We start from the raw sequence: 144179 nt of genomic DNA, 5'->3' as shown, positions 1-144179 counted from the left end.
CATATATACTTTCTTTTTTTAATTTGTGCAAATGTATGGAGTACATAAGAAAATGTGTTGCGTATATATATAATACATACTGATCAAGTTGTATATATAATTTCAAATTCACATCTCTTCCATTTTCAGGCCAGGTACAAATCTGGGCTCAGATTCTAGCTGTCTTACTTCTTAGCTCTGTGCTCCCATGCTAGTAACTTAACCTCTCTGAGTGTGTACTAGTAAAGTATGGGCACTAATGTACCCCTTACAGGATTGTGGAATTAAAGGAGATAATGCTTAGCACTGGAATGGCATAATGTCAGTCCTTAACAAATCATACCCAGTACTATGGTTTGTCTTTTTAGAGTTTTATTTGCAAGTCTAGTTTTTCACTAGTAATCATGGTGAGAAGGAGGAAGCATTTCGTTCAGTGGAGAGAGGCACCTCTCTGTACTTTCAGCTCTCTGACTTCTGACGTTACACTTAATCTCTCCATGCCTCGGTTGCCAACATCTATAAATGAGAACCATGTTATTCATCTCACAGGATTTATGATTAGAAAAACTGATTAAAGTGCTTTGTAAACCGCAAAGTACAATAAAATTATGAAATATTATATTATTATGACCTTCTGTCCCCATCAGTAGCACCCATAGTATGTTTATAGAAGAACCAGAATAACTACCCATGCAGTACTGTGGAGACATTTCTCAACCCGAAGATTATAATGAAAAAATCTTTTCATGGCCATGGTGGTGGCGGCAAGTCATTTTCAAAATAAATTTTATTCCCCTGTTGTTTGAATACAAAGTGAGAAGAACTATGTTACTCCTTATCTGAAACACTCTCTGCCTGTCCTCATGAGCTATCAGGCTCAGCTAAATATGGCCCTGGCCAGTATGTTAATAATCCCCACTGGTTCTGAGACCTCCATCCACCACCGATGTGACATTCTTTGTGTTCAAATGTCTAGCTGACGTCTGATGCTTAAAACAGCCCATGCTTTCACCCCTCTCTGCATTGTCACAGCCCTGTATCACCACTCTTAAAAGGCTCCCGCAGCCACTCCTAGCACCAGTTGTTGACCAGTCTGCCACTTGCCCCCCTGCCTGCTTCTGGCTGCCTTGAATGCCTGGTCCTTCAAGCTCCTTCTGGGTCTGACAAAGCAGGGACCATGTCTACCTTTGGCTACCGAAGAGGACTCAGTAAATATGAATCCATCGACGAGGATGAACTCCTCGCCTCCCTGTCAGCTGAGGAGCTGAAGGAGCTAGAGAGAGAGTTGGAAGACATTGAACCTGACCGCAACCTTCCCGTGGGGCTAAGGCAGAAGAGCCTGACTGAGAAAACCCCCACAGGGACATTCAGCAGAGAGGCACTGATGGCCTATTGGGAAAAGGAGTCCCAAAAACTCTTGGAGAAGGAGAGACTGGGGGAATGTGGAAAGGTAGGCTCTTGGGACTTTTCATTGGCTAACCCCACCTCCCCATCACCCCATCCCAAACCTAGACACTTGTTTTCCCTAACTTCTCAATTCTAATCACTTGAATTTTTCTATAACCCATTTATACTTGCTATTAAATCATTTCTCAGGCTGAAATAATCATGTAAATGCTATGGTCACCCAATGGATCATAATATGTAAAAATCTTAATTGGGGCTCTTTGATTACAAACAGAAAGCTCAAGCGGAAAATAATTCTCAACCAGTGTATGGGATTCAATATTTTGCCAAACATAAGTCTTGTTGGAGCTATAAGTTGGTAATGTTCCTAAGATATATGTGTACATATAACATGTATACATTTTTTTTTTCAGTTAAGTACGTTTATTCTCTCCTATAAAGACAAAAGTGGGAACACTGGTTGCTTTGACTGTGATAGTAGCTATGGTGAAATAGTTCTGTTCCAACACCAAGAAGTGTGGGGTGGTGGGAAGTACATGACACTGAGAGTCACGGGGCCTTGTTAAGAGTCCCTGCTCTGTTCCCATGTTGTTAGACCTTGAACTGTCACTTCAGGGTTCGCTTTCCCTCTGGATATCGAGGGAGTTAGAGACAGTGTTTCTTTTGTGAATCAAGAACCCCTTTGAAATTTTGATAAGTTATGAACCGTCTTAAAATAGCCCTGGGTTTGTGCAAAATACACCAACTTTTGCATAGAATTTCAAAATGATAACACATCCTGAAACCCATCTGAGGACTCAGGGGCAGCACAGCTGTATAGATGATCTCTAAGATTTCTGTCTCCTTTACGATGGTGATCCTGAGATTAGTAAATGTGCTTATATCAGAGCTCAGGTCTATGAATCTCTTGTGTATTGCCCAGTAAATGGTTACTTTGAATTTGCCAAATGAGTCATTACCAGCAGGAAGTCCAAAAGACTACTATTCTCTGGGAAAATAGTAATGATAATAAAGTGTCCATATAACAAAAAAAAATTCTTCCGGAATTATGGAAGAACAGAGGTCAGGAGAAACAGTTTAAAACCCTTGCACTCTGTTAGAATCATCTAAAGTCAAAATGGCCTAAAGCCAATGGCAAGACTTCCACAGCACTAATCTAGGGCTGTTAGATGATCTTGATGATAGGGTTATGTGGGCCACAATTGCAGCAAGATATGTGTGAGTTTTGTCCATGTCAATCATTGCAGGAAGGGCCACTGGGATCCGGCCAGGGTCTGCCAAGGCCATGGTATTGAGCAGCTAGAAGGGGTGTGTTAGAAGGAAGGACACATACAAGTCAGTACTTGGGCAGGTCAATTCCTCCACAACCATTGTTTTAAGAGGGATTTTTTTTTCTTTGATGTGATAATGAGTGTCAAAATAATAATGACATTATTATCACAATTATTTAAAACTCTCTAATAAAACTGGCCGGGTATGGTGGCTCACACCTGTAATCCCAACACTTTTTTGGGAGGCTGAGGCAGGAGAATCACTTGAGCCTAAGAGTTCAAGACCAGCTCTGGCAAATAGTGAGATCTCATCTCTAAAACAAACAAACAAAAAAATTAGCGGGGTGTGGTGGAACATTAGCAAGTGGTAGTCCCAGCTGCTCAGGAGGCTGAGGTGGGAGGATGGCTTCAGCATGGGAGGTTGAGGCTGCAGTGAGCTACGGCTGTGCCACTGCACTCAGTCTGAGCCACAAACCGAAACCTTGTCTCATTTAAAAAAAAAAAAAAGAATAAAACTGTCTCAGAATATCCAGGCTATACAACCAGTGTATCAATAATCCAACAAAGACTTTTTAATGTCACAATGTGTGACAGTGGTGGAAGCAAAGGGCAAAACTTGTCGTCAGCTGGATGAACCCACCTGATCCTGCCAAAGGTTTTGCTGATCCCTGCTAATGGCTTATGAGCTCAATTAGAGAGGCTGCTGTGTTGATGGACTTCAGTTCCTTTCTAGGCTAGTTAACTTTTCTCCCAGTACTTTCCCTGCTGGCCAGCTCTCTGTAGTTGCAAAGCGTGATGAGCAGGAGCTTGCTGATGGAGGGTGCAAATCTGATTCCCACAACAGGAAAACTCTCCATGCAACTGTGGGGTGGCTGGGGGAACAAGGTAGATGTGTAAGTGAAAAGCCGTAAAGTAGGGACCCTGAGAAGGAGCGGAGGGTCTTGACTGATTATCAGGCAGCTGGCTCTGTAAAGGCTTACAAAAAGCAGACGCAACACCTGTTGAATTGCAGACTTTCTGCCCACCTGGGCTTACACAAACTTACGCCACACTGGAGCTCCCAGGGACCCTAGAATCCCAATGGTCTAGCTCCCCTATTGACAGTGGTTCAATCTCAGCACAGGTGCCAATGAGTTTCTCCATTATCTCACTTCATTCTTAACTTTCTGCACTGGAGAACTGAGACAAGGCGAGGTTAAGAAATTCATTAGAAGTTAACAGAACTGTTAATTACATAGACCTGAAAATTAAAGAACATTTCAAAATTGTGGGTGCCCAGTCAGCAGCATCAGCATTACCCGGGATCTTCTTAGAACTGCAAATTATAGAGCTCCCCTCAATCTGATGAACGAGACACTCTGGGGATGGGGCCCAACAATTGGTGCTCTCACAGGTGATTATGACACACAGTAAAACTTAAGAACCGCTCAACTACAGTTACCTCCTGAACAACATGGGGGTCAGGCCCACCAACTCCTGCCCCTGCAGCATCCAAAATTCATGTATAACTTTGGACTCCCCCAAACCTTAACTACTAATAGCCTACTGTATACCAGAAGCCTTACCAATAACATAAACAGTCAATTAACACATACTTTGAATGTGATATGTACGTACATAATAGGGAGGCAATCAGGAGAAATGGCCACTCTTCTTATTACCTGATTTGTTTTCTAAGTTTGCTAACATTCCCCTTCTCCTTGTCTAGTCCCTTGACATCTCATCTCCCACCTCCTCATTCTACACCCTCCTTCCCACCTCCATTCTTCAAATAATCAGGGTTAACGCCAAAGCAGTGGCATATAGGAAATCTGTCATAAAACAGGCCCCTAGGGACAGAATATTTTATAAAGTGAGCAAAGTTTTTGCATCCTTTCACCTCGCCTCTGTAGACACCTTTTCCCCTTCTGTTCTTCTTTCTGCAGACGTCCCCCACCTAGGGTGACTAATCATCTCAGATTGTCCGGGACTGTCTAGATTTCATGACTAAAATCCTGGGGAAGCCTTCGCACTCAGGCAAACTGGGAGGGCTTGTCACCTTTCTCCTGTGTCTAGTCCTAACTCTCAGCTGTGGTTAACCAATGTCAACTTAGAGCCATTCGGTAAAGAAATAATTATTGAGCTCCTACTACATGCTAAGCACTGTGCTAGGTGAGCAAAGCAGACATGGTCCGCTGCTCTCAACAGCTAACCGTCTGCTGGGGAAAACAAGTGACCAAAATAAAGAGTGACAGGTACTTTATTGGGGCTGAGTACAGTGCTACGGGAATGCATGGGAGGGATAATTGGAGGGGATGTCAAAGAAGGCTTTCTGGGAGAGCTATCATTTAGATGCTATATGACAACTCACAGTTTCAGGTATTACCTATCCAGGTACATTACGAGGGGAAAACAGATCTTGCAGATAGAGCCAGAGGGTCTTTAAAAAAACCAAAGGGAATGAAATGTAATGGTGTCATACAAGGCTGTATACCTTGGATTTTGAGACAGGCCCCTTTCCTCCAAATACTAAAACAGCTAAAAATACATACAAACACACGAACACACACAGCTTTACAGGGACTAGAATGATAAGGAATTTGGAGTGGAATGGGGATGAGGAGAAGTCAGCCCACAATTCTTTCCTTCTCGGGTTAATCAATTTGTTTCATTGCTGGGCAGGGAAGGCTTCCTCTCTCCCCTCGCATATGCCTGCAGACTTGGCTAGAGCCACACTCTTTTTCTTATGTTGTTGCATTGTGACTTGCAGCCAGCTGCCACCAAACCTTTCTCTCTCTTTCTTTCTCTCTCTCTCTCTCACACACACACACACACACACACGCAGACACACAGTATCCGTCTCTCTCCCTCCCTGCTCCTGAAGAAGGGAGTAAAAGGGAGGAAATTAAGACTGGACAAGTCATCCCAGGAGTGGCTGACCCCTTCCCCAGGCCATCGCTTGGTGCCTGCCACTCCAAAGAGTGGATAACTGGAGGCTATTTTGTGACAGCAACTGGGCAAACAAGCCTGGAGAGATAAGTGCGGTGTTTTCCAAAGCTAGATCCACATGCCTCAGGCAGCGGGCACCCTTGGGGTCAGAAAAAAGTTGCCAATATAGAGAGAAGAATCAGGGCTTGGAGGACAGGGCAGGGTCCCAGGGCTGCAGAAAAGATAAAGAGAAAGGACTAAAGAGACAGCAGGAGAAAAAAATCAGACTCTGTCAGCAATTTCTAGACCTTTATTTTTGTAAAAATCAGAAAAGATAGCAAGAAAAAGAGAAACAAGGGGTCACTTGGGCTTCTTGTAAACAGGAAAGACAAAGATAGAATGAAATCGTGTTTGCCTGAAAGCCTTTCATAATTGATACATGCTAAATAATTTAAGACCATCAGGCTGGGGCAATGGCTTACTTCAAGATTTTCTACTGTTCTCTGCTGTTCCATCCACTTTACTGGTTAGAATCTAGTGGGTGCCAAGGGTGATTATCTTTCCCACCTGGTCTTCTGCAGTCTGTCTCATTTAACCCTGGACTAGATGGAGGTTTCAAGGTGAGCTTCCCAAAAGGGTGACCTGAATGTTTCCTCTGCATCGAACTGGATTTTGACTTCCTGCTGTCCTGAGCAGCAGCCCTGCCTTTAGACTTCCCTTGCCCAGATAAGGGACAGCTACAGAGGCAGCTCTCAGGTGATTCAGGGAGTCTCTGAATCCCTGTGCCGGCTCTACCGCAGAGGCAGATAAATGCCGGAGGAGCAAATGACAGCTCTGCTTCTGTCTACACTGAGGCAAGGCCTGGCAGAGGGTGGTTGGCTTCTGTCGCATCTGCTATGGATGGCAAATTTGGGAATTTTTGAGCGTTAAAAAGGGGAACTCATTAACATATTGTATATTTTTGTTGTCATTTGATTGCTTGAGATGGAGAAATAAGACAGAGTGATTCCAGAAGGGAGGGTTGAATTTGCTACATTGTAAGTAAATGGAGAGTTAACCAGTAAGAGTCGGTCCTCAGGAGGTGGACAAATTTATCAAGGTTTTCCAAAGCTGAAGTTCTGATTTATTTGTTCAGATTGGCAAAATGATTATATAATTTTATTCAATAAGTTGAATTCTGGATATTCTGTAGAAAACAAGAGAAATGTTTGTAGAAAAAGCTATTGCTCTTTATTGCAATAAAATGTCAGCCTTGGTCATGAGAACTAGACAGATCAGAAGCAGAGGACTGTTAACTTTTTTCCTTATAAACTTATGTCACTTGCCATGTGCTACTTTTGCAAGTTAAAAAATGTACTTAAAAATGATATCATTTTTAAGAAGCTTAACGATGATATCATACTCTTTAGGTTGCAGAAGACAAAGAGGAAAGTGAGGAAGAGCTTATCTTTACTGAAAGTAACAGTGAGGTTTCTGAGGAAGTGTATACAGAGGAGGAGGAGGAGTCCCAGGAGGAAGAGGAGGAAGAAGACAGCGATGAAGAGGAAAGAACAATTGAAACTGCAAAAGGGATTAATGGAACTGTAAATTATGATAGTGTCAATTCTGATAACTCTAAGCCAAAGATATTTAAAAGTCAAATAGAGAACATAAATTTGACCAACGACAGCAATGAAAGAAACACAGAGTCCCCAGCTGCCATTCACCCTTGTGGAAATCCTACAGTGATTGAGGACGCTTTGGACAAGATTAAAAGCAATGACCCTGACACCACAGAAGTCAATCTGAACAACATTGAGAACATCACAACACAGACCCTCACCCGCTTTGCTGAAGCCCTCAAGGACAACACTGTGGTGAAGACGTTCAGTCTGGCCAACACGCATGCCGACGACAGTGCAGCCATGGCCATTGCGGAGATGCTCAAAGTCAATGAGCACATCACCAATATAAACGTTGATTCCAACTTCATAACGGGAAAGGGGATCCTGGCCATCATGAGAGCTCTGCAGCACAACACGGTGCTCACGGAGCTGCGTTTCCACAACCAGAGGCACATCATGGGCAGCCAGGTGGAAATGGAGATTGTCAAGCTGCTGAAGGAGAACACGACGCTGCTGAGGCTGGGATACCATTTTGAGCTCCCAGGACCAAGAATGAGCATGACGAGCATTTTGACAAGAAATATGGATAAACAGAGGCAAAAACGTTTGCAGGAGCAAAAACAGCAGGAGGGATATGATGGAGGACCCAATCTTAGGACCAAAGTCTGGCAAAGAGGAACACCTAGCTCTTCACCTTATGTGTCTCCCAGGCACTCACCCTGGTCATCCCCAAAACTCTCCAAAAAAGTCCGGACTGTGAGGAGCCGTCCTCTGTCTCCTGTGGCCACACCTCCTCCTCCTCCCCCTCCTCCTCCTCCCCCTACCCCTCCTTCTTCCCAAAGGCTGCCACCACCTCCTCCTCCTCCCCCTCCTCCACTCCCAGAGAAAAAGCTCATTACCAGAAACATTGCAGAAGTCATCAAACAACAGGAGAGTGCCCAACGGGCATTACAAAATGGACAGAAAAAGAAAAAAGGGAAAAAGGTCAAGAAACAGCCAAACAATGTCCTAAAGGAAATAAAAAATTCTCTGAGGTCAGTGCAAGAGAAGAAAATGGAAGACAGTTCCCGACCTTCTACCCCACAGAGATCAGCTCATGAGAATCTCATGGAAGCAATTCGGGGAAGCAGCATAAAACAGCTAAAGCGGGTAAGTAACCAGAGAACAGACACAGGGGCACAGATACACTAAATGAGTTGTCCTCCATTGCACGGTGGAACCAAAGTCACCTCTCACAATACTTATCAGTACTTTCAATATTTTAGTATGCGAGAGCAAACACGCCAAGTTTGAAACATTAGGAGCGGGCACAAAAGTGAGCACATTTCCATTTGAGAGGAACATCTGGGCCACTTTCCCAGCCTCTCAGTCATATAAGGGCCAGGACCATTTTAAGACACTCCCGGACATACATGTCCCAATTCCCTTAAGAAGAAAACCAGGGAATATAATCTAAATTCCAAAAGGATTCACCACTTGTCAAAAATTTTACCACAGAGTTGTGATTGATTTGATACCTAATTTATAACATAAAATGTATAACATGGTAACAACAATTATTACCATGCAGCAATAATCAACCTATGCTTGAGTTCTTCTCAGAGGATACTGCTAGAGACATATCCTACGGATATTTTTCCCTTATCATGTGTGTTGTTTCATTGAGAGAAAATCCGCTATTTTTGTAGGTGGAAGTTCCAGAAGCCCTGCGATAAAAACACGATCTCTAGAAGAGGATGCAGAACTGTTCAGTGGTATTACGCAAAATGCATCGTGAGATGTTTCTAAAATAACTTCTTCAATTCAAAATGATCCCTGACTTTAAAAATAATCTCGCCCATTAATTCCGAAGAGAATCTTAAGAAACAATCAGCATGTTTCTTCTGTAAATATGAACATAAATTTATTTTTTATGTTGTGAGATTTGTATTGGCAAGAAGCAATTAATTTAAAGATGCTCTTCCTATCTCTAGATGTGTTGGTAACTCCGACTTGTAATGAGTTCATGAAATGTGCTGTTATTTTTGTAATCTCAATAAATGTGGATTGAAGTTTTTTCCCTTTTTTTTTAAGCCAAACTAATATTTTTCTGTGACTTGATACATCTGTCAGATTTTTGTAATCTCGATACATGTGTATTGAAGTTTTTTTCCCTTTTTTAAAAAAGCCAAACTAATATTTTTCTGTGAGTTGATACATCTGTCAGGTGTGTATGTAACATTACTGGATATTAAAAAATATTACATTCTCGCCCAAAAAGGGTCTGGGTCCTAAGCATTTGCCTTTCTTTGTTTCCTCTTGTTCAAGAAAATCTGATCAGATCTCTTTCTAAAGGACTGCAAGCAAGAATTTTTTTTATTTTTTATTTTTTTGAGACAGAGTCTGGCTCTGTTACCCAGGCTGGAGTGCAGTGGTGCAATCATACCTCATTGCAGCCTCAAACTCCTAGGCTCCACTGATCCTTCTGCCTCAGCCTCTGGAGTCCCTAGGACTACAGGCATGCACCACCACACCTGGCTAACAATTTGATTTTTTTTGTAGAGACGGGGTCTCACTGTGTTGCCTAGACTAGTTTCCAACTCCTGGGCTCAAGAGATCCTCGCACCCGGGGCTCTCAAAGCATGGGGATTATAGGTGTGAGCCAGCGTGCCCAGTAAGAACTTTCTTCAAAGTGAGATAAAAAGTTGTGAAAAGATCCCCATTGTGGTCATTATCATCTTAGATTCATGGATGCTAGACCCAGGATGAAGCTGATGCTTCCATATTTCCAGAAGTCCCATAGATACCCAGATGTCGATTCAATCATTTGTTATAAAAATGAATGATCTCTTGAAGGAATAAAATTGAAAAGAAGTTTCATGGTAGGAAGGAAATAAGTGCTAGAGGAATACTGGAAGATAAGACCCCTAAATTCAAAGCTACATTTTGGCTGATGCTAAGGATGATTCAAGTGGCTCTTTGAACTCTCCTTGGATAAGCCTTAGTCTAGTGGGTCTCTACACAAATCACAACGATGCCAACATTCACAAAATAGACATGGGGACATGGGGCACATGCATTTTTTCCAGCTATCCTTCTACCCCTGTCACTCAAGAAGTGTCTTAATTCAAATAAGAGAAAGACATATTGAATTACCTTCACTTCACTCTAGCTCTCCACTCTAATTTATGAAAGTTATAAGTCCCTCTAAAGTCCTTTGTATTAACTATGATTAGTGATGTATCCTTTGTGTCCTACAGATTATAACAGTGGTCTTGGCAAACTCTCTGGGTCACCCAGTAAATAATTGTTTGCTTCAGATACAGAGCTTTGGATTATCTCCAGTCAAGAGGATTGTGTTTCACTAGAAAATCTCTCCCATAGTCCTTCAGCCTGGCTCTTTGAGTCTGTTTCTGCTGTTCAGCCATTCTCTTACAGAATAACAACTGACATCATCACTTAAAAAGGATCCCAGTGGCCCATGAGCTAGTCGGTGCCCTGATTCCATGTGAGGGAGGGAAGGTGACTGATATTTTCTGAACTAAGTTGTCTCATGTTTTCACAACAACATTTAAAGGTTCTATTGCAATTTTATAGATGAGTAAACTGAGGTACAGAGAGGGTAAGCCTGGTGTCTCTGACTGTGAAGCTCATGCTCCTTTTGTGTCACTGTACCTCTCTTCTTCTATCCAGACTCAACCTCCCAAGGTTTACCGTTCTTAGAACAGTGGAGATCTTCATTTCCCTTGGTAGAGACGTCACTATTTTCACCTTGTGTTCAAAATTACATTCATTCTTGTTGTTCAAGGAAATAAAAGGTAAAATGTAGGTTTTTAAAAGGCATGTATGTGTGCAGGTGTGTGAATTTAGAACAGAAAGCCAAGGCAGGCGTTCCCTTCCTCTGACCCTTGTGTGTGCGTGAAGACAGGCTCTTCTAAGTCAAAGGGTTGTGAGAGGTGAACAGCTTCCACCTCCAGTCTGATGAGGCAGAGGAGCAAAAGTTTGCTGATAAACTGGGTCATTGATTAAGCCATGTGGCGATCCCAGGAGCGGGGTGTGGCAGCCCTCCTGAATAAAGAGGAAAAGGCTAGTACGAGTATTACCAGGAGCTGGTTGGGCTGGGGAGACTGATCAAGCCTTCTCACCAGAAGCAAGTGATGAGGAGATACATTTTCTCCTTTGCATTTTAACAAGCTGCCTTACTGTGGCTTTCTGTGCCTTAAGAGAGACCAACGTGTACTTACTAGGGACTTCACAAAGTTTAAATGAAGATACAGGCTCTCACATCAATCTAAGAAACAAAGTGATAAAGCACATAATAAGACAAGTGTAATATGGTCAGATTCTCAGCGGGCACATTTATCATTATGAAAAAAGCATTTCTACAATGTGTTCAGAATCCAGTACTGTAAACATGCAAAGTATTATGATGATCATTATTCAGCACAGAACGGGGATCCTGGTCCATCCTCCCTGGAAACTCATAAAGCTGATATGAAAACTAATTAGTTCATCCTCTATAAAGAGCTTTCAACTCACTGGGAGAGAGACTGTCCAAGAGCAGATGAAGTGTTTAGGCTGTGATTAATGTGCGCATGTTAATCTCTGAAAGTACAGCTCAGTACAGCTCATCCTGATTTGAAACAGGGCCAGGATGCTGAGTCCCTCTACTTCATGAGCCCTGCTGCCACAGGTATTTAATAACTCGGTGTCAGCAGGATCTTGATTTAATACCTGCCTGAGACTGTTGCTACCACTGGGTGAAAGGAAGAGGTAATTACAGGCTGCAGTGTCCCTATGCAGACGCCCTAAAGACGGGGAAATCAATACGCTCTTGAAAAGATCTCATAACTGCTTCCTTTCTCGACACAGTTAAAGCTGCCTCTTCCTTGTTTTTCTGAAGCTCTTAAGGTGGACTTTTATTTCCATAAATTGCCAAATGTATGATATAAAAGACTACAGATTGATCTAAAACTTACAAAACTCAGAAATATGGCAACAATATCGGTGCACTTAACAATCACAAATATTTTCCGAGTGCCTGCTGTGTTCCAGATACTCTTCCAAACACTGGAGGTAAACAGTGAGCAAAGGCAATAGAACCCCTGTCCTCATGTAACTTACATTCTAGTGTGAGGAGGAAGCTTACACTGCTCCTTCATGCATTCTGCATTTATTTATCAAGTGGCTCCTATGGACAGGGCACTCTCCTCCAGATTGGGGAGACCAAGCTGAATTAGAAAGTGTCTTCTACCTCAGAGTAGTGGGAATTTTAAGGAAACCAACCTTTCCAGAAGAGTAAAAATTTTTTTAGTTCACAGGCTGTACAAAAATAACTGTTGGATGACTTCAGCCTGTGAACCACGTTTTATCATAGATCCCTGATCTACAGCAGACTCTGGATCAAGGAAAGCTTCACAGAGAATGTGACACTATCCAATTTTTTTTTTTTTTTTGAGACAGAGTCTTGCTCTGTTGCCTGGGCTGGAGTGCAGTGGCGTGATCTCGGCTTACTGCAAGCTCCACCTCCTGGATTCACGCCATTCTCCTGCCTCAGCCTCCCGAGTAGCTGGGACTACAGGCGCCCACCACCACGCCTGGTCAATTTTTTTTTTTCCGGTAGAGACGGGGTTTCACCGTGTTAGCCAGGATGGTCTTGATCTCCTGACCTTGTGATCTGCCCACCTTGGCCTCCCAAAGTGCTGGGAGTACAGGCATGAGCCACCACTCCCAGCCGACTCTATCAGAATGTTTAAACAATAAAGTGACCAGGCTAGGAAAAAAAAGTTTCATGGGTGTGGGGATTGGGAAAGACATTTCAATTTGAGGAAAAAGGCTAGTATAAAAAATGGTTGGAAACCATAGGATTTTATGTCATTCTGTAAAAAACAATTTGGTAAAAAGTTAACATTTTAGATTGTGTAGATTCTGTATGTTCTTTTCTTTTTAGAACTAAAATAACGTGTGATCATTAAGAAGAATCAGAACATACATATAAACAAAAGAACATAAAGAACCCCATTATCCTCTCCACACAGAAGAATTACTGATAACTCTTTAGTGAATATCTTTTATTTAGTTTTTTAATTTTTCTGAGACTTGCTCTGTCACCCAGGCTGGAGTGCAGTGGCACGATCTCGGCTCACTGCAACCTAGGCCTTCTAGGTTCAAGCGATTCTCATGCCTCAGGCTCTCAAGTAGCTGGGATTACAGGCATACACCACCATGACTGGCTAATTTTAAAAATATTTTTAGTAGAGACGGGGTTTCTTCGTGTTGGCCAGGCTGATCTGGAAGTCCTGGCCTTAAGTGATCTGCCTGCCTTGGCCTCCCAAAGTGCTGGGGTTACAGGCATGAGTCACTTGTACCTGGTCTAGTGCATCTTTAAAAATTCTTCTCAATACATATTTGAACACATACATAACATTTTTTTTCTTCAAAAAGAAGATAGTTTACATACCGTTAAAATCCTATTTTATTTAAGCAATTTCAAGAACTGTTGGATATTTAGATTATTTTGATTAGTCCTGTCTCTGGTGTTACACACTTTGTTTGTCCCAGCTCTTCCCTTACTATTTAGCTATTGTAACTTTTAACTTTTCCAAAAGCCCTTAGAAGAAATGATTGGCTGACAAACCACAGCTAAAAAGCCATCTCCCAGATAGACTAGAGTTGTGTGGCATCATTGTGGTACACCAAAACTGGAAATTAGGTTCCAAAGAAATTGTCATGTTTACCAAGTTTGTCGGACAAATTATATGACAATCTGAACCACAGAGCATGTATTTGTAAGATTCATTTTTAAAAGCCAGTACAATTGTATCTGAATAAGAAGGCTGATATGGGCTGAGTGTCACAGTAGTCTGTCCTGAGCAACTTAGTGTAAGTTAGGGAATGTGGACTTAATTATGAAAAGCCAAGAGGAGCATCAAAGGAGCTCAAGAGGAGAAGTGACATGATATTTATATAGGTTTTAAAAATATGACCTCTGTAACCAACAGAAGAATGGATTCAGTGAGGCCTAGGCTGGTGGTGGAAAGACCAGTTAGGAGACCGCTGTAATGATCTAAGAACGAAGTGATGCAGATTGAACGATGAACTCTGTGTAGGTGTAAAGAGGCTGGAACAGATAGAACAGAGACTAGGAAAGCATAAACTCCCCAGAATTGGTTACTAGTTAGCTGTAGGGGGCGGGTTGGGGGCACTGGGCAACAAAAGAGAGGAGACTAGCGTGACATTTGTATTCCTAGCTGGGCCATCTGGGTGGTCCAGAATGCCATAAAACGGGGTAGGAAATATAGCAGAAGCAGGTTTGGGAGGGGGAAAGATGAGTTTAATTTAAAACACATGGTGTCTGAGGTGCCTGTCCATTTGAATGTGTGGGTCTAGAATCTTGGGGGTGGGATTTGTGCTGGAAGTAAGGATGTGTGGGTCATGTGTTATGAATAGTATTTAAGGGTAGGGGTTTGGATAAGGTCACTCAGGAAGAGTGTGGAGAATGACAGAGGCTGAGTATGATCAGAGAGGGCAGAGAGAAGTCAGATATGTTGTAAAGCAGAGAGCTGCACTACGGAAAGCACGTTCAACAGCATAAAATGCCTCAGTGAGTCCTAGAGTTAGAAAGTGTTTACCAGAACATTGACCTTGGTGACAGCAAGTTCATGGGACAGTGGAGGTGGAAATCAGATTGTAGGAGTGGTGTGGCACAACTCACCAAGACGAAGAGTGTAGTGTAGTCCTTCAAAAAGTGAGCACACTTCTCTGGTGGAGACTCAGAGGTTCCCCAAAGTCTCAGGATAAAAAAGGCACATCTTCTAGTATGTCATTTTACTTGACATGAGAAAAAACATTTCTCATATAAAGGTATATAAACTTATATCTAAGATCCAAATAAAGTCAACTGAAAACTTAATTCCCTCCATGACAGCTCAAAGTCTTATGCAAGATTTCTGAGAATTCCTGGATGGAGGGGTGGGGGCTGAAGGCTTGTATGCTCATGGTCCTCTTTGGTTTCATACTCTAAGCATGTATCTTGCAAACTTACGATTAATGCCACTATTCCAAACTACATTGACCACATCAGTCCTCATGCTTAACGTCCACAGACTCAATACGGCATGAAATTTTGGGAAATGAAGATGAGGTTGAGATTACAGCAACACAAACAACTTCAAATTGAGTATTAGATGCTCTATGATGAAAAATCCTTTGGCTAACTCACCACGAGAAAGTTATTCCCATGGCTATTTTGTTTTCTTGTTGGTTTATCCCTTCTTTCCTCTTCTCATGATCCTGTTTCATTACCACTGTCCTAGATTACTCTTGAGAATCCCAAATTCTTTCACTCTTTTATGTACTGCAAGTTCAGCTCTCTCCACCCTCCTCCCAAAGGCAGCTCTAGCTCTACCGCTGCACACCCAAATGGGTCAATATGACCAGCAGATACACCTTTTATTTAATAGGAGCCACTCCAAAGTTGTAGTTGTGAATAAAATTTTCTTCCCTTTCAAAAATGGTATATCTCCTTGGTCACCACAAAAACCCTTGCTAAGTCACTCATAATTGGACTATTGCATTGCTGATACTACCTAACTGGTTTCTCTGTCTTCATCTTTTTTTTTTTTCCTGAGACAGGGTCTTGCTCTATTACCCAGGCTGGGGTGCAGTGGCATGATCACGGCTCATTACAACTTCAAAATCCTGGGCTCAAGTGATTCTCTTCGCTCAGTCTCTCGAGTAGCTAAGACTACAGGCACGCAACACCACGTCCAGATAATTTTTAAATTTTTTGTAGAGAATGGGATCTCACTGTATTGCCTGGGCTGGTCTCAAACTCCTAGACTCAAGAATCCCCCCACCTTGGACTCCCAAACTGCTAAGATTACAGGCGTGAGTCACTGCACTCAGCCTCTGTCTCCATTTTTTTCACCCCCAATTTGTCTTCAACAAGCCAGGGTGATATTTTTTCCAAAATTCAACTCTGATCACATCAGTCACCTGCTTAAACTTCTTTAGTAGTAACCCATATTCTACAGAATAAAGTTCATATCCTTTAGCATGGCATATATGATTCTGATCATTTTTCTGCCTCATCTTCCATCACTTGCCCTCAGGTACCCTGTGCTTAAGCCATATTGAGCTCTGGACACACATCTTTGCTTATATCATCTACCTGTTTGGAATTCCTTTCTCACTCACTATATCTGGTTAATACCTACTCATCTTCCAAAAGACACTTTGAAAGATGAGTATCTTATTGACCTAAGGAGATGGGGAAAAAGGCATGATTCAAAAGAGCCTTTTCTCTTCTCCACACTCTCCCTTAGGTGACCTTATCCAGGCCTCTATCTTGAAATACCATCATACCACATGACCCCCAAGTCTTTACTCCAGTACAGAATCTACCCCTACAATTCTAAACCCACACATCCAAATGCAAAAGCACCTCAGACACAACATACTTAAAATTGAACTCCTCTTCCTCTTCCAAAATCTTCGCTATATCCCACAGTCCTGCATGTAACTGACTGGACAGTCTTCTCTATCCCTATCCCTCCTGTCTTCCCACTGGACAGTTACCTGTCTTTGATTTCCACACACCTCAGCATTGATGAGGAGTTTTAACAGAGTGCTTGCCACATGAGTTGTTTAGGGACAGTAGCCATGTCTGATCTTGTTAGTGCTCCAGGGCTAAAGACATTTAATAAATGTTTGTTGAATAGATGAATGACTCCTAGAAAATGCAAACTGCTCACATGGTAGTTTTTATAATAGGATTTTGTTTCTGATATCGTACAATGGCTACAATTTGCCTGATAGAAAATGCCTCTGGTTCATTCAACACCTTTAGTCAGCATGAAACTCTGCTCTTGCTCCTTAAACACCATCTCCACTTCCCCACTTCCTTGCTTTTGTTCACAGTGTCTCTTCAGTTCAGAATTTTCTTTTTAACATCTCCTTGGGTCAATAAGCTATTCATCTTTCAAGGTTCACTCATATAAAATTTACTTGTTCCATTCTTCCCTCCAAGTCTTCTTTGTCCTTCCCTCAAACTTTTCTTTTGGTACCTACTATATTTTGCATTGCATTATATTATTTGTATACATGTCTTTTTTTTTTTTTTAGATGGAGTTTTGCTCTTGTTGCCCAGGCTGGAGTGCAATGGTGCAATCTCGGCTCACCACAACCTCCACCTCCCGGGTTCAAATGATTCTTCTGCCTCAGCCTCCTGAGTAGCTGGGATTACAGGCATTCACCACCACGCCCAGCTAATTTTGTATTTTTTTTAGAAAAGACAGGGTTTCTCCATGTTGGTCAGGCTGGTCTCGAACTCCTGACTTCAGGTGATCTGCCTGCCTCAGCCTCCCAAAGTGCTGGGATTACAGGCATGAGCCACCGCACCCAGCCACGTTTTATCTTCCTACTATACTACTGGATTGATATCCCGGGGATCAGGCACGATATCTTATGTTTGTGCCTTAAAAACTGCAAGGTCTCAATACATATATTCGATTAGATGGAGATAATTAGCTACTCGACAACAATGAAGAGACATCATGACAGTACCCTCTCACCACTCCTCGAGGGTGGTCAACAGTGGTATGGGATGCTTTTCCGTTGTGCAATTACTAGATATTACATGAACGGTGCTGCTCAGCTATAAAGAAAGTCCCAATCAGTCATCCCTTTTGGAACTTCATGACTGAAAATATTTTACTTTCGAAAACCACACAATTAGATGACATGTTGACATACTAAAACGTTTCCAAGCCAAAAAGGGAGGATAGGTGTTAAGTATTTTACCCTCAGACACTTTTAGTATATTACTGCACTCTGCAGTAACATGGTAAGTGCCCAAAGTGAACTACTAGAATTGCTGTATTCCATGGCTTCTACCTTTTGAAGAACGATACTGAGATCTGTAGATCAATCTATGGATCAGTGGTGGGCAAGCCAGATAGAAACGCCCGAGTCAGAAAACCAACAGCCCATGTGGATGGTCAGATGTGGGCGGACATCCAGTCAGCAAAGAACAATTCTCTGGGCAAGAGAGTCGTTACCACCTGGCCCTTGTCGTAGTGGTGGTGATGGAGGTGGGGGGATGTGTGGGACATGTACAAATGGGGTCCAACCAGAGCAAGAAGTGACCCAGACTCTGGCAATGGGGCATAAGGCACTTGACTACCACCCTTGACAGGGCAGGACTAGGGCAAGGGAAGCTATACTGTAGATCTGAACTAAAGTACAGTCAGGGAGCTAAAGGAGTGGCTCAGAGGGGATGGGTGGAGTCTAGGAACAAGAGTACATCACTGGTCTTGTTTGGACAGTTCAAAAGAAAATGGCCTAAAGCTCCTTATAGAAACAAGGCTCTCCCCAGTGGAGGTAGAGGAATTGGAAAATGATGCAATAGGAAAGGAATGTATTGAAGTCTTATCTTGTAACAAATCACTTGTCTTCAATTTTGCTTTTACTTACAAATATTTATTTTGAATGCAAAATTTTTACATTGATCAAAAAGGATTGCGGTTGAGAAATGAGGTTCTAGAGGCAAGATTGGCCCCAAAAGTCTAGGACAGGGCAGGACCTATGTATGGAGGCTAAAGGGCTCCAAGGAGCATGTCACCAAGGAGCCGCCAACGGAGGCATTTCACTCTACCATCTCACTCTAACACTAGCACATTTTAGGGCCAGAGTTCTAAGGATATCTACATTCACTTGTGCTGACACTCCTCCCTCAAAGGCTCCACCCCTTTTCTATGTGAGAGCTGGCGGCAGAGGTCAGGCTGTGTAGTCAGGAATTGCTGTGCAGGCTTCAGTTGGGAGGGTGTTTGGGAAAGCCAAGGGTTGACAACTGGAAAATGGAAGTTTGGTTCTCTAAATAAACTCTCCTGAGGTGAAATTATAGTCTTTAAAACCTTAACTCTTGGAGTTCATTAGACAAATTTGCAATCTAAAGCTGAGGGTTTCATTTTGACATATCTGTTTGTACACTGACAATGCTGCATGAATTTTCAGATGACTAATCACTTGTTCCGGATTGAAGCATTGTGTGATTAGCTTTATAGCCTTTAGAACAAGTTAAACAGTTTTTTAGCAACACAGTTTTTTGAGCCATATATTGAGAATATTTTAAAAATTAGGCATGTTATTGAAATGTATACCAATCTTCTCACATTAAAAACTGTAGTCACTAGCACTAACTGCTAAATGTCTTTCTCCCTAAATAGAATCTCAGAAGATCCATTAATCACTGTTACATAAACACCAAACAAATGATCTAAAGTCACTTTCAGGTTACAGTTTGCAAGTTGTCCTTCCTGAATCTATTGTGAAATAATTCCCTGTCAAGCTGGGGGTGGGTTGGTGGCAGCACCCAGATTAAAAGCCAATACATTCCTGTGAACAAATTATCCAACAAATAGCAGCTCAAAGGGATGCTTTACATTGAGGCAAAACTGGAAAAATACAGCTCTTTTTTTTCTTCTTAAATTACATTTAAGGGGAAGAGTCAGAGGGAAAATATATTGATACCTATTTGTGAATTTCTTTCTAGAAGTTATACCTCAATCTTCTGCAGTTCTTGCTTTTTCAACATGTTAGCAATTGGGAGTTGTGGTGACTATGCAGGAAACCAGCAGCAACTGAAAATATCACATTCAAGAGGAGCAAAATAACACCAACTTTTTCTCTAAATGCTGCCAAGAATTTCTGGTGACTGCAGAGACACTTATAGAAAATTTAACAGGAATCTTGACCTGTTAGAACTTGCTGGGATGGATTTCAATCCTTTTGCCTCAGAAGCTGTCACTAATAAAAGCTGTTTTTAAAGAAATACAAACTTTTTTTTTAAAGCAACAAATCCAAGTTGTTCCTGACCTCCTTAAATTAAAAATCACCATTGGGTTCATTCAAAAGTATAAAATAAATATGAAATACTTAAGAAGACACATTGGCAGAGATTACTCTAAATTCACAAAGAAAACTCTGAGGTAATGCCAAATAAATTGTTATGTAATCATTTATTAAGCATGTGGGATTACTCAAACATACCAGTTACCTAATCTAATATTTCAAGTGGAAAAAATATTTCATTGGTGAAGTAGGGAATGGGGATCAGGGATAAGCAAACCAGATAAAATATTTTAAAAATTATATTAATGTACTCCAAAAATCTGGGGCTGTTCTAATCTTAAAACTTGCCTTAGTGGCTGCTGGTTTAGTTGCATGATTATAATGTATTTTTCTTTCTGTTGCCTTTTTTTTTTTAAATCAGTGTGACAGCATTTTTCTTTGAGTCTTTGCATGTGCATAAGCAGAAAAATCCCAAGCCCTCCACATTTGAAGTAGGTAATTGGAATAATCATTTTATCATTGCATCCAGACCATCTCTGGTGTCTTAATGCTACCTGGTAGGCAGGGTACTATAGTGGTGAACGGTTTGTATTAAGACAGACTTTATTTTGAAGCTCAGCTCTGCCATTTATTATTAGCTACTTAAATTTGTGCAAATTATTTAATCTAAGTTTCATTTGCTTTGGCTAAAATATTGGGATATCTTGCTTATAGAAACCATTTCATGTAGCATGCAACACTTCATAAGTGTTCCCATAAATACTAGTATTACAAGAATTCTTTTCAACATGATTTTCCTCAAAGGAAAAACATTTTGGTGATGAAGGTCTGGGAGTGGGGTGAGCACAGCCATGGGACTTTTGGAAGCCCCTCTAAATGGCTTCTTCACCATCATGAAAATGTAGTCCAGTTTGAAACTAGATGAGAGCCCACATACCACCACCTCTGTAGAAAGGAGACAGGGCCAGAGGATGCCACCCTCAGGAAGTCAGAGAGCAGTCTACACTGGGAAACGCAAACTAAGTGGCTCAATTGTGCCCTCTGGAAACTGTGTATTAGAAAAATACCACTATGGGCCGGGCGCGGTGGCTCACGCCTGTAATCCCAGCACTTTGGGAGGCGGAGGCGGGCGGATCACAAGGTCAGGAGATCGAGACCACGGTGAAACCCCGTCTCTACTAAAAATACAAAAAATTAGCCGGGCGCGGTGGCGGGCGCCTGTAGTCCCAGCTACTCAGGAGGCTGAGGCAGGAGAATGGCGTAAACCCAGGAGGCGGAGCTTGCAGTGAGCCGAGATCGCGCCACTGCACTCCAGCCTGGGCGACAGAGCGAGACTCCGTCTCAAAAAAACAACAAAAAAAAAAAAAAAAAAAGAAAAATAAAAATACCACTATGGACGGATACACATATTGTCACTGAAAAGCAGGATGAATATTTTCAGGTATTCTTGTTACTACTAACAAGAAGTCCATGAAAGTTTCACTGTGCACCCATCCTCCAGTATCTATTCGCTTACAAGTTATAGAACCCACATACGAAAAAACAAATCCTCCTCTGTGCATTTTATATCCACCCCCCTCCACTGCCCTCTTAATACCTGCACCTGAAAATTCGTACTCACTGCTGTAATGGGGGACAGGAGGGAATGGCAGAAACTATAAAACAAAATTGCATTGGATAATTTCTCCAAGTTGTAAGCAGAATGAAGGTTATTACCATAATATTCAGAGAAAAAGTAAAGCAATGCTTTGAAGAGAAGCAGTAACTGAAGACTGAGAAGCAATACCATAATTCTCTGAAACCTGTTGTTTCTTCTAGTTGCCTGTTCAACATCATGCAGTTTCTATCTTTTGAGATGCTGCAGGGAACAAAAAAGCCATTGGAAATTTAGGTCTTGAAACCAAACAGTTGAGAAAAACAGTTTTCTACATTTTGAATTTTATATAGCATGATTTACGTTCCTCCATACGAGAACCGGAACAGCTCTAGCAAGCTGCCTGATCCCATTGCCAAGGTGCGTATTTAGTCAGGCTAGTTCTTCCAGAATAGATATTCATCTAAAAACGCCACCTCCACCCACATTTCTCTCAATAGCATGTTGGACACAGAGACTTCTGCATGTCCAAAATCCCATGGTTAATGGTCCCTTTTTCCAATTATAAGAGAACAAACAGATGATTTAGCTTTGACAAAATGATTCAAGGATATGTTTCCTACATCAGTGACTTAAACTTTCATATTTAGAAATAAATTATGCAGCAATTTGATATGAACCATCTTGCAGAAAACAGCCTGTAGCCACCAAATCTTCCAACTAGCCTGTTTTCACCACTGAACCATTATCAGTTTTGTGGGTAACAATTACAAATATAAATCTCCTCCTTACCCTTTTATTTTACCAACATTTTTCCATTAGATTAGATGCTGAGTGCAGTCATGTAAACCTCCCAAGAATCATGACCTATGGATAAAAAGCTATTTCTCGATCTAAATGGAGTCAGCCACAGAGTAATTTATGCATTAGTTCCTTCTCCTTGTACTTAGCAAGTTGTTTTAAATTTCCACAGGTCACGATGGTTCTATAAATATTTTATATACATCAATATACATAAATGTTCTTGCCCATGCATACTAAGACAATCTCTAAATAACATGAAGTAGTTCCAAGACTGGCCTCTCCAGTGACCTGCTAACGCAGGCTTTGTGCTTTTGCACGTTTGGAAGTGGCCTCAGCTGTTGGTACACACACACACACACACACACACACACACACACACACACACACACACAACCAATGTATCTCTTCAAGAGAGTGTCAAGCCTTTCCAGCTGTCCTTTACTTCTCCACCAATGCATGCCTTTTTGCCATTCTTTCCCAATTGGTCATGTGCACAATTTCTATCCCAAATCCCACTGTGTCAAGGCAACTTAACTACAAATACTTGCTAAGGAAGTGACAGAAGAAAAAAAAAAAAAAAAAGCCTGATTTCTCAATGGGACTTAGCATTATATGGTCACATGAATTTCCTGTATTACCATGATCTTAGAGATTAGTACATAGAGAGATTTGTTTTATTCTGGGGTCTATTTCCAACTTACAGTAATAATCATTTAAAATAGTTTGTTTCAGTATAGGACATTAGAGTAATACTTGCATTCAAGTGCATTTATCCATTGGCTTTGAAAATAAATCATACTTCTGGAAATTTCTGAAGACTCAGGAATATTAATTAAGAGAACATTTCCTTACATTTCTGTTCTTTCTTGTTTTAGTCACCATTTCCCATTAATATTTAAGAAACGTGTATATTTAAAAGCTTTCTGGGGAAAACCTTCAGAAAAAATTCCTTTACAGTTTTACAACGCCTATGTCTACCCTCAATTTTGTGGAAAATCTTACCAATGTGAAGACAGAGCGATAGTTTTTCACAAGTTGAAAGATACCCCAAAGTTTATTATGGCAAGCAGTTCACATGTAGGCTCATTACCACAACCCTAATATCACAAGGTAAGACCAAGATACAAAGATAAGGCTACACTGAAGTGTTAACCTGCCATGCAGTGGTAATGGCAACTACATTTCTTTTTTTCTGTACATACAAGTTACCCTATCTTTTCCAACAACCTATCAAATACCATTTAACAGTAGTACATAATTAGTGAAGTAGTCTTTGCAAAGTCTTTACAGAATCAAAACTGAACTCAATGCACAATCTACTTGTTTTTCCTAAGCTGGTCGAATGATCTTGGTTAGTATGATTTAGACAATTTGGAATCAAACAAACCAACCAAAAAAACCATGAAAAATATAGTGATTCCCCAAAACAAAGTGATGAAAGTGCTAAAGCAAACAGGGTGCTAAAGGGCTCATGTGGTGTGTGCAGACTACCTCTCTCTGCACAGTCTAATTGGCCTAAACCATGTCAAGTTAATGCAGTATGTTGGCTATAGAACTTAAGGGCACTGGTGCAGATCTAAATCTGGCTCAGAATCTACTTGAACTTCCTAAACATCTCTGGGCAGCAAGTCCATTATAAGCATGTTCTAGAGCATCCAGATATTCAACCATGGCCAAAGCAAGGCCTCTTAAATAGAATCCTAAGGTCCATTTAATGGTGGTTTGGAAAGAATGTGGTTGAAATACTAAGGCTATGCTTGTATCCACAACGAAGTTCAGAAAACTTAAAAAAAAGAAAAAAAAAGAAAAAGAAAAAGAAAAAACCCTTACACTTGAATGGTCAAGTGTAATTCTGAGCTTTAGCTACCAAAATTAAGAAAAGGTTTGGCCCTTATGCATTCACATCCTTGCTCAATAAACAAACAAAACACAAATATGAGTTTCCTTCTCTAGAACTAGTTTTCGTCCCTAAAAATGGAGACTCAACTACATTTCTTAATTCTACTTGCTGAGCATTCCCCAGATCACCAAAATACGCTTACAAACACAAACTCTCCTTTCTGTTCTCTGCCTCCTTAAGATTCCCACCCTGGCTTAAAAAAAAAACTTATGCCAGACACTGACTTAGTGAGCTCAATTATACTTGCCTTTAAGACAACTATAGAACTGAGACATGAACAGCTTTGCTTTTCCATAGTTACCCGGACATAATGCCTTTTCATTTGTTTCTTGTATTTGTGAAACAAATTTTATTTTCCTACCTCTTTTCCAGTAAGGTTGAAATACATGCAACCAAGTTAGGATCTCCCTCTCTCTCATCAATAATAAAGCCAGAAAGTTGGATTTGAAACATTGTCCTTGTGGTCCTTGGAAGAACTCCCGGTCTTTAAATTGACAGTGCAGCTGTTGATCAAGTATTATTCAGAAAATTAATATATTCTTAAACTAATTTTCTGTCAGACAAGTTGATCGTAAAGACTTATACTTATGTCTAAGTAAAAACAATGCCTATTTACATCTGTAAGAAACTGACAAAAATAATTTGGATGTAGAATGAAAAGCTCAACCTCATTTCAACTCTGTACTAGATGACAGAAATGCCCTGTGATGACCAAATGCTTGGGCAATGTAGGGTGACTGCCACCAATGAGCCAAAATACAATCACATGCATCAGAGTCAGAGGCTGGCTCCTCAAAGCAAGCCAGCTTTTCTGGTTAGAGATGGACACAGGATGTTGGCGGCGTCTACCAACACCCAGATGATATGAGAAAGGGTGACATTTGTAGCCATATATCTTTCAGAAACAAATGAAATCTGCAGTTGATCCTTAAGAAAAAGAGAAAGCCATACAATAGGATTATAGTGCATGAGAAAGAGCAGCTGAACTAGTCAGATCCGGCTTCTAGTAAAGATACTTCTAATTAACCTCGGGCAAGCCCCACAAGCACTGTATGAACACCCTCACCTGCAAAATTAGAGAATAGGTGTGGTGGTGTCCACATGCCTCTGTTCTCATATAACTCAATGGTCTCCAAACGTCTTTCATTTATGAAGAAAGTATTTTAGATTTAAATGATGTAAATGTGGGCGGGGACCTATCCTATCCACTGTTGCATCTTAATGTCCACTACACATTTAGTTCATAATTAAATGTGATGATTTTGATGCTTTAAAAATCCTTAAAATAAGGCCTTGATGAAAATCTTCACACATCTAGCAATAGCTAGACAAGACAAAATTTAGGTCAAGAAATGCTAACCAATTCAAGACAGAAAACAGTGTTTTGTTCAAGTTCCATAATGCAATCTGATACTGCTGAAATTGAACTTTGCTAAATACTTTTTTTTTTTATCTTAAGGTAGATTTTTTGTGGTTGTTAAACTTCAAGTTTTTAGAAATGCCCCAATACACAAATATCTGATTAGACTGAAACCACCTATAAACTACAATCCATTATGTTTTACTCAAAATAATTGTGTGCTATTCTTATCTTGACTTGTCCATCTTGATGGTGCGCATGGCCAATTTAGAGTTACACTGGACTTGGGTAATAGTAAACACTGTATCAACAGTTAACACAATCTGTGATGCTTTTCTTTTTTTGGAAAAACCTATGGCAGATGCACCTGGAGACAAATTTTTCAATAGGCTCCTCACGGCACTGGAGGATGCCACGTATTACATACAGAAGTAAAGGCGGTAGCTGCAAAGCATGTTCCCTAACATATTCATAACAGTGTACTATACCTTTCCCAGAGGCTTCCTTAGAAAGCAAAGTTTTGTTTTGTTTTTTAATCCATGAATAAATGACCAAGAGATTATAAAGAATGCTGTGTTTTGGAGGTGAGACGTGACAATGTCAACAAATGTGGAAAGTAAAATTTCCCAACATTTCCATAAAGGTTTCTCTAGTGTACTATAAGTAAGACTTATCTCTATACTTGTCCTTTAGGAACTCTGTTTCTAAAACAAGAGTTATCTTGGGAATCCCCTTTGTTCATTAGATAAAAATGATGTGACAGAAACAATTCTTAGGCATATTTCACTTCTCTTTAAAAAATTCTTTTAAAAGTCTAATATATTCTTAAGTGTTCACATTTGCACAACAGAAACAACTTTTATTTAACAGAATGTATTACTCTTGAAATGGTTGTTAAATTTGGCCAAAGCTCTTAAGTAATTTTGTAGCATCCTACACTCTGAATTCCGCAACTCAGTTTAATCTTCAGACACCCACTTGTTCCAGTCAGTGAAACAGAAAATTCTATTTATCAAAAACACAGTTTCCTGTTTAAAATGAGCACCCTCTTTGATATCATTTATTAAAAGCTACTTATGTCCCATTACAAGCTGCTATATTTGGCATTTATTGAAACTACCAGTAAACTCCAATATCATTATGATTTAGAAAACTTCAACATTTTTGGTATGTGGCAGAGTTCCAAACAGTTTGACCTTGCAATGTGAATGCTCTGTAAACCACAGCAGTGGCTTCTAGGGGAGCTGCTGAGCAGCTGTCATGTTTCCCAACAGAACAGGGTGTAACATTCTTCTGCTTACCATGTTTATTTAATGGCACACTCTAACTCTCAGGGCATGCAGTCTGCTGAAAACATCAACCATTATCATTGATTGCTGTGTACCCTTCGCTATACAGTTAAAAAACATTTAAACCTATTTGACTCTTTTGACAAAAAATAAAACACATTATTTTATACTATTTGGGTCAAATTAATTTTATTATGCTCCATGATGAATTGCCACCAGTGCAACATCCTATTCACTATACATTTCAAAAAAAGAATTCACATACTAAACAAAATTTCAGTTGTTTGAAAATGAAATGATTGAAAGTCTTTATGAATCTCATACATACAATATGTGGCTAGCTGAAATTGTCTATCACGTAGCATTTAGATATAAAAAGCCTCATGCTAGTTTGTTAAATGCAAAGGCTACCAGACGACCATTTAGCTGGAGAATATACAGGAGGCTTTCAGACAACGCACAGGTATAGTGCTGCTCACAGTGCAGGATGGTAGAGGACTGAAACATGCAACCTTACGCCTTACTTGGTAAAGCAGATTTAGTCTTCATGCCTGGACTGAACTCCACAGCTGCTGTGTTTCAACCGATAGTAATTTAGACTTTTTGCAACAACAACCAATGTCTTTTTTTCTTTAAGAAAAAAAGAGTAAACCAATTACCTTTGGCAAATTATATGTCCATTTTACATGTTTAAAATTGTGCTTCGAATTCAAAGAATGGATACTCTCTGCTGAGAGAAGCTCCTGATAAATATTTATTACCACCAAAGTTAGCTGGAAAATCTAGGATTTATTGGCCAAAAGTCTTTTAAGAGAGATCTTAAACTGGCCTTACCCTGAAGACATTTCTAGGAAATTTAAAATGTTTTTTATATTGTCAAAAAGAAAAAAAATATTTTAATTAACATTACTTGAAATAAGTATAATATCCCATTTAACTTTTGTACAAATTCCTGATTTTATTGGTTAGTAGTTGTCCAGCCTCATCTGCACCAGATTCACTGAGCTCAAGCCACAATAAAAATGATAGTAAGTAGAAAAAGGTTTCTAGCAGCAGAGGGCACTGTTGTTGCAAGAAACAAAAAGTCTAGAATCTTTCCCATGTGCTTAAATTACTCTTGCAAGAAAGATAACATTCTTTGAATAACTTAACTGTTTTACTGCACCACTTACTGCTTTCAGCAACAAAACCTTTTAAATTATTTCTTATGATAACTAGATGCATGATCACTAGAGATTATGTAATAAATGGTTAAAATTCAAGCCATATCTTGCAGGTCCAGCCTGTCAAGATCTGCCAATACTAGATTTTGGTCGGTACAATTCTAGATAGCGTAATTTTTAGTTGGATATTGTGACTATAGTAATGAAATACATTTGGAACTACATTATGCATATGACTCAATGTGAGAAAAATATGTGTCTGTATTTAAATCAGATAATTTTCTACCTAAAATTTAAAGTAGGTAGGTATGACAATTAGCATTATAAATATGAAACAACCACCTTTAGGCAGATTAGTGTACTGTAGAGAGGCAAAGAAACCCTACTTTTAACACACCATTTAGTATGCATAACAAATGTGCAGGTTGTAAAGTTTTATCTTTAAAAAAAAATCTATCATTCAGTTATGTGTTTCAAGAAATTTGACATTGGGACCACCAATCTTAAGAAAAATGTAACCCTTCACATGCTATTTGACAAAAACCCTCAAAAATTATCAAAATAAATGCATGTTAGGTTCTGTGCTTTGATGCATATCTTTGCCAACTAGATTAGATTTTTATGGTTGGTATTTCTGAATACCTCAATCCACACAAAGTGCAAAATAAAAATGCTAAAATTCCACAGTATTTTAGTACTATTCTGATTTGTACAGTATTTTTAACCAATTATTGGAGTAATCATATTATTTCAGTTCATGTAGAATGAAAACTACTCCCTAAATCCCCCAAACTCCAACTTAAATTTTGTTTCAGAGTAATACCAAAAAAATTTTCACAAATTTGGCCAAAAAGAGCCTGCCACATTTGCTACAGCATAAAAATAACCTCAGTCAATAACAAGTATGTAAGGGCTCCTTATGATCCCAGTCTGCAAATACCACTCCTATACCAATAACAGGCAGTATTGCTGTAAGAGGTGTGTTACTCATCTTCCCCACTAGTATCTCTGTAGTGATTTTACGTAGAGCATATTGCTAAAATTTGAGAAACTGCATCGGTGTAGTGATATCTACAGAACTGTGCAATGTATCAGCTTCAACATTCATATGTAGTGTTGTATTCAAAATAAAGGGGCTAAAGAAACTAAGGTTTGCATCACTTAAAAAAGAATGTAGTGCTATACTAGATTTTTTTTTTTAAGAAAATTTAGGTACAGAAAAAGTAGGGTATGAAAATAGTGTTTTCCTTCTGGCATTATAAGTAAATTACATTAAGGTTTTTGTCAGTCTCACATATAGTATTTAAACTCCCTTGTTGATGGAATGAAAAATATTCACAAATCAAGTGAGCATCCTGGTGTAAACTTGCACACAATAACAGGGAGTAGCTTTGTAGAGGATTACGACAAACCTTTACAGATTAAATGAGGTATTGCACAGATTAAAAAAAAGCAAAAAAGGCAACAAAAATATACAGCAAATTGGTAGAACATTTACATGATAATTTTACAGAATCCACAGACAGAAAGTAGAGTTTAGTATTTCACCTTAAAAATATATATATATATATATAATATATAGATCAGTCTTCCCACTCATCATCATCCTCAAAATCTTCTTCATCATCTTCATCTTCATCTTCATCTAGAATAATCGAGACAATTAAAACATATGCATAAATAAAATGACATTACATAATTCTTGGGTGGTTTCTCCAATTATTTAACTCCTGAAACACAGATAATGTAACTCCCAGAAGAATCCAGTTACTAAAACAGTTTAAAGTGAATCTAAAGAAAAATATTTATAGAGTATGATAGTAAACTAAAGATTAAAACAGGGCTCAGAAGACAACGGTTCTAGTTCCTTAACATCTATGTGACAAATTTCAACCTGTTAATGTATAAAATCACATCTGGGTTGACCTGTCACAAATCCAACTGCCTTCTTGTACTCTTCACGTGGATTCTCAAACTCAAAACTTCTAACTTTTATTTCCTTCCCCAATCTTCTTTTCCTGCTCCATCCTGGTCTGCTCCATTTCAATAAATGGCATCACCATCCTGTCACATCATCAGGCCAAAAACCTAGAAATTATTACTACTTCCTCCTTTTTCACGATCCAATTATCAACCCTGCTCTTTTTCACCTCTTTCACTGCTACTCTCCACACCACCATCACATCCTGCCTGGATTATTGTAACTCTAGAGTCTATCTGACTCAGAGCAAATGGAGTGATATTATTTAAATTCCAAGTTTAAAAAATATGTTGCTACCCTTCTTAAAGTCCTCCTGTGGCTACCACTGCTATTTGAATGACGTCTGACGTTATCTCCCTCCACAAGATCCTACATGATTTGCCCAGATATAGTCTCTCCCTCTCCCCAAACTTTTCTCATAATGCACTCTCCATTCAAGTCACTCTCTCTAGTAAGATGGTTTCCTTTCTGTCCCTTAAACTTACCAATCTTATTCTGGCTTTAGAACTTCTGCAGTAGCTATTTCTTTTGCTAAACTGAATCTTTTCATCATTTAGGAACCATTCAAAAACTACTTCCTCAGAGAGGCCTTTCCTGACCATCATATGTAAAGTACAGCCCTTCCCCACAATCAGTAACTGCCTATCCCATTTTATTTTCCTCATATCACTTACTAACATCTAAAATTATTATACTTTATCTATTAAGTTCCATGACAGCGGGTACCTTGCCTATCTTATTTTTCACTGTATCCTCAACACCAAAACAGCGCTACGCATCAGTTGTTCAATAAATATTTGTTGAAGGAATATTTAGATGTCATCAGATTTTATAAGCATACTTCTATATTATACTGACTTTCCATATTTAACCTCTTTATATACCTATATAAAAAATATGTATAAATATATATGCTATATATAAATATATATACATTTATATATCTATACATACAGGACCCATGAAGGCCAAGTATATAAAGTGAGACAGTAGCTGAGTAATTGTACTTGGTAATGATAAAGAGCCAGTAAGACTGTGTGACATATGTGTGGGTTACATGTACAGAACACAGAACCATCTTTTTCTTCTATTTTTCTCCATATAAAATTGATTGTGTGAAGGTAGTATTTGAAGTAGTACTGGAGTTGTAGTATTAGAACTTGAATAACAGAAGCCTGAGAGAGGCAACGTTATTTTCTCTTAGCCCTAAACTAAGTTGTTACTTTTACAACAATAATTATTATTTATTTATTTAAGTCTGATGGTCAGCTCTAAATTGTTACAGAATTTATTTGGAAAGGAGTTCAACTGACTTCATGTTAATTTTTGTGTTTACTTTCTAGCAAGGGAAATAATTTGCTACTAGCTTATGCTAGACATGCTTCACAAAATTTATCTGGATGAAAAGCATCAAAGACACCCAACTATGCTGGCATTACAGAGTGACAAAAGACAGAAACTTATCAGTATCTATGGTGAAGAGGAAGATGTAGCTAATAATTCCATCATAAGGTACTACCACAGAAATACTAATGGTTAAAAGAAATGGGTCTGAAAATAAGTAAAAACCATCCTATATTTTCATTATATTAGCATGACTATTATATATTATTTAAAAAAAAAAAAAAAAAAACGTATTGTAGGGAAATAATTAGCAGAACTCACAGATACCAGCATAGAATAAATGCATTTTCAGAATCATGTATCTCACAGAAGCCTTACATTTCTTATGAATGAATGAAGACCTTTCTTTATCTCTTCCTAGCAAACAACCTCTAAACAAAAGCTTGAGATTTTTAATCTCATTCCTGTGACATGACTATGACATAAAAAATTCAGGCAGTTTACCTCATCTGTGAGGATTAGGGCTAAGAATTTAGGCAATTTTCACTGTTTTTAGAGTTTGCTAAAGAAGACTATACCATAGATATAACCTTAACTTTAAATACCATGTGTCTACGTATATCCTACTGACGTGTAATTTAACAATTCAGACCTCTCCTGTGACTTCCAGACTCATAACCAAATGCCTACTCCAGATCTATAGTTGAATTAACAGGTATCTCAAATTTAATATGTAAAACCAAACTCCTAATCTTCCCTTTCAAACTTTTTCTTCCTAAGTCTTTCCCCTTTCCAGTTGTTCAAGTCAAAAACCTTGGAGTTATCTTGCACTCTTATTTTTCTTCAACTTTCATTTTCAAACCATCAGCAAACCCAGTGATCTCCACATTCAAAATATAACTAATATTTAACCACTTCTCATTGGTGCTATAAACCTGGTTCAAGTCTCCATGATCTCTTGCTTGGATCATTACTATACCTGTGCTAAAAACCCTCCAATGGCTTCCCATCACATTCAGAATAAAAGCTAGTGTACTTCAAGGGGTCTCCAATGACTTCTTGTATTTCATTCCTTACTATTCTTTCCCTCCCTCTCTTGCAAGCTCCCTGATCTCCTCATTGTTTCTCAACCTAACAGCCTTTTATTTTCTGTTCTTTCCATCGGATACACTTTCCCTAGTTTTCTACATGGTTCACTTCCTGAACTGCTGGTCTTTTCTTAAATGTCACCTCAGTTAGGCTTTATCGTCCCTTATCATTCTTTATCATTTCAAAATGAACCTCTCTCTCTCTCTCAACAGCCTGCTCCCTATTTCCCTTTTCTGTTAGACTTTTGTCCTTAGTTCATGTCACCATTTAACATACTATACATTTTTCTAGTTTGTTTACTGCTTGTCTCTCTCTCTCTCATTAGACCTAATGCATGTCGATGAAGGAAGGGACTTTTGTTGTTTTGTCAAAATTTTATTACTATTCCACAATAAATATTTATCTCTATCTCTGTAATGGAACAAATATGCCTATTTAAGGAAAATAAACATTGCTCAAGGATCTTAAGACATGCACATCCTTACAGAGAAACAAAAGGAAGATAACATTTATTGAGCACCTACCATGTGCTAGGCAATCTGCTGATTAGTGATATACTATTTAATTCTCACATCTATATGCTTTGTGAATTCTCTGAATGTAACAAACAAGAAACTGAGGCTCAGAGATTAAATAAATCTAAGAAGAAGAAAGGTGTGTTTCTAGCACATTATGTTAGAGAAGCTATTTAGCAAACCTTAACCACTCCAATCAGCAAAACTCATATTCTTGTCCTTTCTTTAAAGCAATATTCATTTATATGGTGGTATGTATATGTTTAACAATAACCTCAGAATAGGTACTGGTTTATTCAAATCAACCTTTTAGAAAATGATAAAGGTTTAAAAAAGGTCAGTATTCTTTAGCAAACTCTAGAAACAGTAAAAATTACTTAAAATTCTTAGTCCTAATCCTCACAGATGAGGTAAATAGCCCGATTTATTATTATTATTTTTATTAATATTTAATTAATTTTTTTTTTTTTGAGACGAAGTTTTGCTCTTGTTGCCCAGGCTGGAGTGCAATGGTGCGATCCTGGCTCATCGTGACCTCCACCTCCTGGGTTCAAGTGATTCTCCTGCCTCAGACTCCCGAGTAGCTGGAATTACAGGCATGTGCCACCACGCCGGCTAATTTTTTTGTATTTTTAGTAGAGACGGAATTTCTCCATGTTGGCTGGGCTGGTCTCGAACTCCCAACCTCAGGTGATCCACCCGTCTCGGCCTCCCAAACTGCTGGGATTACAGGCATGAGTCACTGCACCCGGCCCTGAATCTTTTATGTCACAGTAATAAGATCCAAAAATCTCAAGCTTTGTTTAGAGGTTGTTTGCTAGGAAGTCTATCAGCATTTCCTGATAATAGGAAACAAAACGGTCAATATTCCCAAAGCTGTTCTTTCAATTTATGGCTATGGCTGTGGTGGTGTTGCACTGGTAAGTCTCAGACTAGTCACAGAGGCAACAACTTTTTAAAATACACCCTAGAGCCCATATCAGTAGTTACTCAATTAGCAGAGAGAAAGCTAGCAAAGACAGTCATAAAATAAAAATAACAGAATGTCATTCAAATTTATTAAACACACACACACTCTGTCTCACTCTCTCTCTCTACCTGAAGAATGAATGGCTTTGCTCCTTTTCTGCATCACTTCCATTAATGCACCCACAATTCCTGAAGTGGGTGCAGGTGTTGGTGGTGTAGACTCTGGGCCATCAGACACCTTGGAAAAGAAAGTTAGCAATACTCAGTAATAAATCTTTAGCAAAGAATCTTTGTCTCCAGAAAGTCCTACTTTCTTAGAATGACTTATTATCGTAAAAGACAAAAAAGATATTAAACTGGCAAGTCCAGGACAAGATTAATTAAATTAACAAGAAACAAACTGCTGCCTTAAAGATATTATTCAAAAATATTTCCTTTCCATCTTAATGTATAAGCCAACAATACATTTCTAAATCTATGTTTATATTCAGATAACAAACCCTCTCCTGAATAGTACTTGCTGGGTTACTTCTGTTTATTCCAGCACACACAGACTTAGACGATCAACTTTAAAGCTATTATCAAGGGACTTCAAGTTATAAACAGAGGGTAATATTTAGACTCAAGTTGTTATGTGGGAAGCACACTGAAGATATTGAAAAACAACTGTAGAAACTTATGTTTGCCTACAAAAATTCAGCTTTACACCTTTATGTTATATTTATACCTTCAAAATGAACCTCTTTTCTCATAGTATATAATTTCTTTTTAAGGAGATGAGTTGAACAACTTTCAAAATGTACCTGCCTCACTAGGCAAGTAACAATCCCTAACTGAAGTACTTCCATCTGTGCCAAAGTGCATTCAGGAAAAAAAAAAAAATTATCACTAAAGATGAAACAGCACAGCTGTACTAAATATTACTTATGTTTTAATACATATATATATATAAAATACATATATTTTTGAAATTCTTAATCATTTCCCAAAGACAATTATTTTATTAAGACAAACTTCCCATTTTTGATCTGTATAATTCTTCCTCTAATGCTTTTTCTTCCTGGAGTAAACACCTTTTTTAAAAAAAATTCACAGCGGTTCCCCCTAAGATACAGATTCATTCCTTAGTATTTTGGCTTTAAACATTATGTATTAATTATTTCCAGTATAGAAGTACCACAAATGAAAAAAGATAACACAGAGTTTCAGAGCTTTGTATTTCTGTACAAGGCTCTCAGAGGTACAACAGCAGTAGGGACATTTAGACTAAACCTTTAAGCAATGTGATAATGTAAAGCAGAGAGCACAAAGCAGAAGTGAGCACACTGTCATCAAACACATTTTTTGAAGTGCTTACTTGAACAAGGTACTATTTGAGGTACTGAAACCATGCAATTCAAAATATATGTGAGTATTGAATACTTCCTACTAGCTCTGTAAAGTAAATCCATGGTTTTATGTTAATCATATTCATCACAGAATAAACTGATGATTTACTCAAAAAATTTAAAGAAACACAGCCATAGAAATTTCAACCACAAAATGGTCTTTTTTAAAAAAATAACAAACTCAGATTACATGTATAACATGCCAATAGTTCACTGACTATGCACTCTATGATTGCAATAAATGCAATCAAAAGGAAAGTGATTATTTAGGATAAAAATGGCCCCCATTCAACACTTAGAATAGAAAATATTTTTCTTTCTAAAAGGTACTTACACATCAATTAACGGGTTTTTCTTTTTGGAAAGAAAGGGAGCGTTGGGATGAGAGAAAGTTATGGAGAAAGTAAATAGAAAATTTAACTCTAACTTTTTAAAATAAATGAGGATACAACTTTATTCATTAAAAATTTAAAATCACCTTATTATAGCTAAATGAGAGAAAGAAACAAAAGTTGGTTTGTGAAAAGGAAATAGAAAAGGGAAAACAAAAAGGTAGGTTAGGAGTGGGAGTTACGGGAATGAGAGTGACACAGGAACTAGCAGAGATTCCAAGGCAAAAGCTGGGCTGTGGTCATTTTGACATTAATTCTCCCCACTAAACACTCTTTAAAGTTCTTCAACTGCTTCTGACAGATCTTTAATCTGATCTAAACGGGGAAAGAGAATAGAGATGATTGCTCACAGGTTTAAGTGTCATCCTGAATACATATAAAGAAAAGAGTTAGATATATTTTAAAGATCAGAGTCTTCTTAAATCTATGCTAATGTTTACACGTTTTCATTCAATTAGTTGTGCTTCCTATCTATTACTCTCCTTTTAGACAAAGTTTCTGAGATCTAGAAAGCTACTTTAATTCCTATACTGGGAAATAATTTTCAATTAAAACATCCTCTGTCGTCTCCGTTTACTTCACAGAAAAAAAACCTATCATCCATGACCTGCCTGAAGTCCTGGAGAACGTGTTATAAAAGGCTCCAAAAGACGTATGTAAATGTAGACAGGTCAGACTCAAGGATAGGAGTAAGCAAACTACAGCCCATGGGCCAAATCGAGTCTGTTCTTGTATTTTTTTTTTTAAACTATCTAAAAACTAAGCTTGATTTTTACATTTTTAAATGGCTGATAGAAAATAAGAGTATTTTTGATATGTGAAAGTTATATAAAATTCAAATTTCAGTGTCCAAATACAGTTTTATAGAACACGAGCATGACCATTCATTTATGTATTGTCTGTAGTGCTTCTGTGGTAAAACAGCAGAGCTGAGTGGTCACAAGAGGCCATATTGCCTATATAAGCCTAAAATTTTACTACCTGATCCTTTATGGAAAAATGTTTGCTTAACTCTAAGATTAAATGACCTGTAAGATTAAATGATTACCTCATCCAAATCAGATAATCCTAAATTTATTTGCCATCACTGTCAGAAATTCTATTACAACTCTTTCAATTTTTTTGAGTCTGATTCTCTACTAATCTAAATTTTAGAACATGAAAACTCTGGAACATGATTTAATTTTCATAAAGCTACTGGTTTAGATTTCCTAAGGAAATTGGTTTCAAGTAGGGCTATTTTTAATTCTCATAGCTTAATAAGGATTTTTCTTTAAAGTGTCTTTTATTTGAAAGTAAAGTCTAGAACAAGGAATTGCAAACATACTGTAAAATTCCATTCATATGAAGTTCTAGAACAGGTAAAACTAATCTACGGTGATTAGATCAGTGATTGTTTATGGAAAAATTAACTGGGAAGAGGTATGCAAAACCTTCGGGGTGACAGAAATGCCCTACATTTGCATATAGAGATAGGGGTTACATGGCTATAGAGATGTATCAAAGCTGAATTAAAACTTGTGCATGTCATTGCATGTAAAAGTATTTTTAAATTTATAGGGTTAAGAATGAATTAGCAAGAGAAAAAAAAGAACGAATACACTTTTCAAAAATGTCTTTCAATAAATTATTTTAAAATTTCATCATGATAGAGGATCTAAAATGAAAAAAAAAAAGCTTACTTACAGACTTTAGTTGGATACCCTGTCGTATCTGGTCTAACAGTGCATCTCGTCCAGAGCAGGACACTGGCCGACTGTTCTGCTCCACTTTTTTTAGCTGAGCACCCTCTCTAATTTGATCTAAAAGAGCTGCTTTGTTTCCTGCAGTAGTTGGAACCTGATGGTCCCCGTCAGAAGGCAGGCCAGTGGGGGGCGGTGGCCCAGGTGGAGGCGGAGGTGGAGGCGGTGGGGGTGGTGCCACTGGCCCTACCCCCAACACAGATGGAGGTGGTGGTGGAGGCCCTGAAGGTGCTGAGGAGGGAAGGGCTGGAGGTGGAGGAGGGTACATCCTATTTGGCGGTGGTGGAGGGACTGCTACACTTGGCCTGGAAGGAGGCGGTGGTGGAGGTGCAGCTGTGGGAGCTCTTGAAGGTGGTGGGGGAGGAGCGCCTCTTCCCCTGGCAGGAGGAGGAGGAGGACCTGAGTTGTGTGGAGGGGGAGGAGGAGGAGGTGGCCCTCCCCTTGATGGTGGTGGAGGTGGTGGTGCTGAAATGCAAACAAAAAAACAGAAGGCATGCTTTTTTCTTTTCATAAACATCATATTGAAAAGTAATTCATTTTAACATGTATAAAAATCAAATATCAAAAAAAGGCCTCATCTTTGCATTTTATTTTACAAAGATACCTGAGCACAGATGATATCTCACAAATTTTTTTGAGAATTGTCAGCCTAAAGATCACTTTCTTATTGGTTCTTAAAAAAATATGAGCTAAAACAGAATAGTTCACTTTTTAGGAATTAGTACAGTTCCGAAAGTAAGGGGAATAAATTTCTACTTTACAAAATAATAACAAAATATACCAATGAAATTAAACATTTTGTTAAATAGCATTATTTTACATTTTAATAAAAATAAATGAATACCTTCCCTCTTTAAAAAAGAATCAAGTACACTTATTTTTTAAAAATAAAATCAATTCACATTCAGAATTACAGTGTAGTATAGCTTAACAGAATTCATTCACATTAATCTGCGCTAAAGCCCAAATATAATGCTTTCCTTTGAAAATGTAAGCCTTTGTCATCTAATTTACATTTGTACTTTCATAGTATAATGTCTGTATCTCTAAAAATAGTCTACAATTCTAGTAATGGCATTATGGGAGGCTGGTTGCTTCGCTGAAATGCTCAATTACTTATTCCAGAGATATAAACTAACGGGTTATTAACAAATTAACTGAGAATTTCTATACACTGCAAAATTGAAGTTATTAACAAAAATTACTATTATTCTAGCAGTCAGGATATTAGCATTCTTATTCTACATCAGTAAAAATGAAAGATATAACATGGCTGAGCATGGTGGCTCATGCCTGTAATCCTAGCACTTTGGGAGAGCAAAGCGGGAGGATCACTTGAGGCCAAGAGTTTCAGACCAAACTGGCTGACATGGAAAAACCCCGTTTCTATTAAAACTATAAAAATTAGCAGGGTGTAGTGGTGCATGCCTGTAATCCCAGCTACCTGGGTGGCTGAGGCATGAGACTCCTTTACATCTAAATATACTGAGACCAGTACTGGCATAATGTTTATGAACTATATGAATCAATCAATCAATCAATCAATCAATCAAAGTTGAAATGAACACTGGCAGTGAAAAAGACACAAGTAAACCAAATGCCTAATCTAAAATGACTGTTAAGTTCTTCAGAAGAATGTTTTAACTGGAGCTTTTGCTTGATTACACTATTATGAGTATGCAAAAGCTAGGAAGAAGGAAAGAAAGCAGTCCTAAATGAACAAGGTAGCAAAGAGATGACTGTTACATTGGAAAATTTAGAGTATTTTATCTGCATTTTACTGTGCTAATTATTAAGACAAAACTAAAATACAAGGTCCTTTAAAAGAAATATCAAATCTTAAAAGGTTATAAATTGTGCTCTCAGGTACAAAAGAACATTTTATACTTTATCCAAGAAAAAGGATTTGTATTTCAAAATTAATAGAAAGTTTACATTATTTATATTCTGAAAATATATTACTAATTAGAAAGTGATTATATTTAAATTACTACTTCTGAATTACAATAAAATCTGGCGATTTATAGTACTTCTTAAGTAAAACATTTAGGCAACTATAAGTTTTTACTTTAAAATAGAATAGCTGGAAGATTTTGTATGGATTTTTATGAATAAAGACTTAATAAACAAAATCTTGTAAAGTTTTTAGTTATAATAAAATAATGTTAAGACGTAGTATGATGGGCCACATTTGTTGTCCAGAAACTTCAACACTCTGCTCAAGGAAGAGTTCACATGTATGAATGTACCTGTTTTCCATGAAACTGACCTCAAAAGATTAAAACAAAACAGAACGCTGAATAGAGATAAAAGTTACCTTGCCTTCGCAGTTCATTTTTAACAGCTTCAACACCTCCTGTTTTTTCAATAAAGTCATATATAACTTTTGATGTTTCTCTGTCTTTAAGCTGTGCCTCTGAGATTCCACACATATCAAAAAGATTCTTCAATTCTGGATCCAAATTATTCAGCTACAAAACAAAGTAACTGCTAACTATAAAAATACATCCCAATTAAAAAAAAAACACATTAAGGCTCATCTGTGTCCTTCTGAAATTATTTTGCCTTTTTAAACTTTTAACATGCTTATATTACTTACATGCTAACTAAACGATTTTACTTAAAAAAAACTGAACAGATAGATTTCCTATTTTCTTCTTCTTCTTTTTTGTTCCCTGCCTTCAAAAAGAGGGCATCTCATCTAGATTTCTATTAGCCTATTCATGATTCAGACATCTCCAATGCTCATGTGATCTACCTTGTCCTAAGTATGTATGTAAAACCAGGAATACACAGACAAAAAAAGTAAATTAATTTGAAAATCTGAGAGCAAGGATCTTCCTGTAATCCCAAGCATAATGCCCAGCACAAAGAGGTGCTCAGTATGTTTGTAGAGTTAACATTGCAGCTATGACAAAAATAACCAAAAAGATTCTTTACTCCAATCATAAATAATACCTCTTTAAAATAACGTATCCAAACGCTGATTAATTTTTGCCAGCAATTTCACAGTGCTACAAAACAATGGCAAAACTGCCAAAAAGAACAGGAGAATGAAAAGATCTAGAGAATTCAACAACTGAATATTCAGATACTACTTTTTAGTAATTTGGTATACATTCCCCTGAAATTATCACTTGGCAGAAATGATTTTCTTCTCTTGGCTTTCAAAGCACAAGGATTTTATTTATACAGCATATAAAGCCAAGGTACACAAACCTTGGTCTAAGTCTTTAGCAACTTAGTCATGAATGACGGAACAATAATATGGTTTTAAACCTTAGTCGCATACGTACATAAAACACAAGCACATTCAAACAGATACCAGACACCACAAAAATGAATTTAAAAAAATCTAAAATAGGCCAATACATTTCCACAGAGCTATAATGTACATGATTTGAAAACATACTTACATCAAAGCCTGTATTTGGATCCCAACCAACATGTCCAATGTGCCTAAAGTAGAAAATAGAAAAAAAAACAGAAAAAACAAAATGCATAAAGGGCATTATAAACACAATATATATGAAATCCAGTCAACATTTGGCTTTGAATTTTTGGCCTGAACTAATAGTTCTCACAGACATAACCATATTATGATAAAAACTATGTACAAAGAGTCAGAAGAACAGGATTCTAGCCCTGACTCTGCTACTAACTGAAACTTAAAATTTTTGTACAATCTCTCTCAGCATCTATTTACTTAACTGTCAAATTAGCCTAAGAGTCCAAGCATTATATATATGACCAGATAGGGTTTCATAATGAGCTAATAAAATAATGCATATGAAAATGTTTGAAATATGTTATATAAATACCAAATGTTTTTACTGGCCCTAGGCAGTATCCGTACACAATTCCTAAATGCTATTTTTAGAACAAAGTGAGAAATCGTTTTTATGTTCAATAATTAGTTGAAGAAGCAACTTTATCTTATTTTTCTTTTCTCATAGTTGAAAAAGTAAATAAACTGTAAGATTCCAAGAACATCTATTGAGCAGCTGCCTTAAAAAAAAAAAAACTCCAATAAAGTGCATAGTTAAAACAGTATCCAAGTGATGAATGTACACACCCTCCCAAAAAGAAAAGAAAATTTTCTAACAAGTTAAAAATCAAGAACAGCAATGAATAAATCAAAAGTGAAGATAAAAACAACAAAAGAACTGTCTTACTGGAAATTGCTTGGTGTTCCTATATCTGCCTTGGTTAATCTCTTCTTTTTAGCTTTTCCTTTTTTCTTTTCTTTGGTATGGGAGATGTTGTTGACTTGTGGACCATAAAATCTATTTGTTGTGATTTCTGGATTTTTTATGTCGACTGTAGCCATGGGTAGATTAGGACCTGCAAATAAAACCAAATTATGTAGAAAGGATATAATTTAACAATGATATAAAATCATAATTTACAATTTAAATTTTTTTTCTGAAATAGGATCACTTCATTATAAATTATTTATATTTTAAACTTCTATATTTTTCCATAAAGTGCTGCCTAAATTTCTAAAATCTGTAAGTTCTTAAAGACATTAGTGTAGATGCACTATTTCAAAGCAAACTTACATTTTTATACCATTAAATTTCATAAAGAATATGAACTTCCAGCTAGAATTTAAATATAATTAGTCTAATCTCTTAAATTTTTATTATGATAGCCTCATACCCAACACATTGCTCAATGGTAAAGTGAAACGTATCTTATAACAAGGATAAAGAAAGTAAAGTAAGTGTCTATTTTGTTTTAAATTTAACAAAGAAATATAGGCTTAACTCTTTGTTTCAACTCTGTTAGTCAAGAGGAAAAAGGATACTTAAAATTATTACTACCATTTGTTCCAAAACTGACATACTTAAGTCAAATGATCTTTTCCCCACCAGTACGCATACACCTTCACTATCAGAAGTATAGAATTCAAAAACTTAAAATGCAAAAATTCTTAAAGCACTCATCTTGTGCAAGAATCAACAGTAAAAATATCAAAGGCATCTTTCCATATTATTAACAGTATCTTCAGAAGTGGTACTAAATGTAGCACAAAACTTGTCTTACAATTCAAAATAAAATTCTTGATCTTAAAAGTATGAAAGTTTGAATGTGAAGCATTCAACTGAAAAATTTCTTAAAAATTCAACTAAAGGGCAACGCATGTTCCTTAGAGATCCTATTTTTATATGTTTCTCTGACAAATCCTCCTATGAGGCCAAGTTCCTCTGAGGTGACTACATTAACGACCACTTCCAAAACATATGAAATACTATCATCGTTGTGTAGAAAATAATTTAACACAGCACACTTGAGACTGCTCTTCTTAGAAAGGACCACTTGCAAGGTTGGCCCTCAGTTGACCATTTGGGAAGTTGGATTTCAAGAGGGTTTCCACTATTCCCTGATAAGGTGGGCTTTTTGTGTCTAAATTGTTTGTGCTAACATTGCAGTTTATGTTGAACATCTACTTTCCTTCTGGGAGTCTGGAATCTTGGTAAGTGCAAGGCAGGGGAGACCTATGTAACCAGCCCCCAACAAAAACCCTGAGCACCAAGTCTCAAGCTTTTCCTTTAGACAACATTTCACATGTTGTCACAATTCATTATTGGAGGAATTAGGTGCAACCTTTGTGACTCCACTGGGAGAACTCTTGGAAACTAGTGTGTGGTTTTTTTATGAACTTCATCCCACGTATCTTTTCCTTTGCGGATTTTGTTTTATATGTGTTTTCACTGTAATAAATGTTTGCCATGAGTACATTTATATATTGAGTCCTGTAAATCCTTCTGGTGAATCGCCACCTCTGAGGATAGTCTTGAGGATCCCCAACATAATCAATAAATGGCAAATAGAAATCTCAAGGATAATTTATATTAGGTGATTCTTAAAATCCAATTTGACTGTAATTCTTTAATTACGCCCCAAACCACCAATGTATCCTACTTACTAAAATTATCTGGGAAAAAAAAAAAAAAGAAGTTTATTTACATGGGTAAATTGTATATACCCTATTTTCTCCCAACTCTACTATTAAAGATAAAACAAAGCTAAAACAAATTTATGAAAGCCATGTCACCTTATCAAAAAAGTAAATAGTCTAGAAAGGTATATTTTTAATATCACCAAAATTCAACTATTTTCCCTTAATATTCAAATCCTATTTATATATAGTATGTTAATAATCCTAAAGTTTTAGTTACAATTTTATTCAAAAATTCCATAGGAAGTTGCTGATATTGATAAGGAATAATTTTTGGAAAAAATGAGAGCTAGTGAATAATATGCATAAAACCATTAAAAGCTTTTTCAGTGCCCAGGAATAATCTGAAAAATAACTAGATCAGTAAGTAAAGGTGAGTTAAGCAGTACAGAATGACCTGAAAGGCTTATTAGGAATATGGGATATGAATTTTCAAATTTGCTCAGGCATCAGATTTTGGCATTTACACAGCTGTACAAAATAAGGACTTACTGAGAATACCCAGAATGTGGGGGCTAGAGGGTTGAATTGGGATTACACTCAGACCTTCACAGACTTACCTGGTGGTCTGCTTTCACTTCTCATTCTTCCCTTTCTGCCCTCTCGCTTATCTTTACCAGTCAGTATCAGCAACACCATCCACAATAAGGATGCTACAAATTACTTTTAGCTTCTTATCTTTATATCTTAATAAAATTTAAGAATTAAGACAAAATTAGGAGTATCAGAATTAGGTACTCCCTGGCCAGGCACAGTGGCTCACGCCTATAATCAACACTTTGGGAGGCCAAGGCAGGCGGATCACGAGGTCAGGAGTTCCAGACCAGCCTGGCCAATATGGTGAAACCCCGTCTCTAATAAAATACAAAAATTAGCTGGGCGTGATGGTACGCGCCTATAATCCCATCTATTCAGGAGGCTGAGGCAGGAGAATCACTTGTACCTGGGAGGCTGAGATTGCGCCACTGACTCCAGCCTGGGTGACAGAGCAAGACTCTGTCTCAAAAAAGAAAAAAAAAAAAAAAGATTTAGGCACTCTCTTTATTCATATGACTTTTCCTGAACTAAGTATTCAAACAGCAACTACAATCAGACTCACCAGTAAAATATAAAAACAGAAAACAACAAAAATATTTTCTGCCACTTTAGCTTATGTAAAAGCCATCTATTATACTATAGATGATTAGCAATGGAAACAGAGTTGGATAAAGTTAAGTTTAATGATTTAAATTATCCAAGCTAGTACATTTTTGGAAAATCAGTTTCTTATAACCTTGATTTATAACTCACTAGAGAAAGTAATTCAGCTGTCTCTGAAGAAGATTCAAGAATGAAGATAGGAACAAAATATAAGTGATATGTGAAACGAATAACAATGTTTAACTTATACTGTAATCAGACTGTGTGTTTTTCCTCTTTCTCTACCCAAAAATCAGGTATGGATATATTATTATGCATCAACATTATCTCTTTAAGTCACTATAAATGAATTTCGTTAGTAGTAGTTAAAACATTATTTTAAGTAAGCCTATAAAGAAAAATCCATATAATGGAGATATATAGAAACTTAGTATTAGATGGGAAATTAAGAGTTTCTTTTCAAAATCACCTTTCATTTTATTAATGAAAATGAAGGACAGTAAGAGTCAGGGGATCTTTATAAAGTCACACGATTAGTGACAGAAGCAAACATGTACTCTGGTATCTTGGTTCCTAGTCCACTACCCTTCCAATTAACTATTTTACCTCTTCTATTTTTGAGATGGAGTCTCGCTCTCTCACCCAGGCTGGAGTGCAATGGCGCCATCTCGGCTCACTGCAACCTCCACCTCCTGGGTTCAAGCGATTCTCCTGCCTCAGCTTTCCGGATAGCTGGGACTACAGGTGCATGCCACCAAGCCTGGCTAATGTTTTGTATTTTTAGTAGAGATGGGGTTTCATCGTATTAGCTAGGATGGTCTTGATCTCCTGACCTTGTGATCCACCTGCCTCGGCCTCCCCAAGTGTTGGGATTACATGTGTGAGCCATCGTGCCTGGCCAACTACTCTACCTCTTACACAAAAGTCGAACTACAAGGTGGATGACATTGCTAATTTTACAAATGCCACAATACATTCTTTGTTTACCAATTTATCAGTTTTCTTGGTCTATAGTCCAACAATTCATTATTCAATAAATATGTACTAACAACTCACAGAATTTAGAAAAAAATGGAATTCTACACATTCAAGAGGTTAGGTACTTGGTTATTTCTGTTGACAATGGTTATTTACTACTTTAGGGTTTGAAGATGTTAGGAAATAAGTTTAAAATGGTATTCTAAAGCCAAATTAAATACCTGTTTCAAGTGACACACTAAAAAAAGTGAATACCTGTTTAAGGTATAGAGTCATTTTTAAAATAATGTAAAGTATATGAAAGATTTAGTAACAGAAATATGTACTCAAGTCATTTCTAGTAAAGTTTATTCCATTCATGAAATTACACTCATCCTAAGAACTACTATGTAAACATATAATGAAGGGGGGCTGTTTTCCTTCTTTTTTCAAAAAACAAATGACAAATTATCTCCTGATTAAGGACAACTGTTGCAGGAAAATGTTTTTAAATGTTCTTGTGAACAGACATGTCTAATTTTAAATCTAAAAGAACTCAAGTTTCCCATTAATTACATAAAAAGCAAAGAACCTCATCAAGGTATAAAACAGTCGAAAAACAGGTGGCCTAGAGGCCTCCGATGTCAAGCAGTCACGAAGCTGGGAACAAATCATTGGAAAGCATATATGCTAAAATGTGAAATTGACCAATAAAGAAATTAGGAGTGAGGAAGATACTGAATTGCATTTTAGGAATGTATGTAAATTCCACAGAAAGTATCTTTTTAATAATTAAAATTTGAAAAGGTGTGGTAAACTGATAATCTAATCTAAGTAAGGATCTGAGACAAAGCACCTGCATGGCTACTGGAGGACATGGTACAGGGGCCCACTGCCACCTAGTGGTGGTGCACCAAATACAGTCAAGTAATAATGCTGCCTCGTCTCCACTTAAGAGGTGAAAGCAAGGTAGTTGAAAGCAAAGCAGTTTTAAAATATTACAACTTGTATTGATAATTATTTATTTCATTTTTTATTGTGTATTAATATATTAATTCCATATTATATGTATATTTTATAAGTATACAAGTATGGGCAACACATGCTGTATAATTTTGCCCTTTAACAACACTATTAAAAAAAAAACCCTTCAATTATTTGATAAAAGAAGTCTGAAACCACTGAGCCAAATGATTAAAACTAAAGATTAAAAACCAACAGCCAACTCAGAGAAAGAAACTACATTTAATTCTAAGTGGGTCTCTTAGTAGGGATAATAAAATTATGAAACACCACTGTTACATAAAGAGTTTTCAAATTCTATCTATTCATGGAAACTAGGTGCCTCTTCAGAAATTCATTTTATAAATATTCACCCCTCCATATTCACAGTTCCATGTCCATGCATTCCACATCCATGGATTCGACCAACTGTGGATTAAAAATAAAAATGGATGGGTCCATCTGTTCCGAGCATGTACAGACTATTCTTGCTATTATTTCCTAGACAATACAGTATAACAACTTTTTACCCAGCACTGCTTCTCAGCCTTTTGGCTAAGATCAAATGTACCTAGCATTTACATTGTATTAGGTTTTATGAGTACTCTAAGGAGGATTTAAAGCATATAGGAGAATCTGTGGTTATATGCAAATACTATGTCATTTTGTATCACAGACTTGAGTATCAATGAAGTTTCCTATCCATGGGGGGATCCTGGAACTGATCCAACATGGATATATGTATTTACAACTTTAATTATATTGTTTCTACAGCATCTACACTTTAAAATCTGGGGTTACTTTACCCAAAGTGTTTCCATGGCACCACTAGAAAGTCTTCTCCATTGGTACTCAATACTGTATATACTCTCCAAACTCAAAATAATGTAACAAATTCAGAAAGGTTGAAATACTAGACTTATATCAAGGAAAATTTCCAATACTACATTGAAAGTTCACAGATGAGCAACTTGTAACTCAGCTGCTTCTGTTTCTTTTGCCTCTGCCAAGTACTAGCTTATATATTCTGAGACATGATATTTACCCTGTGTCTCAGTTTTGCCTTCAAAATCATTTGGACATAACATAGTGGTTAAGGGGCCAGGCTCTAGAGTCAAATCATCTGATGCTGAATCTTGCTTCACTACTTACTAGTTATGAGATCTTGAGCAAGTTACCTATCTGTGCCTCAGTTTCCTTATCTATAAAAGAGATAACAGGAGCTACTTCAGAAGGTTGCTGAACAGTGCCTGGCAGATAGTAAAAGATCATTAAATACTAGTTGCTATTATTATAGTTGTCATCATCTTCATCAGAATAACTAGTATTTATTAAGCACTATGCTAAGCTTTGATTACTTCAATCCCTGTAACAGCCCTAAAAAGTATTAATGTTTCTATTCAAAAGAGAAAGCGAAACTATACAATATTTGTTACCTGTTAAGCACTACTGAAGGTAGTCAGGCATTTAAAAAATTAATAAGGTAAATAACCCAGAATTTAGTACAGCAAAATTTGGTTCATGTTTCTGTATCAGGAAAAGAAATGTAAGGACAAAATCAAAAAGCAACATACCTGTTTAAAAGAAACAAACCCCAACAATCACCAATAGCTGTCAGATATTAAGAACTTTGTATTATGTAAGTTTTCCTTGAATAATCATTCTAGGTTCTGATAAAAGGATTTGAGATGTGATTTTAAAAAGAAGCAGCCATTTTCTCTATCATAATAAAGGGTCCTGGAGAATGGTTCTTTACCTTCACAGAGTCAGGGACCTCATTTAAACAGATGAAAGCCATGGATCCTCTCTCTCCAGAGAAAAGAACATATTTAGCACATATTTCAGGGACTTTATGAAGTCTAGGGTAAGAATTTCTACTCTTGGACTTTATCTTTTACTGCTTTTACTCTCTGGTATTTAATATTTTTTAAAAAATGAATTCATAATACTTCAAGTTGTCATTATCAAATTAAAGAGCATTATATGCAGCTAAATTAGTTCTAAATACACCATTAACAGTAGGTGTTCATTCTGAAAGGGGCTTCATGTAACACATAACCAGTGTGAAATAATACTTTGAAATAAGAATGAAAGATAAATCTTAAAGTAGGAAATTAACAAATATGCTAGACAAAATTTACTGCCTCTAGGAAAAATGTTAAGGCTAGATTGTATACTCAGTCAACTGTGAATCCAGAATTAAGATATAAGTATTAGTGATCTCCACACTATGTATTCTTTCTTCATGTCAGAAAAATATCGAAGAATATTGTTTCCTAAGTCTCATCTGTCAGTCATTAATTAAAAAGAACACAATAAACCGTATAATTTGATCATAGATACTAAATATTACTTATTAATGTATGGTACATGTTTTCACAAGGATTAAGATGCAATAGATACTAAATATTACTAATGTATGGTACACGTTTCCACAAGGATTAAACTGTCATCTAAAATCTTAAACGATTAATAATTGTCAAAAAGCTTACCATTTGGGGGATCTCGTCTTTTCTCTGTTAGAAAATAAATTAGAAGAATATTATTAAATATATGTAAGACAACATCAACATAAAAAAATTAATTCACTAAACTGTCTTATTCCTAAATTGATGTATGTGTGACTAAGGAAGATTTTTCAGAAGACCCGACATTTAAGCAGAGATCTAAATAAAATAAGGAAGGGAACAATATATTCAAAGGCTCCAAGGAGGGTGCAACATGAAAGAACATCATGAAGGCTGAACTGTAGTGAGCAAAAGGCACAGTGAAAGGAAACAAGTCAGAAGGAAAGAACAGGACTAGATCATGTAGGATTCCGTAGGCCATGGTTAAGGACTATAGATTATACGTGTATATGATAGGAAGCTCTTACAGAATTTTAAATAGAGAAAGTGATATAACCTAATCTACAAGTTTACTCTGGCTACTGTATAGAAAAGTGATAGTAAAAAGGATTGAGTAGCAGCAGGGAGACTAGTCAGAGAGCTAGTGTAGCAGTCCAACTGACAGATCATGGCGGCCTGGATTAGAATGGTAGCAGCAGAAATGGTAAGAAATAGTCAGACAGGACAAGTTTTTGAAGGCAGAGCCAATCTGATAGGACTCTGATAGGATTTATGAGGGACCATGGTGAGCCTGAGGGATAAGATGGAACAAATGCCTTTTGCTGAAACAAGGAAGATTAGTAGAAGAACAGGAACAGGTCTGAGTGGGGCTAGGGTTCGGGATACAGGACATGGATCAAATATTCTGCTCAGACGTGTTAAGTCTAAAGGCTATTGTGTCACTTAACTTGAGTAGACAGAGTCTGAAGCTCAGGGAAGATGTGTCAGTACTGAAGACAAAACTTTTGAGAGTCATCAGCATACAGTTTTTAGAACCATAGGACTGGATGAAAGCACATGTTCATTCTCCTGAAACTGATCTGCTTAAGATGATTTTGGAAAGGTTCCCCTTTCCTAGTCACCCTTCTCCACTTTACAAGAGAAAGGCCTGGTACACTGTTGTCGAACAATAGTTCTATACCAATTAATTTAAAGCTTTATACTATCCTGCATTGTTCTGTAATTGTTTTATATGGGTTACACAATAAACGGGTTCCTTATGGGTTTTATAGTATATAGTATTAGGAACAAAATAGAGAGACAAGGCAATGTTTATAGATCTTGTTAGCAACTCTGCTTATTTGCTTCTAAGTTTACCTAAAGTCTTTGTTTACAAAGTATAAAATACTTTTAAAACTTAACAAACAATGCTAACACAAATGCAAAATTAAAAGACAATACATATGACATTTTATCAACAAAAAATGTTATTGGAATGGGTCCTTCAGTAAATCTAAAAAAAACAGTTCTCAAGAAAAATATTATTTTAAGGTAAAGACCACCAATTTTTTTTGTAAATAGTAAATATTTTAGGTAATAGTTTAGGCTTTGAGGACCACATAATCACTGTCATCACTATTGAACTGTGTTGTGGCAAAAAAGTAGCCAAACACAACATGTAAACCAATGAATATAGCTAAGTTTCAGTAAACTTTTATTTACAAAAACAGGAAGTGGCCCACACTTGTCCCATGAGCATTAGTTTGCTGGTCCAATTTAAGTAATTAAAAAAAGGGTTACCAGATTTCCTTTGTCGGCGGCCCAACAGGTCTGTAACTGCTTTTCGGAATTTTTTTGCTTCTTCTTCATTGGCAAAATTAAGAGCAACTTGACAAGTCTGAAATATTTTCATCATAAAGCAGAAACAACAGAATCATGCTTTATATAACAGCTTTATATCATAAAAACAATAAGCAAAAGAAGTATATTTCTAAAGAATGAAAGGTTAATTTTACTAGCAGATAAGACATTATTTCACCTTCAGCAAAAAAAAACAAACAGTAAATTGAATTTGATCTTTCAATAAGGCTCTATAAATAATTTGGATTAGAAAAGGCAAGCAATGAAAAAAGATGGTAATAAAGAAAAATATGACTTACATCTCCAGCAAAGGTATGAAAATATCCTCTAGGACTATTATATACAAAGTTATTGTATAGCTCTTGTTCCCACAATAGTTTCCCATCCTAGAAAAAAGTCAAAAATTAAAATAAGAACTACCAAAACATAATCTCTAGGAATAAAACAAAGCAGATGACTCATATTAAGATAACTGTTTATATTAAAAATAACTTTTACATGCACACATGCAACATATTTATAATATATAAATAGTGTCACATAATCTAATCAGTAATTTCTTAAAACTGTAAACACTGGATAACGTGTCTTTCATAAAACCTACATATCAAGTCAGTTTAATTCAGCTAAGATATAATCTCCCTAGCCAACCATTTCCAAATTCAGTTACTTGGTCAAATACATAACCAGAATAATTACTAGGTCATCAATGTTACATAGAAGGAATAGGACACTTTTGTACATGAACTGATTATCAAAGCACAGTTCTACCAGCAATATTTAGACAATGTACTATCAAACACTGCAGGAATACTTTATGTTCTTTTCCTCTATTTTATAGATGTGGGCGGGTCAAATATACCTTCCTTGTACTGCTCATTAACCATCTTCAAATTCTTAACTTTTGCAGAGTACCTTTCTAATTACATACTGGTATATGTAGTATTAATCATGATGCAGAAAGAGACTGATAATTAAAATGTATCAAGGTTAAACTATGGATAAGAGTACCATGATGACTGCCATATCTATTGTCATAGTATAAAAAATAGGTTTAACCTTAATACCAAAGGTGAAGAATCATGAACGTTCAGCAATTGGAAATAAGTGGTTAGAGAAACATAGTCATTGCCCTATTCAGAAATGCAAGGTTCTACCCAGACCACAATTTAAAAATATGTACAATACACTGTTCACCCATGATAACCACTGCAATGGAATTCCTTTCTTCTTAGTGGAGTAGTATGTATAAGCCATTTCTAAACAGTGCTTCTCAACAGTTATGAGAAATATGTCAAAGCACTTGGGGGTTTCTTTCAAATTATGTATGTGTTCCCCACCCTCCAGAATCACTGCCATAGTAAGCCACTGCTAGTGACAGAAGCATGTCATATCTCTCAGCTGTCTTGGAAGCAGACTTTAAGAAGCACTAATTTAGCCTGGGACTGGTGGCTCAGGCCTGTAATCCCAGCACTTTGGGAGCCTGAGGCAGGAGGATCACTTGAGTCCAGGAGTTTGAAACCAGCCTGGGCAAAACAGCAGAACCCATCTCTACAAAAAAATACAAAAATTAGCCAGGTGTGGTGGCATGTGCCTGTAGTCACAGCTACTCAGGAGGCTGAGGTGGGAAGACTGCTTGAGCCAAGGAGATCAAGGTTGCAGTAAGCTGTGCACTCCAGGCTGGTGACAGAGCAAGAGCAAGACCCTGTCTCAAAACAACAACAACAAAAGATGCACCAATTTACCAAATACCATAACTAAGATCTCATTTAAACTCAGTGAAATACTTCAAAACAGACCAAGATGGTTATCTGATTTTACAAACAAAGCTGAGACCAGGGGTGTAAAAATCTCTTGACTGTTATCTATCAGGTCATACTAGTGCCCAATAGTTTAGAGGTAGTTTTAGTATTTTGTAATTAAAATCTCATTGCACTTATTGTCACATATAAATATTAACCATAGAGGTTTACTTACAGAAAGGTTTTTAAAAAATAATGGAGACTTCATCTTAGCAAAATGATATTTTTATGACAACTGTAAGAAATGAATATCTAACAAAGGGTATCCAATCTATAGCAATGTGATTTATGATTGGGAGTGAGGGACATAAAGCTATGAAAATCTGAATATATTCTATCATGAGAAACAACATAAGGAAAAATGAGTAGCAAACAGATTTTTATAGATATTGAAATGTTTTAAACCTGGGCTAAATAATAGTACATACTGAGCTAAAATATTATTTTGTTGTTCCCTGAATAGACTATGTATGCTATTCTATAATGAACAAGATAGAATAAAAGAGTATCATTAAAAAAATACAGAGTGTAGAGAAAGCCCAAGAACCAATAGGCATAATTAAAAAAAAAAAAAAAAAAAAAAAAAAAAGGCTTAATGCATGGTAGCAGTAGAAAGATAAAATAGGAAACTATTCACATTCTGGCTTCAGACATGTTCCCATTTGGTCATGATTTCCATATGTCAATATCTAAAAACCAAGCTTCGCTCTTCTAATATCAGTTTATGTACAAATTTAAATATCACATGTAGGATAATCAAATCTAAACTGAATTGTAATTGATATAGAAAACCTAGCCGGGCGCGGTGCCTCACGCCTGTAATCTCAGCACTTTGGGAGGCCGAGACGGGCGGATCACAAGGTCAGGAGATCGAGACCATCCTGGCTAACATGGTGAAACCCCGTCTCTACTAAAAATACAAAAAATTAGCCAGGTGTGGTGGTGTGTGCCTGTAGTCCCAGCTACTCGGAGGCTGAGGCAGGAGAATGGTGTGAACCCAGGAGGCGGAGCTTGCAGTGAGCCGAGATGGTGCCACTGCACTCCAGCCTGAGCGACAAAGCGAGACTCCATCTCAAAAAAAAAAAAAAAAAAAAAAAAAAAGAAAACCTAATCACCTAGTTTAAAGTGAAAGCAAATCAAAGCTCACCTTAATGTCAAATATTCTTAAAAAATAAGATCTCTGTGGATTGTCCTTAACAAGACAAGCAACACCACTGCACTTCTTTGACCACATACAGTTCCGATCTGCTGCATATAACTGCACCACTGCTGAAGACATAGTCTGCAAAATATAAAATTTATAACCATTAGGTTCAAAATAGTATGTAGATGATCACAGCCCCTGCTGACAGCTTGACTGCAGCCACCCAGCTAAGCAGCTCCTAAATTCCTGATTCACAGAAACAAGGAGATAATAAACATGTATTGTTATTTTAAGCCACTAGTTTTTGAAGTGATTTCTTATGTAGTAATAAAGAACTAATATAACACTCACATAACAATTACTGAAAACATTTACTGATGCTTAAAATGTGTTAGAAAATGTGTTAATCACTTTTAAATATAGCCTCATTTAATTTTTATTACTATGATAACCTCATTTTATACTTCAGAAACCCGACACTAAAGAGGGTAATTTGCCCAATACCACACAGCTAAATGGCAGAGCTGAAATTCCAAATCCAGGCAATTTGCGACTTCAAACCTAGCATTCTTATTCCCCCTATTATACAGTTTCCCAATAAAGTGAACATTTAGGCAATGAAGTAGTAGTAACGGCTAACTTCTATAAAGCAGTTAAGCACTTATCTAGATAAGGACTGAGTCAAACGTGAAAGCAGTATTACCACCCTGGAAGGCAGATTATAATATCTTCTTTCTAAAGTGAGTTTAAGATTTTAAGTGATTTGCAGAAGGGGCCACATAGTTTTAATGCTATACTGAGGATACGAAAAAGATCTGAAAGACTACTGTCTCAATTTTACCAAGGATAGTCCCTAAATAGAACCCTTTCAGATGTATAAAAGGGAAGCCAACTGGTTACATGCAATGGACACTTTAGGGCATTAGGATTTTCCAGTACACCATGTTGCCACCTTCCGTCTCAAGACTGTATCATGAAAAGGTATAAACTAATTTTATCCTAAGTTAAGTTTTATAACTAGAATGTAACTATTCAACCTTCAGTTACTATGAAAGTGATACATATATATACTGATAAAGCACTTACAAATCCTCTGAAAGCTGTAACTATGTTTTCTGATCCAGTAATTTCACTTCTAAACTAAAAATTAAGAAAATCATTTAGAATATACTTTGCATTTTAATGTAAATTTAAAAATAAAGTATTTCACATAAATATGTATTCTTTTTAAAGAGGAAGAACTGAAATAACCTAAAATAGGAGCTGATTAAGTAATTATGGTATCTTAGTTCAATGGAATTGGGCTCTGTAATAAAAAATAGACTACATTAAGATTTGGAGATACGCTGTTTAAGGTTTACTTAACTATGCCTGAGGGGTGCCGCCCTCTTTTGGTAAGAGGAATTCTAAAGAACAATTGTATGCACAAACCTTTTATAACTGGATACTAAAGTCAGAAATGTAAGATCAGTATACTGTGAGGATCAAAAGTCCATAAAGACTTGCTCATATAGCAATGTTCAATGTTATGTTTATTATTATTATTATTATACTTTAAGTTCTAGGGTACATGTGCATAACGTGCAGGTTTGTTACATATGCATATTTGTGCCATGATGGTGTGCTGCACCCATCAACTCGTCAGCACCCATCAACTCGTCATTTACATCAGGTATAACTCCCAATGCAATCCCTCCCCCTTCCCCTCAATGTTATGTTTTTAACATTACAGACCAAACTCAACCTTGAACTTCACACACAGTACTGAGCAGGACACAAAGGAACAGAAAAATTTCTACAAGAGTCATTAAAAATTACGGTAACTTAAAAACAAAAAATGTGTATACTGGGACACTGGGTTTCAAAGAGAAGACTGAAGAATGTGGGACATTTTTTGGCCTGCTCAAAACACACTTGTGTTTGCAAGTGTACAATCTCAGGATGACAGCATCATAGGCATCCTGCTGCCAGCACTGAAAACTTCAGAAAAATGGGTCTTGCATACACTATCTAAAGGTATCAAATACCAGGCTGAATAATTCAAAAATCAAACAAGCAAATTTGTTAGTTCTAAGGAGAATTCATATAAAGTCTTTTTTAGTATGGTACTATCAAAACACATTCATTTCTAAAAAGGAAAGCAATTAGGAAATTAGATGTACCAAAATGAAGATCTAAAAATCTCCCTACTTTTTACCAGAAATCAAGAAGTAACAGCTCACCAAAAAAAAAAAAGAAAAAAAAAACCAAGTTATTCAATAGGGTCTGAAATTCCATTACGAAAATCCCCTTGCTAGCCAAAGGACTAAATATTCATGATGTTATAAATATTCATGTTGTAAAACACCACGCGGCTATATATGTGAACTTTAAAGAACAAAACAAAAAAACCCAAACTAAAAAACATATAAACTTTTAGATAAATTTAATTCTTAAAACACCTGCTTAAAAAATAAAGACTAACAATGCTATAATTTTTCACAGACAGGATATTGCAATATAAACATTAAAACTAAAAAAAAAACAACTATTCGAAAGCAATTTTCAGTAACTGGATTTTCAAATATTTGCTACACTCTTATTATCAGTCTAAGTGTCTATTTCATTAATTCTTACCTTCAGTCTGAAAATGATACACCACAGTACCTTGTAAAGCCTTTTCTAATTCAGAATAATTACAGTGAATATGAGAATAACTAGCATACATTTAACACAGTATATTAATGCTAGACAATATAAAAATAATAATCCCCACACTCTAGATTGACAGTGACTTAATTAAGTTTTTAAAGACATTCCTTCCATTCCTTTAGGTAATTACAATGAATCAATTCCATTCCTTCTTGTCTTTTGTAATTAAGAAGATATTAATGAAAAACAACCTAAGAACAAGTGCTTAGGAAGGAAAATCTATTTCTTATTACCCTAATAATGTTAAGGTTAAAATCTGCTAATTAAAAGGAAAAAAAGTACTGTATCAACTTTGGTAGAAACAGAACCTGTCGTCTCTTGTGTATTCCTGATATTTCAGTACTGAATAACTGTAATAACATATTCATTCTTAGAACTTTGATGATCAAGGGCAGGAAGAATATGGGGGATGTATTCTAGGAAGTGAATTCCCTCCCACTGTCCTTCTGCCTGGCACTTCCACCTCTTTTGAGGTTGACTCTGCAACAGTCTACTTGAAGTATTTCTCTGATTCCTTAGGTTGAAATGACTTTTTTTGGGGGGGCACATTTCTGAAGTACTTGTTTGTGTACCTTGTGTTACTGTTATTCCACTGGTCTTATTCTAAATCAGAATAATTTTCTGTATTGATTTCTTAACCACTAAAAAGACTGCAATTCCCATAAGCACTTAAATTAGTTCTGCAAGCTTATACTTCTACTCCACCTATACTTTGTCCCCAAGTGAACAAGTATTTGTTAAAAACTACATGTTCTGATTTTGATAATAATACTACAGTAATAAGAGAATGACTCTGATTTTAGGATATGTAAGCCTGAAATATTATAAAGAGGCATTATGTCTGCAACTTATTCTCACATTATTCAGAAAAAAAATAACATGCATGTATACACACATAGAAAAAAAACATGGTAAATGTAATAAACATTTGGCAAATCTGGATGAAGGATATATAGAAGCTCTTTGTACTGTATCTGAAAGTATGAAATTATTTCTAACTTTAACAAGCACAAATGATTCATTAAAATGTATGACTCTTAGCTCTCTTTCACAACCACAGCAATCCTGAGAAGGTGATCCTCTCCCCAGAGCCATTACTACCTCTATATATGTTAGCCACTGCTGCAATGGCCCAAAACTAAGAAAACTCCCACTTTCTCCTATTCCCTCTATATGTATACCAACTTTCTTGAAAGTTCTATCCGAGTAAGACTTAAACCACAAACATTCAGCATTTCTACTGTTTAAATTCCTTTCACATTTTCAGAACAACCACATTATGTAACAGGTCAGAATAAGAATTTTAGATCAGGAAAATAGGTATTTCTTTGACTATAGAATCAGCTAGACAAGGAAAAGACTAGAAAATACTACGAGTCACAGGGATCCTTGAGTTTAGCCATCAACTGCCTACAACAAACACTAAGATGACTTAACACTGAATAACTGTCTACAATTATTTTAATAATCTAATAAATATACAATGTTGTTAAAGAAAATATTTAAAAATATTTTCTTTTTCTTTTTGAGACAAGGTCTTGCTGTGTTACCCATGCAGGAGTGCACTGGTGAGTGAAATTGCTCACCACAGCATCAAGCCCCTAGGTTCAAGTGATCCTCCTACCTCACCCAGCCTTCTGAGTAGCTGGGACTACCAGCACACACCACCATGACTGGCCAATTTTCTAATTTTTTTGTAGAGATGCGGTCTAACTATGTTGTGCAGGCTAGTCTCGAACTCCTCATCTCAAGTGATCCTCCTACCTTGGCCTCCTAAAGTGTTGGGATTACAGATGTGAGCCACTGGGTCTGGCCAAAAATATTTTTTCAATAAATATTCAAAATACACTAAATGTGGGGGGAAAATCATATGACTTAACAAAATAAAGCATTTTCTATGATCATGTTGGCCCAGATTAGCAGTCAAATACTCCAACTTTTATATGTACGCATGTATCCTAATGTGTATTTGGCCTCAAATGTCTGAAAACTAACATTGGAAAATCCATTCTAAGTTTTCTCATTATATAAAAGCTAAGATTTAAACACATTCCTAGATGTTCTGATGATATATTTAAATGAAATGACCTATTATTACTCTGAATATACAATTGGCCCTTGAACAACACAGGTTTGAACTGTGTGGGTCCACTTACATGCAGGTCTTTTTCACTAAATAGTCAGGACTCCATATTACAGGGTTCTGCATCCACAACCAAATGTCGATTGAAAAATATGGTTATTAGCAGGATGAGACACACACAAAACAGGAGGGCAGACTTTTCACATGGGTGGGTTCTGAAGGACCTCAGTATGTGTGAACTTTGGTATCCGTAGGTGGTCCTAGAACCAATCCCCCACGGATACTAGGAGATGACTGTAAAATTTTAATCTATACATTATAAAAAGTAGTATAAAAGTAAAGAAATGCAAATAATTTAGTTGAATTCTTACAGTTTATTATGCAGTGATCTCACAAAGCAATGCTCTAAATAATTAAAGTAGCAACACCTGTTATATGCCCACCTCAAAAACCCAATACTGAAATAATAAATTTAAAAAAAAAAAAAATATATATCTGGCAGGGAACAACAACTGAGTGGTATCAGTAAGAACTATCCAGGAAAAGAAAACATAAAAATTCACTTTGGAGAGAAGGGATCTTATCACCTGGTAATTTCTACAATGAGAAGTAACCAGAAAAGAAAAGAGAAAACAAACAAAAACAGTACAGAATTTATAAAGAATATGGCAATGACAAAAGACTCCACAAGAAATAATTTTTTAAAAAAGCAAAGCTGGAAGAATGAAGGAGGAAAACCACAAAAGCAAAAAGTAACCAACAGAATCTCAACAGTGAAGAAAAATGGAGCCAGATAAAAAGAGCTGCTATCTCAGGGACCAAACACAAAGAGTCTTTTAGATCTTAGCAGCTTTTCAAAAAAATTTCTAAGCCAGACATATTTGTTCACCAAATGTTTATGAAGAACCTACTATGTTCAAAGGACTGGGATAACTGGGGGTAAGGACAGGAATGAAAATGAGAGCAAATACAAAAATGAATTAGACAGGGTCCTCATAAAACATCTAGTTAATGGGAAGACTGGCATTAGTAACTATTAAAATGCTACTAGGAAAAATTAATATGCAAGAAAAATTAAAATCTAACTAGTGTAGGAAGGCTTCCCTGAGGTGATATCTTACCTGAAGAATGAAAAAGGGTGAGTTAAGTGAACAAAGGGTTGGTGGGGGGCAAGTATGGAGGAAATGGCATTCTAATCAGACTCATCAAAAAACATCCTACCATAGGATAGTTTGGTGAACTGTGTGGAGTAGGGAATAAGAAAGAGAAGAGTGGCATGGAATGAAGACACAGATTTAATGTTAAAGTAACACAAAACACAGCTCAATTCTGTGATTTAAAGAGATAAACAGCCACATACGGTTTGGAAACTTTGACTGGAGATTTGGTATAGTAGCACATCATTCCTGTAATGGCCCTTGATTCAAGTTCTTATATATTCTCTTCCTCCACTTATGCTGGATTTATCTATGTGACTTGTTTTGACCAAAAAGACACTGGTAAATGGAAGGAGAAGCGGGAATACTTGTACCCTATAGCCTTGCCCTTTTGGAAGAGCTGCCCTAAAACCTGGAATCAGAAAGACCACATGGAGTGCAAGGCCCTAGCTCATTTCAACTGTCCTTTCTGAGCCCAGTCCCTACATTCTGGTGACATTAGTCACCAGCAGACCAATCACTCAATCTACAGAATGAGAAATATGTTGATACTGCTATTAAGTCACAAAGTCATTAGGTGGTTTGTTTGCAACAACAGATAACAGATGTAGGGGATTGTTTTAATATACTAAAAGACATATGACCTATAAGAAATGGCTCTACATCTTCCTCCATTCCATTTCTACCAGTATAGTTAGGACAAATTTTTGGTTACAAATCATAAAAGTTTTAGACCTCCCTTCATTATCAGTGCACATTCCTGTTTGGAACCATTTAAAAAATAACTTAATATACAAAAGCCATATGGAAAGGTGTGTGCTAGACAGCAGGCCTAGGTCATTCACAATCACACACCAATCTTATATACTGCCTATGATTTAAATTCATACATCCAGAAAATTGCAAATTATTATGTGGCACAGACCTCTAGCATTACCAGTAAACAATCAAAATTAGATATTAAAACTAAAAATGGCAAGTCTTACTGTATTCTCCTTAACTTTCTACTACTGGAAGGATAATCATATATAGATAAAGGTGAGAGGAATGCCGATCTCATTATAGACTGGGTTATATTTGCAAACGGGTGAGGACACTGTGTTAAAGGGTAGCTCATAGGTGTGGCTTATTCTCTTCTGCCCTACTCTGTAACTTAAGTGGATCTACTTAAAAGGAGTTTTTCCTCTCTCTTTTCTTCTGTCTCCTTTTCCTTCTGTTTCTTGCAAATTCAGTTGGATTATGGTAAAACTAGAAATTTGGTTCTGGATTTTCAGGGAATGAAGTTGGAAAGGAGGTACCCTAGGAGTCCCAGCTTACCAATTAAGTTTTTTTTAATTTTAATTTTAATTTTTTTTTAGACGGAGGCTCACGCTGTCACCCAGGGTGGAGGAGTGCAATAGCACGATTTTGGCTCACTATAACCTCCGCCTCCCAGGTTCAAGAGATTCTCCCACCTCAGCCGCCCAAGTAGCTGGGATTACAGGAACCCAGCATGATGTCCAGCTAATTTTTGTACTTTTGTAGAGATGGGGTTTCAGCATGCTGGCCAGGCTGGTCTTGAACTCCTGACCTCAGGCAATCTGCTTGCCTCACCCTCCCAAAGTGCTGGGATTACAGGCATGAGCCACTGTGCCCGGCCCAAAGTTTAGCATTACTAGTGGAGTCCCAAGTCCTGATAATAAGGGGAAAAAATACAGAAAGAATACAGGAAGGGAGGGAGAGTGCGACTGCAGGATGGAGAGAGAAAGAGGGAAAGAGAGAGAGGGAGAGAGACAGAGGGAGGCAGGAAGGAAGGGGGAGAGAAAGATTTTTGTTTTTTAACTTTGCTACTACTCTTCTGTGGGAACAGTTTGGGATGAGAGGGTGAAAAGTAGTTACTGCAGTTGCTGGTGTGATGTGGGTGTTCCTGAACGCTAGAGCCAAATAGCACTTAATACCATTTCACCATATATTTTATCAATCATATAATTTAATCCCCTCATTTTACAGATGAGCTCAATCTATTTGTCAGAGGTCACATATTATACAGCTTTGGATGCATTTCCCAATCAGCTGCTAATTCTATACTCAACATATACTACATAATCAGTGATTCATCCCAATTCCTAATTTGTCATATTTTTGCCCTATGCCAGCTAAATGGTCCTCCAAGAATGATATATCCTTAATATAGTTGTATTCCTCTAACGTTCCCTTTTGGTTTGTTTTTTCACCTTAATTTTGGGGCAGGGAAAACGGCAGGGAGGGAGAGCTTGTGTTAGTGGTTGTAGAAAGTAAAGGACTGCTGATGCATGAGAAAAAAAAGGTGTTTATGAAGGGAAAATCTCCAAACAGACATTAAGTTGTTTGTCCTGGGGAAAAGAGATGAACTTACGATAAAGCTAATTAAGTTTAAGTTTCAGGATATTTTACTTGGTAGAGTCCTTTACAAGGCTTGGATTACTCTCCTTTGGGACACAGGACCAGCATCAACTGTAGCCTCATGCCTAGGGGCTCCTCTTTAACTATTCCTGAAGATGATCGTGGTACTTAAATCAAGGATGCACTATCTCTGTATCTGCCCAGCTCCTAGCAGTGATGCCCCGTCCCTCTTGGACCACATAATGCATCCAGACTCAATCTTTAACCGAAAGATTTGCATGAGTGTTGCCCAGCTCCTGCTGGGTGTGACATACTATGATCCAACTACATGGACACTTCTGGGGTCAGGGGCAGTGGTCCAAATGAAGGAGATATAAAGTTCTCCCCAGGCAAGAAACACGTTTTACATAAAGGGAAGGAAATTACAGATGTGCTATTACATTACTAGTAACTGGTTTCAAAACTTTTTTTTTCAGCTTCACAACTATCAGTAGGAAATAAATTTTGAGCAAATATGTTAGAGCAGGGGTCTTTTTCTGTAAAAAGCCAGATATTTAATACTTTAGGCTTTGTGGACCATATGATCTCTTTCAACTCATCCATTGTTGCACACAAACGCAGCCATAGATAATATGGAGATGCCTGTGCTACAAAAAACTTTATTTATAAAAACAAGCAGGCTGAATTTGGTCCATGGTTGGTACTCTGTCAAGCCTTGTGCAAGAGGAAAAGATTCTTCCTATAGAAAATATAAAACTGTCATGTAAAGAAGAGTTGAATGAATATATGGCCACAATAGGTAGAAAAAAAAGTACCAAAGAGGTATAATATATTGGGCTATTAATAGTAAACACAGTAAGTTATAATAATAATAAGCTATTTGTCTACATTTTGTGAAGTTTATGGCATTTATTTGTTGTGATCTTTTCTCACACCAAATAAACATTCACTTTTATACTTAATTTTGGATTATTTTCTTAAGGAGAGCCCCTCCAAATTATAAGCTTCAGGCCTCAAAACCTGGATTAGCCTTGCTTGGGGTGAGAAAATGATGCATCAATCAGAACAACAGAATTTTGTATATGAAGAAAGCAAACAACTAAGCCAATATATTCATTTTGCCAAACTACACTTAATGAAACAACTTTTGAACATATAGTGATCTTATCCACTTAAGAAAACTAAAGCCAAGCAACTTCAAAAAAACACAAAAACACTAAGATCGGTGGGTAATGACAATGAGTGTATGTGGAAGGAGGAGAGTCTTCTATATTCAATGTTTTAAGAATCCTTCATATAACATTACTATTATTATTTTTTAAGAGATAGGGTCTCACTATGTGGTCCAAGCTGGTCTCCAGCTCCTAGCCTCAAGTGATCCTCCTGCAATGATCTCCCAAAGTGCTGGGATTACAGGCATACCACCATGCCCAGTCCCATTTTTAATAGATGATTACATAACATTTGCTTAAATGCTTGCTGTAATGGGGTACTCACAACTTGAGGGAAAAACTGTCTTATTGTTTTAGCAGTAAGAACATCTGACTGTTAGAAAATTTTAAACACTTAATCGAAACCTGTTTTCCTGGCAATTGCCACCCATAGGTTTTGAATTTTTTTTCTATCATTCAAGCATCTGTTCAGCATTTGTTATGTGGCAGGCATAATGCTAGGTACTGTAGCTACAATAATGCAAAAAACTTGAAGGTATATACCGTGTCCTCCAGTTACAGCATACTTATTTCTGTGTAGTGGCAGCAATATTTTCACTTCCACAGCAATGTTCCACTAAAACTCTACTTGTCACATCATCTCTTTTTAAGGTAAAATTTATTTTGATCACACCTCATCTGACCTGGTTTTTATGAATCCCTTTAGTAGTTTGGTCACCCTTGTTAAAATGAAGTCAATATTTTACATGTGGTCTGATCAGTGCAAAATATTGGTGAAATAATGCTTCTGATCATAAAAAGAAACGTGCAGCCTCATTGTCATCTACCACATCATATGCTGAAGTCACATGGGACTGTCTTAGAAGTCATTACCCTGTCTCATATCCTGATCCTTTATGTCGAAATCCAGGCTCCCAAAAGTGAAGTACCCTCTCTGACTCTCCTTTTACTTGGTCACTGTTCAAACTTCAGCTATGATGTTGCCCATGGGAACTGTGAAGTCCTAATTTGGGAGGGGAGTCAAGCTGGCAAGATGACCCAGGGAAAGCAAAAAGAGAAAGCAGATAAGCTGTAAGTCTGCCTTTCTTCATGGTCCAGGACACACAGTCCTTCTGCACAAATAACTCACGATCTTCCTGAGCTCAGCTATTAGCAGACCCTTGGCTGATAGAAATTAGCTCACTGCAACCTTGTTATCAGTACCGCACAAAGCCCTCTTCAGTACAGAGCACAAGCACCATTCTATAAAATCTCCAGCAAGCCTTTGTATCCTGGCAGTCAGCTCCTCTCTTGCCTGTCTGTTGCACCCTTGCAACATATTTTCTAAGAAATCTGCCTTTCTGTACCTACAACTGTCTTGGTAAATTCCTTTTACCCCCAGATAGTCTCTAGCCACTGCTCACCTGTGACAAGAACCTCCCAGTCCACCTTTCCCTCAGTACGGGTTCCCATAGTGCCTGGGAACCTTCACTATACCAGTTACTGTATTATAATCTGTTCACTTAGGTCTTCTCAGCAGACTGTCAACTCCTTGAAGATAGGGCCCTGAATTATTTCTATATTCACCTAGCACAAAATATATGGTTACCCCAAAACCCGTTTCCCAACAACCAGTTTATAAGAATTAAAATCAGTTCAGTTACGTGTTTGATCTATTTAACTAAACCAGGGTAAAAGGGTAACACACTTTACAATGACTTCTATCAAAATCATTATTTTAAATCATTAATTCAAATCTTCAGAATCTTAAAATTATCCGAAATTACTGGAATTTTTTTGGTCATCAAGAAAAATACCCAATTATTAAATAAAGCACAGTTTAGCTATACAAATAGGATACCAATACAGCTGCAAAAAACAAAAACAAACAAACCAAAACAACCAAGTTGTTCTTCAAGTAATGATAAGATGAACAAGATACACTGGTATCTGAATAAAAGGCAAGATGTAAAAGGAAGGGTAGCACATACTAACATCTGTACACAATACCACAAACAAGAATAAATAACTTACATTTGCCTATGTATGCACAGAACCTTCTGAAAAAGAGACAAAACTAGTAACAGTTGTTTAGACGTTCTGTGTGTGGGCATGTATTTTGTCAGAGAACAAATGACTAGGCAAATGAAGGACTGGATAAATGAGAAACATCACTTTCTTTTCACACTGTGGGATTTTTCTTTTTTTTTTTTTTTGAGATGGAGTCTTGCTCTGTCACCCAGGCTGGAGTGCAGTGGCACAATCTTGGCTCACTGCAAGCTCCGCCTCCCAGGTTCACACCATTCTCCTGCCTCAGCCTCCCGGTAGCTGGGACTACAGACGCTTGCACACTGTGGGATTTTTAAACCATGTGGATATTTTAGCTTTCCAAAAATTAAAAATTGATTTTAAAAAATACACGTAAAAAAAGACACTCAAATCACAATATGGTGCAAGTCTGAAACAACCACCACCACAACAAAATCACCTTTCTGACCTAGAAACAGTAACCTAGGAAGAATTTTGAGTAGCTCTTTAGCTTCCCCCTAAAAAATTAAACATAAACATTGCTGAATAACATACTACAGGGCCTACAGCGACTTAAAGTAATAAAAAGCAAACTTTGGCTACAATAGGGAGATAGCCGGTCTATAATGAAGGACAAAGTCTTTTATTTCTTTTACAAACTTGCAGACTTTCAAACTCTTAAACATGATTAATAAAAATAAGCAAATTAAAAATTTTTGTCTTCCATATTTGTTATTCTATATTCAGCAATTCAATGATCTAATAAGCATTTAAGGACAGTCACAGGGATGTACATATATTTTATAGAAATCAGCACTTTTAGTTTGTTTGACTTTGACATGTACAATCAAGGTAGGCAAAAAACATGCAAAAGGTAGGTTAATTTGCGAGACATTTTATTTAAATATGAGCTTTTGAAGGCATGAAGTAAAGGTAAGGAACTTTGTAACAAGTAACAGTTTAAATTCAACATACAACCTAAGAACTTAGACTACAACATTTGAGACACTCCTGTACATTATATACCAGAGCTAGATACCTTCCCCACCAAAAAACAGACAACAACAACAACAAAAAAAAACCCACTGAAGAACCCAAAAACCTTTCTCAAGTTTTGTTTTTAAGATATACATTGTATTCACAATTTAAGAGACTTAAGGCTGGGTATGGTGGCTCACATCTGTAATTTCAGCACTTTGGGAGGCCAAAGAGAGTGGATCACCTGAGGACCACCCTGTCCAACATGATGAAACCCCGTCTCTACTAAAAATACAAAATTTGGCCAGGTGAGGTGGTGGGCACCTGTAGTCCCAGTCCCAGCTACTCAGGAGGATGAGGCAGGAGAAATGCTTGAACCCAGGAGACAGAGGTTGCAGTCAGCTGAGATTGAGAATTAATAACTTAAATGTTCTCTATTTTTTAGAATGTATAAATTAATTGGGAATGATTTCACTTTGAGTCCACACAGATCTTTTACACTGTTACTGTCCTCTCTAGGTAAGTTCCAAAGCTGGGTGGCTTGCGGGGCAGGGGCAGGCGGGAGGGTACCGTTAGTTTCTGGACTCATCTTGCTTTTGCTCTCTGGAGCTGTACTGTTTAATAAGGTCACCACTAGCCACAAATGGCTATTCAAATAAAAGTTAAAAATGTAGTCTCTCAGTCACACCTGATACATTTCAAGTGTGCAATAATCAGATGTCTACCATATTGGACAGCATCATAAAAAGTTCTATTGGACAATAATGCTCTGGTAAGTCCTAGGGATAATCTTACGCAAATAACTTATTAGAACAAGATACGGAATTTATAAGGTCAAGAGAAGGTCAAAGCTGGAATAACTACACAAAGGAATGTTCCTAATAAAAATAATTTTAAAAATCATATTTACTCATAAAATGTCTGGCTAACCTAGAGACTAAATCTGAACAGCATTAATTCAATTAATAATTATTTATCATCTTAATCATCTTAGACGATTAAGAGAAGGTCTCTGTCTCCAAGATGTTAATAACCTAGAAAAGGAGATATGTTTAGAAAAATAATTGTAGGCTGGGCATGGTGGCTCACACCTGTAATCTTAGCACATTGGGAGGCTGAGGCAGGTGGATCACTCGAGGCCAGGAGTTCAACACCAGCATGGACAACATGGCGAAACCCCGCGCCTCTATTAAAAATACAAAAATTAGCCAGGCGTGGTGGTGGGCGGCTGTAATCCCAGAGGCATGAGAATCTCTTAAACCTGGGAAGCAGAGGTTGCAGTGAGCCAAGATCGCCACTGCACTCCAGCCTGGGTGACAGAGGGATACTGTGTCTCAAAAAATATAACGAAAATAATAATTATTATAACAAAGTATGATATAAGTATGAAAGCAAGAATAGATGTGTTCTGGGAAGGCTAAGAAGGGAGCCCTGAATTCTAACTGGACACAAGTGAGGGCAAAGCATCAGGAATGTTCCAGGGAAGAACAGTGTTACGACTTAAAGCACAGACTCCGGGATAGATCCCACCACTTATTAGCAATGTGGATTTAAGCAATTACTAAATTACCCTATTTCTGTTTTCCCATCTATAAAATGGAACTAACTTTAGTTAATACATGTAAAGTTCCTTATTACAGGGTTAATACACATAAAGTACTTAAAACATTGGCATTGTATGCATTATTAAATGCTAATTATGATATTCATATTATCAGATGCATCAGTTGTGACATTTCTAATCAGATCATTTTAAGGCTCTATTACTAACCAACAGAAGTTAGTAATGAAAAGACTAACACTTCTTTTATTTTCAGTATGTTGGTCAATTAAAGAGAATCTAAAAAAAGCCCAGGCTTCCAAAAATAAGAAAGATAATATTCATACCTTTACTATGTGCAAATCTCAGATTGTAGCTGTAACTAAAAAAGCACTTCAGTACAGTAGAGTAAACATTTTGAACAATGGCATCTAAAGCAAATTTAGGTCAGTGAGAAACCAAATTAATCATCATGCAGTGTATTTTAATGGGATTTTTGCTGGCTTGTATAAATATGACAAATCTACCTTGCCAGCACCACCCGTTACCCAAACCCAATACTTCCAAGTGTTAGAGACTCAATGCCTCTCTCCAGGGACAAGCACTTGTGCTAAGCTCAATCAATTAAATTAAGATCCTCTCTCAGGAATTTAGAATTCTCAACTGGGACCCAGGACTGATGGGTTTAGTAAGGAAGCAGAGAGGTTTGGAGTTCAGAGAAGTTCCAATAACTCCTGCTGTTTTTCTCAGAGCTTCCCAGCTTCCTGCTGTTCCTGAAACTTCCTTGTTCAATTCTGTTTTGAATTCCATGGGATCCTCTGGTAGCCAAAAAATTCCTTTTTGGTTGAGCCAGCCAGAATCAGTTCATTTTATTTGTACAAAAAGAAGCTTAGCTAACAATACACTTCTTAAAGATTGTGTGTATTCTCATATCTCTGAAATCTTAATGAAATTCAATGAGAAATGACACACTTTTTCATCATATGTATATGCTATTATATGCAAGTGTGTAAGTGAGATCTGAAATTTATACCTCGTTTTGGTCTGAAGTATTGTAATGGCTCCCCGCTCCCAAGAGGAGATACTGCCTCTATTTTATTCTTTCATTAAGTACTTGCCAATTATCTTTTCGTACCCAGATCAAAATTCAAAAACATAACAGGTTCCTATTTAATAAAAATAAAGTCCAAACTCTTCTTCAAGAATTCAAGCTATTTCTTAGTCTGGGGCAATCAACATTTTGACACTATCTTGTTATGAACCCAATATACATCAGAGATAGCACCCAAATAATCTGCAGACCCCCAAACATATCATACTTCTCGGCTTATAATGTTCACTCTGCTGAAATACAATGTTGAAAACTTTTCAGACTCCATATATGTAGTTCAAATATCACACTCGATCAAGTTTTTTTCAATTTCCTCAGGCAAATATTTCTCCCTTTCTATAGTCTCATAATATTTCATTTATACATCCAATAAAGCACTTATTGAATGACTATAAGTTCCTATGTGGGATCTGCTTCACCAAAACACTGTTCACCCTCTAAAGACAAGGGCTACATGCTCCTGAACTATTATTACCTTTAGCCTCCAACACAGTATTTTATATGTGTTTTGCATGTATTCATTTGCTAGATTGAACTGAAAGGGGTGCCTTTCTTAGAATCTTATTGATTACTGCTGTGCTATCAAAATTGTCCTAAATATTTTTTCAGAACATTACAAACTGTTAATCTGTGGTATTAAAATTAATTTTAGAAGAATGATGACACTTTTCTTCTTGGCACTTCATAACTAATCATAAGCATTTACATGACATGGTGAAAAACCTCAGTTAATGCATCCCCTTCATACTGTTTTAAATGCCGTAACAATTTGCTTCCACAACAGCTTCCCCGATAGAACGAAGCAGTGAGAGTCTGGGGGCAAAAAAAAGCATATCAAAGTCAACACACATTTTTTAAAAAGAATGTACTTTTCCTACCAATTCTCAAAGCTTCCCCAATAGAAGGCAGTGAGAGTTCTGAGGCAAAAAACAGCGTACCAAAGTCAACATACATTTTTAAAAAGAATGTACTTTTCCCACTAATTCTCAAAGTACAACAAGGCTGTGAGTCAGATGAGCACAGAAGCACGAAATAATTTTCAGTACATTTTGTTAGCTGAACAACTTTGTGGTTTTCAAGATGGTCTTAAAAACAGATGGTGTTCTATCTTTTACACATTGTTGTGGTACACAAACTGTATATAAATTTAATGTTCTATTAAATTACCCAATAAATATTACGTACACCCATCATTACTATGCTGTGAAAATACAGAACGGACTTTTAAACTCAAGATGTTAATAATCTGTTTTTTTAAAAAAGGAGGGATATAATTTGAAAACTGTAAAGCTATGCCAATATAAAAATTAAAACACATGTAATTTTACACAGAATTTATGCCTCTGAAACCTATTTCTATTTTAATTTACATTAGGTTATATTTTTTAAAAATTTCTTGAAATATGCCTTTTTCCTCATTAGAATCCCAAATAAAAATATTAATAACAACTGTCTAGAACTGATACTTGTATCAAGCAGATTGCTAAGAACTTATACTTGTATTTTCCTATTTAATATCAATCCTAGAAGGAACCAAGTTCATATATGAGGAAATTAAAATGGAGACAGACTTAGTAACTTGCCTATTGTCACAGAGGTAGAAACTCAAAGAACAGGGTTATAAATTTAGATCTGCTTTACTGCAGACCCCATGCTGTGAATCATGTGTCTCAGTGCAGAAAACATTTACACTAAATGTCCCACTGGCTTCTAGAGGGGGAGGTGGGATTTCAATTCCTTCCCTAAACAAAAAATTTTTATTCAACACTAAGTCTGTAAGAATCCCTAACAGTTAAATTTTGGTCACAAGAAAAGAAGATAAACAGATCAGTGTTTTAAAGCAAACATAAGTTCCCTGTTAAATATTACCTAGAGATCTGAAGAATATTTTTTAAAGGTATTGCAAAGCCAGCATTAACTCTGTTAATGTTACAGACCAATGTTTAGACCAATATTCTTCATGCATATGAATGTGAAAAATCAATCTAAATACAATCATATCAATAATATATTATATAAGGATGGAAAAACAAATTAATGCAACAGGTCAGACTCCAGAAACAGATCCAAACACATAAGGCCAATTATTATTAGAAAGGGTTCCAAGTCAATTCAATGACAAAAAAGATAAGGCTTTTTTACCAAATGGTGCTGTATCAAATTAACTACATAGGGAAAAAAATGAACCTATAAAGAAGAAATTCATATGACCACCTCATATGACCTTTTTTGCAAATTTGAGATGGATCATAAACCTCAAGTTAGAACCGCAAAGCTCCTAGAAGAAGCAAAAGACTCCGACTGTGACCCCTTGGCATAGGCCAAGATTTCTCAGACCACAAATGTATGTGCTAGAAAAAAAAAAAAAAAAGATAAATTAGCCTCATCAAAACTAAAAAACCCAGCCCATCAAAAAACATCATTAAAAATTAATTAGGGCCAGGCATGGTGGCTGCCTGTAGTCCTAGTACTTTGGGAGGCCAAGGCAGGTGGATTACTTGAGGTCAGGAGTTCAAGACCAGTCTGGCCAACATGGTGAAACTCTCATCCCTACTCAAAATAGATAAATCAGCCGAGTGTGGTGGCACGTACCTGTAATCCCAGCTACTCGGGAGGCTGAAGCAAGAGAATCGCTTGAACCTGGGAGGCAGAGGTTGCAGTGAGCTGAGACTGTGACACTGCACTCCAGCCTGGGCGACAGAGTGAGACTTCATCTCAAATAATAACAACAACAACAATAATAATAATAATACTTAGGCAAGCCACAGACTGGGAGAAAATATCTGAAGTACATATCTCTAACAATAATCTTGTGTCCAGAATATATAAAACATCCCTACAAATCATTAATAAAGAGCAAACAACCCACGAAATCTATGGGCAAAAGACCTGAAGTGCTACACAAAAAACAAAGATACACAAATAGCCAATAAGCACATGAAAGGGAGAAAGAATACCATTAGTCATCAAGGAAATATAATCAAAAGTCACACTGAGATGCCATTTTACATCCACTAAAATGACCAAAAACAAAAGGACTGCCCACATAAAATACTGGAGATGTGGAGCAATGGGAAGTCTCATACATAGTTGGTGGAAGTGCAAAGATTGCACAACCACTTAGGGAACTATCTGAAAATTTCTTATAAAAATAAACGCACATCTTTCCAATGACAATATAATTCCTGAGCTATTTGCCCAAAAGAAATGAAAATATGTGACACACACACGCGCACAAAAAAGTATACAAGAACATAGGAGACTTATTCCTAATAGTCGAAAACAGGAAACTCAAATATCCGTTAATAGAAGAACAAACAAATTGTGGTATATTCATAGTCAACACTGACCAGCTAATAAAAAAAGAATAAACGTGTGCAATAACAGAGATGAATCTCAGAAACATACTGAGGGAAGAGGCCAAAACAGACAAAACTAAGCCATCATGAGAGAAATCAGAAAGTGATTGCAAAAGGTGGATGAAGATGGGAGAGAGGCAGGAATTAGAAAGAACCTAACTGGTTAGAGTCCCAAGGGAACTTTTTGAGGTATTACAGATATTCTAAACTTACTTTGGGGCTATGGTCATACTCTCTATCATTTGTCAAAATTCATGAAAGTTAATATTTAAGATCCATGTATTTTATTATACATAAATTATACCGTAATTTCTTAAGCGAAAAAAAGAATCTTAAGATGAAGCATTAAGGCAAAACACCAAAAACACTAACGACTTATGTTTGACACACTTCATTTCATGGTAGCTAGATAAATTAGAAAGAAAGTTCTTATTAACAATAAATATTAATGTAACCTTACTTGCTTTATTTGAAAAGAAATGTATCTCACTTTACAAGGGAGACAAGAAAGCTTAATTGTAAAATTTACTGCTGTATTCATCATCTCAGGCATCTACTTTCATTTTCAAAGTGATATGTCTCTAAGACTCTTACAAAAAGCATGGACAGCACTCAGAAAGATCGCATTTTAAAATTCAGAGCACTTAACGGAATTAAATAATATAAAAAAAAAACTCAACACATTTGTTTAACATTACCTGGGGACTGGACACTTTCAAGAACTACAAAGAAAACACTAGACTGTCATTATAAAAGGTACAGATTATTGGAAAATGCAATTTGGCAAGGCAAAAATTAAACTTAAAACTGAGCAAACATATTTCTTAGAAATTGTCATAAAAGAATAAATCAAGTCTGGTGAAGACAGATGAAGAGCATGTGTGTGTGTGGCCTGCAACATTATGTTAGGGAGTAAAAAGGTAGAAAGGGAAAACAACAACCCAACAACTGTCCATCTCTAAGAAATTCCTAATTCCATAAATGTGTCCACTGATAATGGTATACTTACTGACAAGAAACAAAGTCTATGAAACATTAACGTCGGCCGGGCGCAGTGGCTCACACCTGTAATCCCAGCACTTCAGGAGGCCGAGGCAGGTGGCTCACGAGGTAAGGAGTTCGAGACCAGCCTGTCCAACATATTTGAAACCCTGTCTCTACTAAAAATACAAAAAATTATGGTGGTGGTGAGCGCCTGTAATCCCAGCTACTTAGGCTGAGGCAGGAGAATCGCTTGAACCTGGGAGGCAGAGGTTGCAGTGAGCCGAAATCGTACCACTGCACTCCTAGCCTGGGGGACTCCATTATATATAACTGGTGTTAGTCGTCTGGAGACTCTGTCTCAAAAAACAAACAAAAAAAACCCAAACCATTAATGTCTGTGCCTGTGGATGTGTGTTTGCTGAGAGTAAGTACATACACGTGTAGTTATTCAATAATTCATGTAAGACAAAACTTAGGAGGATTTGGACAAAAATGTTAATAAGTGTTATTTCTGGGTGGTAAGGTTTATAGATGATTTGCACTGTCATCATTATTACTCTGTGAACTGTCTACGTCTGCAGTATCTGTTGGAAATACAATGCAAACTAATAACCAATTTCAATTATTTTGCAGCCAAATTGTAAATCAAAAAGTGAAATTAATTTAAATAAATTTTATATAGTGAATATATTAAAATTATACCATTTCAACATGTAATCAATATTAAACGAAATAGTTTACTTTTTTTTTTTGTACTAGGTCTTAGAAATCCAGTGTGTATTTCACACTTACTCAACATCTCAATTTGAATTAATTACATTTCAACTGCTCAATAGCCCATATGACTAGTGGCTACCAAGTACCGTAATGGACAGTGCAGGACTAAGTCTTTAATAATCAGCACTGTATTTTTAATGAGTAAGACACAGTATTTTTTAAATAAGTCACTTGACGGCTATCAGAGCTTTTTCCAAAGTCTCACAGCTGTGTATTACATAATGTTTTGGATTACTCCAAACTGTTCCTAGCATTCCATGGAAGATTCTTGTTTTTGGAAATGAACAGGTTGATGTAAAGTTATGGAATAAAGAGATACAACATAAAAATCAAACTACAATGTAGTACTAAAATAAGTCTTCCTACAGATATGTATGTGGGTGTACACATGAAGCCAATCCCTAACTTCCAGATTTTCTAACAGTGAATTTCTGACAGTTAAATTCAATAGTTACTGACCATACTATGAGCATTACTTTGAGTTCCCTTAATATGAAATTATGATAATTCGGTGTATGTTTAATCAAATAAAGTTAAAAGCTTCTCAAACTTTCTTAGGTCTTTCTCAAAAATAGGAAAAAGATAATAATTAGTAGCATTAAACAAGGCTTAAAAAATTAAGAATTCATTCTGTGTGCCTTCAATAAACCTAAAAATTCCTATTGGAGGAATTTTCTCTCCTGTGGAGGAAAAAAGTTAAGAATTATCTTGGATTTCTCTTTAGAAATCATGCAAACAAGGAGAGAGTGGAGCGAAAGAGTGGAATGAAATATTTAAAGTCCTGAAAGAAAAAACATACAACAACCTAAAATTCTGTATCCAGCACAATTATCCTTCAAACATGAAAGAGAAATAATTTTTCAATTGAAAATTGAAGAAATTTGTTACCGATATGTCTAGCAAAAAATGTTTAAAGTTCTTTAGAGAAAGAAAATTATATAGAGGTCAGAAACTTGAATACACATACATACAGAAAAAATATTGTTAGAGAAGGGATAAATGGTAAATATATTTTTTTCTTTTTAATTGATCTAACAGATAATGGTTTGATTAAAATAACAATAGATACAATGTATTCAGTGATTACAGCTTTTAGATAAATAAAATTAATGACAGTGGGGAGGGATGGGAGGAAGAAAATGGGAATATTGTGTTCTAAGGTACCTCCACTATTCAAAAAGCACTAGAGTGTAATTTGAAACTAGACCGAGATTAGTTGTACATACATATTGCAAACTACAGGGTTGCAATCACTTAAAAAATTGTAAACATAAGTATAACTGCTGTTAGAAAAAGAGAGACAATGGAATCACATAAAATGCTCAATTAAAACTGAAGAATGGAAGAAGAAAAAAGACTAAGGACAACAAAAACAGTTCCAGTTGATATTAATCCAACTGTCAATAATCATATGTGAATGGTCTAAATACACCAATTAAAAAAAGACTGTCAGAATGGGTTAAAAAATAACAACCCAACTCTATATAGTCTACAAGAAACCTATTTTATTCATTTCCAATTTTTATTTTAGGTTCAGGGAGTACATGTGCAGGTTTGTTACATGGGTAATTTCATGTCACAGGGGTTTGGTGTACAGGTGATTGTAACCCAGGTAATCAGCATAGTATCCCACTGGTAGTTTTTAAACCTTCATCCTTCTCCCACCCTGCCACCCTCAAGTAGGCCTCGGTGTCTGCTGTTGTCTTCTTTGCATCCATGTGTACTCAATGAAGACACCCATTTTAAATATAAAAACACAGAGATTAATTAAAAGCAAAGAGATAGAGAAAGACAGACCTTGCTAACACTAACTGAAGGAAAGTTGGAGCAGCTATATTAATTTCAGGCAAAGTATGCTTCAGAGTAAATATGTATACACACACATACATACATATATATATATGCACACACATATCAAGGATAAAAAGGGACAGCACCTAATGATAAAGGGTCAATTATACAAAAAGACATAACAATCTGTAATATGTATGCAGTTAACAATACAGTGTCAAAATACATGAGGCAAAAGCCCACATAACTACAAGGACAAATATAGATAGATCCTCTATTTTAGAGACTTCGACACCCCTCTATCAGTAATTGACAAGTGGGCAAAAAATCAGGAACTGAACTGCACAGCACCAATCAACTGGATCTAGTTGACATTTATAGAATGCAGCATCTAACGACAGCACAACACACATTCTTCTCAAGCACATATGGAACAATCATCAAGAAAGACCACATTTTGGGCCATAAAACACACCTTAACAAATTAAAAAGAACAGAAATCACACAAAGTATGCTCCCAGATCATAATGGAATTGAACCATAAATTAGTAACAGACAGGAAAATTCGGAAATATTTCTAAACATACTTCTAAATAATTCATGAGTCAAAGAAGTCTCAAGAGAAATTTTAAAATATTCTAAACTAAATGAAAATTTAGGAGATGAAAATATAACTCCTGAAAATGAGTACAACGCAGCAAAAGCAGTAATGTGCTAGAAAAGAAAAAGGATTTAAAATCAATAACCTAAGCATCTAACTTTCAAAACTAGAAAAGGAAGACCAAATTAAACCCAACGTTAGCAGATGAAAAGAAAAAAAGAATTATAGCAGAAATCAATGCAACTGAAAATAGGAAATCAATACAGAAATGAAAGTCAATAAAACTGATAAGCTTCTAACCAGCTTAATCAACAAAAAAGAGAAAAGACACAAATCACTAACATAAAAACAGAGGAGGCGGCCGGGCGTGGTGGCTCACACCTGAATATCAGCACTTTGGGAGGCCAAGGCAGGCGGATCACGCGGTCAGGAGATCGAGACCATCCTGGCTAACATGTTGAAACCAAAATTTTAATTTTGCATTAAAAATACAAAAAAAAAAAAAAAATTTAGCCAGGCGTGGTGGCGGGTGCCTGTAGTCCTGGCTACTTGGGAGGCTGAGGCAGGAGAATGGCATGAACCCGGGAGGCGGAGCTTGCCACTGCACTCCAGCCTGGGTGACAGAGCAAGAAAGACTCCGTCTCAAAAAATAAAAATATAAAAAATAATTAAACAAAAGGAGAGGCCTATCACTACTGATCTTACAGACATTAAAAGACTAACAAGGAATATTTTGAAAAACTCTATGCCTACAAATTTTAGTAATCTAGATTAAATGGGTCAATTCCTGGAAGACACAATCTATCAAAATTTACACAAAAACTAGCCAATCTGAATAGGCCTACGACTATTTGAAAATTGGATTATTAACAACTTTCCAAAGCAAAAAACACCATAGCAGATGGGTTCACTGGTGAATTCTAAACACATGAGGAATACATGATACAAATTTCTCTAGAAATAGAAGCAGAAGGACTACTTCGTAACTATTTTGTAAAGCCAGCATTAAGCTAATACCAACACCACACAAAGACTTAACAAAAAAGGAAAACTGCAAACCAGTATCTCTCATGAACAAAGATGGAAAAAAAATCAACAACATATTAGCAAATTGAACCCAACAATATATAAGAATTATACATCAAAACCAAGTGAAATTTATTCTAGGTATGCAAGGTTGGCTCAACACTCAATCAAAAAATGTAATCTATCATATCAACAGGCTAAAGAAAAACAAAATGATCATATGAACAGATACAGTAAAAGCATACTCCTTCATAATAAAAAAAAAATCAAGAATAGCAGGGAACTTCCTCAACTTGATAAAAGCATATCTATCAATAACCTGCAGCTAACCCCATACTTAATGGAGAAAAAGTAGATTATTCCTCCCCTAATACTGGGAACAAAGTAAAAATGTTTCCTCTCACCACTCCTATTCCATATTATTCTAGAAGTTCTAGCTAATGCAACACAATAAACGGTATATGGATTGAGAAGGAAGAAATAAAACTGTCTTTGTTTGCAGATGACACAGTTATCAATGTAGAAAATCCTAAAGAATCAAAGAAACAAAAAACTTCTGGAAACCAATAAGCTTTTATATCAAGCAAGGTTGTAGCATAACCAAAGTTAATACGCAAAGTCAGCTGCTTGCCTGTGTACCAGGAATGAACAATTAACACCTGAAATTAAAAACACAACACTACTTACATTAGTACCAAAAAAAATTTCTGTATAAATCTAATAAAAAAGTACAGGATCTACATGACTACAAAATTTTGATGAAAGAAATCAAAGATGACCTAAACAAGAGGTATTTCAGGTTCACATAGGAAAAAAATACTGCTCAAATGTCAATTTTCCACAAATGGATCTATAGATTCAATAGAACCCCAGTCAAAATCCTAGTTATTTTGTGGATATCAAAAAACTGAAAGATAGGGAAAGGAAAAAGACTCAGAATAGTCAACACAATGCTGAAGAGTAAGAGTAACATCACAGGACTGACACTACCTGTCTTCAAGACTTACTATAAAGCTGCAGTAATCAGGCAGTGTGGCCTTGTTGAGAGAAAACACAAATAGACAAAATAGACTGGTGGCCCAGAAGTAGACCCATACAAACGCAGTCATACGATCTTTGACAAAGGAGCAAAAGCAATCCAATAAAGAACTGATAACAATCTTCTCAACAAGTGGTAAAAAACTAGACATCAACGTGCCAAAAAAAAAAAAAAAAATCAAATCTAGGCACTGACCTTACAACTTACACAGAAATTAAGTCAAAATGGATGAAAGATCTAAATGTCAACTGCAAAACTATTAAGAGTTCTAGAAGAGAACTTAAGACAAAACTTGGGTGACCTGGGGGTCGGTGATGACTTTTTAGATATAATACCAAAAACATAATCAATCCATGAAAGAAAAAGTTTATAATACCAAAAACATAATCAATCCATGAAAGAAAAAGTTGATGAACTGGACGGACTTCATTACAATCAAAAACTTCTTTCTGTGAGACATTGATAAAAGAATGAAAAGGCAAGCCATAGACTCAGATAAAAATACATGTGAAACACACAGCTGACACAGGAATTGATTCTGAAACAGATAAAGAACTCTTAAAGCTCATCAATAAGACATAAACACACCCAATAAAAAATCTGACAAAGGACTTGGACATCTCACCAAAGAAGACATACAAATGGCAAATAGTCAAACGAAAAGACGGTCAACATCATATGGCATTAGGGAATTGAGATATGACAGCAAAACTATTAAAATACCTAAAAATCCAAAACACTGGTAAAAACAAATGCTGGTGTGAATGTGGAGCAACAGAAATAGGGAGGCAGTCTGTAAAGGCTACATACTGTATGATTCCAACTATACGACATTCTGGGAAAGGCAAAACTATAGAAAATGTTAAAAAAAAAAAATTCAGTGGGTGCTAGGATTTCGGCAGGGAGGGGCTGGAGGAATAAGCGCAGTGCAACGTATTTTTTGGGCAGTTACACTATTCTGGTGTGACACTGTAATAGTGGACATGATGTTATGTACTTGTGAAACCAAAGCCCAATGATCTGTACAAAAGGAAGACTAAAACCTAACGTCAACTACAAACTTTAGTTAATAATAATGTATCAATACTGGATCATCAATTGTAACAAATTTACCTAATACAAAGTGTTATTAATAGGAGAAACTGAAGAGGGAGTAGGGAAGGAGACAGAATATATGGGAACCCTCTGCACTTTCTGCACAATTTTCCTGTAAATGTAAAACTGCTCTAAAAAATACGACTATTTCATTTTTTAAAAATGCAAGCCAGCTATCCATATTGAGCAAGCAGTCCTTCAAATATAAATATAAACAAACAACCAAGAATAATAAGACAACTGAGGAAAACCAGCAGTAAAGAGTAGAGGGACTACAATGAATACACAGTGCAAGTGACTTGACCAAAAAAAGAAAAAATTAATGGGAATTTAAAAAAATCTATCTGCATCTTCAGAAATGTTAAGTATTATTGTAAAGAGCACACAAAAGAACAGGTTGCTATTAAAATAGATCAATTAGCAATTATACAAATGATTTCATGGAAAATAAAAAAAGTAACTTCTTACCATCAAAAATTCAAGACTGATAAAAAGAGTCAAGGTAAATTTTACAAAATCTGGCATTCAATCAAAAATTGCCAAACATGCAGGAAACAAAAACAAAAACAAAAACAAAAACAGGAAAAGATGACCAATAGTGAAAATTGGAGTAAAACAAAAACTGACTCAGATGATAGCAGACAGGACATTAGAACAGTTGTTGTATCTGTAGTCCATAGATTTAAAAATGTAGCTAGAGCAAAGACTGAACATGTATTTAAAAAACACACAAATCAAACTTCTAGAAATGAAAACCACAATGTCTGAAATGAAAAACACAGTGGATGGTTTTAATGGCAGATATTGTAGCCAAAATATTTGTGAATTTAAAGGCATAGCAACAGCTGCTATCCAAAAAAACACAGAAAAGGAAAAAGTGAGGAGGAGGAGGAAGATGAGGAGGAGAGGGAGGAAAAAAATGCTGTACAGCAGTAACGTATGGGACAACTTCAAGCAGTCTAATATATCTGCAACTCAAGCCCAATAGGGCCAGGGAAAGAGAAGTAGATACTTGAAAAACTCATATCTGAAGTTTCCAAATTTGATGTAAACTTAGTTAAAAATCCAGCACGATAAAGAATAATAAAACTGCACGAAGGCACATCATAATTGGATCCCTTCAAACTAGTAGTAAAGAGAAAAATCAGAAAAGCAGTCAGAGAAAAAAAGATACATTATGTACGGAAGATTAAAGAAAAAAACAACAGCAGATTTCTTGCCAGAAATAATGCAAACCAGAAGATACTGGAGCAGTATCTTTAAAGAACAGAAAGAAAAACCTATCAACCTATAATTCTATACCCAGAGAAAACGACTTTCAAGAATTGGGATAAAATATAGACTTTTAAGTTATGTCAACCTGAAAGAATTTATAAGTAGCAGACCTGCACTACAAGAAACATTTTAAAACAAGGAAAGAAAAAAATAGTTATCCTTCTCAATGAAAGAAAATGATACCAGAGAAATACCCAGATCTAGACAGATGAATTAAGGGTACCAGAAATGATAACCAAGTGAATAAATATAAGGTTTTTTCCCTTACTATTTAAATGTTTCTAAAAGATAACTGAATCTTTACAGCAAAAACTATAAAAATGTATCATGGAATTTATAACATTTGTAGAAGTAAAATACATGGCAACAATACAGCATAACAGCCGGTAGGGCTACATCACTGGATGATAGGTATTTTTCTGCTCCACTGTAATCTTATGGGACCTTATTATATATGTGGTCCATCACTGACTGAAACACCATTATGTGATACGTGACTGTAACTGGGTATTATTTTGTACTTCAAAAAACAATGTTAAAGAAATGGGTAGTGTATATATAAGAAAAGTATAAAACTATAGAAGAAAACAAGAAAATAATAAAATAAAATCTTGTTTTCCAATGGAAAGCCTCAATATGTCAATTCTTCCTAAATTAATCTACAAATCCAATGCTACTCCAAGTCAAATCGAATGTTTTTTTGGTAGAGGATAAAGCCTTAAAAAAAAAACACTAAGCATATGCATATTAAAATAGCCAGAAAATATTGAAGAGTAATGAGAGACTCTAATCAAACTGTAGCATCATTATGAAGCTACACTAATTAAAATCCAGTGTACTGGCCAAGAAATAAACAAATGAAAGAAACAGAAGAAACTTCAAAAGTAAGTCTAAGACTTAGGGCTGTCTAATCTTTTGGCTTCCCTGGGCCACATTCAAAGAAGAATTGTCTTGGGCCTCACACAAAATACATTAACAACAGCTGATGAACTTCTTAAAAATTGCAAAAAACCCCTCATGTTTTAAGACTGTACATGAATTTGTCTTGGGCTACATTCAAAACCGTCCTGGGCCACATGCAGCCCATGGGCCACAGGTTGGAAAAACTTGGTCTACGTACTCCTAGTAATTTAGTAAATTATAAAAGCAGCATTTCAGCCAGGCACAGTGCCTCATGCCTGTAATCCCAGCACTTTGGGAGGCTGAGGCGGGCAGATCATGAGGTGAAGAGATCAAGACCACCCTGGCCAACTGAACCCTGTCTCTACTAAAAATACAAAAGTTAGCTGGGCATGGTGGTGCATGACTGTAGTCCCAGCTACTCAGGAGGCTGAGGCAGGAGAATCGCTTGACCCAGGAGGCGGAGCTTGCAGTGAGCAGAGATCGCACCACTGCCCTCCATCCTGGGTGACAAAGGGAAACTCCGTCTCAAAAAAAAAAAAAAAAAGCATTTCATATGGGTGGGAGAAAATAAATTTCTCAATAAATGGTGTTGGGACAACTAGCCATTTACAAAAATAAAAAGCTGAATTTCTATTATATTCATTTTCCAAATTCACTTCCAGAAAGATTAAAGATTAAACGTTCAAAATAAAACCATAAAAATACCAGAAAAATGTGAGTAAATATTTTTGCAATTCTGAGTTAGGGAACTTGATATTATAATAGAAAGATTATTCCACTTAACTACAAAAATTGTTAAACCTGTACAATGACCAAAACCAAATACCTGTTAAAAGATAAATGACAAACCACAAAAAATACTATAATATAGAATTATTATCTTTAACATATAAAGTGCTCCTCCAAGTCATTAAGACAAAAACAAATGATCCAATAGAAAATTGGTCTACGGACCATAAGCAGCAATTGACAGAAGAAATATAAATGGCCAAATGACATGAAAAGATATTGAACTTCACCAAAAACTATGAATTTAACAAAAAGATGTTTTCACCAGTGTGAGACTGTCTACAGGGAAAACTATTACACCCGTTAATAGAGGTAAATAAATTACACATAAACATAACTTGATACAGGCAATAATATATTAATAAAAAGGATGCAACAGATATAAACATGGATATATAATATATATTAATAAAAGTGAAAAAGTTAAGTTGCAGAACAATATGTATACCATGTTTCTAGTAAATTAAAGAGAGTAACACTTTAGCACTTAGCCAAAGCCATCCTTTTCCAATGCTGGCCAAGTAAAACATTAGCTAGACTGTTCACCTTCACAGATCTAATTCCACTGCCACAGCCGCAATAATCAACACTAGAGTCCAAAGCTCTAGTTCCTACTATGAGGTTCTGTTGTCATCCAGAATTCACAAGCCAATTAAATACTGCCAATTAAATATTGCCAATTTTTTCTTCACATGTTTCTGGTATTTAGCCTTGGAATGACAACTAGATTTCATCTATCATGAACCTGGACAATTGATAGTGGTCACCTCTAGGAATACAACAGGCAGTCAGAGACCATGTCTGGACTCAGTAGGAAAAAAATGCTGTGATTGTTGGTGTCTGCCATGGACACACAGATCAAGGACTTAGTCCTTTTATTTTTGCTATACACAGATCAAGGACTTAGTCCTTTTATTTTTGCTATACATCAGGTCCAATCTTTTGGTTTCCCTGGGCCACATTGGAAGAAGAATTGTCTTGAGTCACACACAAAATACAGTAACACTAACGATAGCTGATGAGCAAAAAAAAAAAAAAACAAACAAAAACAAAAAACCAAAAAACAAACAAAAACAAAAAACTGCCAAAAAAAAAAAAATCTCACTATGTTTTAAGAAAGTTTATGAATTTGGGTTGGGCCACCTTCAAAGCTATCCTGGGCCGTGGGTTGGACAAGCTTGCTCTAGAAGCTGCCACAATTCAGGTTTCTTAGTCAGATCTGATGTGCTAAACTAGTAAGTAAGAAATTTAGTAAACAATAAACTATTACTCAATTACTTCTATTATGAATAATAATTTCCAATTTTCCTTCTCCAGATCCTTCCTATCTTGAAATTTCTTGAAGGAATCTTAGTGTTTCCTTACCGTCTAGGGAATAAAGTTCAATCCTTTGAAGTTCAAAGGTCTTCCAAAATCTAGCCTCAATTAACTCTTCAAACTTACCATCCACTATCTGCCCAAGCAAATATCATTCTCAATTCTAGCCAACCAGTCTCCTCAATACCTCCTACAATTATATACATATTTTCTACCCCAAACTTTTGTTTACACATTTCTCAATATAAATACTCCCCAATTAATGATGGTTCCACTTACAATTTTTCAGCTTTACAATGGTGCAAAAGCAATATGCATTCAGTAGAATCCATACTTTGAGTACTCATGCAACCATTTAGTTTTGTACTTTCAGTATGGAGTTCAATAAATTATGTAAAATATTCAACACTTTATTATAAAATGGGCTTTGTGTTACATGATGCTGCCCAAATGTAGGTTATTGTAAATGTTCTGAGCACATTTAAGGAAGGCTACGCTAAGCTATAATGTTTGGTAGGTTAGGTGTGTTAAATGCATTTTTGACTACAATATTTTCAACTTATCAGGACATAATCCATCATAAGTAGAAGAGCATCTGTACCTGATAAGTTGCTTCCTTGTTTCTGACATCAATTCTCTAGGTTATTTAAGGTTTTTTATATTCAAGTCCCACAATGATATACCTATCTCTCCTCTCTATTATTCAAATCTTTTATACATATGTGTGTGTGTGTGTGTATGTATGCTGGTTTAGAGCATATATCTTTTTGTGCATAATTTTTGTCTTCCTCAGCTATACAGTGAATAACTAGGGGTAAAACCTGGATTTTCCTTACCGCTCCCTCATAATCCAAGATACTGGGAGGGTGTTATGTGCTCAGTAAGTCCTCAAGACTTGACTATGTTTCACTAATAAAAATCATTTCAGTTTCTAACTAGCGCATGTATTGCATGTATTAGTAAAGGAGTTGATTGATAAGACATATATATCTCATACATATGTCAGATATATCTCATATATATTATCTTATATATATATCTTTCATTTGATCACATTTTCTTAAGGGGCTTTTCTGTATTTACCTCTTCAACATTACTCTATATTCAATTATTTGGTCTCTATAAAAAGGGGTTACAATTCCTCTACCATGCATTAACTCCAAAGAGAAAATAGTGTTTCCTAATTAGTTTTGCTCTCCTATATGCTATTATATAAATCTCTAATACTTCTGAGACTACTAACATAGACGCAATAAATAAGATTTTGTATTATACTATATTTATGAATATGGTTAAGTATGCCAAATGTCTCCTAATTACTAAATACTTAATACAGCTGGTCCTCAAATAACATCCTTTTGTTCAACATCATTTTGTTCAATGTCCTTTCATCGTAACTTTTTTTTTTTTTTTTAAGAGACCAGGTCTCGCTATGTTGCCCCGGCTGGAGTGCAATGCTCTCATCATGGCTCACTGCATCCCTGAATTCCTGGGCTCAAGTGAACCTCCTGCCTCAGCCTCTGGAGTAGCTGGGACTACAGACATGAGCCCACCACTACCAGCTACTTTTTCTTGTAGAGATTAGGTCTATGTTGCCCACGGTGGTCTCAAACTCCGGGCCTCAAGTGATCTTTCTGCCCCAGCCTCCCAAAGTGCTGCGATTAAAGGTGTGAACCACCACACACAGCCCATTATTAACTTTGATGAGAAAAGAAAATCAATTTCCAGCTGGGCCACTATCTGTGTGGAGTTTGCAGGTACTCTCCATATTTACTGGGTTCTCTGGGTACTTGGATTTCCTCCCACATCCCAAAAATGTGCATATTAGGTTCACTGGTGTGTCTACATTATCCCACGATGAGTGAGTGTACAAGTGAGGTGTGGGTGTAGGTATGAGTGCACCCTGCGATGGGATGATGTCCTGTCCGGGGTTGGTTCTTACCTTGTACCCTGAGCTGCCAGGAGACTGAAGTGAAGTAACTGGGTAGATAATTGTCTTGTTTTTATTACTCTTTCTTAAATGTGTTACAGCTTACATTTATTTCATTAATTAATATTAGAAGTGTTTTTGTCTTTATTTAGATATTTGGTGATATTTCTGTGACCATAAATATGCTATAGAAACTTAACTCTTGTTTATATCAATTACCCTATGGTAAAACTGGTTTCATTATGTGTTGTTTCACCTAAAGTCACAGTTTCCAAGAATCTATGAATGATGCTAGGTGACCTATAAGAATTACATTTATAGTATATCCTATTACTGTGACTATGAATGTATAACTTGTTTTGTTTCTAGAACCTTTAGAGTAAGAGTGAACTCTATTAACAAAACTATGACTTCCAGACAGAATAAATTGTAACAAAGCTCAACTCTTACCTGCTCTTTTAAAATTTGTTTTTCTACTCAAAACTAGAATGGGCTACCATTATACTTCCATCATTTATTTTAAAAATCTACAGAATATGGACAAAAGAGAAATAAACGAGACTACCACATGCATGCGTTTCCTTAGGAAAATCTTGTTCTTACCAGTTTTTATAAAGACTTATAAAAAATCTTACTATAGAAGACTAGAATACTGATGTACATGGTAGGAGTTGCTCAGCAGCAAAACAAGTAGAACCCGGCTACTCTGTACTTTGGCCAACACTTAAGCAGCTCCAATTCTGTATGTTATGAGGAATCTTGAATGTCCTAATCAAACCTGTTCTCTAATCAAGACTTTATTTCTAGACTTTACAATTTGATTTTACTCACAGATACAATTTTTACATTCAAAGATAACTTTTTTAAAAAATGGATATTTTAAATAAAATCCCTACAACTGTCCACAACAGAAAGATGGCCCAAGAGTGACTGGCAGAACTCGGTGTAGGAGACACTGTTCAGAGGGCCCAGTCACATCTTTCCCTCAAGAGCTGTGCTTTCTAATACCCAGAGTACAGCAAGAACAGAAGTTAAATAAGCAAGAAAGACAGTAAAAGATAAAACCCAGTCCTTTCCATCTTAAAAGGATGCCTAATTTAGGCATTCATTTGGGTTTCAGAAAAGTTCTGTCAAAGGTTCTACTGTCTCTTGGTATGCGGTTTCAGGAATATAAAATTCACTGATAAAATAAGCCGTAATTTCAGCATGTTGTCTAGTGCATTAAAAAAAAATTTAAGAAAGGTAAGATTATTTTAATCACACGAATGAATCCCCATGGTAATCTCAATTTTGAACCAGTCTCTAAAATAACCAAGTCAATTCACTATAACTATTCAGTCTACTACTTAAACTAAAAACCTATGTTTTTAATGTTGGAAAATAAGCAGTAACGTGCAACACCTATCATATCACTAATACAATTTCATCCAGATTTAGGATTCTAGATGGAATTGGTTAACAAAAGGGAAATTCTTAAAAATAACTCCATCTTAATCAAAAAAGCAGTTTCTAACAACCCAAAAATACATTATAATTACAAATAATAATTCTAAGTTAGATAAAAGTTGATAATTCTATTACTAATGCCTTTTTATTCTGTTCACTCTGCTATTTTAAAAGTGAAATGCCTATTAAATTACAATGCTTAGAAAAAGGTGAATTAAAAATGGGAATTTTCAATGAAATAATTCAGGATTATCTACCTTCTGCTTAGATATATGCTATATTAGTCTCTGCTGTGCAAAACAAATATATGCTAGAGTTAACATTAGGCCTGTTCTCTCCCTGCTGGAGTCGCTGTTATCTAGAATAGTTAAACTGATTAAGCATTAAAGCTGGAAAGACTGTGGAGTTATCTTGTCCAACTGCTCATTTTCAAATTAGAAAAGTGAAGTTCAGGAAGGGAGAAATGACCAGGCACGGTGGCTCACACCTGTAATCCCAGCACTTTGGGAGGCTGAAGCGGACAGATCACCTGAGGTCAGGAGTTCAAGACCACCCTGGCCAGCATGGTGAAACCCTGTCTCTATTAAAAATACGAAAATTAGCTGTGGGTAGTGGCACATGCCTGTAGTCCCAGCTGCTTGGGAGGCTGAGGCAGGAGAATAACTTGAACCTGGAGGCGGAGGTTACAGTGAGCCGAAATTGTGCCACTGCACTCTAGCCTGGGCAACAAAGCAAAACTCTGCCTCAAAAAAAAAAAAAAAAAAAAAAAAGGTCAGAAATTCCTGTTCACATTCACAATGTATAGTAGCAGAGCATGGACTAAAATACAGGAACTCCTAACTTTTTCATCAGGACTCCTTTCTTCCTCTTCAATTAGCAGCCAGGGAGACTCAGGCTGCCCAGACACTCCCCAAAGAGATACATTCAAGCTGTTTCTTAACTTTTAATTTACACACTCTATAATTAACTGACTTTAAAATTGTTAATGTACCTAAGTCAAAACAAATACAACACAGAGTTGAAAATTTTACTCTAAATCCTCCCTGCCAGTAACAGGAAATCTAAACTGAGCACTAAATAATATTAATAACAACTTTCTTTCATATGCTCCTCCAAACTCCCCGAATACTTTGTGTCATGGACTCTAAGCATCTTTCATAATTATTGTATACTCTTTGAAATCCTTGACTAAGCCCATTTTACAAATCTAGACATGAAGGCTGAGACTAGTTAAGAAATTTGCCTGTATTATAGAGCTAAGAATAAACAGAAACAAAATTCAAAATCCAACCGTTGGACTTTTCTGAATCTCTTCTTGTGCTTATAGCTACGCTGCCTCACATACATTTTTGTGCTAATCTTTTTCCTCTATACTAGACAAGGGTATCTTGTCATCTTTGTATATTCCAAATCCAGTGAATTTTTAACTTTTATTTTTCCTTACTACTCAAGGTGAAATACATTCCCAGCCTAACCTTTCCACCAGTAGTGCCTTACTCAGGCCATCATCAACACAATGATCCTGCTAAGCATATCCTTCCCTCTATGCCTATTTAAGAATCCCTACCCAAAAGGTCTGATTCAGAACAGAAACAAACTACTGTTAAACAACTGTTACCACCTATATTAGTTCAGCAGCAGAACTAAACCATTTTGGTCGCATAATAAATGAAGACTAAAGTCCAGATACCATGTACATTCAAAACTGAAGGGCTTAACAACCTAATCAAGCAATGAGAAATGCAGAACAAGCTCCTAAAAAATAAACAATTGAGCAATTATAATTGTTCAATCAATCAATAAGTATTCACTGATCTGTGTGCTAGAAGTTATAAAAATTACAGAAGACTACCGAGGCATAAAGTCTATCTCTAAGAATTATATATAAAGAATGAGGAAACAAAAAACTAAAGAAAATAAGCAAGTTAAAACAAGTGCTGAGGAGATAAAGGAAATAAAGATTAAAGTTGATTTAAAAAAATGGCTTAAGTATCACTAAATCTTGAAAAAACCAACCAGGTGAGTATGGCAGGGAAAGATAACGCTCAATAACATTATCAACCCCAATCCATATAGACCAGAAATGGCTGTAGAGACATACTTTAATGTTTTACTTTTCCCTAATCCTTAGTTTCTCACTTATTCAGGACTATACATGCTGAACTCCACTTAGCAAAATTGCACATACTCTTTATATAAAATTAATTGAATCACACTACATGAAAGGCAACAGATATAACTACAAAACAAGACCTAGTAATCTTATTTATAACCTTCTTAAATAGTTCTCCCTTCATAATACTACCAGCTAATGAATGGCATCAGAACTATTTATGTAAAAGTACATATCATGTATTTACATATCACAATGAAATCTCAACTTTCACAAAATGAATTTTGTGGTAAAACAAAAGATTTACTGATGATTTGCCTCCTCCATGAAGCCAATCACCAATCCAGAGTCTCATTAACATTTAGGCATATTTGCAGTGAATGAAAATAAAAATATGTTTCTTTCTGCTGGTGGTTATAATGCCTGCCTTTATTGAAACTCCCTTCCCTCACCTTCTATATATAACTGGGACTAATTTCTGCTGGAGACTTTAATTGTTCTTGAATTCCCAAAGTACTCTCTTAATTTAGGCCCTCATCATATTTCACCTGCACTACTATAAAACAACTATCTGATTTCCCTTGTCTTTCCCTCACAATCCTCAATCCACGTTCTATACTGCCTCCACCTTTCCCCTGAAAATTTTCTAAGTCAAATATGATCTTGTGAGTCCCCCTTAAAGAGTGCAATACTCCCTCAACTGTATCTCCTTCTTAGTTGTGAAATGTACACTGATATCTTAAGCGGTCAGAGAAATGCTGTACTAAAAGAATTTGATTTAACTTAATTGAGCTTCAATTTGCAAAATATAAACCAAAAATTGAAGAAAAATCTATTAAGATTTCCAATGTGCTCAAGGATTATCCTATCAGACGTGGTCTTCAGCAGTGGTTTTCAAACTGTGATATACTTTAAAATCTTCTGTTAAGTTTGTTAAAAATAGACATGTCCAAGCTTCACCTCATATCCAGTGATTCTGAATATTATCTAGGAATTGGGTCTAGGCATATGCATTTCTCATAATCTCCACAATGATTCCAATGCATACCTAAATCTGAGAGCCCAAGCAGAAGCCCTCCTTGCTCCCTAAGAAACCTAATAAACTTATTAGTAGGTCTCCTAACTTTTCAAGTTGTTTCATACCTCTCATCAGCCTAGGGAGCACCTGTTTAAATATAAATATTCAGTTATCCATTTTAACAAGCTTTTACTCAATCTCTCTCCCCCCATTCTCTCCTTTAATCCCCTAAACCTGTATAAAAATAGTTTCCATATATTTACACACAGTCTTAATCCACACAACTACCCATGAGATAGTATCTTTGTTTTACATATGAGAAAACCAAATCTAGGATAGGAAGCTTAAGAAACTTATCCAAAGTGACCCCCAGTTTGAACCCATATTTGCTATTACAAAGCCAAGACATTTTCTATTGTGAAAAGTAGCCTCTTACACATCACTCTGAAGCACTGACTTATTTATCAGTTTACACGTTTCCCTTTTTAGACCTAGTAAGCTCCCTGAGGACAAGTTTCAGCCCTTCTAGATTTTGACCTCAACATTTAATCAATGCATGTTTGTTAAATGAAAGAAGATATGAAGCTCCTTCAGAGCTAAGACTGTAACTGCTTTTGTTTCATTTCTTGAATTCTTAAATAGAGCTCTGAGTACTCTTCTGCCTAACACATTTGGTCTGACCTGTAAATCTTACTGCTGGATTTATTATGAGACAATGTATTTCGGTAATGTTTTAAAAGACAAAAAAAACCCTGCATAATCAGCAAAGGGAGGAAAAGATTATTTCAAAAATTAAAATATCACTCTTAACTCTCTATTAACTAGGGACTTCAAATTTTGAAATTAGTGTATGCAACGACTTATCCCACAGAAGCAGGCAACTGACACAGTGTGGTTTTTAAATGACAGAAATGCAAAAGGTAAAGTTAATTAATAAAAGATGGCGTAAAGAAATTAAGCACTGAATACTGACAGCCTATTCAGCAATCCACTTACGCTAACCAACGTGCAACATCATTTTTCCCTATCACAGTATTTTTCCCCATCTGCCATTTTTTGAAACCAGTAAAACTATAGGTAAGCACAGGACAATTACTATACTTGTGTATAAATGTAATGTTCTTTCTGCGTAAAGTTAATGTGTGTGGTATGTAGAACACAGTATGACTACTTCCTTTTTGATACACGTTACACAGCTAATCTACTAAACCAACAACTGAATTTTTTTTTCATTGGAGGTAACTAACATTCAAAGTGCTGGAGATTTTCCTAAACTGAACATATGCAAACATTAGTGGTGCTTTAAGAATCTTGTACTTTAATTAGTTTTTGGTGAAAAAGGCAAAGTGGTTATTCCTTTAACACCACTTTTGGAAATAAATCGGTAACAAGAAAAAAAAAAAACACCCCTCTAAAACAACATGATGTAGTGGAAAGTACCATGGGATAGGACGAGGCATGAGGAGTCCCGGTTTTCTGGTTCTGGTTACATCGTTAAACTGTTGTATGACTTGGGCTCACTGGATCAGTTTTCTCATTTGTTGAAAAAAGTGTGTGAATGGGGAGGGGATTAAAGTTGTTACCCAAAATTCTCGTTTTGAGCCACTCCTCTCGTTTCATCCTTCTAATCACGAAACTCAATGTTCTCTAAGGTCTAAGTTCCGAAATTTGAAACACATCTGAAATTGAATGGAACGATTCAATCTCCAACCGGATGGCACAAGATACAAAGGGTGGACTCCTACGACGTTAACAATTAATCCAAGAACTTTCCAGAAATTGTCTAACCCTAACTTCGTAAAGAAGCAGGTGAAATCTGGTTTGGCATACCTAACATTAAAGGAGTTATAAAATGGTATTGCTCTGTTGAAATTTCCGTGTTTTCTGGATTCCAGTGGCACATACTCTGCAGGTGCTAGCAAACAAAGTGGAGAGAAAGAGACCCAGCCAGGATTTCAACAAACCACACTTCAACCCAGCACCGCAGTATGATTCCGACAAGGCCTATACCACAGAGCAGAACCTCCCCACCCCCAGAAGTGCCAGCAGCCAATGTAACGAATGCTTCCGTCAACAACACACATTCCCCTTCCCACAGCAGAACTGCTCGCTCCCAACCGGCCATCTGGGGTTGGAATTGGCCGCACAGCACCAAACTAAGAATCATTCTCGGCCCCAAAAACCAAGAACTACCAGAGATTGAGGTTTCCCTGCGCATGGCTGCGGGGAAAGCAGCACCCTCTCCCACCAATGGGGGAAAAAATCAGTGGGAAGGAAAGTAGAAACCAGGCCTAGACAAGGTTGCTGGAGAAATCAATCTTGTTTCTCTTTAACGAAGAGCAGTAACATTTTTTTTATCCTCTCTAATCTGAAGAGAGCCCAGGCTCTTGCACTCGACTTCACTGCCTCCTGGAATCCTAATGGGAGAGTGAAAACCACCTTCCTTCCCCGACCTATCCACTCCTCAAACCTGGCATTGTTAAGGAAGGTACCCCCAGATCCAGCAGGAGGAGGTGACGCGAGAGCTAGAGCAAGGGCCCAGATTCTGGGACCAAGCGACTCTTACAAGAAAATCCCCTTGTGGCCTGAGAGTAAAGTTTTAACCAGCAGCCAGGGCGCGGACCGAGGCCCGGCCAGGCTGGAGGACAGGCCTGCGGAGGTGACACTCCCTTGTTCCCCAAAGCTCGGGGAGGCGGCGCCCGACCGCCACAGCCCGCACCCAGGGAGCAGGGCGAGGGCGCCGACGAGGGGCCGGGGCTGGCGGGAGGCCTGGCCGACAAGCGGGACCCTCCCCGCGCCGCTCCCGCCTCCTTCCCCACTCCCACTTCCCGGCCCCCAAGTCCGGGCCCGTGAGGTAATGTCAGGGGTGGCGACGCGGTTCTTATGCACTGACCACACATTTCTTGCCGAGGAAAGTGAAGAGGGACTCGTTCTCCTGCGGGGTGAGCAGCAGGGACCCCACGTTGGTGACCCTCCGCGGCGGCGGCGGCTGCTGCTGGACGGAGCTCATGGTTTCGCCGGCAGGGTTGGGAGTCCAGGGCCGTCTCCTCCCGCGAGTGGGCGAGAGCTCGTTACCCCTCTCGGTGACAGGGGCGGGGAGAAGCGGAGTCAGAGGCGCCACATCTCGCAGCTCCCCCGGAGCGCGGAGGAGGAGGAGGTCGAGGGACGCAGGCGCCGACGGCGAGCCACCTTCGGGCCGCGCTGAGAAAGGGAAGCTCCCAGCTCCCGCCCGGCCAGGATAGGGCCGGATGGTCGTTGTCCTCGCACTCCAGCGACTGCGCTAAACTCCCAACTCCTCCCCCAACCCTCCCGCAGCGGCGGCGGCGGCGGCCGCACAATCCAACATGGCAGCGGGGACGGGCGAGACCACAGGACGGAGGGCGCGGGGGAGCGCACCGGAAACGCGCGGCCGGGGCCCGGGAGGAACCCCCCCCCACTCGGCGGCGGGCCTCGCCGCGCCGGCCCGAAGCCACGCCCCCTTCCGGCCGAGGCGCGGACCGCGCGGAGCTAAGTGGAATTCCGGTTGGCTCGGGGCGCAGGCTTTCAACTTCGTCCTCTGGCTTCTGGCGTCTCGGCTCGTCGGTTGGGTACCCAGACCCAGCTACTGCTGCTTGAAGAGAAGATGGGTGGAGACTCCTCGCCGTCGCTGCGCCGCCGCGCCGCCGCGCCGCCGGCCTTCCTTGGGCGGACGCACACCTTTGCCAAGCGTCAGTGAGGACCCAGGGCCTGTCCTTGAAATAGCGCTCATTTCTCAGGCGCGGCAGCGTGACGCTCGCTCTGCGGGTCCGAGAGGCCTGCTATCTGAAGACTGAAAACTGGGGAAGAGGTGCTTTCCCCTATGCTCCTCGCGGGCTTCACTAGGAGCCGCAGGTGCCTGGGATTTTCTCAAACTTTGTCCAAACTTCAACTGTGGGAGTGGAGGAACAAACAGGCCTCTCCCAGAATTGTGAAAGAGATCGCGCTGATGGATGTAACAAAAACAAATGCACTTGACTTCCACCGCCTCCCTGGCGTGTCACGTGGGCTTAATGTATGTGTCATATTTAAATTCAAAGTATTTTCTTTTAAGGGCCCTGGACACATTTTTTCCCCCTGTATCGTGAATTGGAAAATAGCCCAGGATATTAAAAGTTATCTAAGATAACCCCCTTTGTTCTGTAAGTACTAAACGGCTTAAAATGAAATTTTGGAATCTAGAGACAATGATGCAGACTGCAGTGAGCTATCAAATATGCATGTCACTGTTCACATTAAACATTTTTGTTGCATAAATTCATGTCTGGTAATTGCTTAATTCCAATAAACAAAAAAGTTATATGTTAAACAAGACATCTATAACAGTTACACTTTGGTAAAACTGTTGGATGTTAACATCTCTGATAGCGCCAATAGAAATCTCTGATGTACTAACCAGACTGATAAACCATTATCATGCACTTTGAAAATAATTATAAAGTATTAAAATTAAAGCTGTCCTTAATGAAATAGGCTGAGCAACAATAAATTTACAAAGAAAAATAAGATTGGATAGCCTTGGGAGGTCTCACATAAAATATGGAGATTTCAAAGTTAAACTTGATTAATAATGTTAGGGTAAAAAGTGAATTAAAGCAACAGGACTATTTATAACATAATTAGATTTAGAAAGCATTAGTAGAAATGGAAGCCTGGAGTTGCTTCTGAATTACAGATCTAACAAAGCTAGAAGCTAAATCAGTTTGTCTTTTATCAAAACTGCAACCCCTGTAAGTTGAAAGCACAGTGACAAGAGAAAGCATTACAAATTCTTGAGAAATAGTAGAAATTAAAGCTCTTCTTTTCAAACCTGTGAGCAAGTATAGTGCCAGAAGTTTAAGATTCAGATAGACCCAAGTTGTAGTTCTTGTTATGAATCTTATAACCCAGTGGACTTTGGACAGATTACTTCTCTGCGTCTCAGTTTCCTCATCTGTAAAATGAAAATAATTTGTTTCATACAAGTATAGTCTAAATAGGGATAATTACACCTACTTCGAAGTTGTAAAATACAAAATTACAACTAGATAGGAGGTGTAAGTTCTAGTGTTCTGTAGCACTGTAGGATGACTGTAGTTAACAATACTATATAGTTTCAAATAGCTAGAAGGATATTGCATGTTCCCAAAACAAAGACATAATAAGTTTCTGAGATGATAGATATGCTAATTACCCTGATCTAATCACTATACGTTATATGTATTGCAACATCACTGTGTACCCCATAAATATGTGCAGTTATTGTCTATTAAAATTTTTTAAACTAAAATTATAAGACATTAAAAAAAGATATCACATGTAAAGTACCTGATACATAATGATTACTCAAGTATTAGTTGTCGGCCACTGACAGTCCTTGCCTATGGTCTGTTCTGCTTTCCCTGAGCTAAGGGATCAAGACTTAATATATGTATTCTTACCTTTGTTTTAAGTCTGACTCTTCAAAAACTGTACTTCAAATTTACAATTGTACATAATTTTTAAAAAATATAGTGAAGAACTTGATAGCAGAATTTCTGATTAGGCCATATATTATGCCAAATAAGTTACAGATATCCCAGTATGCCAAAATAAAACTTTTTAAAACTGTAAATCCAGAGATAGAATCCTATTAGCTTCTAATTAATAAAAACTGAAAGATTAGCAAATTTTATGTTAGAAATACCAGCTTTTAGAACTTGTAGACCACCAAACTATTTTGAAGACAGGAAAGAGTAGTGGGAGAGGGCTGTGGGGGAAAAAAAAAGGTCATGTGATGATAGGTGAATGGACAGTAGCTGCCTTGAAGAATCTATCTCATTCTGAGAATCACTGAGTTCCAATCATTTCACAACCTCTTACTAGCCTAGACTATCTATTGTTTTATTGATTTTCTTTTCTTTCAGGAAATTTTATGACTTATCTAAATGCAATTTTTCTTTTACTATTTGACCTTGTTCTGTTTTCTTTAGACTTGGAGATGGAAAATTATGACCACAATAGACTTTTTTCCTCAGGTCCAACCTTTCTTTAATTTTCTCCAAATTTTTAATATAATCCTTTGTCCACAAAATTGCAATTTAAGTTCTTGTCTTCTACCCTCTATTGTTATTTTTGTTTTTCTCTGGGCTTTTTCCAGCTCTTGATGTGGAAAATGTAAGCATGAACATTTCACTGGAAATATGACTTCCTTACTCATTTAAGCCTGTGAACAAGCAGTATTTGGGGATTCCCCCCTTACCATACATAAAGGATTCTATTTTTCCATACTCATCCTGAAACCAAGCAGTACTAGCTGTTTTTGTTTCAAAGTTTTAGCAAGTCCTTTCTTTCATTTTTGATAGCATATCCGCTGTTTGGCAGAACACAAGACATCTTTTCTGTCTGTTTTCTTTGGCAAGTTATTTCCTTATCTCAAATTCTTTTTACCCAGTTTGAGAGATTGGATTTTATCCAAGACATAAGCATTCTGTTTCCCTTCAACAGAGTATCTTGAAGTTTGTAAGCTCAGTTAAGAAGACTAGGGATTTTATCTTAATATACATATAAAATGCATATACTAGAAATACCAGCTTTTAGAACTTGTAGACCACCAAACTATTTTGAAGACAGGAAAGAGTAGTGGGAGAGGGCTGTGGGGAAAAAAAAAAAAAAAAAAAAAAGCTTTATTAAGGTGTATATGAATATAACCAAAAAAAAAAAAAGGCAATTCATACATTTCATTTCTTCCATTCGACTTTCCTTACCTCAACTAGAATCTAATCTAGTACTTCATTTTCTTCTTTCTTTCTTTGGTATGATCTTTTAAGGTAAAGCCCTCATTTCAACAGAAAACATTAGGGTAGCTCATTATGGAAATGAGGGCATATTTTCAGATACATTCCTGCTGTTATCCTTATGGGTACTTTGCAAGCTTCTCTTGTTATGGTTCTTTATTTCTTCACAAATGTCTTTGTTTATGTACAGTTACAAGTCCTCTGAAACACCCTATTCCCCTTGCTAATGTTAATAATTTAAAATGTAGTGACACCCTTTACTGTGGGAGAATATAATGGTGGCTGAATGCACACGGCATTCAGCAGCCATTGTAGGCATAATTGCTGCTTGGCTATGGCAGAACTGATTTATAGAGACAGAACAACAGCAAATCTGAATATTGCAAATCTGGATTTGCAGACCAAGTGCAGGGACAATGAATGCTACTTCTCCCATTCAACCTCCACAAATGTCATGTGTTTAAAATGTTCATCTTGTAAAATATCTCTGCACATCTTTATGTAAATATTGCATATAGCAATGCTTACAAGAATTTGTTCTAGTACATGTTATCCCAAGTTAAATGTTAATTGTTTTCTTTTTCATCAACTAAAATCTGAAAAGTAAGCTAGCACACCATTTTTTTTTTCTGCCTCTCGTTTTTAAATTCATTTTAACTACAAACCTCTTTGGGGCTTTCTTTTTTAGGAATAAACAGTTTATTTACAAATCATTCTGATTTCTTATTGAAGTTACTGGAAAATTGAACACTTATTCATGCTACAAAATTACCAGTGATAGTTACTACCATTATATGACCTAGTCTCCAAATACCTAGTACTTACCTGTAATCAAGAAATGATTTGAAGAGCTAAGTATGTTATAGTTCCCAGGATGCTGCTTACTGGTTTTCTGGCTGCTCTTTAACTTTAATGAATATTCACTGGCTTATTATTATTCCAAATGAGACAGGAACAACATTGATTCCTTTATTGTAATGTGCTCAAGGTCAATCTACGTTATAAATGAGTAGGCAGGTTGGATACTTCGGAAAATTTGAAGATGCCACATGTCCCCATTACCACATTGACATTATTGGGGTCAAGGATATGGTCTCTGCTACCACATAATGTTTTTAAAATCAATTATTTTTATGCAAATGATAAATGCACATAATTTAAAAAATCAAATAGTAGTACAAAACTTAAAACAGCATAAAACAGAAGTTACATTCTTGTACCCTTTAACTTTATTGGATTTTCCCCCCTCAATAATTTGCTTAAATTTTCTTTCTTTTATTTCGTCTATATTAACAACTATAAAGACCTTCCTCATATTATTTTCCACATAATCAAGTGTATCAGGAATCTTAGACTCACTAATTTTAATCAGAGACCTGTCTCCCAAAGCCATCCATCATCCCATGTTAATCTGTACTGTTGCAACATGGCTATTGTCTGGAATTTTATTGAGTTACTATCCTGGGATTTCCCTTTATCTTTCTGTGTTAGACCCTCTGTTTCTTGGAATCTATGTCATCCATCTTGATGTACTCCCTTGTTTTGATAGTGTATATCCTTTAGTGGCTTCTTAAGAAAAAGTGAATAGGTAGTAAAATTTTGAGACCTTGCATATCTGATAGTTTTATTCTAATCTCACCCTTGATTAGTTTAACAAGGTAGAAAATTTCAGGTTGAATACCAGTTTTCTTCAGAATTTGAAGGTGTTATTTTATTGATTTCGAACTTTCAACATTGCTGTCGAAATCTGAAGTTATTCTGATTCTGATCTTTTGTATGTGACTCTTTATGCCTCTAAAGGTTTTTAGAATCTTCTGTGTGTTTATGGAATTCTGACAGTTGATGATGTACCATAGTGGAATACTTTTACTTTTATTGTACTGGGTATTCCAAAGGCCCTTTTTTATCTAAAAACTCATGTACTTTAGTGCTGGAAACTCTTCTTTTGTTATTTTCATATTTTTCTTCCCCTTAATTTTTTTTCTTTTCTCTTTCTGTAATGCCTGTTGGTCAAATGTCAGATTTCCGTACTCACTCTATACAATTAGGAACTATACCCAAGTTTCATTGTGGAACTACTCCAGTGAGTCCTTGACTGTTGTCATCTCTGGGCAGAGATACTATAAATTTACTGCTAACATTGGGAATTGGAAACTAGAATCTCTTCTGAGATTCTAAAAGCGAGGTGTTTCTGCTTCCACCCTTGCTGCCCTATGCCACATGCTTCTTCACTTTATGTGTTTTCAAATCATAGTTGCCCATGGGTGTGTCTGATTAGGGAAAGGTCACATACCTGTACCCTAGCTGCGAAAGACCTGTACATTTCAGGCTCAATGTTAAGGATCTGCAGATTCATAAGGTCAGAAATTCCATGAACACAGAAAAGGTATTCAAAAGGTACTCAGCAGCTAGTGAATTCAACTGGGGACAGTTGAAACTTCAGGACATTTGATGACTGGGGAGAGGGACTTTGTTTAAAAAAAAGCAATAATATGAAATATTAATGCTTTCCAATTTTATCAAGATGATAGCATTTTTGTGTACTGAATTACATGCATATTACATATATAATAAAATTGTAAAACTCTGTATCTAGGAAGTAAGCAGTATTTATTTACTTTTGCCTCCATACAAAGCCTTTAATAAGAACTAACATTGTTTTTTCCCCCACATTAACTAGGTTGTTTGTCCTTAGAAAGTTGGTAATGGTTGAATGGGTTAGTACTATATGTTCATACACGTTGATGTCATTTATCTATAAATAGTTATTTAGCTGATTCATTAAAGAAAATTGAAGTAAGTCATTTTGATATAATAAATTGTCAAAGTCAGTGATATACAGGCTTTTCATTTGTAAATTATAATTACTTTTAAAATGTTTGTCTCCTACATTAGCCTCAAAGCTCTCTAAGAGCTGGTATCATGTCTTATTCATCTTTGTATCTTTTTACTCTTAACATTGAACCTATGCATTATTCAACGTGTATTTGTTGATCAAACGACCACCTTTGATTCAAATAAAAATATATGAATTTTTTTATCAGGTACAAAGAATCTGAGATCAAATAAAGAGAAACTACAGTCTTGCCCAAACTCTTCCACACAGTACTAAGCATGTGGTATTCTGAGAGCACCTGGAGAGAAAACAGGATACATAAGAAATTGCACACAACCTAATGAGAGCAGGAGCAGGGCTTGTGACAACAGCAATAGAAAGGAATGACCTCCACTTGATATGACCCAGCAACCTAATTCAAGTACAAAGGATAAAGTGATTTTTTTTTTTTTCCTCCTGAGTGAGCTCAGGTGTCGAGGGGCCTAGTCTGAGAAAAGAAATGTGTGTCATATTTTAGGAATTTTTGGGAATAATAGTTTTTCGCATGATGTGATTGCAAAAACAGTAAGTCAAGGCTTGACTTGGTCTTAGAAAGCAACTCTGGAAGCATATGGAAGCAAGCTCAGTATCCAAGAGCTTTGGAAACTGAAGTGAAAATGACCAGGACAAAAAGTAGGCAGGCATCCCAATGGACTAGGGGAGACTGACCAGCAGTTCTCATAGCAGTATTAGCATCATCTGGGAACGTGTTAGAAATGCACATTCTCAGGCCCCACTCTCAGGCTCCACTGAACCTGAAACTCTGGGGATAGGACTCATCAGTCTATGTTTTAACAAGCCCTCCTGGTGATTCCAATAAGTAGACCTTCAAGACGACTTCCAGGGGATGAAATTTACCACCCCCACCAGCCACCTTCCACCCTTTCCCAAGCATATAAGGCTTATGGCATTACACAAACTATGTTTGAATCATATTCTTTTGAGGGGACGGAACTGGTAATGAACCACTTGGATTTATTCTCGTCAGTTTAAGACCTAGATAGGATAGAGTCTGTAGGTAGAATGTCTTCATTGTTCACATCTGACAAAACAGCCGCAAGGGCAAGCAGATATTTATTTATCACCCATAGTTTTTCTAATCTGAGTTCTGATAGTAACTAGCCATGTAATCTTAGTAAAATCACTCAACTTCAGCACGCTTCTCCTTACTCATTTGTAAAATGAAACGAATGACTTAACGATTGCTAAGGTCCTTTTCAGCTCAAAATTATATAATCAATCCCATGTTTTTTGGATTTAAAAAAAATCTTGCATTTTAAAAAGCAATGGGTAAAAGGCAGTGCATAGGGGAATATAAACAATTTCATGTTTTTTCACTATTACAAATCCTTTTTTGGTGGTATGAAAATGAATATATAAGCCTTATCATAAGCCTACTCTATTGAAAGAGGGGTTGGTAAGAATACAACCCCCTGAACATAAAAATCCTGCTTTTAGTTACCTCAGAGCAGGAAGGAAGGGTAATTAGTGACTATGGTTTCATGAAATTATTGATCTAATATTTGTCATTTACATTCAAAACTGGATTGTATAATACTTGATAGTTGTTACATCAATCATGATTCTCAGTTCCCCGTGGCTGGAAGTTAGTAGTATTCATTGATTTTTTTGTTTTGTTTTTTAATAGAGGAAGAAACACATTGAACAAGCAAATGACTTAGAGTCGATGGTCACATTAGAATAAGTTCCTCATTCCTAGTTTAGGAGTCATGCAGCTCAATATCTTTACTTAGAATCAGTTTAAAAATTAAATTACATATTCACTTTCTCACATTCAATTTTTTCCTCCTTTTAGGAAGATATAAGAGAATATTGGCACTTTTCTTTCACCTTGATCCTCTTGATACTGAAGCTATTGTGTGTTTATGATATGTTCTGTTAGATTGGGACTTTGAACTGATAAAAGAGGAAAGCTCTAACAAGCATCAGGGCTGACTTGGTATGTTGACTCAGTTCCCACATAATGATGGTATCTATATGCATGCACATTATAATGTTCTGACACACAGAAGGAAAATGTGTTACCCTGTCTCAATTTCCTGTTTTAATGCAAGTCCATACAACATCCCAATCTTCCTCAGGCTCTCCAAGCAACCTTGGATTTATTGTGTCATAAGGGACAATTCACAGATTGCCTCACCTCAGCCTGAACTTACTAGAGAGTCTTCTTTTGCTCTCAGTTCCATTGAGAGATAGCAGCATTGTGATCATTGGACAGTGTGATTGAAACAAGGCACTCAAAACTGTGCCTTATTGTCATTATCATCCAGAGATGCCCACCAAGCCTTGTTCTTGCTGGAAAGGCACGAAAGGAATAGCAACATGTCCTTCATTTTGAGGGACATATTTTTACATGCCTCAGAATAACAGGCCCCCAGAAACATCCATGAGGTATCAGGCTCCTATATTTCATGGCATTTATATCCCCCAGCATTCATTTATGTGACCAAGGACATAGTGTACTTGCAAATTCCTGCTCTAGAGGTCATTTCAGCATGATGTTATTTTGCACAATGAGCTAGTCTGATATCAAATGGAATAGGAAGATGGTCTAGGATAATTGACCTCTGCTTAAAAAATGAGTTGACCTGTGAGGCTCACAATATCCTTCCCATAAATTCCCTTTTGCTTTAGCTAGCCTGGGTCAGATTCTGTTATTTACAAAAACTCTAGGTGATTCTGAACTGGAAACCTTAGGTATTCTAAAACTTGTACCAGGAAGGTGGTTACAGGCAACAGATCTTTCAGAAAACTGGGTTATTTGGCACTGTTTACTTGGCTATACTGAGGCAAGAGGTGGTGAAACCCTCATTCATATTCCAAGATGGGAAACTAGCATCAGACAACTGAGAATTACATTACTGCCTCTAATTATTAGGACCTAGAAAATTCTGAGGTTCTAGAAAGATGTATGGCCAGGATCAGCAAACTAGACTCTACCTATCCTGTTGCCTGTTTTTGTAAATAGAGCTTTTTGGGGGGACACAGCCATGCTCATTCTTTTAGCATTGTCTATGACCACTTTCATGCTACAACAGCAGAGTTGAGTAGTTGTACCAGAAACCTTACGACCTGCAAAGCCTCAAATGTTTATTATCTGGCCATTTACAGAAAAAGTTTGCTAACCCTTGCTTTAGGTAACTGCATAATTTTTGCCATCGAATAATATAAGGGTGAGGAATTTAAGAATTGTGAGATAGCATTAGATAAATTAACCAGTAAGAATAAGTGAATGTTACCTCTGAGGATAACCTGCTACAGGGATATTTTATGATAATTCTGAAAAAAAAATATATCCTTGATAGTTATAGGACTGAGATAGCCAAAAGTGAAACCCATGATTTGATCCAGGGTTGCTAAACTAATAATTTATTAATTAAAGTATCTTAAATACGTTGTAATGAGATAGGAGATGACCATGAAAATAATTTATAACAAAGACATACAGTCTATCTTTGTGTAAATTTCTTACAAGAATCATTAAACTTAGGATAAAAAAACAAAACAGACAACTGTTCAAGTGTGCTTGAACTTGTTTAAAAAACAATCATTAAACTTAGGATGAAAAAAACAAAACAGACAACTGTTCAAGTGTGCTGATCTTTCCAGTGACAACAAATCACTGTTAGTAGATATCTTTGAAAAAAAGAAAAAGGAAGTACACATTTACTATATTGCTTCAATATTTTTAACCATAGTGAGAAAGAAACTACTTTTCAAAAGAAACTTACATTGCCAAAAGCATGTTTTGAAAACAGTCATTTGGAATCTTGTTGATCATTATGTGACTTTAAAGTTCAAAATGATAAAACACGTCACTTGTAAAAACATATTTCTAAACTTAAAAACAATTTTTATACCTGTTTAAAATTTTTCCAAGTAAAAAAGTTTTGGTGTTTTCTTATTTGCTAAAAATATGGAAATGAAATACTTCTCAGTTTGCAAGAAAATTACTAGCAAAATTTTAACAAATTTATAACAGGTGAATACAATTGAAAAACATAAGTATTGTGCTTAAATAGGCAAACCCTTGTATATTTCTCCCAGGTGGGTGTACCTTCATGTTTTTTGTAAAGTGTCCTTTTCAGTAATGGCCACTAAAATATAGTATAGATAAAATTCACCTTTTAGAAAAACCTTTGGATCCCATGTCAAAAAGTGTTAAGCCAAATTTTCAAAAATTATGGAGCATATTCAATCACATTGTGTGCATTAAAAACTATTTTCTTAATATTTTAGGGCAAGCAAACAATTGTCTTGTTTGTTTTACTATTACTTTATTGGCCATTTTACAGAAACTTATTTTGGTATCATTGATGTTCTTTATGGTTTTCAGTTTTCTATTTCTTTGATCTGTGATCATTAAATATGATGCTAGATGCCATTTATTAAATTGAGGAAGTTCTTTTCTATTCCATCTTCCTGAGAAGTGTTCCTCATAAATTTTGTCAAATGCTTTTAGTGTTTGTATTAAATAAACTCATATTTTGTCTCCTATTTAGTCTGTTGATACAGTGAATTACACTGATTTTTATTTTTATTTTTATTATACTTTAAATTCTGGGATACATGTGCAGAATGTTCAGGTTTGTTACATAGGTATACATGTGCTGTGGTGGTTTGCTACACCCATCAACCCGTTGTCTACATTAGGTATTTCTCTTAATGCTATCCCTCCCCTTCCCCCCCACTGCCCCCCACAGGCCCTAGTGTGTGATGTTCCCCTCCCTGTGTCCATATGTTCTCATTGTTCAACTCCCACTTATGAGTGAGAACATGCGGTGTTTGGTTTTCTGTTCCCGGAATTACACTGATTTTTAAATGTTGAAACAGGCTTGCATTCCTGGGATAAACCCCAGTTGATCATGATATATTATCCCTTTTTAAATATTGCTTAATTCCATTTGTTGATAATCTGTTAAGGGTTTTTGTGCCTATAAAATATTGGTCTAAGAGGATAGATCTCCTCTTCCAGTTCTACCAGCAGAAGGACTTTTCTGATGCTGATTTCATAGATTTCCAAGTAATTCCAATTCCTCTGTGCCCTGATTCTAAACACTGTTATTTCATGTTGAGCTCCTTTATAGTGACCACTGTTAAGATCATCATCTCCCCCAATGCTAAGATCTGCTTTCTGAACCAGAACTTTCCCACAGTGCCTGAAGCTGCACATGCCACCAGTTCCTGTTCATTCCCAGCGGTGAATTGATTTTCAGTTATTTCCCAGATGCTCATAGTGTTCTCTATCCTACTGTAGTTAGCACTCTCTCAATGTGGAATTCAGTAATTCTTTGATGGTCTCTGAATTCTTCAAGGGGCAATAAAGGTAACTCAAGCACCCATTAGGTCTGGCATCCCTGTACTCACTGAGTGAAGCACTTTGCTCTTCCTAAGGCCTTCTGCTTTGCTGCGCTCTACATTTCCCTGTTTCCTTTTGCTCCATCAGTGATTCTCGTCTATATACATGGTTTTGTTTTCTCCATTGGCTCTTTCTGGTCATTGTAGAAGTATGTTCAGATATCTCTCAAATTAAAATAAAAACTACCTTCATTAAAACAATCAATTTAAATAAATAAATACCCTGAGTGTTACTAATTCGTGTCTTTCCTCTTCACAGCCAAGCTTCTGAAAAGAGTAACCTATACTCATTGTCTACATTTTTTCCTTTCTCTTTCACTTATCAAGTAATGTGAGCTCATTTCCACCCCCAATATTTTAATGACTAAAGTTGCCAAGGACTTAGTAACTACTAAACACCCGAAAACATTGAAAGCTTTAGTTGTGTGACATTTTTGTCCCATAACTAAATGTGAATCGGACATTTTCTTCTCTGCAAGCTCTCTACCATCAATCAATATGGTGTCTATCTGTCCTATGTCGGGTGTCCCTATCCCGCTTATATGATCACTCATTTGCCTTTCTCTATGGCTCTGCATCTTAAATATTAATTCCACCAAGAGTTCTATCATTTTGCCTCATTTATTTGGCCTTGAATACAGCAGGGGTCCCCAGAAAATTTAGCGAATAGGTGAATTTTAATTTTCTTTCTTTTTATTTATTTATTTATTTATTTATTTATTTATTTATTTATTTATTTTTGAGATGGAGTCTGGCTCTGTTGTCCAGGCTGGAGTGCAGTGAGGCAATCTTGGCTCACTGCCAGCTCCACCTCCCAGGTTCACGCCATTCTCCTGCCTCAGCCTCCTGAGTAGCTGGGACTACAGGCACCCGCCACCACGCCCAGCTAATTTTTTGTATTTTTAGTGGAGACAGGGTTTCTCTGTGTTAGCCAGGATGGTCTCGATCTCCTGACTCATGATCAGCCCACCTCGGCCTCCAAAAGTGCTGGGATTACAGGCATGAGCCACTGCGCCCAGCCAGGTGAATTTTAATTTTCTAATCCGATTCATCAGAATAATATAAGGTAGCATTACCGAGCGCTTACTACATGCCTAACACCATGTTAAATGCTTTAGATACACTTCCATTTAATTCTTTAGTGGTTTGTAAGAGATATTATTAACAGCACGTTTCAGATTTAGGAAACTTATACAAGGTCAATGAGAGAGCCAACTCCAATCTGAGTCTTTTGACAGCAGAGCCTATGTCCTTAACAGTGACACTATTAATGTCGATAGCTTTTATTGCCCTCTTTGTGATTCCCAAATATTTATCCAAACCTCTCATCTGAGGCCTGGAACTATAGCTACAACTGGTAATTTCCTCAAAGTCATTGTGTACACATCTGTACTCATGATCTTTGTTCCAAATCTTTTCTGTTTCCTATCTTAGTGATTAATACCACCACACTCTCTTTTCCAATTAGAAACCTCAAAACCCATCTTGTTCTCCTACTGCTCACATTGTTCCTGCCTTCTAATCTTCAGTCGCCACCTCCCATCAATTTTACCTCCTATTGGCCCTCCACCACCACTTCCTTTTCATCTCTTCTGCCTGTGCCCTAAATCAAGCATCCTTCACCACCTCACTTCTCTCCCTGGTTTTATTCTCACAATTCATCCAGCACATCATTGCCAGCATGCAAGTGAGAATCTGATCATGTTACTCTCTCTCCTAAAAATTATTCAGAGGATCCTCATTGTTTGTAATATAAGATTTGAGTTCCTTACCATGACAGGTAAGGCCCTTTAATGTCTCTTCCTTCCAAGAGCTTAAGCCTCATCCTCTGGTAGCTGCTCCTCCCACCTCCAACCCCTCACTCAAACTTTATACTCTGTCAGTACTTGTAGTTCCCTGAACAGGCCGCACTTTTCTCACACTTTATTCCCTCTCCTTGGAATGTCTTCTCTCCTGTTTCCCCAAGTTTGTCTGTCAGGCAAGCTTTCCTTCAATTAATTAGTTTGTTGTTGTTTTTTGAGACAGAGGTTTACTCCAATGCCCAGGCTGGAATGCAATGGCGAGATCATGGCTCATGCAGCCTTGACCTCTTTGGGCTCAGGTGATGTTCCCACCTCAGCGTCCTGAGTAGCTGGGACTACAGGTGTGCATCACCATGCCTAGCTAATTATTTGTGGAGACAGGATCTCACTGTGTTGCCCAGGCTAGACTTGCACCCCCAGGCTCAAGCAATCCTCACACCTGAGCCTCCTAGTGCTGCGATTATATGGGTGAGCCATCGTGCCTGGCCTCCTTCAATGTTTATGTCAGGTGTTTACCATCTTGAGACGCCTTCTCTGAATTTCCTGGGTGAGTTATCCCTTGTTCCTCCGTGCCCACGTTGCAACTTGCATCTAATCCCCTCACAGCTTAAAATGAATTGAACTTATTTGTACTTATCTGTCCCCTCATTTGACTCTAAGGAGATGGATCCTGACATTTACAAGTATATGTCCCCGTATATGTGTGTTTTTCATGAAGATGATCCTCCACTGCCTAGCACAGAGTCTGGGGGTCTCAATAAGAATTTGTTGGCCGGGCGCGGTGGCTCAAGCCTGTAATCCCAGCACTTTGGGAGGCCGAGAGCGGCGGATCACGAGGTCAGGAGATCGAGACCATCCTAGCACGGTGAAAACTCGTCTCTACTAAAATACAAAAAAAAATTAGCTGGGCGTGGTGGTGGGCGCCTGTAGTCCCAGCTACTTGGGAGGCTGAGGCAGGAGAATGGCGTGAACCCGGGAGGCAGAGCTTGCAGTGAGCTGAGATCCGGCCACTGCACTCCAGCCTGGGTGACAGAGCGAGACCCTGTCTCAAAAAAAAAAAAAAGAATTTGTTGACTAATGATTAAAGCATATAGTAGGGAGAAGGGAGGAAAGAAAGGAATGGAGTGAGTGACAAAGGCAAGATGGTTCGGAGTTTTAAGAAACTTTCCTTGTAGCTCTCTATCTCTTTTTCTGCTAAATAATCTTGGATCTCCCAATGCTAAATATTTTATTTTAATCATGGCTGAGACCTCTGTTCTCACCTGTTTGGATATAAATGCCAAAGTCATCCTTTGTAGCCAGGTAAGTGCCTTGAAAATTCTCCCACCTTCATTGGAAGATCTTTTGCCAGCTACCAGCTTCCACTCCAGTTTTAGTTCCTTTTTATGGACACCCTTGATCCATAACAATCTGATAAGCAAAGACAACAAAATTTTCTTTTGAAAGTGATAATGATGCTTAATGATAGAAATATATTCAACCAAAGTGTCAGATTGCACAGCAATAACATATTATAATTAAATAGTCTGTCTAAAGATATTTCTATTACAAAAAAATGCAACATTAAGTACTTAAGAGTAACTTATTTTGGACATTTTATTCATTCAAAATATGTATTAATTTTTAATTTAAAAATGTCAGTTTCTCAAAGAAAAATATATTTCTGGAAGTTTTTGCATTTTAACTCTTTTGAGTTAACAAAGCTGTCAGCGATAAATAACAAAAATAAATTGCCACTCTGAGAGTGAAGAAAGACGATAAGATGATAACGGAGAGATGGTTTTTCTGTATAGAAAAATCTTATTTTCTAAGCAAGTTTCTAAGAAGGGTTAGGGAAGAGTTTTCATGTCAGTGTAGGTAAGAAGAAAAATAGTATACAATTAAGTATACATTAGAGATTTTTGCAAGTAAAGAGTTTAAAATGTAACCTTTAATTAGGTAGAGAAATCCTCACTCTTTAGAATATTAGGTATCTCTTACCTCTATGGGAAATGTGATATGAAAGGGACTTCAAGGTCTTTACTCTAATAATCTGACCTTAATTCCCTTCTTAGTTTTCATAAACTTTTCAGAAGTAAAATCTGCTAATGAATAGTTTGTATTTTCAAAATTAATCCAGTAGAAGGCAAATATTTATGTAATAAAAGAAAAAATAACTTTTAAATATTGACTTTATCAGAAATTAACACTTAAAGGAGTATCTGCTTTTGTAGTCTGCCTTTCTGTCATCAGCATTTCAACTAATCTACCACCAACAGAGTGCATCCCTTTATCTTAGTCTTCATATTATTAAACCAAGGCTATGACTGAAACTACTTTATACCCCAAAATAGCAAACAATATACTCTTCCTGCTTCCTTAGTAAGAGAAATCATTGCCCCAAGGACATTTATTCCCTGGATATGTTTATTCTCTGGATGTGTTCTATCACTCTCTCGTGTGAGATTAGGTTTCATTTATTATTGTTTTACTCTTCCTTAAGCTATTTGAATTTCCTCTCCAAAATATGCTTTAGAAAGCCTAACTTCATATCTTTCTCTCATTTTTCTCTTGCTGTCGTTCCATTATATTACTTGTTCTTTCTTCAAAAACTATTCTTGATTTCCCACTTTCCAACTCCTATTCCTATAATTCCTAATAGAAAAGGCCTACTACACTTGGATTTCTAACAATGTACATTCTGTTCTGAGGGACATTATGCTGGTATCTTACCTATTATGAAAGGTTCCTAATTGTAATTGCTACAGAATTCTTTGAATTACCAAAAGCCTTTTTCTTTTTCTCATTAATAATACTTGTCTTTTGTTCTCTTGATTTTCAAAGCATATGAATCCATTAGCAATATATAGCACCACGATTCTAAAGCCACCTCAGATAGCTAATTGTTTGCTATTCAGCTACTTTCAAAACCCAGTAAGAGATGTGGGGTTTATGAAAGTTTTCAGTCTAAATTTTCTTCATTGAAACCCCTAGGTAACCTAAGCTTATTATTATTATTATTTTTCGTTAAATTAGATCCCTGAAAGGCTGCAAGGTTGTGCCATATTAACTTAAATTTTATAGAACCAGCTGTACTACAGTATATCTTTAAAACTGTTGATTTTAATGGAAGATTGTTATAAGAGAAAACATTAAAAATTTCCTTTTACATTGATGGTTTTATTTGATTATAAAACTATTGCTGAGGATATTCTTAAGTAATAAAGGTTAACAGTCTTCATATAAGTACTAAATGAGAAATTTGTTTTGGAATTTGGCTGCGGAGAATAAATAGGTTTTCCAGAAATATTGGCATGATTTTTCTTTTCTGATGATAGTTATAAAATAACACATTTCTCCCCCATTTCCTGCCCCAACCCTGACTGCTAGGTTACTCAAAGCAAAATGTGATATACAATCACATTAACTATGTCAATGCTCTCAAAATTGTGGACCCTTGCATGATACCTTCATGATATTTGCCATATCCTTATATTTCCATAAGAATAATTTATATTCTAATTTTAATCAAATCATGTTTTCACTTTAGCAAATGTCTTTTATAAGAACGTTTGGGTATGATGTGCTAGCTATGTATTTAATTCACATTGAAATAGTATTAAACTATCAAAATAAAAAATTGTTTATATATGTTTAAAATCTTCTTACTATAGGTAGTACACATATATTAGAAAACATTAAATTATGTTAACTTTTAGGATTGGCTTATTTTGCCCTCATATATTTGGTTCTGATTTTTCTATTTAATAACTTTATTGTATATGCCCCTCATTGCCTCAAAATGTCTTTGCTAAAAGAAACTTTTGGCTGCAGGTGGCAACAATTTAAGTGCACTAGCTTATGGGTTTTTTTGTGTGTGTGAATTGGATCTATCTGTTCTAACAGTGGAAAAGTCCAAGATAGACCTCTTCAGGCTTAGCTGGATCCAGGGCTCAATGACATCAGTAAGTCTCAGTCTTTTATTGTTCATCTTTCAGCTTTATCCTATGAAGTCACTATTTTGGACAGACTCTTTCCATGCGCTGGCTCCCTGCAGCTCCAGGACATATCACCAACAAGCTTAGCAATACTTTCAAAAACAAACAAGCAAAACAAGACAAAACAAATAAACAAAAAAACTCTTTTATTTTCTACAAAGAGCAAAGTCTTAGGTCTGGCTCTCATTGTCCTGACCAGAGTCCTGTCTCCATTACTGAAACAATCACCGTGGCATGACATTGCAGTTAGGCTGATACAGCTTGAATCATGTACCTATAAGAGATGGGTCAGTTCCACCCACATACATATATTAATAGTAGAGTGGATAGTCCTTTAAAGGAAAAGAGAGGTTTGGTTACCAGTGGTAGGGAAAAAGAATGCCAGATAATAAAAAACATCAGGTATGCATCACAAAGTATTGTTGCCAGATTTAGAGGGGAAATAAAAAGCAGGACAACTGAGGACATTTACAATTCAAATAAACAATGAATAACTTTTAGTATAAATATGTCCCATGCAACCTTTGAGACTACTTATACTAAAAAATTATTTATTATTTATCTGAAATTCAAATCTAAGTGAGTATTCTGTATTTTATCTGGCAAACCTATCACAAAGGTATGTAAATAAATTTAATTTTTAAAAAATGTAAGATTAAGGTTAACTTTAAAAGAATAGGAAAATAAGTAATCTCATATTAGGCAGCCACTTCATCCATCCAGAATCATAGGTGCTATAAACATAACCACCGTACTACATAACTGCAGTAAAAATAAATAACATTTACAATCAAATTTCCATTATTAAAATAAAAACCAACAATTTGATCTCAATCATTTAAGCAACCTGTCCTCACTTTATTTACGTAGGTTTGGTTGACATAATTGAAGTATCTATATTTTGTACTTCCTGGTTTATCTGGTAAAGACCTATCTCATTAGGATATTTCCACTTGTTTAGCCCTCCTGAAAAGTGCAACTATAGGGCATTTTGATTACATTTATTGGGCAATGGCTACTACAATATTGTCTTGATTCCTCCTCAGACTCAGAGTCTCCGGATGTTTTTTGCTTATGACATCTGATAGACTTGTATAAAGTAGGCCGATTCTCAGTCAGTGTACACTGTACATCTGCACCACCCCTATGGCAGCACTTCAGCTGCCATTTGAGGAGGTACATCTCCTATTGCATGTAATCTTGGTAGTATTGTCAGTCCAGTGTCCTGCCATCTTTGATCAGGTGAACATGTGATACAACTCAGGCCAAGCAAACAATTTCTCTCTGAATTTTGAGTTTCAACAGGAATTACTTTGGAGCCAAAAAAGGAGCTGATTCATTCGGATGAGCTAGCTGAGGAGATTGTCCATTGGTTCCTTTTTTTGCTATGATTCCGGGCAAACGACGTTGCCCCTGTTTCTGTCCTAAGATTTGTATGAGCCTTTTAATAATTTCCTTTTTGTACGCCAGAGTCTGTTTCTGTTTTCAGAGGCCCATGAGCATTTCTAAGTAAAGGTAACATTATTTTGATATTTTAAATTGTGTTTCTCATGTCAGCTTATAAATTCAACATAAGAATCTACCAGTACTGAAGTAGAATTTTTATGATATCGTCACAGGGAGAGAAACACAAGTGAGTTCATTACCTATGTAGGTTTAGTCTTCTTTTTTTTCCTAAGTAGAATTATGGGTTCGAGCAAGAGGATCTGTCTTAATTAACCTTTCTAATTGTGTCAAGTACATGTTCAAGACACAACGTAAGGCTCTTGGGAAGGTGTAAAGATTAAAAGCACAGTTTTGGATTTCAATGAGTTAATAAAGAAGGTTGAGTTTCATAGGAAGCCAACTTTGGGATGGAGTTTAGCAGTTAGGCTGTGTATAGGAGTGTTTATGGTACTGGTACCTGTTAGAGAGAGGGGAAGGAGGAAGCAGGAGTAGGCAGAAGGAAAAGTTAAATTTGGAGCAGACGCAGCAACAGTTTTGCTGATCCAAGGAAAACCTCTGGGGTTAGAATGACCCTTCAGAGTATTCCTGACATTGTGTAAATTAGTCATTGGGTATGAGCTGCCAAGAAAGGGGCATGACCTTGACTGAGGTGGCTCTCTGCAATTGGAGCAATCCCGAAAAGGCTGGCAGCTGATGGCTTCTGCCAACAGCCCTTCCAGCACGGAGGAAACAAGTCCTCCTGGAAGGAGGATCTGGGTGATGCATCACAGTGTCCACTGCAATTCACCATCAAATGCAAGAGACTACACAATGCAAACATCTGTCTGCTCTACAGTTTAAATAGTCCTTTTGCAAATAACCTCATAGAGTAATAATAACTGCCTCAAATCTGTAAGTGAAAAAGACTTGGGAAAAAAAAAAAGTGATATAGGACTCTTGGATTTCACAGACCAGTGAAATTTCTCTCAACAACTGAAATAACAAACATGTGGTTATCAGCTTTTATTTTTGCCAAGGTTCTTTTTTTTAAAAAAAAAAAATATTTAAAAAGAGAGGATATTTTAATAATAAAAGGCTGGGCATAACATCAGAATAAAATTTAAACTAAATAAATATTCCTTTATAAAACGTTCACCTACATTGTTCCTCATTTCATCATGGACAGGAGAAAAGTTTGTCACTGATGGTTTGTTTGTGAACTGGCTTTTGGAAATTATTACCCGTAAGTGGGCTATTAAAAAAAAAAAAAAAGCCCCTTTGGGAGGCCGAGGCTGGCGGATCACAAGGTCAGGAGATAGGGATCACCCTGCCTAACACCGTGAAGCCTCGTCTCTACTAAAAATATTAAAAAAAATAGCCGGGCGCGGTGGTGGGCGCCTGCAGTCCCAGCTTCTCGGGAGACTGAGGGAGGAGAATGGAGTGAACTCGGGAGGCGGAGCTTGCAGTGAGCGGAGATCACTCCACTGCACTCCAACCTGGGCGACAGAGAGAGACTCCGTCTCAAAAAACAAAAACAAAAACAAAAAAAATTCCTGCCCTGGAAGTTCCAGGGAAGACCTGGGAGAAAAGGTAACATTAAACCTGGAAAGATAGGTAACAAGATGAGTCAGGGAGGAGGTTTCTAGCTGAGTGGACAGTGTGAACAAAGGCTCAGAGATGCGGAAGAACAGGGCGTAATCACACAATGAAGTGTAGTAATCCTGCTCAGGGGAGCATTAGTCATGGAGAGGAGTGTTGAGAAATGAAACTAGAGTACATTGGGGTCAGATTATTCAGCAGACAATAGGAAGTAGTAGAGATTTTGGGGCAAAGAATTTACATAATCCGAGTTGTGCTTTAAGAAAAGTAATTTATCAATAAAAAGGTTTTATGTATGACATATGCTTAAAATGGATTACATGGCCGAGATTCTGTGTCTCATTATGAAGCAATTGTTGTAGCCTGTGAGAGGCAAAAGGAAGCAATTGTCGTAGTCTGTGAATTAGAGATGGGGTACTGAGAATAAGAAGGAGGAAAGGAATGTAAATACGGTAGGAATAGAACCAGAGCTTGGCAATTTACTGGAGGGCTTAAGGAGAAGAAAGAGAAAAAATAATGGTAGTTTCATTAACAGAAAAAGAAAGTGAGGAAGAGATAGGTTTTAGAAGAAGATAAAATGTCCAGTTAGTGCTAAGCATCCTAATTTTAAATAATCTGCCCTGAGAAGAGCAGGCTGAAGAGAAGATCTATTTCTAAAAATACCTTTCCTTTCCTGCTATAATATCATGGATAGTTGAGCTTCAACTGACAAATAAATAAAGGCAGTCCTCATCTTGCTTGGTACGATGTTAACTGAATCTCATATTTATTGAAATTATTTCCTCATTATTCACCAATTCCAAATTTCAGTCAACATGGTATCATGCAAAATGAGGGATACAGATTTCAAAAACTACATGTACAAGTTGTTGTGTGTATATGTATGTGTATATATATATATATATATATTTTTTTTTTTTTTTTTTTTTTTTTGAGATGGAGTCTCCCTCTGTGGCCCAGGCTGGAGTGCAGTGGCGCGATCTCAGCTCACTGCAAACTCCGCCTTCCGGGTTCACGCCATTCTCCCGCCTCAGCCTCCCGAGCAGCTGGGATTACAGGCGCCCACCTCACGCCCGGCTAATTTTTTGTATTTTTAGTAGAGACGGGATTTCACCGTGTTAGCCAGGATGGTCGCGATCTCCTGGCCTCATGATCCGCCCACCTCGGCCTCCCAAAGTGCTGGGATTACAGGCGTGAGCCACCGCGTCCGGCCGAGTTCCTGTATTTTAGCACGAATGATATTTCAGACTGCATAATTCTTTGTTGTAGGACTGTCTGTGCATTGGAGGTTTAGCAACCTCTAGCTTCTACCCACTAGATGCCAGTAGCATCTAGTATCTGATTTCAGTTACCCAGCTTGTTATTCTCTTCAGCTCATTGTTCACATACATTGGCAATCTTATATATTTTTTCCACAGTGTTTCATCTCCTTACTAACACCTTGTTGCAATTTGAAACCTTTTAGTTGTTTGATATTTTGGCATTTTTGTTATTGGTAGTTTGTACATAACACCAATTATTTGACTTGTTGGTTAGTGTGTCAACTTGACTGGCCACAGGGTGCCTAGGTTAAACATTATTTCTGAGAGTGTCTGTGAAGGTGTTTCTGGATGAGATTAGCATTTGTTTTCTTTACTTGTTTTTTGTTTGTTTGGTTTGAGGGTTTTCTTTGTTGTGTGTTTTTTGTTGTTGTTTTTGTCTTTTTTTTTTTTTTTTTTTTAACTTACCCATCCATGTAGAGATTAGCATTTGAACTAATGGACTCAGTAAAGTACATTGCCCAAAATGGAGGGCATCATATAATCTGTTGCCGGCCTGAGTAGAACAAAAGGGAAAGGGAAGAGAAATTAACCACTTTTGCTTCCTGCCTGTCTGTTTGAGCTGGGACACATCACATCGTCTTCTTCAGCCCTCAGACTGGGATTTACACTACCAGCTCCCCTGGGTCTCAGGCCTTTGAACTCAGACTGACTGAATGGGCTTTCCTGAGTCTCCAGCTTGCAGATGGCAGATCATGCGACTTCTCAGCCTCCGTAATCATGTGAGCCAATTCCTCATAATAAATCTCCTTTTTTATATATCAAAAGGTGGAGACCCAGGAAGTTCAAAGCTCTGATATATATATTTCCTACTGGTTCTGTTTCTCTGGAGAACCTTGACTTACATACTTGGATTTGGATAGAAGTCACTAAGGCTGGAAGCAGAGTGATTGGTGGATAGATTCCCTGGGCAACAGCAACATCCAGTCGTGGTTCAGGCAATAGTGGGCATCTCAGTGGGTGGCAAGAGCATAATCATAATGCCCATGTATCTGAGGCATGTGACACTCTGGCATCTAGGCACGTGGCACATGGGACTTGTCATCTGAGAGGCTTGTGCACAAATAACAGGATTTCCAACCATTGAAAACAATGTTTCTGGTACAAAATTTCAAACGCAGAGGCTAAAGTTAAAATAGACAAAAAGGTGCTTCATCTTAGTGGTAGGAATGAGTAAGTACACAAAAAACTGAGACTGAAACTAAGAATTAGGGACAAAGCAGTGATCCAATTATCTGATACATGTGGTGTAGAAATTGTGACTTGTGGAATAGTAAATGAAACCTGTAGAAAGTGAAGCATCTTCGAAATGGAATTATAGAAAATTGTCTTAAAGCCAAGCTCTTCCTGATGAAAGCTGCTTCTGTGCCTTTTGCCTCAAGTCAGAAGGAAGTGGGGGTGGGACTGAAAGATCAAAGACTGCAGAGGGCCATCCACCTAGTGAGGAACAAGGACACTGTTAGCAGATGTTACAGTTAAACAGAATCTGATGTCAGACCAGACTACACCCATGAAAAAGAACTGATAGTGCCAGCTATTCATGGCACACCACATTGTCTCTCCTAAGATTCAGTGGTGGCCTTGATTTGTTTCCTTTTTTTTTCTATGTCATTGGAACTTGTATTCCCTAAGAATATTTTTCTGATGGTTTAAGTCTAATCTTGCCTATGAAAGCTACTGGAAGTCTTTGCTTTTCCCTGATTCTTATTCACACTTAGTTTTTGCTTCTTTATATTTTATAGTTAATTAAGGAGTTTTCGCTGTTAATGCAACAAATAGTCCAGGTGCTCTTCTTGTATGAGTTCCTGTTTGTGCTCTTATATGAGAAAAAACATACAAACTGTGGTTTGTCAGATTTAACCTAGTTCTACATTTTAAAAAAGTAAATATTTACTATTTCATTTATTTAATACTTATCTATTTATGAATAATAAGAGTGCTTTGTTATTTTCCTTAACTATTTCCTCTTTTTTATGGAAGATTAAGATAAGAATAAATTAATTACTACCTGAAATTACATTATTGGTTTTAAAATTTCATATTAATTTATACTAGCTCAATTTAATCTAGTTCAAACAAGAATAACTACAGAGTACTTACATACTTTAGGGATAGATGTTAATCCCACAGAATGTTTTTACATAATGTACATTTTTTACATGGTATTAGCTGTTAACAATTCAGTTTTACCTTGGGGTGGGTGTATGTGTGCATGTGCATGTACGTTTGTGTGCATTTTCTGTATAGCAACCAACTCATTGAGTCAGACCTTTACTGTTTGCTTAATTAAATCCCTCAAGCTCATGATTCAGAATTCAAAAAATACCTCAATCTAAATGGGAATTTTTAAATTTTTCAAATTGAACTTTCTTCTTCTTAGGCAATGCTCATTCTTTGTTTTCACCTCTCCCTCAAGTTTCCTGCTTCTTAATGAATTTATTTAGTCAATCAGTCAAGAATTCCATATGCATCCATCCATTCATCAAACATTTGTTTTACACTCTGTTATGCATGGCAGTTTGCTAGGCAGTGGGGGGTCAAGTGTGAGTGAGACATGTCTTGCATGTTTAATTTAATTTAATTTTTTATTTTTGTTTTTTAAGAGGTAGAATCTTGTTCTGTTGCCCAGGCTGGAGTGCGGTGGCTTGATCATAAGCTCATTGCAGCTTCAAACTCCTAGGTTTGACTCCTGGGTTCAAGTGATCCTCCCACCTCAGCCTCCCAAGTAGCTGAGACTATAGGTGCATACGACCATGCGCAGCTAATTTTTTAAAAACTTTCTAGAGACACGGGTTTTTGCTGTGTTGCCCAAGCTGGTCTTAAACTCCTGGCTTCAAGCAGTCCTCCCACCTAGGCCTCCCAAAGTGCTGGGATTATAGGCATGAGCCACCGCGCCTAGTCACATGCTTAATTCTTGCTCCTATGTTTTGCTCACTGGATGTGGTATGCACCCTTGCCTTGACCTTCAGTTTCTCACAAAATCTTGTCAATTCTGCTTTTTTTTTTTTCCCTGTGAAACCTGTCCCTTTTTTTTCCTGTGAAACCTGTCCCTTTTTTTCCTGTGAAATCTGTCCCTTGCTGTTCTTAGCAGCCTCTGTTACCACCCTAGATCAGATATCTATTATAATTGGGATAGCGGCAACTGCTAATTAATGGATCTCTTTTTTTCCGCTAATTCATGGTCAAAGCTGCAGTCATAGGATCTCCTTGAAATGCAAAGCAGACTTTGTCTCAAACCACTCAAAAATCCTTGAGTATTTTTTCATTCCCATAACTATAAAGTCCAGATTACTAACGTTCTTCAAGGCTTTTTCTGATCTGGCTCACATAGATCTCACCTGCCTGTTCAGTTCCTTGAACATGTGTTCTCTCACCTCTGGGTCTCTGGAGGCGCTTTCCCTTCTGACTCTTCATGTCGATATACTTTATCTCTCACCTTCTTTGCCATGCTTTTCCTAGCTAATTCCAACCAAATTTAAGTCTCAGTTTTGCGCTCACTACTTCCAGGATGCTTTCTCTGGGTTAGGTATTTCTTCTATGTGTTCCTTTACCACAGACAGTACTAAAATTTCTTCTTTTCTTGTTCTACGTCCCTCCACAAGAAACTTGAGAGCAGGGAAAATATCCTTTCCACTCTGGATACCTGGAGTCTAGTTTGTTGCATCGCAGGTGCTAAATAAGCACTTGATTGAATGAGACCACTCATGAAATGTTTTAAGAGAATACTTGTATGTCTTTTAAAAATGCCTGGAGAGGTCAGGCATGATGGCTCACGCTTGTAATCCCAGCACTTTGGGTGGTCAAAGCAGGAGGATTGCTTGAGCCAGAAGTTTGAGACCAGCCTGGGCAACATCGCAAGACCTCATCCCTACAAAAAAAATTAAAAATTAGGCATGGTGGCACATGCCTATAGTACTAGCTACTCAAGAGGCTGAGGCGACAGGATTGCTTGAGCCTAGGAGTTTGAGGCTGCAATGAGCTGTGATTACGCCATGGCACTCCATACTGGGAGACAGAGCCAGATCCTGTCTCTTAAAAAACAAAAATTAAAATTAAAATTAAAGTAAAAAAAATGCCATGGGAGTTCCTATTTTATATTCCATACTAAAGCTATATACATTTAAAATCAGAAACGACTTCAACCACATCTAGAATAAGACAAAAACTACAGCAAAGTCACTCTGCTTTGTGCCATGTATAAAATGCTGAGTGCAGTCCATTTGTGACAAGGACTCGATGGACTTGATGTAGCCTTCTTCATTCTGATCTCTGAATTTGGTTTTATCTTTTTTTCATCCTCTGCATTAAATGACACACCTAAAGGGTTCCCTACTTTTTTTTGATCATTCTCCAGGTGAATCTTTAAAATGACACACTACCCTTGGCAACTGGTGTAACAGGAAGCCCCCTAAACCAGAAGTTGGGAGACCTGCAGCTATCTGGAAATATAGAGCAGACCATGTGTATTTCAAGTTTGCAAGCTCAAACTTGCCTGGACACTTTAGCCATCTGGAAAATCAGAGGAATTGGATTAGAGAAGATTTTCTCAGGCACACCCAACACTTGCCATCTATAATCCATTTTAAATAGGAATTAATTTAGACAGTTTCAATTTATATAAAAGTTTCAAGAAAATGTCTACTACATAAAGTAAGATACCTTTCTGTAGGCTTCTGCTTATACAGCAAAGATCTCAGCTTTAAACTGTACTGTGCCTACTGCTGGGACTCAGCATGACTGGGTGGCATTTGAGAACTGGTAGGACAAGCCTAAGAAGAGCGTGATTTCCATGGATTGATTGAGATGAAGATTTTCTGGCTGCAGGAAGTCTGAGGAAGCTTTATGCGTGGGAGCCTGGAAGCTAGAAATCAATGCAATAAAGGGCGACATGCTGTCTTTTTCTTGATTTTGTATTAAATCAAGGCCCTTTGGGGAGAGGTTTGTTACGTGAAAGCTGCAGGTGTGTGTTTTTTTTGTTTTTTTTTTTTTGAGATGAGGGATCACTGCACAAGCTGGAGTGCAGTGGTGTGATCATAGCTCACTGTAACCTCAAACTTCCGGACTCAAGTGATCTTTCTGCCTCAGTTTCCCAAGTAGTTGGGACTACAGGTGGGCATCACCATACCTGGCTAATTTTTATTTTTATATTTTGTAGAGATGTTGTTTTGCTATGTTGCAGTAGGCTGCTTGCGAACTCCTGGCCTCAAGCTGTCCTCCCACGTTGGCCTCCCAAAGTGCTGTGATTGTAGGTGTGAACCACTGTGCCTGGCTGAAGGCACCATTTTCATGAGGGAAGATGAAGTTTTGGAGAGGGACATGTCCTACATTTTGGGACAGCACACACTACAGCACTGGCACAAAGAGTTGTGAGGTGCTCTTTCCATCTTTACACTGCAGATTTGGGATGTATTAGGAAACATGTCTTTTGACAGTGATGATGCTTCCCTTCAAGTGGCTTCTCAACCAAGCTTGGTGAAAGGATTCATTGATTGTGACTACAGGCAAAATACCCCTGAAAACTCTCAAAAAAATAATTATGGTGAAGGGGAATTTTGCAACAGATCATTATCCTGGGAAATAACATAGGAGAATAAGAAGCTCACCAAATTCAAGTAATTACAGTTAATAAAACTCCTCGGCACTCCCAGATAATGAGACCATTTTTAAGCCATACACCACCACTATTGTGCCATTTTTATGGAAGAAATTTTCTTACCATTATTTATTCTTGCTCTGTGCTGAATGATAGCCACTGGCCACATGTGTCTGTAGACTGCTTGAAATGTGGCTGATTTGAATTGAGATATGCTATAAGTGTAAAATATATACTGGATTTCTGAAACAGTATAAAAAAGAATGTAAAATATTCATTTTTGTATTGATTACATATTGAAATAACAATGTCTTGGATATATTTGGTTAAATAAAACATATAACAAATTATTCATATGATTCTTTTCACTTCATTTTAATGTGGCTAACAGAAAATTAAAAATTATACATGTGGCTTGCATTATACTTTTGTTAGACAGAGATGACTGATATTTAACATTTAAGTGCTAAATCATTTGCTGCTTATTTTACTTTTTAATTCACATGTGCAAAAAGTTTTGGCTTGACGAAATTATAAACTCCTTGAGGATAGGTTCTGTGTTTCTAGTTTTCATTATTCCAGATGCTTGAGCACTGTTAGCACCTGATTTCACTATGTACTCGTTGATCTGAATTAATTTAAAAAGATTTTTTTAATTTCCATAAAACTGTGACCACTTTTAGATGGTGTCCTAGATAAGTGCATTTTGATTATAAACAGAATTTTGTATTGTTATAAAAAGCATTCAACTCAGAAAATGTACTAATGAATAACAGAATTATTTTAATTCCACTATGAACTTATTTTTCCATCTCCTTGTTTTGTACTTCTAAAATAAGATATTTAAGAAAGAAGTCAGGGCAAATTTCTTCATTAGTTTTTTTTTTTATTTTGCTTATTTCTATAAGGTTTTATTAATTTATGATTGAGAGAAATATTAACTGAAGTTCTAAAATTCTAAATTATTCTTTTTATTTTAACTACTTATTTTGAAATAATTTTCTCATAGAAGACTTGTAAGAACAGCACAAGACAACTCCTGTATACCTTTCAAGCAGATTTATCATTTTTTTTTGCCACATTTGCTTTATCATTCCATATCCATCCATCCATCCATCCATCCATCTATCTATCTATCTATCTATCTATCTATCTATCTATCTATCTATCTATCTACTTATTACCTATTCGTATTATTTCATGAGTCATTTGAGAGACAGTTGCAGGCATTATACTTCTTTACTCCAAAATATATCAATGAGCATTTCCTAAGACTAAGTGTATTCTTTTATAAAATCATAATAAAACGATCGATTTCATGACATTTAACACTAATTCAGTGCAAGTATCCATTATACAATACATATCTAAATTTTGCCAATTGACAGGGGTTCAATTCAAGATCATGTCTTGCATGTAATTGCCATGTCTTTTTTAGTTTCCTTTAATCAAGAACAGTTTCCAGCCTTTTTTTTTTCCTCTTTTGTCTTTCATGACAGTAACATTTTTAAGAGTATGGACCTCTTAAATTTAAATAATTTTTCATTGTTTTGTACAATGTCTTTTGATGTGAGTTTCCTAGTGATGAGATGCAGGTTATGAATCTTTTGGCAGGAGCACAACATAAGTGAAGCTGTGATCTCAGGCGCCATATCAGGAGCACATGATGTTAGCTTCCCATTTTGGTGATGCCAGCTTGATTAAGATGGTGTCTACAGATTTTTTTGTACTGCAAAATTTCAGGTTTTCCCTTTGTAATTCATAAATAGTCAGTAGAGAAATACTTTGACAATCTAAATATCTAAATATTCCTCTTCACATTTTTACCTATATTTTTAGCCCAGATAATGAATCCTACGTGAATTAATTATACTTCCTCATACTCTTTAGCCAAAGCAATATATTGCAACAGTTTAAATGCCAAAGTAGATATGAGAATCCAAATGAATTCTATTAAGCAGACATTGAAGAGATTTGTAAAAATGTAAAACAATGCCACTCTTCTCACTAGCTTTTTGGTTTGTTTGTTTTGGAAAAATAAATCTATTTACATACAAATATGTTACCTATGTTAATATGTAAGAAACTTATATAAGATTCCAGATTCCACATTTCAACTAAACTTTAGTGTTATTTTAAAATGAATTAATAAAGATTTAAAAAAATTTCTTAGTATTAATTTCTAATATGGTAAACATCAATAGATATAGCCCACATAAACCAAAGCTCTCTAAAGTCCTCAACAAGTTTGAGAATAAAAAGGGGCTTGAGAAGGAAAAGGTTGAGAACTACTGTCCAAGACCAAATGAAATGCTGGTATGAGTGCTACAACCTAGACATTTCTCGGGGCAGTGACAATAAAGGATAACTGAAACTGAGATTTCCAGAGTGCTTGTCCTTTGGACAAAAGCATCTTTAGCAAAGGCCTGAGATTTTCCATAGAACATCTTTAATAATGTACATAATGTAATATTTAGAGGTGAAAAAATATGATGCCTGAAATTTGTTTTAAAATAGTATAATGAAAATAATGGTGATGGTGGTGGTTAAGGGTATAGATGGAATAAGATTGTGCTGTTAATTATTGAAGCTACATGATTGGTTCATGGGGATTCATTATAAAATTCTCTCAATTTTGAGTATGTTTGTACATTTTCAAATTAAAAAATTTTTTAAAGGTTTCATCTCTAGGTAAATTTTTTTTTTTTTTTTTGAGACAGAGTCTCGCTCTGTCACGCAGGCTGGAGTGCAGTGGCCGGATCTCAGCTCACTGCAAGCTCCGCCTCCCGGGTTTACGCCATTCTCCTGCCTCAGCCTCCCGAGTAGCTGGGATTACAGGCGCCCCCTACCTCGCCCGGCTAGTTTTTTTTTTGTATTTTTTAGTAGAGACGGGGTTTCACCATGTTAGCCAGGATGGTGTCGATCTCCTGACCTCGTGATCCGCCCGTCTCGGCCTCCCAAAGTGCTGGGATTACAGGCTTGAGCCACCGCACCCGGCCAGTAAACTTTTTAATAGTATAAATTTAGGAGAGAATCAAGCTTAATTTTCCCAAATGTCATAATTATTTAAACATTTTGTTAATTATGGGTTCTTGGATTTACATATACCATTCTTCTGTAGAGTTCAAACTGATTCATCTTGGCTGACTTTTAAAACATGAGTACTCATCTATTTATTTGGTCTTTTGAAACATGTTAGGGAAGTTTGCAAAGGAAAAAAAACCACATCAAATACACATAAAAAAGCTATCATACAATGACAAATAAAATTATTGCACTTTTGGAATTAGCTGTAATATAGTATATGTTGCTTGGATGCAAATGGTGTAATTCTCCTTAAGACTGTAGGCCCTAAAATCAGTTAAATTTGAGTTTGATTTCTGGCTCTCCTACTTTATAACACCTGTAATAACAGTAATAATAATAGAAATACTAACAAATCCAATATTTGTTGATCTTGAAATGTGACAGATTTTGTGCTAAGTCATACTGTAAGTTACTTTTGGTGAGTAAATAAGTTGCCTAAAATCATATATTCGCTAAGAATTTCATCAGGATTTCGAAACCAGGATGCCAGATCATCGTCCTTGCTCTTACCCACTGCACTACATTGCTTTATCAGCTAAGTACTTTGCTTAAGTTATTTAATCTTTATCAGCCTTAGTTCCCTATTTAATAAAATAGGGATAAAAAAAGTATCCACTTCATAGGCACAAGGATTACCTCAGATAATGTACAGAAAAGACTTGACACATTGGCTGGCCCATAAGAATATAAGGAATGACAGTTAAGATTATTTTTATTATTCATTTTTCTTCACCAAGTAGTATAGCTCCCTTAGAATCATCACCTAAGAATATATGAAATCATCTGCACAGCCAAATACAAAGTATCTAAGAGGAGTTTTAGAACTCTCGCTCCAATATGGTTGCCACTGGTCACATATGCACTTGAAATGTGGCTAGTCGGAATTATGATGGGCTGTATGTATAAAATACACACCAGACTTCAAATATTTAGTATGAAAAAGAAAAGTATCTCTTTAATATTTTTATATTGCATGTATGTTGAAATAATAATACTATGGATATTTTGAGTTAAAATACTATTAAAATTAATTCTACCTGTTATTAAAAAATTTTTAAGTGGCTGTTAGAACCTGTAAAGTCAAATTGTGACTGTCATGTTTCTATGGGCAGTGCTAGTCTAGAACCTGGGTTACTTAATAAATGGTAATTCCTTTATGAAGCTTTTTCTCTGTGGTACGGTTTCACTTTGTATCCCAGGCTGGAGTGCAGTGGCACGTTCCTGGCTCACTGCAGCCTTGGACTCATGAGGCTCAAGAAATCCTCCCACCTCAACCTCCTGAGTAACTAAGACTATAGGCACGCCACCACCCTGGGCTAATATGACGCTTTTTTCCCCCTTACATTAAAGCCTGAGATACTGCTGCCTTTCCATAGCTGAAATCATTTACAATGTGGTCAATATCAATAATACAAAAGAAAAAAGAGGTTGTTGACATATATGATCCTAGTATTTTTGGTGGGGTGGACTCTAGGCAGGAAGCCAGCATTCTTCAATTATCTTCCTAACTGCTAAATGAGAAATTCCACTGTGTGTTATTCTTCCCCAACCATACAACCTTATCATTCAAATTATAGTTTCAGGAAAAAAATCTGTAAGAGTGGTGAGAATCCTTGAGCTAGAAAAATAAAAATGTATCATTATTTTTAAAATGCAAGTGATCTTCCTCTTGATATCATCAACACATATACTAATAGCAGACTTGTATTGACATAAAATAGTTTTATCTCTTGGCCATAATAATTTAGTTTTTTTTCCAAGTGTATTAACAAAATCCTGTAAAAGTAGGGTGACCATACATCCTGATTTGCCTGGCAGGATCCCAGTTTGCACCTGTTGTCCTGGCATAATTATTAACTAGCTCTCCCTTTCACTTTCAAAAGTGTTTCAGTTTGGACAGTAAGTTTCATGGTTCACCTTTCATAACATCCTCATTGATGGTAGGATTTCTTGGTTCAATAAACTTGGAAAATAAATCATATTCCACCTCCCTCCTAGAAATTTACAACACACACTAGCTTCTGAGAGGTCATATAATAAATGTTTTTAACTTAGTGTAACTCAATGTTTCCTAAATTTATTTCATTATGAAACTCCTTTTTTTCCTGTGACACATATAACATCCCATGGAACACACTTAAAATTAGTTTAACCATATTCAGAATTTTTCAGTGCTAGGTTTTTAACTAACAGGTTTCTACCATAGGAGGAATGACAATTTTTTATCATTATGTAAATAAATATATAATCTTTATATAATAAGCCTTTGACTTTTTCTAAAGTGTAGCATTGATATGAGCAGGTATCTGCTTAAGGAAACTTTTTCCTTTAATTCATGATCAGGAAATCCGAGTTTCAGCTAATTTCAGTTAATTTCAATAAATATTCATCCCATGCTTCCTACACATCAAGCCCTGGGCTAGTACTGATAATGCAAAGATGAATCAGACATGATCCTTTATGGATTAAGTTGCATAGAAAATGTGGATTAGTTTGCCTTCTCTATGTTGGGACTTTTTCCCTATTTTGTGTTGATTGGTTGTTTTCATAATTGCATTTCTACTTCTCATCATATTACCAACAGTCTATGAAAGTTAGTAGAATTAATCTAGTGGTAGAACACACATGATTGTATTAAGAATGAATAGTTAAGTGATATAACAAGATATAAATGAAGTAATAATTAAACAGAGAAGGAATTACTCAGTTCTCCCCAGAATCATTGAAAAAGATTCACTGAGGAAGTCCTATGTGAGTAGAGCCTTGAAAAAAATTAAAATGCTGACAGACATAGAGAGAGTATAAATATTTCCAGGTCAAGAGAGTTTTTTGCATAAATCAAAACAATTCCGGTAGAGACCATGTAAGCCCATGTTCTGTGCTGCTGGGAATAGATTAGGGTGATGGCAGGGGGGCAAATATAAGTTTAAAAAAATAATTGGGAACCAAATGTAAAGTCTCTTTAAATATGATTTAAGGAGAATGAAGAAATGACCTATGATTTTAATGACTAGACTTTATGACTCTGGTGAATACCCTTCAATATTGGACAGCCAACTCTTTAAGAGCCTGATGAGAAACTTTCATAGGCGTGTTAAATGTCTACCAAACAAATAAAAAGTATGCTAAGTTACCACCACATAAAATAGCTTTTGGCCACTCCCTTTCAATAAAATAATTGTCATAAAATGTGTTTGTAATCTAATCTTACTATTTTAGCAAGAACTTCCTCCAGAAAGTACTTAGTCACTGTGTACGTGTGTGTGTGTGTTCATGCAATAGCAACAGAGTATATTTGTAAACGAGAGTTTAATCCTGTTGTTTGAATATCCTTTAGTTTCCCATCTGTACAGTAAACATTTTTCCTGGTATTTTAAAGTACGTCCAGTCTTGATTTAAAAAGAAACTCCTAAATTTCAGTATATTTGTTAAAATAAGATGTTAGATAAGTGAGTTCAAACTATGTCTAACAAACATATTAGTCAGAAATTTAGCAGACTTTTTGTATACTACATAATAGCAATATAATTCATTTTCAAAACTCTTGAGCTATTGATAATCTAGAACTTTACATTTTTCTCCAGTTGAGAAGTTGCTTAATCCAACTAGAAAATGTGACATAAGCCTCACACTGACCTCACTTAATGACCAGCAAAAGGAAAACAGAAGTTTAGAGGCTTCACAGCTGCTGACACAGAGTCCTTGGAAAGAATTATTTTGGAATATTCTTACTGTTGCTAAAGAAAGGAATTAGAAGGTCAGAAATAGGAAACCAGGAAGAAAACAAGCTTGTCAGCATTCAAAACTGATTACCAGGGAATTACTTTGTTGTTAAAAATCCACAGTGTTTCAGTAACTTTATTTAGCAATGTTTATCTCAAAGGACTTTCATTGCATGTGTTTTGCTACAAATAAATTTGCTTACCTTAACTCTATAAAGAACTCTACAAACCACATTTGCTTTTATTTGAATTTGCTAGTTTTCACCACCACTACCAATTCCACTGAAAACAAGGAGCCTTCCAGGATGTGGGAAGGACCTTGGCAGTCACAAGTTGGATTATGTGGTTTTTGCTTTTGTTACTGTACATATCTTAGAGTAAGTCAGATATCAAGTTGTGTGACCTCTAGAACTAGCAACTAGAATCCTGCTACTGCATTGGGGATTCGTATGCTGAGTGTAACAAAGGGAGAAGTGGTGTTTTTCTGATCGAAACCTGTTGGATAATTTATTTTCATTCTTCCATTTGCTTTAATACTTGTACCACAAACAATTATTGAAAAATTAAGTATATATATATTTTTTGAGACAGGGTCTCGCTCTGTCACTGGGACAAGAGTGCAGTGGCATGATTACGGTTCACTGCAGCCTCCACTTTCCAGGCTACAGCCTCTACATCCTGTGTTTAAATGATCCTCTGGCCTCAGCCTCCCAAGTAGCTGGGACTACAGGTGCACGCCACCATGCCTGGCTAATTTTTTTGATTATCTGTGGAGAAAATGTCTCCCTATGTTGCCCAGGTTGTTCTCAAACTTTTGGGCTCAAGTGATTCTCCCACCTTGGCTTCCTAAAGTGCTGGGATTACAGGCATGAGCCACTGTGCTGGGCCTGAGTATATGGATTTCTTTAAGCAAATAAAACATGTCTCACGTGGCTAGCTAGCCACTCCGCCTGTTATATGAGGCAGTGGGCAGTCCATGAGTTGAGATTCAGAAGGGCTGCACTCAATGTCCTACTTATTTACTACTTGATTAACCTTGTCTAAGGCAAGTTAACTTTCTTAGTCCCAGTTTCACCATCTTTAAGAATGGGGATGATGATACCTATAATGTAAAGAAGTTATCAAAAGAGATTGTATGTGCCACGTATTTCATGAAAATAGTAATGTGCTGCACTCTGCTGTACTCCTTCATCTCCCATCCCTTCCACAAACACATTTTTACTTCCCTTTTGCTTCTTTAAGTTCTTTGAACTCAGAGCTGGATTAAGGCATGGGACGCATGGACAGCCTCAGCTGAGTGCCAACCTATAAAAATGGATTCCATTGAAAATACGTTGCCAGATAATGCAGGCTTTGATTTGCTATCCTAGGCAAAATGTAAATTTACAGTTCCTTGCCTGGCAAAAGAAGCAAGCCCTTCAATAGAAACAAGAAAACAAAACAAACAAACAAACAAAAAACAACTACAACTCCTTGCTAGAATCACCTCTCTTTTCTGAGCTTTCTTGCACACAAGCAGTTACAAATAGCCAAAATCCCAAGGTCCAAAATGCGGGCCATAATACTGCTTAATAGGGACATGATTCACCTTTTAATTTAAAATTTTAATCTCTGAATATGCTTCCAACTAAGTGGTCATATTTTTTCAAAATACAGACTGCGCTTTCAGCAGAAGTCAATCAGCAAAGAAATTTGTTTCTATGTAAAACTTTTTATTAATATAATTTTTCATACTCTACGGGTGAAAGAGGTGTCAAATCACTTGGTTGCCAAGGATGCTGAGGTTTTCTTGCACTCACTACGATTTTTCTACATATTTCCACCACCACACACACTATCCTTACTCCACTTTGTTCACTACTTATCTTTTGAGCCATTTGAAAAATCAATTCATCTATGATACCCTCTTTTCTCTGTTATTTCCGTATAGGGAATTACAATGACTCCTTGATTCCAAAACATCAGCTTTATTTTTTTTGAAAATCAAAGCAAAACAAATAGAATATTAAAAGTATGCATCAGTTTTAAGACATGTTCCAATGGGAAAACACTAAAGTAATCAAACAAGTGTTAAAATCTAGTAAATGGGGTAGTTGCTTTGTCTGCCAGAATTGTTGTGTTGCAACGCTAGCACATAATACATTCTCTATTTTAGTGTGTATCACACTCTATCTATTTATCTTTCATCTATCTATCTAAACGGTAAGGGGTAGAATTTGGTTCATGAGACTTGGGTGAATAAAGGCTGCATTATTGGCTGGGCGCTGTGGCTCATGCCTGTATTCCCAGCACTTTGAGAGGCTGAGGTGGGCAGATAACCTGAGGTAAGGAGTTCAAGATCAGCCTGGCCTATGTGGCAAAAACCCGTCTCTACTAAAAATACAAAAATTAGCTGGGCATGGTGGAGGGCACCTGTAATCCCCGCTACTTGGGAGGCTGAGGCAGGAGAATCACTGGAACCCAGGAGGTGGAGGTTGTAGTGAGCCAAGATTGCACCATTGCTCTCCAGCCTGGGCAACAGGAGCAAAACTCCATCTCAAAAAACAAACAAAAAAAAAAACAAGAAAAAAGCTACATTATTTTATTTTGAAAAATCAAAATGTATCTCACTCTGAACTTCCTTGTCAATATGCCTATGATTTACTAGAGGGCCCTTCCTTAGCATTGCTTAAGATTCCCTGGGACATTATATAGTTCATTCCATGTTATCATGGAAGAAAAGATTCTTTAAATTTTTTTTCTTTTTTCTGTGACAGGTCGACTAAGGAGAGGAAAGGATTCTTGAGTTCACTCTAGTTGCATAATGTCATGCCCATTGCTCAAGCCTGTGTGGCCTGTTTGAAGGTAGGCTGCCCTCCTCCATGCCCAACTCAGCCCTAGCAGCCTTCTCCAAAGCTTGCAAGGCCATGGCAATATTGAGTCACCAGCCATTTATATGCATTTCTTATCAGCAGTCCTACCACCTATTGGGATTCTGAGTGGGAATAAGCCCAAGTCCCTACCCACCTTAGGAAATCCTCTCTATGGCCCAGTCAACCCCATCATCAATTTCAAACAATAACTTCCCCTTCTGAGGAGTGGATTGAGGAAGCATAATCTTTCTCAATGGACCTGAATCCCAAACAGTTTAACTTTAAAGAGTTCAGTGTATGTTTATTGAGTGGAGGAGGGGCAATTGCAATGACAGCAAACTTTGCCTCTTTGGATGAAAGACAGAAAAAGAGATAATTTTTTTTAACCATGGTGAGTCAACAGCAGGGAAATCCAAAAATACCATTAAGCAACAAATACAACTTTCCAGTTGGTTTGGTGTGTGTGTCCACCCCCTCTCAATAGACACGGGTCTTGAGGGTAAGAGCTTTGTTTCTTTATAAATGGGTCTTCAGCACTCAACATAGTACATGTTATCAGCCAATAAATATTGGCTCAATGGCCAGGAGAGGTGGCTCATGTCTGTAATCCCAGCACTTTGTGCAGCCAAGGCAGGAGGATCACTTGAGCCCCGGAGTTCGAGACTAGCCCTGGCAACACAGTGAGACCTCATCTCTACTAAAATAAATTGTAAAAATTAAGCTGGACATGGTAGCGTACACCTATAGTCTGAGCTACTCAGGAGGCTGAGCTGGGAGGAAAGGTTGAGCCCAGCCTGGACAACATAGTGAGATCTTGTCTCAAAAACAAATGCTCAATGAACTGAATGTATTGTCAGTTACTATTTGTGTCTTCTAGAATAATTCTGGTCTTAGAAACTTTTAGATGCATTAAAATATGAAATTATTTGAATAGAACTCAAGAACAAATCTCTGTTCTCCAACCATAACATTTTGATAAATTTGCTCCCAAATGAACAAGGAGTATTGGTTATCAAACATGCTAAATTAAAATTTTAAAATTCTGAGATCTAAAATAGATCTCAGCTCTGCTTTTAACCCCTGAGAAGTCATTCTATCTCTCTGTGCCACTGTGTCTCTTCACATATTGTGAAGTTACTAAAGTGTTCTGAATTTAGATGAAAAGTACACACTGTTCATGGAGGGTACAGGAATATTTTGAAAGTAAAATATTTGATGGGTACACAGACACTTGTACTTTGCTTTTGTTACATATTTAGCAGTTAGTTTATATCACTGACAAATATCAAGAACATTTCATGTGAGAACAAGGAAGTACCTTGGTTACTGTGCAGTTATCAGTGCATACTTCAAAATCTGTGCTATTTTACTACCTCTGTTCAAAAAATTCCTTCATTAAAAATGTAATTGTAAGCCAATTTTCAAGTTTGTTCTTTAGATAGCTAAAGCCCCATGCTACTGCTTTTCATCCTCTCACTAACCAATACATATTCACCACCCGACCACCACCATACATTAAAGATTACAGTCACTCTGATAGAAATTACTTATAGGACTTGTTATGGCACAAATTAGAGAGAAGAGATTGAATTCTGGAGACTGAAATGACCCATGAAGGTGTATTTATCTAGCACATATTTATAAAGACATCTTCACCAGGAGCCATAGTGGGCTCTGATAAAAGCTATGATTTATCAGGAAATGCTACTCTCAAGAAGATTGTTATTTCTAGAGGTGGAAACAACATAAACACACAAATAACTATAATTTAGAACCTGAAGTGATAAATAGTATAAGAGAAATGGAGTTTAGAAGAGGTAGTGACCACTTTCAGCTAGAGGAATTGAGCATTTCAGTTTAGAAGGGTCATTGAACTATGCCTTAGAGAATGGACTATAATCCATTTGGACAAGGGGTAACTGGGGAGGGAGGTAACATGATGCAAGGAACACCTTGAACAATGACATACACTCCGACCAGGACAGGCAAATCAGCTGCTCCAAACAATAGTGAATAGTCATGTGTCATTGTATTTCCTGCTTGGGTATATAAAATGGGCATATTTTATTGAAATAACAAAAGGTATAATTATGGAACATATGTTCTGTTATTTGCTACCTCATAAATACTCAAAAATGACCAACAGAAAATATATTGAGAGTAAAATAATACTTTCTGAAGTCCTTTTAATTGCTTTCCACATTTTTCTTGTCGAAGTAAGCTGTTAGCTCAGCTACTGGATTAGTCAGGGTTCTCCTGAGAAGTAGAACCAATAGGACGTATACATGAATACATCCATATACACATAAGTACAAACATATATGTGTGTGTGTGTGTCGGTGTGTGTATATATATGTCCTATTGGTTGGACAGACTGAGAGCCAGAGCCAGAGCGAGAGCAAGAATGAGTGAGCCAGAGAGAGAGATTTTAAGGAATTTAATCACATGATTATGGGGGCTGGCAAGTCTGAAATTTGAAGGGCTGTTAGGTAGGCTGAAAATTCTGGCAGGCGTTTATCTCACAGTCTTGAGTCTGATGCAGTTTGGAGGCAGAAATTCTTTGAGGTGGGGGAAACCTCAGTCTTTTCCCTTAAGGCCTTCTACTGATTGGTTGAAGCCCACTCACATTAGCCAATTCAAGTTGATACATGAAATTGACCATCAGAGCTGTCATGAATCATGAAGACATGGCAGTAATGAAAACAGGGAAACAGTAAAGTCTTTCCTTTGCTTACACAGCTCATTATGTTTTGTAAATGTTTTTGCATACATAATCATTAAAAATCCCATGAGAAAAGAAGGGAGTATATTATTATAAACAATTTCTAAATGACAAATCTGAGGCACAGAGAAATTAATAATCTGGAAGTTTAGGGCACTAGAAGTGGCACAGCTGACATCAGAGTCAGAACTGATGTCTTCAGATTCATTATTTGGTGATCTTTCTGTTGCGCCATCTACTAATTCCAACCCAAATTTCTATAGCATTCATTATCTGTAACCCTCTCTTGAAACTTAGTGCAAAGTACCTTTATTGATGTATATTCTATCTGTCCAACTAAATTCAAAGACATGTCTGTTTATGGCCAACCATATTATATACTACATATAATTCAATATCAGTAATTTTTTTTTTTTTTTAAGATGCAGTTTCGCACTTTCACCAAGGCTGGAGTGAAGTGGCATGACTTTGGCTCACTGCAACCTCTGCTCCCCAAGTTCAAGCAATTCTCCTGCCTCAGCCTCCCAAGTAGCTGGGAATATAGGCACCCGCCACCACACCTGGCTGACTTTTGTATTTTTAGTAGAGAGAGGGTTTCGACATGTTGGCCAGTCTGGAACTCTTGACCTCAGGTGATCCACCTGCCTCGGCCTCCCAAAGTGCTAGGATGACAGGCATGAGCCACTGCACCTGACCTGAATATCAGTCAGTATTTTTTTCAAAGAATAAATTCTGCTATATATTCTGTTTATGCTGGTAACAATTTGTTTATGCAGCTTGTGGTGATAGGCTCCTTGAATTAGTTTTCACAACATGTGGAGCGGTGCCACAGTGTTTTTCATAAAGCTGGGAAGTCTGAAAGGCCTGAATTCCTTATATTTAAAAGGGCTTATGAGTCATGTCAACATGGGCACGATGTTCAACTTTAAGGTCTAATTTCTTTATCTGTAAAAACAGGATGATAATAGAACTTCAGTAATGCATCGTGTAAATAGAAAATGATTTATTGTCTGTAAAGTTATGAATAGCTTCTTGACACTCCAGATACAAGAGATGGTAGCTTCTTTATTTTCTAGATAAAGCCATCTCTAAATCATAAATTATCAGGGTCAATGATAAGCCCACGATCAGTGATTAACTGGAGTTATCCTCACTGGAACTTACAAAACCCCTGGGGCTTACATATTCCCAGGAAGATGGGGAAGGGCCTGGTTCTTGGTCCACAGGGACAGCCATTTACCCCCTGGCTTCACTTGGGTGCTATGCACAGGGCCATTTTGTATACAACCTTCACAGACATGAATGGCAGCTCAGTCTTCCAAGTGTTCAACAGTAGTTGAGCATGGTTTCTTTGCCATGCACTGGCGACGGCCTCCTTGGGTGAGCTGGCCCAAAACTTCCTCAAAATTCCTCTCTGCTGACTGCTTAGTCACAAATGTCTTAAAAAGATGCTCAAGACATAGCATTTAATGGCCAATTCTCATCTATTACAAACACCTGTTCCCATACAAGGACTTGCAACCTCCAGAATGCCAAGTCCAAGCACATGAAGAAATTCACAATTCTCCCAATGTTTCCATCTGTGAAATCAACTGCAGGGTTGGGCCACTCTCCCAAAGCCTCTATTCTCATCTTCTTTGGGACAGTCTAGTTTAATTTCTTCATTGGCTGAGAGCTTTGAAATGAGTCCTATGAACTCTCACTCTGAGGACAAGGGAACTCTAGATCTTAAGGGCATAGAGCCCTAATCTCATTGTTTCATGGATGAGAAGAAAATAGGGGGCAAAAATCAAGATACCAACAAATTCCTCAGGAAGTCACACTGTTACACAGGCAGATCACATAGCACATAGAAATTGCTCACTTTAGGTTGCTTTTTATCATTATTTAGAACACTGTACGTGTTTATTGGTTATGCTCCACTGAATCTTCCGCCTCTTGAGGTGCTTTAAGGTGTGTAAGTAAGAGCCTGGCTTTTAGAGTCAGACAGCTCTGGTTTTGATTCCTGGCTTTGCCTCTTATCTCTTTGCACTTAGGTAAATTACCTTGCTGAGCCTCACCTTTTTCTCTGTAAAATTAATTGTGAAGGTTAAATGCACTGAACACAGATAGCTGTAGGCTTTACCTGCCAGGGCATATGAATAGTCACATATATAATAATAGTCCAAATCTCAAGGCTTGGAGCCCACACCAGCTTGACTTGGTCTTTCTGTAGAAGCCCTTCCTGTTAATTTATTCTGTCTGGGAGGTCCCATGAGTGAGGTTTGCCCACAAGTTCCTTTATTTTCATGTCCTGTCTCATCCCCAGACTGCTGATCTCTTGCTTTTCTCCCTCTCTGGCTAGTAGGAAAACTCCCTTAGAGTCTCATGATCAGAGATGGTTCTCATAGAAGAACAGTTAGGGTCCTAGAAACAGATGTAACTGACATCCTAGCCTTCTACTGTCATAACACACTGATGCTCAGGGAGAAGGGAATAATATCAGGTAAGGTCAAGCTTCCTACTACCATGGTCCACTGCTTCTCTGACATTTGGGCAGGCTATCAGCTCAGGCCTGCTCTTCCAGACCTCCTCTCATAGGCTCTAAGGTCCCTTCAGGCCAGCCTTTTTCAGAGAATCCCAGTCCCCTAGACTGGTGTGTGGATGCCTTAACACAGTTGGTGGACCTAGACTGAGCTCTCTTCTACAGCTATCCTAAGACCATGCAAAACAAGGTATGTGTCTGGGCATTTATTGTGGTGTTTCAAAGCATTCTATGATGGTCAAGGAGCTCTGGAACTTTGTATAACAGTAAGCTGTGCTATCCAGGATGTACAGAGGGCCTCATGCCATGCTCCAAACTTAACCTGGTCCAAAATATTCCTTAAAGCAACTAGTGCTTGCCACACAATAAGCCACCCATTTTGCCTTCTTTGCTTAAGAACAATTTGAAGTATTTGCTATAAAGTTGTCTCTAAATATTTTGCCCTTATGCCTAACTGTTTTTACAGTGATAAAATCTGAGACCCAAAGTTGTTTGGGTCATGTTATTACATAGAACAACATAGAACATCTCAGGACTTGGGTGATTACTATCTGATATGGTTTGGTTGTGTCCCCACCCAAATCTTATCTTGAATTGTAATTTCCATAATCCCTAGGTATCATGGGAGGGAACTGGTGGAAAACAATTTAATCATGGGAGGCATTACCCTCATGCTCTTCTCATGATAGTGAGTGCTCACGAGATCTGATGGTTTTATAAGGGGCTTTCCCCACTTTTGCTCGACACTTCTTGTTGCCACCCTGTGAAGAAGGATGTGTTTATTTCCCCTTCCCCCATGATTGTAAGTGTCCTGAGGCTTCCCCAGCCATACTGAACTGTGAATCAATTAAACCTCTTTTCTTTATAAATTACCCAGTCTCAGATATATCTTTATTAGCAACACAAGAATGGACTAATACAGTAAATTAGCACCACAGAGAGTGGGGTGCTGCTGTAAAGATACCCCAAAATGTGGAAGCGACTTTGGAACTGGGTAACAGGCAGAAGTTAGAACCATTTGGAGGGCTCAGAAGAAGACAGGAAAATTTGGAAAAGTTTGGAACTTCCTAGAGACTTGGAGGACTCAGAAGGCAGGAAGATGTGAGAAGGTTTGCAATTTCCTACAGACTTGTTGAATAGCTTTGACCAAACTGCTGATAGTGATGTGGACAACAAAGTCCAGGCTGAGGTGGTCTCAGATGGAGATGAGGAATCTTCTGGGAACTGGAGCAAAGGTGACTTTAGCAAAGAGACTGGTGGCACTTTACCCCTGCCCTAGAGATCTGTGGATTTTTGAACTTGAAAGAGATGATTTAGGGTATCTGGTAGAAGGACCATCTAAGTGGCAAAGTGTTCAAGAGAAAGCAGAGCATAAAAGTTTGAAAAATTTGCAGCCTGACAATGTGATAGAAAAGAAAAACCCATTTTCTGGGGAGAAATTCAAGCCAGCTGTAGAAATTGGCGTAAGTAACAGGAGGTGAATGATAATCACCAAGACAATGGGGAAAATGTCTTCAGGGCATGTCAGAGACCTTTGTGGCAGCCCCTCCCATCACACGACTGGAGGCCTAGGAGGGAAAAATGGTCTCCTGGACCAGGCCCATTCTGCTCTATGCAGCCTTGAGACACGGTGCCCTGAGTCCCAGCTACTTCAGCTCCAGTTGTGTCTAAGAGGGGTCAATGTACAGCTCAGGCTGTTGCTTCAGAGGATGTAAGCCCCAAGCCTTGGCAGCTTACATGTGGTTTTGAGCTTGTGGGTGCAAAGAAGTCAAGAACTGAGATTTGGAAACCTCTGCCTAGATGTCAGAGGATGTATGGAAACACCTGGATGTCTAGGCAGAAGTTTGCTGCAGGGATGAAGTCCTCATGCAGAACCTCTGCTAGGGCGGTGCAAAAGGGAAATGTGGGGTCAGAGCTCCCACACATAGTCCCTACTGGGGTTCTGCCTGGTGGAGCTGTGAGAAGAGGACCACTGTCCTCCTGACCCCAGAATGATAGACCCACTGATAATTTGCACTGTGTGCCTGGAAAGGCCACAGAGACTCAATGCCAGCCCTGAAGGTACCCAAGAGTGGAGCTGTACCCTGCAAAGCCACAGGGGCTGAACTGCCCAAGGCAGTGGGAACCCACCTGTTGCATCAGCATGCCCTGGATGTGAGACATGGAGTCAAAGGAGATCATTTTGGAACTTTAAGGTTTAATAACTTCCCTACTGAATTTTGGACTTGCACGTAGCCTGTAGCCCCTTTGTTTTCACCAATTTCTTCCATTTGGAATGGGTGTATTTACCCAATACCTGTACCCCCATTGTATCTAGGAAGTAACTAACTTACTTTTGATTTTCCAGGCTCTTAAGTAGAAGGGACTTGCTTGTCTCAGATGAGACTTTGGACTTGGACTTTTGAGTTATTGCTAGAATGAGTTAAGACTTTGGGGGACTGTTGGAAGGGCATGATTGTGTTTTAAAATGCAAGGGCATGAGATTTGGGAGGGGCCAGTGGTGGAATAATATGGTTTGGCTGTGTCCCCATCCAAATCTCATGTTGAATTGTAGTTCCCATAATCCCCATGTGTCATGGGAGGGGGCCTGTTGGGAGATAATTTAGTCATGGGGCAGTTACCCTCAAGTTCTTCTCATGATAGTGAGTTCTTATGAGATCTGATGGTTTTATAAGGGGCTTTGCTCCCTTTTGCTTGGCACTTCTTGTTGCCACCCTGTGAAGGAGGGTGTGTTTGCTTTCCCTTCTGCCATGATTGTAAGTTTCCTGAGGCCTCCGCAGCCATGCTGAACTTAAGTCAATTGAACCTCTTTCCTTTATAAATTACCCAGTCTTGGGTATGTCTTTAGTAGCAGCATGAGAACAGACTGATACACTATCAGTGAAACCTATGCAGTTGTAAGTATGACTGAGTTGATCAGAAATGCTACTAGTGGAGTGTTTAGTTACCAAGGAATAGTCACAGTACTGCATCATGGTGGGATCCATATAGCTTGGGCCCAACATGTGAAAGATTCTTACCCCAATGGAGCAGAATAAAACTGGTTCTTTGAGCACTGTTTGACACAGACACATAGGATAGGATGCTTGGTTTAAGAGTATAGGGGTCAACCAAATAAATAAAAACCTTCCTCAGGGTTTATAAGAAAGCAGGAAGCCAATTGTTTGCAAACTATATTGCAGGAAATGAAGCCTCTGTAAAGCTTGTATTTAGGTGAACTTTGAACTTTTGCCAATGCAAAGAATAAGCACTATTTGCAAATCCCCAGAAGGCACTGAAGGCGGCAAGCAACAATTCAAACACAGAATAGCGTGGATTAGACATCATGGGAACAGAAAACCGTGGAGCCTCACAGGAAGAGTCATCCAGACCTGGCCAAATCTGAGACAATTCCTTCTGTCACTTGGATTTAGGGATTCTCTCAAAATCTTTAAAGAAGAGAATCTGTAAAAAAATTTTTTAAAAGAAACACTTATATGGTGTTTATAAGTATACTATGAACCTTTCAAGTTATAATTATTTAATCTTTAAATCAACTATATGAGATGCTGTCAATTCCATTTATAGATTAAAAAACTGAGGCATAATTTGCCCAAGACCATAGAGCAAGCACCAACAGAACCAGGCCTAAAAATCAGGTAGTCTGTTTAAACACAGAATTACCATATGACCTAGTAATTCCACTTCTAGGTATATGTCCAAGATAAGTGAAAACATGTGTCCACATAAAAACTTGTACACTAATGTTTATAGCAGTACTATTCATAATAGCCAAAAGGTAGAAAGAACCCAAATGTCCACCAACAGATGAATGGATAAACAGAATGTAGTATATACATGCAATGGAATATTACTCAGCCATGAAAAAGAATGAAGTGCCAATATATACTACATAATACAGCATGGATGAACCTTGAAAATATTATATCAAATGAAAGAAGCCAGTCAGAAAAGACCACATATTGTATGATTCCATTCATATACGATGTCCAAGATAGGCAAATCTATGAAGACAGAAAATAGATCAGTGGTTTCTTGGAAGTGGGGAGGTGATAGCTAAGGGGGCAACAAGATCTCAAAAAAAAAAAAGTCAGGATCTGGATCAAGAGCCTGTGCTCTCAATCTCTGGGCTATGCTCATCTTTCTTGATCACAGAGGCCTACTGACTACGACTTCTTGCTGTATATATTCACATACCATAAAATACATATGGTTTTGGTATTCATTTGGGGGCAAAGTCAGGTAAAAAGTATCCTTAAAGTAAAAGGTTAAAAAGAAGCCTGACTTAATGAGACTCAATTATAAATGGATGAGTAACAGGTTCCATGAAGTTTTAGCATGTATTTGCTATGACTATTCGTGTACCCTTCTCTTTTTATGGAAAAGGTCTTCTATTCTCTCATTGCTACTGAACATCACAGAAAAAGCTATAACAAAGTGTCAGGGTAAAATGCCAGAACAGGTCCATCACATTGCTACTCTGTTGAACTAAGTAACCTTTTAGTCAAATAAAACTCCAAACTTAATTGCTCAGGGAAGCAATATTAAAGTTCTGAGAAAAATGTCAGCTAAGTAAATGGGGCCCAGACACTTGAAAACTGAAAAGCCAAAAACTTACTTTTCTTGCCTTTGCAAAAACAAAACAAAAATAAAGACTATTATTTCTGAAACTGGCTAACAAATAGATCAAGTAGATATGAAAAGGGCCCCCTGTTGGTCTCTGCTTATCATAAGTACTAAGTAAATTGGAGACTGGAGTCCCACACTAAGGCTGGGGCTTAGCATATGTAAACTTTTTAAAATTACTAAGGCACGTGGCTCCTTGATGATAATAGTCTCAGGTTATAAATAACCTTCTCATCATTACCAGACTCTGCTTTAACTCACCTGGAATTCATATGAGTAGCTATCAATCAAAAATGGCAATTTGCAAAGTCATACACTTTCTGTTTATCAATGTTTTCTAAGAAAAGCAGTTTGTTCCCCAGGTCTCAATTCCAAATTCTCAAAAAGCTTATATTTGAAAACTTAATTACACCTATGGCAATAATAATAATTTTAAAAAGTGCCCACAATTACACATTCCTCAATAAGCAATTCCACAAATTTTCCTTTTATTTTACCCACCAGAGGGTGCTACTTCCTTACATTTCCTAAAGGTGTGGCCTGGCTTCTGAAGGAAATGTTTACATTGTTTTAAGTACCCCGTGTTGATATTCAAATTGGCAAGTTTCTGTTATTCAAGATTCTGTAATGCAATAGGAATCTTGTAATTGGACACCTGTCAGTGGTAGTTATTGAGCTAGTTGTAACACAGTCAGATGTTTAACTTTTAAGTCACTGTTGTGTATTTAAGCCAGAAGTAAGGTCAAGTGATTACAGGTCAGTTGTGGTTATAGAAACTATGCAATTATCAGAGGCTCCACCCTTCTACTTGCTTAGTGCTTTATTCTTAATAAGGGAAAGAGTGGGTGTGTTCCTTCATCCCATAAACACTGCTTCATTTAAAGAGAGAGAGAGAGATAACCTACAATGATCTTAGAACCATAATTTAGTCCTAAATAAAGACTTATAAAGATCTTGCACTATCCTTTTCAAACCACAAAATGTAAAGCCATCTCTAAAAAGGGATAATCATATTATCACGAACTTAAAAGCAACCTTAGGAAAGACAAAGCTGAAACTAGCAGTGGGACAGGTAGTTGGGTGTGTGAATCACATTCAAAGGGCTGACAGAAACAGATCAAACATGCCATTTGCTCCCTTCCTGGCACTCTTGCAATTAAATGAGTGGATAGGGCAAGTTCTGACTAATAGAATGTTTGTGGATGTAAGTGTGTCCTTTCCAGACTGAAGTAGTGAAAAGTCCATGCAGATTTCTCAAGTTTCTCTTTCCCTTTAATAGAATACCCAAGGAAGCAGCATGTTTAGGATTAAGCAGCTACAAGATGGTGGCAGCTCCAGCAGCCTGAGTCTCTGAGTGACTGTGTGGAACAGAAAATTCTATTACTCTAGAGTATGGTCTAGGGGAGGGAAACAGGAAAGGAAGTCAGAGAAGTAACTGAGACCAGATTAGATAGGGCCTTGAAGGAAATGGAGAGCCATTGAAGAGCTTTGAGCAAAGGAGTGCCATTCTGACTTAAGTTTTTAAGAGAACACTACGCTTGCAACTAGGCTGAAGGGGGCAATCATACAAGCAGGGAAACTTGTAAGAGGTTATTAAATAATTCAGGGCATCCACATTTATCAGAATTAACTGTATATATCAGTAGACTCATTACAAACTCTTTTAGTATTGATAAAGTAATGTCATTTCTCTCTGATGGATTCATATTTAATATATTTTCCTCTCTTTCTTCTCCTCATAGCCTTATGTAAAGACATTCTTATTTCTTCATTGTAGATTTCCCTTTAATTTTTCTGGTTAAAAGGCAATCAGAAAAAAATTAATTTCATAGCTCCTTTTAAGCCAATATTTTCAGTTCCCTACTCTTTCATCAGTAGGCTCATTTTTCTAATCTTTTTGAAAATATAATACTATGAATGGTATTTTATAAAAGTAATTTATAAATTTATAAAGTTATAAATTAAAATTATATAAATTATATATTTATAATAATTTATATTATGTATAAATTTATATAAATTAAATTAAATTAAAATTTAAAAATACAAAAACCTATTCTTATTTCTAAATTTTTATATATATTAATTTACATATTATATATACATAATTTATATTATATTATATTGAGGCTGGGCACAGTGGCACATACCTGTACTCCCAGCACTTTGGAAGGCTGAGGCATGTGAATCTCCTGAAGTCAGGAGTTCAAGACCAGCCTGGGCAACATGGTAAAACCCCATCTCTCTACTAAACATAAAAAATATATATATTTAAATGTTAGCAACATTTTGCTAACATTTTTGTTAATAATTTTTCATTTACTCATTTCGGTTCCATGTTTTTTGTTCTTTTGTTCTTTTTATCACACATGTTTTTCTACCAAGGAATGACTGCATTTTAAACAAGGTCTCTTATTCACTTCAATTCCAATATGAATTTTTGTTTGAATACATTATTTGGTACATGAAATCACTATTAATTAAAAATAGAAGTCTTGCCTGGGCTTGGTGGCTCACACCTATAATTCCAGCACTTGGAGGCTGAGGTGGGCCGATTGCTGGAGCGCAGGAGTTTGAGACCCACCTGGGCAACATGGTGAAACCCCGTCTCTACTAAAAATACAAAGAATCAACCAGGCATAGTGACGCGCCTGTAGTTTCAGCTATTGGAGGTGGGGCTGAGGTGGAAGGATCGCTTTAACTGGGGAAGTGGAGGTTGCACTGAGATCACGCCACTGCACTCCAGCTTGGGCAACAGAGACTCTGTCTCAAAATTAAAAAAAAATTAAAAAAATTAAAAAATAGAAGTTTTTCTTTTGGTAGCTAAAATATCAAATAAGTATATCATCTTATATGATTTAATTAGAATGCAATCACTTCATTTTCTTGCATCTTTAACAATTCCATCTAGTGTAATAGCCATTTAAAATCTCAATGTAATTTATTTCTCTCTCTCTCTCTCTTTTTTTTTTTTTTTTTGTCTTTTGATTTTTGTTTTTGTTTTTAGAAGCAGTCTAGCTCTGTCGCCCAGTCTGGAGTGCAGTGGTCTGATCTCGTCTCACTGCAACCTCTGCCTCCCGGGTTCAAGCGATTCTTGTGGCTCAGCCTCCCGAGTAGCTGGGATTACAGGCACGTGTCCCCACGCTGGCTAATTTTTTTTTGTATTTTTAGCAGAGATGGGGTTTTACTGTGTTGCCCAGATTGGTCTTGAGCTCCTGACCTCGGGAGAGCCACCTGCCTTGGCCTCCCAAAGTGCTGGGATTACAGGCATGAACCACTGTGCCCAGCCTCAATATAATTTCAAAATAAAATTTATTTTATTTGGTACATGAAATCACTATTAATTAAAAATGAAAGTTTTGCCCAGCCTTGGTGGCTCACGTCTGTAATCCCAGCACTTTTGGAGACCGAGGTGGGCTGATTGCTTGAGCGGAGGAGTTCGAGAACCACCTGGGCAACGTGGTGAAACCCTGTCTCTACTAAAAATACAAAGAATTACCAATGAGAATATGGTCAATTTAGGCATTATTCATATTATTTCTGATTCACTTTTGGTTTTCTTATTGAGGCACTTAAATAAATCTTGTTAAATCTACTAAAAATGTTTTAAAATGATTG

At 37.1% G+C, this 144179-nt stretch overlaps 2 protein-coding genes across 3 annotated transcripts; one reads left to right on the top strand and one right to left on the bottom strand.

Moving 5' to 3' along the window:
• Nucleotides 1-1057: 1057 nt before the first annotated feature.
• LOC105475011 (leiomodin 2) lies at nucleotides 1058-9232 on the top strand. 2 transcript variants are annotated; one of them, XM_071094557.1, is made up of 4 exons: nucleotides 1066-1429; nucleotides 6974-7958; nucleotides 8022-8317; nucleotides 8857-9232. In XM_071094557.1, the coding sequence occupies exons 1-4, from the start codon at nucleotides 1157-1159 to the stop codon at nucleotides 8881-8883; spliced, it is 1581 nt and encodes a 526-aa protein (XP_070950658.1). In that variant the 5' UTR covers nucleotides 1066-1156; the 3' UTR covers nucleotides 8884-9232. The 2 variants fall into 2 exon arrangements, with proteins under 2 accessions (XP_011728268.2, XP_070950658.1); XM_011729966.3 differs by having other exon boundaries at nucleotides 1058-1429; nucleotides 6974-8317.
• Nucleotides 9233-29662: 20430 nt separating this feature from the next.
• Nucleotides 29663-93568, bottom strand: LOC105475007 (WASP like actin nucleation promoting factor). The gene is made up of 11 exons (XM_011729964.3): nucleotides 93183-93568; nucleotides 53730-53864; nucleotides 51080-51166; nucleotides 50721-50817; nucleotides 49086-49109; nucleotides 41705-41873; nucleotides 40946-40988; nucleotides 39847-40000; nucleotides 37474-37994; nucleotides 34137-34245; nucleotides 29663-29754 (listed from the first exon to the last, which is right to left on the bottom strand). Exons 1-11 carry the CDS (start codon nucleotides 93297-93299, stop codon nucleotides 29693-29695), a joined length of 1518 nt encoding a protein of 505 aa, XP_011728266.1. The 5' UTR covers nucleotides 93300-93568; the 3' UTR covers nucleotides 29663-29692.
• Between the last annotated feature and the right edge of the window lie 50611 nt (nucleotides 93569-144179).

This window comes from Macaca nemestrina, chromosome 4 (assembly GCF_043159975.1).
Source record: "Macaca nemestrina isolate mMacNem1 chromosome 4, mMacNem.hap1, whole genome shotgun sequence".
Classification (NCBI taxonomy): domain Eukaryota; kingdom Metazoa; phylum Chordata; class Mammalia; order Primates; family Cercopithecidae; genus Macaca; species Macaca nemestrina.
This window is presented reverse-complemented; position numbering and strand designations above follow the sequence as displayed.

Coding starts and splice junctions, on each gene's coding strand:
- LOC105475011 (XM_011729966.3), top strand. CDS start 1,157: ATGTCTACCTTTGGCTACCGAAGAGGACTCAGTAAATATGAATCCATC. Junction 1,430..6,973: donor GACTGGGGGAATGTGGAAAG/GTAGGCTCTTGG, acceptor CATACTCTTTAG/GTTGCAGAAGACAAAGAGGA. Junction 8,318..8,856: donor GCATAAAACAGCTAAAGCGG/GTAAGTAACCAG, acceptor CTATTTTTGTAG/GTGGAAGTTCCAGAAGCCCT.
- LOC105475007 (XM_011729964.3), bottom strand. CDS start 93,299: ATGAGCTCCGTCCAGCAGCAGCCGCCGCCGCCGCGGAGGGTCACCAAC. Junction 49,110..50,720: donor CCGCCGACAAAGGAAATCTG/GTAACCCTTTTT, acceptor ATTTTCTAACAG/AGAAAAGACGAGATCCCCCA. Junction 29,755..34,136: donor CAAAGCCATTCATTCTTCAG/GTAGAGAGAGAG, acceptor CGATTATTCTAG/ATGAAGATGAAGATGAAGAT.